Below are 144179 nucleotides of genomic sequence, written 5' to 3' on the forward strand. Positions count from 1 at the left end.
GAATGGCTTACAAGAGTATATGCATGCTGAGGCATCACTTCAACTGTTATAACCAAGCTAACCCTACCTAAATCAATAAAACATACCTGCCTACCATGGGTCTTTGTGATACATTGATTCTAAGCAGAATAAATTGTGTCAATGGAAGAGTGTAAGCATATTATTATGGGTGATAATCCGGCTGGTTGGTACAAACAGATGACAGATTACATTATATCATCTACCAGGCAATTTCTAGCCTGGGAGTTAATCAAACATTTATGAATAATATGCTAGAAATATATTGTCAGAGAAAAATGATAAGTAGTATCTTCATAGAGCATTCCTAAGAGTTTCCCTGAGGACTCAACAAAAATGACTCTCAATAGTATGTTTCAATATTTTGGTGTTCATATTCCACATGAGTAGTAGGAGGGACTGTGGGAGCTTCACTCAGTGAGAAATCAAACTGTAAAAAGAATCCCAATGAATTTACAGACAAGCCACTGAAGCAGACCACAGTATTCCCCAAAGGGATGAACACTTTATGCCATGAACAAAACATGAGGGAAATATCATTGATGTCAAATGAGAATGTCATTGGCAAAGACGAAATAGCTAAGTCATGAAATACTTTTCCATCACTTTGTTGAAGACTTGGGTATACATTCTATGTTTAGGAAGAAAATCATATGGGATTTGTTATGTTAAATCACTTCCATAAATTTCTGTCTAGAAACTAATTTATTTCCTAGGCTATGTTAGGAGATCCTACAAACGATAGTGAGAAAGTCTTTATGCCAGTGGTTTTTAACGTCAGTGAACATCAGCATCATGAGGACGGCTTGTTAAAACACAGATGGCTGGACCCCCACCTCTCATGTTTCTGATTCAGTGGTCTGAGTTTGAGCTCCAGAGTTTGCATTTCCAAATTCACGGGTAATGCTAATGGTGCTGATTTGGGAAAACACATTTTGCTAACCATTGCCTTATAGGTCATGCAAAATGTTGGACTTACAATTTTTTTAAACTTATGAGAATGAGGAAGTGGTGTTCATATATATCAAATTGGAAAATGAATAGAAAAGAAATGCTGATGTTGATACTTTTATTTTATTTTATTTTTTGAGATGGAGTTTCTCTTTTTCACCCAGGCTAGAGTGAAGTGGCCCAATCTTGGTTCACTGCAATCTCCACCCGCTGTGTTAAGCGATTCTCCTGCCTCAGCCTCCTGAGTAGCTGGAATTATAGGTGCCTGCCACCACGCCCAGCTAAATTTTGCATTTTTAGTAGAGACGGGGTTTACAGCCGTCTCTAATCTTATAGAAAAGGGAAAGGACTCATATTGATTCTTTATTGTCTAGATTCTTTATATACATTATTTCATTAAATAGCCATACTATTTCTGAGCAAACATACTTTAGTAAACTATACAGTATATCAATAATATGTATAAAACCAAATTGTTTTCTGGTCCTGTCTTTTTTTCAATTCTCATTTAAAGAAACATTTGTTTTAGAGAAAAAATGTAACTCTTTACTAGATTTTTTTTTCAAAACAGCAAAAGGTGAAAATACTTCATAAGGCCTACCAATAATCTTTCTTTCCCATCTCTCTCCCCTTCAATATCTTTAAGGGCATGAACATCCTACTAAGATTTTTCCTTAAGATTTGAAAGATTGGGGGCCATAAGAACTTCTGGAACCAGACCTAAAGCGTTTGTGTCAGCTAACTGAGAACCTAAGGGGTCTCGCTAAGCTTTCCTTTTGTTCTCAAATTTTGGGTTTGAATTACATTAATCAAAGGAAAAAAAAAAAAAAGCCTAGTGACTTGGGCTTAGTTTGTTTCTCAAAGATTCTACTTCAAAGATTGCTATATTTAAAATTTGGCAATATCCTAATATTTATCATAAAATAGTTTTAGTGGGATCAATCATGGCTAAAGAGTTGCCACATGACTGAAACCCAGCCAATCACAACATTGCTTTTTCCTTGACCACAGTAACCAAGCTGTACTGACTATATTCCCTCCTGAACCTCTTCACTGGGAGGTGAGAGGAGAGTCTGCCTTTCTGTGGGAATGCTGGTGGTTATCTTGTTGAATTGAGGAGAGAGATAGTGTGTGAATCAAATGAAGAAGGGATATGCCAACCTGTGAGGTGGATAGAGATTGAAGATTTTGATGAAAGGTGGAAGAAAGCAATGTTAAAAGCTAAAACACGGGCCGCACTGCTCAGATTCAAATTCCAAATTTTCTGCAAAACTTGGGCAATGTACTTAACCTCTGTGAGTCTTAAGTTATTCATTTCTAATACAGGTGTCTCATAGGGTTGTTATGAAGATCAAATACATTGATTTATATTAAGTGATTAGGACAGTGTCTGACATGCAATAAGTGCTATATACATGTTGGGTATTTTTAAGACATTTTTTGGTCCCCTGTTCTACCTAGTGATGTGATAAATAAGTTAAAATAGTTTATATCTGCTGCCATAATATCCACAATATGCATTCATATTTCTCAGCTGAGACTTCAATATAACAATTACGATGTGTATTAAATGTCAGGTATACTGAACAAAAGTATAATATTGATAGAATGGTATTACACTATATATACTTACACAACTATACTTAATTTTCTTGAAAGTATCAGGTAATGATCCCTATTTAGTAATACACCTATTATATATTAATGTTATGGTTTGGAAAATTATAAATAACTGAGAAAAAACTATATTATTGAAGCACATAATAATATTTAAACATTAATTAATTATTTAAACAATAATTTATTCTTTGTAAAATGGAGTTTAATCAAGCTACTATCTCATGTAATTTTCAGTTCTGAAAATTATCTACAATTATAATTCTGCAAAAAGTTTTATTTTAGAATTATAAAAATGTATTACAAGGTAGAATTTAGAGATTATTAGCATAACTTTTTTATATTAAAAAGGGAGGACCAAATATCATTCTGCCTTCTTCAAGGTCATTCTGATGATGGCAGGTACTTGACTTAAAAACTACCAGAGAATCTCAAGGAAAGTAAAAAGGGAAGCAGAGTCAAGTAAAAAAAGAAATCATTTACTTTTGTAGAATGACAGAGAAAGAGAATATTGAAGGCAGAAGAACAGAAACCCATTTGGGATTGCTCAAACGATCACTGTGAGGCTAAGTTTCTAGAAGACAGTGTAAAGATGCTGCCTGTGGGTTTTTTGTATATTGCCTTTATTATATTGAGGTATTTTCCTTTTATGCCTACTTAGTTAAGAGTTTTTTTAATCATAAAGAGACGCTGGATTTTTATCAAATGTTTTCCTGTATCATTTGAGATGATCATTGCCTTTTGTTCTTCATTCTGTGTATTTGATGAATCACATTTATTGATGTGAATATGTTGAACCATTGTTGCATCCCTAGGATAAATCTTACTTGCGCATGAAGTATTATCTTTTTGATGTGTTGTTGGATTTAGTTTGCTAGTATTTTGTTGAGGATTTTTGTGCTGCAGCCAATATACTGAACAGGTAAAGGTTGAAACCATTTCCTCTACTAATTAGAATAAGACAAGGATACCTACATTCACCATTCCTATTCAACATAATACTAGAAGTCTTAGCCACAGCAATCAACCAAGAAAAAAACATTAAAGACATACAAATTGGAAAATAGGAAGTCCAATTACCTCTTTTTGTTGATTGTATGATCTTATATCTAGAAAACCCTAAAGACTCCACCAAAGAACTCTTAGATTTGATAAATTAATAAATTAAACTTTAAAGAAACAAAATCAATGTATAAAAATCAATATATTGGTGTTCCTAAACACCAATAATGATTAAGCTGAGAACTGAATCAAGAAGGCAATCCCATTTACAACAGCTGTGAAAAAAAAAATACCTAGGGATATATCTAAGCAAGAATGGGAAAGACCTCTACAAGGAAAACTAAACACTAATGAAATAATTGTGGATGCCATAAACACTTGAAGAAATATCCCATGCTCATGAATTAGAAGAATTCATGTCAGTAAGATGGCCGGGCACAATGGCTCATTCCTGTAATCCTAGCACTTTGGGAGGCTGAGGTAGGCAGATCACTTGAGATCGGGGTTCGTGACCAGCCTAGTCAACTTGTGAAACCCCGTCTCTACTAAAAGTACAAAACTTAACCAGGCATGGTGGCGCATACGCTTGTAATTCCAGCTACTTGGCAGGTTGAGGCAGGAGAATCACTTGAACCCAGGAGGCGGAGGTTGCAGTGAGCCAAGATTGCACTGCTGCACTCCAGCCTGGGTGACGGAGACTCCATCTCAAAAAAAATTAAAAAGAAGAAAAATTATATCTATACACACACACACACACACATATATAATATATGTGTGTGTGTATATATATAAAAATTAAGATGACCATACTGCCCAAAGCAATCTACAAATTCAATACAATCGTTATCAAAATACCAGTTTATCGCAGAACTAGAAAAAGCAATCATAAAATTAATATGGAATCAAAAAAGAACCCAAATAGCCAAAGCAATTCTTAGCAAAAAGAACAAAGCTGGAGACATCACATTATCTGAATTCATATTATACCACAAAGTTCTAGTAATCAGAACAACATAGTACTGGTATAAAAATAGACAAAGATTAATGGAACAGAATAGAGAACCAGAAACAAAACCACGTATGTGCTCACTGATCTTTGATGGAGTTGACAAAAACATGCACTGGAGAATGGACACCCTATTCAATAAACAGTCTTGGGAAAATTGGATTGACATATGCAGGGGAATAAAATTGGAACTTTCTCTCACACACCATGTACAAAAATTAACCCAAGATGGATTAAAAACTTAAATGTAAGACTAAAACCTGTATAAATACTAGAAGAAACTCTAGTTTCTATGAGACTCTCTTCTGCACATTGGTCTAGGCAAATAATACACGACTAAGACCTCAAAAACACAAGCAACACAAATAGACAAAAGGGACTTAATTAAACTAAAAAGCTTCTGCACAGCAAACAAAATAACAGAGTGAGCAAACAACCTTCAGAAAGGGAGAAAATATTTGCAAACTATGCATTCAACAGAACACGAATATCCATAATTTATAAAGAAGTCTATTCAACAACAACAAAAAACAACTCTGTTAAAAAGCAGGCAAAGAACATGAGCAGACATTCAAAAGAAAACATACAAAGGTCCAACAAGCATATACAAAAAAATTCTCTACTTTACTAATCATCAGATAAATGCAAATTAAAACCATAAGGAGATATCACATTACAGCAGTCAAAATGAAAAAAAAAAACAAAACCACATACTGGCGAGGATGCAGAGAAAAAGAACATTTACTTACTGTTGGTGAGAATGTAATTAGTACAGCCTCCATGGGAAACAGTATGGAAATTTCACAAAGAACTAAAAATAGAACTATCATTGAATCAAGCAATCTCACACTTGATATCTTCCAAAGCAAAAAAAACAAATCAGCATATGAAAAAGATATGTGTATGTTTATCATTGATTGTGACACTATTCATAATAGCAAAGATATGTAATCAACAAATCTAAATGTCCATCGATGGATTAGATAAGGAAAATGTGGCCTATGTACACAATAGAATACTACTCAGCCACAAGAAAGATTGAAATCATGTCTTCGAAGCAACATGGATGGAACCGGAGGCTATTATCTTAAGTGGAATAACTGAGAAACAGATCAACACTGCATGTTTCACATATGGCTGGGAGCTAAATAATGTGTACACCAGACAGAGAGTGGAATAGTAGACACTGGAGACTTGGAACGGTGTGGGAGTGGGAGGGGAGTGGATGACGAGAAATTTCTTAATGGGTACAACCACTGTTCAGTATATCCATGTAACAAAACTGCGTGTGTACCCCTAAAATGTAGATAAATTTTTTAAAAAGTTTAAACACATTTGGTTCACAATCTGGGTGAAATGGCTATCTATATTTTTCTGAATAGAATATTGTAGGTTATACAAATGAAGGTTAGTTATGTACTAGATGTTAAGCCTCAGTTGCTAGAGATGAAACATCACCCTACAATTTTGATCTTATTTTACTATTAATTATTTTCCAAAAAGCCTCTTAATTTCCTAAGTGGTTTTGATATTCTAACCCAAGTGCATGGTGTACAATATTAAAAATCAAAAAAATAAAACATGAGAATTATATAAAATCACAGCAGTTCTCAGGATAAAAGCTATTAATGAATCTAAATTGAGACCATCCTCACTCATCATAAGTCATTAACAATGATGATTTTATGATGCCATGTTCTATAAAATTGTGGTGGTCTTCTTTGGAATTTGACACTTAAAATACCGTATGTGGATAACTGAGATCATAATGAGTTTGTGCCAGTGTAAGACACAGCTCTTAAGAAGAGAAAATAAAAATACTTTTAAAAAACCTCCATGGATTCTTGAAGATCCAAGTTTGTGCTTGTATATAAAAGATAACATTAAACTGTTATCTCTAGAGAATGTGTCTCTTGAGAATCTGAAGAATTTTTGAAGAAGATACAAACATATGTTGGAGTAAAGACATGAGGAAAAGAGGATAAAAGAATCCATGCCCAGATGCCATTTGGCTTCATGCTCTTTATTGCTCCACTCTTATCATCTCTCCTACTAGCTCCCATCACAGGATTATTTCTATTCTTATAGTGGATCTAATTCGCCCCCTACCTCCTGGACTGGTTTAGCTCCAAGACTGTGTTCCCAAAAGACTTTATTTGGCATCAAGACTATTCTTGCTTCTGAGCCTTATATTTCTGTTCAGTCTGTGCTTAATAATGCAGTCACTTTCTCTGGATATCAGTAATGAAGCTTCCTTTCCTTGGTCCCCAACCCATGTTGTCAAGTCCCCATGCTATGGCTTGTGAGATTCTCATCAAGTCCCTGAAGGTGGACCTATTTTACCCTCCAAACCCATTTCACTGAACTGATGACCTAGAATACTTTCACTCTCTTGGAGCCTGAGCTGAAAGCTCTTAAGGCCTTCATGAACTGCATTGGAGTCATGACCCTTGTTTCCTACACTGTGATCACGAGTTAGAATCTTGTAGTGAGACATGCATTCTAGTCCCACACTACTTTAGTTTTATAAAGTACCATCAAAAGTCTCAGTGTTCACTGCATGTGCCAAATAATCCATCTCTATAAAACAGATCTAAACGTCAACTATAAAGATCCAAGGAGTCAGGAAAATGAGAACTTCCGATGGTGCTTTGGAAGACATGGAATGGAATGTATGGGAAATTCACTGGGGAATGAAGAAGACATGAATAAAAGAGAACCAGGCAGTGGCAATGACCAGTTGAAAATAGAAGGCACACATTCTGGTTGTTTAGATCTTCGTTATTTTTTATTTTCACTAAGGATTGGCATGTGGGCTTGCATTGTGGACTGTAAGTTTGTGTCTCTCCAAAATTCATATGTTGAAACCCTGTATTAGTCTATTTTTATACTTCCATAAATAACTGCCTGAGACTGGGTGGTTTATAAAGGAAAGAGGTAATGGATTCACAGTTCAGTGTGGCTTGGGAGGCCTCAGGAAACTTACGATCATGGTGGAAGGTGAAGGGGAAGAAAGGCACTTTTTTCAAAATGTGGCAGGAAGAAGTGCTGAGTGAACGGAGAAGAGCCCCTTATAAAACCATTAGATCTCATGATAACTCATGCACTATTATGAAAACATCATGGGGTAAACAGCCCCCATGATTCAATTACCTCCAACTGATCTCTCACTTGATATGTGGAGATTACAGGGGTTACAATTCAAGATGAAATTTAGGTTGGGACACAAAACTTAACCATATCATTCCACCTCTGACTTCTCCTAAATCTCATGTCCCTTTCACATTTCAAAACTAATCATGATTTCCCAGCAGTTCCTCAAAGTATTGATTCATCCCAGCATTAATCCAAAAGTCCAAATCCATAGTTTCATCTGAAAAACAGGCAAGTTTCTTCTGTCTATGAGCCCATAAAATCAAAAGCAAGTTAGTTACTTCCTAGATACAATGGGGGTATAGGCATTGGGCAAATATACCTGTTCCAAATGGGAGAAATTGGACAAAACAAACGAACTATAGGGCCCATGCAAGTCCAAAATTTTAAAGCTCCCAAATGATCTCCTTGATTCCATGTCTCACATCCAGGACCTGATGCTAGAGAGGGGTTCCCATGGCCTTAGACAGCTCTGCTACTGTGGCTTTGCAGGGTACAGCCCTGCTCCTGGCTTCTTTCATGAGCTGCCATTGAGTTTCTTCAGCTTTTCCAGGTGCATGGCACAAGCTGTCACTAAATCTACCAGTAAGAGGTCTGGAGGAAGGTGGTCTTTTTCTCACTGCTCCACTGGTCCGTGCTCCAGTGGGGACTCTGTGTGGAGGCTCCACTCCAATTGCACATTTCCCTTCCACACTGCCCTAGCAGAAGTTCTCCATGAGGACTCCACCCCTGCAGCAAACTTCTGCCTGACATCAAGGTGTTTCCACACATCCTCTGAAATCTAGGAGGAGTTTCCCAAACTTCAATTCTTGACTTCTGGGTACCCATAGTCCCAACATCATATGGAGGCCACCAAGGGGATTGCATCCTCTGAAACAACATCCTGTGCTGTACCTTGGCCCCTCAGGACCAGAGCTGGAGCAGCTGGGACACACGGCACCAAGTCCTGAGACCACATAAAGCAACAAAGTCCTGGGCCGGGTCCATGAAACAATTTTTTCCTCCTAGGCCTCTGGGCCTGTGATGGGAGGGGCTGCCATGAAAACCTCTGACATGCCCTGAAGACATTTTCTCCATTTGGCTTGGTGATTAATATTTGACTGCTTTTTACTTATGCAAATTTCTGCAGCTGGCTTGAATTTCTCCTCAGAAAATGGATTTTGTTTTTCTATCACATTGTCAGCCTGCAAATTTTCTAAACTTTTATTCTCAGCTTCATTTTTAAACATGTTTCCATTCCAAACCCTCTCTTTGTGACTGCATAAAACTGAATGCTTTTAAGAGCACACAAGTCACTTCTTGAATGCTTTGCTGCTTAGAAATTTATTCTGCCAGATACCCTACATCATTTCTCTCAAGTTCAAAGTTCTGCAGATTTCTGAGACAGGAGAAAAATGCCACAAGTCTCTTTGGTAAAGCATAGCAAGAGTCACTTTAATCCAGTTCCCAATGAGTTCCTCAACTCCATCTGAGACCATCTCAGCCTGGACTTCATTGTCCGTATCACTATCAGCATTGTGGTCAAACCCATTCAACAAGTCTCTAGGAAGTTCCAAACTTTCCCACATTTTCCTATCTTCTTCTGAGCCCTCCAAACTGTTCCACCTCTGCCTGTTACCCAGTTCCAAAGTTGCTTCCACATTTTTGGGTATCTTTTTAGCAGCACTCCACTCTATGTGGTACCAATTTACTCTATTAGTTCACTTTCATACTGCTATTAACAACTTCCTGAGACTGGGTAATTTCTAAAGGAAAGAGATGTAATTGACTCACAGTTCAGCACTGCTGGGGGGGGCCTCAGGAAACTTACAATCATGGCAGAAGGTAAAGCAGAAGCAAGGCACCTTCTTTACAAGGCAGCAGGAAGGAGAAGTGCTGAGCAAAGTGGGGAAGAGCCCCTTACAAAACTATCAAATCTCATGAGAACTCACTTGCTATCATGATAACAGCATGGGGGAAACTGTCCCCATGATTCAATTACCTCCAACTGGTCTCTCCTTTGATATGTGGGAATTGTGGGGATTATAATTCAAGATGAGATTTTGGTGGGGGACACAAAGCCTAACAGTATCAAACCCTAACTCCAAATGGCATGATATTATCTGGTGGCATCGTTGAGAGGTACTTTGCTTACGGGAGTGGAAACTTCATGATTCAATAAGGGCCCTTATAAGAAGAGACAGGACATAATTTACTTTCTCTCTTGGTCCTCTTTCATGTGAGAATAAAGCAAGAAGACAGCTATCTCCAAACCAGAAAGAGGAACCTCCTCAGACAAAGAATCTTTTGGCACCTTGATCTTGGGCCTCCTGGCCTCCAGAACTGAGTAATAAATGTTTATTGTTTAAGCCACCAAGTCTATGATAATTTGTTATAGCTACCCTGACTAGGATAGCTTGTTAGGAGAGCTGAGGCAGTGGTTAGAAGGAAGGAATTCTGGTCTGAAATTGAAATAGATGGTTTAGAAAGGTTCAGGAAGGTAAGGATATTGACTTTGCAAGTCCTGAAGTAACTGAGTCAAAAGGTAGAAAAGTTAAGGGGTTACTGCTGCAGAGATCTCTAACTGCTTTCTATGATTCAATATGTTTTCATTATATTTTTTCTTATTTAATTATAAAACAGTTGAATGAGAGTATTAAGTTGAAAGTAATTAAGTTAAAAAAGATGCTGAGCTGGAGATCTCAGAGAAGACAAAACACCTTGATTGGCTACTTCCAACATCATGTGCCATGAGAATGAAGTCCTGCGGGGGTTAAGCAGGCTTATAAAAATTGGAGGCTAGAATATATAAAACTGATGCAATGAACAGGCTGAGGAGAAACATGTGAGGAGGTAGTGCCAATAGTGTTCTAAAAGAATGATCCAAAAGAAAACATAGGCTTGATCACATATAAACATGTATCTATATATGGCCTTTCTAATGTCCAGAAAAACAGTAATAGTAATTGAAGAGAAAGATGAGAATAGATTTGAGAGGTTTTTTTTTCAACCTGCTATGAAATAGAGACAGTAGAAATAAGGTGAGGTGAATCATGAATCACTGCAGGTGTTATTTAAGTAGTAAAGTTATAATTGGGTTGCTTATTTTCATAACAGAAATGACAAAAGACTTGAGGTGGACACAAAATGTGAGACAAAAGCAATAGTTATTTTGGGGCTTACTGGAAATGCTTTTATACAGAGCCAAGGGGCAAGGGTGTTTGAATATTGGAAGAACAAAAGATGGAGTAGATTCTGTTAACGTGTGAAGTAGAACTTTTTTCTAATGCAGAACTCGTGCTTATAAAAATTTCTTCAGTGTTCACCAATGTTTTAATTAATTGTTTCTGGAAAGTATATTTCCCCAAATCATCAAATCTATTTAATTTTGCCCAGTTCTGTAACAACAACGACAACAATCTACTTCATCTTTTGTTCTTGCCTATCTTGGAAAAATTCCTAGAAAGTGCAACATACAAATTGTCTTCAGTAGTTTAGCTATTTTTATACATTTTTGTGTTGTAATCTGTCTATATCATAAAACTATTGCTTTGTAGGAGAGCCTAGAAAGTCATTTTTACTCTGATTAAGATAATATATGCTGGATCTCATATAAATATTTTAAAAATCCATCCTGGCTGACACGGTGAAACCCCGTCTCTACTAAAAAATACAAAAAACTAGCCGGGCGAGGTGGCAGGCGCCTGTAGTCCCAGCTACTCGGGAGGCTGAGGCAGGAGAATGGCATGAACCCGGGAGGCGGAGCTTGCAGTGAGCTGAGATCTGGCCACTGCACTCCAGCCTGGGCCACAGAGCGAGACTCTGTCTCAAAAAATAAATAAATAAATAAATAAATAAATAAATAAATAAATATTTTAAAAGGACAAAAATTAAATGCAATAGAACAGCTGGTAACTCTAACAATTTTTCTGGCATGTATTGTGTTTTCATTAATACAGAATTCTTTTTGTCAATTTAGATAATTCAATTGGTAGGCAGTTAACCAACTTGCTCAGGGTTCATACCTATTGAGTAATAATAAAAAGTTCAATCCATGAAATTGAAATTGCGTATTAAGTTTTACCACAGAAGAATCAAACAATACTATTATTATTCTAAAAACTAATATTGACATAGTTGTTTCAAATCAGAAATAACTTTATGGACAGTATTCATAATCTGACTGTGTAAGTAATAAAGAGAGTCTAATTAAATTACCATACTTTACAATCTTTTCCATAATTAATTGAGATTAAAGCAGACTTTTGTTTGCAGGAAATTCGTGCTGATGCTAACATTCTTCATGATTTTCTTCATGTCTGAACAGGTTTATGTTGTGCAGAATGCAAAAACAGTGGTTGCATTTTGATAGGTTTCATATATAGCAGAGCAAGATTCAATGAAATCCACTCTGATGGTATTAACATAGACATGACTTCAAATTTCAAATATCCTAATGTTACTGGGAAGTGCGGAAATCCTGGGTCCTTTGTCTTTCTTTGGAGAAAGAATTTGGCCAAGAGACAATTTAGCCATAAAGGAGAATTTATTGAAGGAAAATAGAGAGCAGAGTTTATTTAAAGACACAGCACACTTTGAAAGATGAGGCGCAGCTGGCTGCTGAAAGAGAGTGAGCTAGCAACCCTCCGGAGAGTTCTGCATTGGGGTTTTTATTATGTCAGAGTCTTTTTTAAAGTTTCTGCCTCTGTCTGGGCTTCTTTTGTCTAGTTTTTCCTTTTCTACCTTTCTCCACATAGTTCCTATCCCAGGTTTGTGGGACTCTCCCTTACTGTTGGTTAATGAACATGCTTCAGCTTGTGTTGACTACAAATTTTAGGTAATGGTTGCCTTGCTCATTACTGCTACCCAAGGAAGGTTATGTAGCTGATAAATCTATACTTATTGCACATGTGCATTTCTTAGGAAATTCTCCTTTGCCCTTTCTCCTCCATATCAGTATGTAGCTAGCTATATTTTGACGATTTGACTGCACAGTGAGCGGTTACTGGGCATCTTAACGGATGTTCCTTTTTGCATAGGTATTTTCTCTTTTCCTTGCTTACATTTGACTAATTGCCCACCCACTTCATTATTAGAGATACTATTAACATGTAGATTTTGGGTGGTCCCTGGGCGTGAGTGAGGCTTCCCAGACCTTCTTTAATCAGGGCTTCCTCTCCTGCCCACGTATATCTATCTGCCTACTCTAACACTAATACTTTTGCTAAAAAACAAAGGGAAACAGTTATCTCATTCCTGTTATGCAATACCCTCCAAAGAATCAGAGTTGATAGGCTCCCATGAACACCAGTATTCAACTATATTATTAATCTAACATCTTCCTGGGCTGGCTACTTGGGCAACACAGGACTGAACATCTACTTAGAGAATGGAGAGAGCAAAGGGTCTCAGGCAGTAGCATTTGATCTGGAAGTTGTAGATTTCATTAAGATTTTGTTAGGAGTGTTTGGTAAGAGGTAGGCTCTTGGACAGACACCAGAAGATTTCCACAGGTCTAAACATACTTTGGTAAACCTGGGAAATGCCAAGTGCTCTGAAGTGAGTTTGGAGTCCAAGTTGGTGAGAATGAAATTAGATGAGACTTTAAATATTTTAATAAGAAAGGATGGACCAACAGAGGTGTTTAAACAGAAGGGAAAAAGGTTACATCTAAAGTTATAAAAGATCAGACTGGTCTCTGAATGGAGCATCAGTGAGCTGGAAAACAGGAAAGTCAGTTAGAATCCTATACTACCAATCCAGGTAAAAATTAATAGACAACTGAATTTAGGCAAAAGTCAGGAAAAGACTCTTTTGAATTTCATAGCCATTTCCACCACCCTCCAGGCCCATTTTCATCCTTCACATTCATATTTGTTTAGAGGGAGAGAGTACATACTTCATTATTATTCTTTCCTTTCTAACTTCTAAGTAAAAGAGTTCTTGTCTTCTTTTAAATTCTGTGGCTCCTGACCCACAGTATCACACTGAGAATCCAATGAAAGAGCACATTTGAACATATATACTAACACACATAAACTATTTTACATATGCATATCTACATATATAACATAGTTCAGTTGCTTTCATTTTTTATGATTTAGTATTATTTTTAAGAAGGTGTCTTTAAAATAATCCCATTCCAACCACTCTCATGATACATATTTACCAACTGTCCATTTAAATGTTTTCACTTTAATGTTTTTTAGCCCCTGAAACTTAATTTGTGTAGCATGAAACTCAGTCAGTTGCTTCTGAAGTTCCTATGACCATGAGTGGTGCATCCATTCTTCTAGTAACTCAGACTGGACAGTCTAACTGACTATGTATGCAACCTCTGCAAAGCTTCACACCTGTCCTCTTTTTCATTTTTAAATCCACCACCATTACATAGGCCACAAAATCTCTCTTAGGAACTATATCCAGAACCATTTACTTGTTTGATGGGCTTCCTCCTGCACACTGCCTAATGAGATGAAACTTCCTAAAGTTCTGCTCACAATTAGTCACCTGCTCAAGAACCTCTAATTGCATTTAAAAGTGCAACCTGCTTTTCTAGTCACAATTCTTGCTTCTTGCCTTAGAAAAGTTTATAATAAAGCCAAACTGGATGGCTTCTTCACTGAATTTGATGCCTTGGGTTTTCCTGACTTTGGATATGCTCTTTCTAAGGTATGGTGGAATATCATCTCCATATGAAGATTTTTTTGTGATATTCTTCTTCCCACTACCAAATAGGGTTTCAGTCACCATTAAAAGTTCATTGTACTTTAATTCATTCTCTTTAAGTTTTCTACCTTAATTTACGTCTTGGTAAGTAATTGTCTTAACATAAAAAATTCACTACATTGTAAACTTTTTGTGGGAAGAGACAGTTGTCCATAGTTAATACTAGCACAGAGACATGCATGCAGAAGTAGTTCAAAACACATCATATTTATATTTACTTAATTCTACTGGACATGCCCTCAAAGCACATATTTTCACAGCCTTGCTGCAGTTGCTCTATTTTGGTTGAACATGCAACATTCGCTCATGCACCTTTTTGTCTTTCATTGTCAACATCACCACCATTATGTTCATCATCAACAAAGATTCATTGAATTAATACAAATGCAAGACTTTCCTATTTTAGTAGACTTGTATGTAGTTAGCAGAGATTCAATGCAAATAACAACTTGCACTCCAGAACTTCATTGACTGTGATGGCCAAAGTTAAGCATGGTTTGGCAATATGGACAATGCATTTAAATCATGAAATATCTTCAGGTACCCCTCATATTGATGGAATTTGGAAGTTTAGGCACTGCAATGCTTTTGTTTGGAGATGCAACTCAGTTCTTGTTAGTGTAGCCTTTGTAATTGTTGTTGTTATTTTGTTGTTGTTGTTGTTACCAGCTGGTATATTGCACAATATGCAGTTGATTCTCCTTATTCATGGTAGTTACATTCTATCACATTGCTGAAAACACTGAATCAGCAACTGCTGAACTATTGCTCCTAGGGGAAATACAAAATTAGGTTTCTGCAAACTCTGGTCACAAGATTTTTGGCAACCGATCAATACATAACTTTGTTTTACATATGTTTCTGTTCAAAGGCAACTAAATTTAATGTATATTGTTGATTTATTAAAATTAAAGTCACACCTAACAGTGTCTTAACTCAGGCCCAAAGGAAGCTTGTCTAACATACACATTTTCTCCATAAAGCGCTTTTCTTCTTGTGCTTACGAATGCTAAACAGCACTTCTGCACTATACTTTAGGGCCATTTTAAGCAAATAAATAAATACATAAATAAATAACCAATAAAAAGTACAAAAATGCAAAATGTATGGCACAAAAAAGGCCTTGAAAAGGATACTTGTTTACGGTCTGAGAGCTGGAATAAGAAGATGGAGTATTGCCTTGTCTAACGTCTGATGGGAACGTGCAAGTTGGGTAATCAGATTTTTCACCACTATGCACCATGTACACGAATTCCCACAAAAGTGCTGGCAGTATTGATTGGGGAATTATGTATGTAAGCGAACTTATAAATATGGAATTTATGATAATGAGGATTTACTGTACTAAAGACAATTCAGCCATGAGACACCAAAGATTACAAATGTTATTAGGTTGGTGCAAAAGTAATTGTAGTCTTTGCTAGTACTGGTTTTTGTTTTCTTTTATTTTGTTTTTATGCGTATCCTCTAAGGCCTCTCTCCTTTGCTTGCATTTATTTATTTAGAGACAGAGTCTCACTCTATCACCCAGGCCGGGGTGCAGTGGCGTGATCTCAGTTCACTGAAACCATGCCTCCCAGGTTCAAGCAATTCTCATGCCTCAGCCTCCTGGGAGCTGGGACTACAGTCACGTGCCACCACACCCAACTAAGTTTTGTATCTTTTTTTAGTAGAGACGGGTTTTTTCCATGTTGACCAGGATGGTATTGAACTCCTGACCTCAAGTAATCCACCTGCCTCCACCACCCAAAGTGCTGGGATTACAGGCGTGAGCCACAATGCCCAGCCCTGCCATTACTTTGAATGGCAAAAATTGCAATTACTTTTGCACCAACCTAATATCATTCTTTAGTGAGGTTGGAAATAATGTTTTTAACTTTTTCACCATTTTTCAGCTTGCATTTTACACTAGTGGTAAGAAGCTGTTTACAGTTTCCAGATATATTTATTCTTACAAGCCTCTAAAGTTTTGATTGCGTGGCTCCCTCTGCCTGGAATGTTGTAGTCCTATTTTCTTTCATTATTTAATTTTCATGCAATCTTTAAAGCTCAATTCAGCATAATCTCCTCCAGGAAGCCTACTTCCAAGCTGACCAAGGGAACTCTGAATTTTTGCATTCCTCTATTTTCTCACTTGGAATTTAACAGATATTCTGTCACCTCTGTATTGAGAACTTCTTAATAAGGCCTGTATTTACCATTTTGTAGCCTTAATATCTAGCACAATGCCTGGCTGATAATAGGTGACAAATATTGACTTGAATTGAACTGAGCTGAATGAGGAAAAGCATTGGAAAAAAACTGTTAATGTATAAAAGGATGAGAATTCAACTTAAATATGTAAAAAAACCTAGGACTGAATTAAATAAACTTAAATAAAATATTACAGTGAGGAACAAAGGACAAATTTGATTGATTTAAGGAAGGAAAGATTTTGTATGCTCAAGTACTGAGAAAAAAATGATTTACACTCATCATATAATACAAATCAGATGAGTCAGCTGCATAAAGCAATTTTTTATAAAGGAAACATTATGCTGGAATACATTAATAGCAGTATGACTAGCTTATCATGAGTGAGTAGTAATCTTTCTTCCATATTTGGCAATAATCAAGCCTTTCCTAAAGTATTTATGAAAGTTGTAGAGAAATTGGAGCACATTCAAAGAAGATCAACAAAAATGAAAATAAGACTATTAGAAAAGATGAAAGGGACTCCAGGACTCCAAGCAGAGCAGAGTACAGCAAGAAAGATCATGAATTAAAACTTGTCATCAAGCCCAGCCCAATACTGGGCACAAAGCTCAATAAGAAACTTTTTGATTAATTAAAGTACTTAAATTGAGGCTCAAAGGGCAAAGATCAGTAGTCCTACATTAGCATGGTAGCCAAAACCGCATGAAATATATTAAAATTCAAGAAATAGATTAAAAGTTATTTGAAGGTGAATCTCCTGATGATACCAAGTAATTAAACACTGGAACAAAAACTTCAGTAGAAATCATGAAATATTTCTGCATCATCCATATCAATTAGAATCATTTAGATAATAAACTGCTTTGAATGGCGTAAGTTCAGCCTAGAAACAGAGAGCTGAGCTAGTTGCCCTTTTAACAACTCTTTCAGAATGATAATGCTGATTGGTATATCTAAAAATCTCTTACTATAGTTTTATTTAATCAATTTAACCTGTATGTACCATAACTATTTTCATATTTCTCATTTTCACTCTGATGTGGTTTGGTTGTGTCCCCACTCAAATGTCATCTTGAATTGTAATTCCCACAATTCCCATGTGTCATGGAAGGAACCTGGTGGGAGGCAATTTAATCATGGGATCGTCTTTCCCGTGCTGTTCTCATGATAGTGAATAAGTCTCACGTGATCTGATGGTTTTTAAAACGGGAATTTCCCTGGACAAGCTCTCTTTTTTGTCTGTTGCCATATGAGACGTGCCTTTTATCTTCCACCATGATTGTGAGGTCTCCTCAACCATGTGGAACTGTAAGTTCATTAAACCTCTTTGTTTTGTCAATTGTCCAGTCTCAGATATGTCTTTATCAGCAGCGTGAAAATGGACTAATACACTCTCTGATATAAATTTTCCTAAGCGTGATGAAAAAAAAAGTCTTCATTTACTTTCTTCTCCTTATTCTCACCTTGTAAAATATTTGAACCAACCTACAGAAAAGAAAGAAATCTTGATTGGGAAAGTAGACTATCTCATATAAATAGAAAAAATAATTATTTTTATAGTATCTATTAAGAATGTAATTTCCAGGCCCTGTGATTCTGGCTTTATATGCTTTATCTCCTTTAATCCTAAAATAATCTGAGAAAGGTACTATTGTAATCTGTTCCGTGGATAATTTTAAGTAAATTAGTCTATGTCGCAGGAATTCAGAGAAAGAGTTAAGATTGCAATATAGATTTTTTTTTTTTTGAGACGGAGTCTCGCTCTGTCGCCCAGGCTGGAGCGTAGTGGCCTTATCTCAGCTCACTGCAAGCTCCGCCTCCCGGATTTATGCCGTTCTCTTGCCTCAGCCTCCTGAGTAGCTGGGACTACAGGCGCCCGCCACCTCGCCCGGCTAGTTTTTTGTATTTTTTTTTTTTTTAAGTAGAGACGGGGTTTCACCATGTTAGCCAGGATGGTCTCCATCTCTTGACCTCGTGATCCGCCGGTCTCGGCCTCCCAAAGTGGCAATATAGATTTTTTTGACTCCAGAAGACAAATTCTTAACATTTTCTATTCTAGTCCATTGATTTTTATTCTATTTTATTCTCTATTCATCCATTTATTCAAAAAGTATTTATTGAAGCATCAACTGCACTTCATGGTTTTTACAGGTGCAAGGGTATAGATTGGGTTCCTCAGGAAACAAAGGCTGAGATGGTTTGCCTGCGGGAAGTTTATTGAGGAATTCTCCCAGGAACAACATTTGGAGGGAAGTGAAAGAAGCAGATGTTGGTAGAGGGAGCTCTGAATCATAGCACAGTTGCAAAAAAGGCTTCCACCTTTGAACTGAACTCATGAGCTCGAGCTCCATGCACCTTGAAAGTTGTCCTTAAATATGGCAAGAAGTCTGGGCCTCTGTACTGCCATCCACCAGTCATAGAATGGTGGCTTCTCCCAGGGGGAGCACTTACCTTGGTGAGGCATATCCTATTTGGCCAAGGACATTTACAGGAAAGAGATTCAACTGTGGGCCGACTCCCAAGTGGATACCACAATGCACCAAAACAGAAGAGTACCTACCCTCATGATGCTTGTTTACTAGTGGGGGAATGGGAGAAAAGATCAATTAATAAGTGTGTTGTTTTGTATTTTTCTTATGGCTGATGATGATATGTTGTAAGGAGAAAAAGAAGGGAAGAAGTAGTTCAAAGGGAAAGGGCTGAGTATGATAATACTTAAGTAAAGCTTCATCAAGAAGGTGACATTTGAGCAGATTTGAAAGAGATGAGGAGAAGATACACTAGTACATATGGGGGAAGATCATTGTTGATGGGGAAAACAGCCCCATGCACACACTCCTACAGGGAGCATGCCTAGAATGGTTGAAGCACTGCAAGAAGGTCAGCTGACCAGTGTGGATAACAGCCTGTAAAGAACAGAATGCTAAGAGATAAAAGTCAAACAAATAATAAGAGATAGAAGCCTAAATAATGCAGGAACTCTATGACACATTAAGGACTTTGCTGTTTTTTTCTGAATGAAGGAAGTCGTTTGAGAGGTTTGAGGAGGGGTTTGAATGATCTGACAAATTTTAGAGGGCTCCCTCTTATGTGTTAAGAACAGACTCCAGGGAGACAGCAAAAATAAAGTATGAGTTGAACTATTGCAATAGTTCAGGCAATAATTGGTGGTAGCTTGTGCCAAAGTGGTAATCGTGAAGATGGTGAGAAGTAGTTAGATTCTGGACGCATTTAGAAGATGGAATCAACAGAATTTGCTAATCACAGCGCGACAATTTACTGTTTAGCCTTAAGCAAACTAGCTAATTTCTTAGAGCCTTAGAATCCTTTCCTTAAAATAGGGATAATATGTCCATTCTACAGAGCAGATTGTGAGGCTTAAATGGAAAATATATGTGATGTGCTTGGCATTATGCCTGAAACACAGCAGATGTCCAATAAACACGACTTTCTCTCCTATTTTGTGGCTCCTATATTTTTCACTGTGCTTTTTCTTTCATCATTACATGTAGTCTTTAAAAAAAAAAATACTCTAAGGTACCAGAGTACCTCAATAATACCTTCAAAAGAAAATACTGTAAGGTACAATATTCTAAAATACCAAATCAACCTTGATTTATAAATAAGGCAATCAATACCATTAATTTAAATGATTTATATAAAATTGCATCAAATGATAATGAAAACATCTCTGGACTTAACTTCCCATGCAGTGTACATTCAAGTGTAGAGTGAGATTTCTTACATGTTGATCTTTGAATCCTTTCAGATATCTCAGAAGAAACAAAATTCACCCTGGTGGATTTTAAAAGAGTGCTCTCCAAATTTTAAATTTTAAAGGTTTCTTTTAAAGAAACATATGCTATCCCAGCTGTCTACATCTAATAAAGCAACCACTGACATAAGGGGGAGAAAAATGGAATATAACATTTCAGAGGTTTTTCAGATACACTGGGGACTTTTGAATAATATGAATGCCATTAAATCAAGTTAAAATATAAGTATAGGAATTATGGAAGAGTGAAAGTCTCTACAAGGCATGTAGTATCTAAGACTTTCAAAGGCAATACTGTCTACAATGAATACATTATTAATCAACTAGAAATATCACAGATTATTAAAAACAAAATCTCAGTTTTTTCAGCTATTGACACATTTAAAATAATGTGTTTTTTAAAAAGATTCTTATATAAGGTTTTATTATAACAAGATTTATAATTTTGTTCATCTAACTTTTGTTCACTATGTGAATGATTCTGCAGAGTACCAGTGCATGTCTCTGTGTGTTATACTTGCTCCTGGTTAGAACTAGAAGTACTGCAGCATTCTGTTGGTAATATTGCTCACTAAAAAAATTTATTGAAGGTCACAATGGTCAAAATCTGTGGTAGGGCTCCTCACACCAGGCACCAACCGTGGTAGTGATCTTATATAGGCCAAGACTAACCTTTGTCCTACCACAGGTGCTTAACTGCCTCCTATTGCGGGGTGGGCAGAAGTTTATTACCCACAAATGGCGTTTTCTTTAGGCCTCAGGACCTGGCCTTTAATCTTTACCCTCTAGTGGTGTTTACTCACAATCGTTTAATCTTTACTAAATAAATGTAAGTCTCACTGATTGAGGCCAAGTCACAACTGTTTACAGGACTCTGCTGGAGTCTGTAAGTGGCTCGGACACACTCCGCTGGACTGGCAAAGTGGAATATCTGTGTGCGAGTGTACTTTAATCATCGGTCACCGGGTCAAGGGTCTGCAAAGGACAGAACCCCCGCAGCTGGTGCGCCCGTGAGAGGAGCGCTACCACAAAAATCAGACCAAAAAAAAAAAAAAGTATTATTAGACTTGCTAATAACTAATGCTATGCTTTCAATTTGAGTCAATAACTTAAAAAAAATAATTTTTCATATAATTGATGATGAGAGCTAATATTTTGTGTTATTCGTTGTATGACTTAGTTTTCAAAGTCAACTTAGTTTCAGGCACAAATAATTCTAATCTTAATTTGCTCACAAAAAGGCAAAATTAATGAGCCAGGGCCAAAAAGAAAGGACAAGGACTCCCCAAGCTGTCTACTTCCTCTTGATAGTCTCTCTTCTGCTGGGGAAGTCCAAATAAAGCCCTAATAAAAGGAGAGTTATGAAAGGCCCAAGTGAGCCTCACTATCAGAATCATCTGGAGGTTCATTAAACATACAAATTCCCATACCACAACCACCCCTCTAAAATTAGAATCTTTAGGGTGGAACCTAGAAATCTTAAGATTTTAGATGGTGTTGGTCTACAGAATGCTCCACCCCAAATCAACAGAATATACATTCTTCTCAGAACCACATCGCACTTATTCTAAAATTGACCACGTAATTGGAAGTAAAACGCTCCTCGGCAAATGAAAAAGAACAGAAATCAGAACAATCTCTCAGACCAGAGTGCAATCAAATTAGAACACGGGATTAAGAAACTCACTCAAAGCCGCACAACTACATGGAAACTGAACAACCTGCTCCTGAATGACTACTGGGTAAATAACGAAATTGAGGCAGAAATAAATAAGTTCTTTGAAACCACTGAGAACAAAGACACAATGTACTAGAATATCTGGGACACAGATAAAACAGTGTTTAGAGGAAAAATTATAGCACTAAATGTGCACAGGAGAAAGTAGAAAAGCTCTAAATTTGACACCCTAACATCACAATTAAAGGAACTAGAGAAGCAAGTGAAAACAAATTCAAAAGCTAACAGAACATAAAAAATAAGATTAGAGCAGAAGTGAAGGAGATAGAGAGACCAAAAAAAAAAAAAAAAAAATCCAGGAGCTTTTTTTTTCTGAAAACATTAACAAAATAGATAGACTGCTAGCCAGACTAATAAAGAAAACAATCAAATAGATAAAATAAAAAATGATAAAGGGCATATAACCACTGATTTCCCAGAAATACCAACTACCATCAGATAATACTATAAACACCTCTATGCAAATAAACTAGAAAATCTAGAAGAAATGAATAAATTCCTGGACACACACACCCTCCCAAGACTAAACCAGGAAGAAGTTGAATCCCTGAATAAACCAAAAATAAGTTCTGAAATTGAGGCAGTAATTAGTAGCCTCCCAACCAAATAAAGGCCCAGGACCAGACGGATTCACAGGTGAATTATACTAGAATTACAAAGAGGAGCTAATAACATGTCTTCTGTAACTACTCCAAACAATAGAAAAAGAGGGACTCCTCCCTAACTCATTTTATCAGCATCATCCTGATACCAAAACCCAACAGAGACACAAGAACAAAAACTGGAATTTCAGGCCAATATCCCTGATGAACATCGATGCAAAAAATCCTCAATAAATACTGGCAAACTGAATCTAGCAGCACATCAAAAAACTTATAAACTTGATAAAGTTGGCTTCATCTCTGGGACGGAAGGCTGATTCGACATATGTAAATCAATAAATGTAATCCATCACATGAACACAACCAATCACAAAAACCACATGATTATCTCAATGGATGCATAAAAGGCCTTCCAACATCCTTTCATGCTAAAAACTCTCAATAAACTAGGTATTGATGGAATGTATCTCAAAACAATAAGAGCTATTTACGACAAACTCATAGCCAATATCATACTGAATGGGCAAAAGCTGGAAGCATTCTGTTTGAAAACTGGCACAAGACAAGGATGCCCTCTCTCACCACTCCTATTCAACATAGTATTGGAAGTTCTGGCCAGGGCAATCAGGCAAGATAAAGAAATAAAAGGTATTCAGATAGGAAGAGAGAAACTCAAATAGTCTCTGTTTGCAGATGACATGATTGTATAATTAGAAAATCCCATCATCTCAGCCCAAAATCTCAAGCATCTGATAAGCAACTTCAGCAAAGTCTCAACATACAAAATCAATAGGCAAAAATCACAAGCATTCCTATACACCAATAACAGACAAACAGAGAGCCAAATCATGAGTGAACTCCCATTCACAATTGTTGCAAAGAGAATAAAATACCTAGGAATACAACTTACAAGGCATGTATAGGATCTCTTCAAGGAGAACTGCATATCACCACTCAAGGAAATAAGAGAGGACACACAAAAATGGACAAACATTCCATGCTCATGGATAGGAAGAATCAATATTGTGAAAATGGGCATACTGCCTAAAGTAATTTATAGATTCAATGCTATCCCCATCAAGCTACCATTGACTTTCTTCACAGAATTAGAAAAAAACTACTTTAAATTTCATATGGTACCAAAAAAATCACCTGCATAGCCAAGACAATCCCAAGCAAAAAGAACAAAGCTGGAGGCATCACACTACCTGATTTCAAGCTATACTGCAAGGCTACAGTAACAAAAACAGTATGGTACTGGTACCAAAATTGATATATAGACCAATGGAACAGAACAGAGGCTTCTTCCCTGGGATGCAAGGCTGGTTCAACATATGCAAATTAATAAATGTAATCCATCACATAAACAGAACCAATCACAAAAAACACATGATTATCTCAATAGATGCATAAAAAGCCTTCAAACGGAAAGCTTCCAGCTTTTGTCCATTCAGTATGATATTGGCTGTGAGTTTGTCATAAATAACTCTTATTGTTTTGAGATATGTTCCATCAGTACCTAGCTTATTGAGAGTTTTTGTCACATGAAGGGATGTTGAATTAATGCCACATCTACAACCATCTAATCTTTGACAAAGCTGCCAAAAACAAGCAATGGAGAAAGGATTCCCTATTTAATAAATGGTGCTGGGAAAAATGGGTAGCAATGTGCAGAAAATTGAAACTGGACTCCTTCTTTACACCTTATGCAAAAATTAACTCAAGATGGATTAAAGATTTAAATGTAAGACCTAAAACCACAAAAACCCTAAAAGAAAACCTAGGCAATAATACCATTCAGGACACAGGCATAGGTAAAGACTTCATGACTAAAACACCAAAAGCAATGGCAACAAAAGCCAAAATTGACGAATGGGATCTAATTAAACTAAACAGCTTCTGCACAGCAAAAGAAACTATCATCAGAGTGGAGAGGCAACTTACAGAATGGGAGAAAATTTTTACAATCTATCCATCTGACAAAGGGCTGATATCCAGAATCTACAAGGAAATTAAACAAAATTACAAGAAAAAACAAATGACCCCATCAAAAAGTGGGTGAAGGATATTATTGGGGGAACCCACCCCCACTATCTCAATGTAGGTTCTTTCTATTTTACTTAAGTGTCGGCCAGCTGAGAAATAAAGAGAAAGAGTACAAAGAGAGGAATTTTACAGCTGGGCTGCTGGGGGTGACATCACATATCAGTAGGACCATGATGCCCACCTGAGTCTCGGACCAGCAAGTTCTTATTAAGGGTTTCAAAAGGGGAGGGAGTGTAAGAACAGAGAATAGGTACGAAGATCACATGCTTCAACGAGCAAAAAGCAGAACCACTAATAAGGGTCTAACAAAAATCACATGCTTCTGAGGGAACAGGACAAAGGGCAAAAGCAGAACAACTGATAAGGGTCTATGTTCAGTGGTGCACGTATTGTCTTGATAAACATCTTAAACCAGAGAAAACAGGATCTCAGTCCTTATCTCAACTGCATAAAGCAGACATTTCCAGAGCGGTCATTTATAGGCCTCCCCCCAGGAACACATTCCTTTCCCTGGGTATTAATATTAACGTTCCTTGCTAGGAAAAGAATTTAGAGATATCTTTCCTACTTGCATGTCCATTTATAAGCTCTCTGCAAGAAGAAAAATATGGCTCTTTTTGCCAGACCCCACAGGCAGTCAGACCTTATGGTTGTCTTCCCTCATTCCATAAAAACTGCTGTTATTCTGTTCTTTTTCAAAATGCACTGACTTCATATTGTTCAAGCACACATGTTTTACAATCAATCTGTACAGTTAACACAATTATCACAGTGGTCCTGAGGTGAAGTACCTCCTCAGCATACAAAGATAACAGGATTTAGAGAGTAAAGTAGACAGGCATAAGAAATTATAAAAGTACTATTTGGGAATGATAAATGTCCATATTAATATGAAATCTTCACAATTTATGTTCCTCCGCCACAGCTCCAGCCAGTCCCTCCATTCGGGGTCCCTGACTTCCCACAACAGGATATGAACAGACACTTCTCAAAAGAAGACATTTATGCAGCCAACAAACATATGAAAAAAGGCTCATTATCACTGGTCATTAGCAAAATGCAAATCAAAACCACAATGACTTTCCATCTCACTCCAGTTAGAATGGCAATCATTAAAAAATCAGGAAACAACAGATGCTGGAGAGGATGTGGAGAAATAGGAAAACTTTTACACTGTTGGTGGGAGTATAAATTAGTTCAACCATTGTGGAAGACAGTGTGGTGATTTCTCAAGGATCTAAAACCAGAAATACCATTTGACCCAGCAATCCAGCTACTGGGTATATATCCAAAGAATTATAAATCATTCTACTATAAAGACACATGCACACCATAAACATGTGTGTGCAAGTATTCTTTTTGAATAATGACTTATTTTCCTCTGGGTAGAAACACAGTAGGGGGATTGCTGGATCAAAGCATAGTTCTACTTTTAGTTCTTTAAGGAATCTCCACTGTTTTACACAGTGGCTGTACTAGTTTACATTCCCACCAGCAGTGTAGAAGAGTGCCAACATCTACTTTATTTTGATTTTTTTTTTTATTACGGCTATTCTTTCAGGGGTAAGGTAGTATCTCATGATGATTTCGATCTGAATTTCCCTGATCATTAGTGATTTTGAGCATTTTTTCTTATGTTTGTTTGCCGTTTGTATATCTTCTTTTGAGAATTGTCTGTTCATGTCCTTAGACCACTTTTTGAAAGGATTGTTTGTTTTTTTCTTACTGATTTGTTTGAGTTCACTGTAGATTATGGACATTACTCCTTTGTCAGATGTATACATTGTGAAGATTTTCTACCTCTCTGTGGGTTGTCTGTTTACTCTGCTGACTGTTCTTTTTTTTTTTTTTTTTTTTTTTTTTCATGCAAAATCTCTTTAGTTTAATTAGGTCCCAGCTATTTATCTTTGTTTTTATTGCATTTGCTTTTGGGTTCTTGTTCATGAATTCCTTGCCTAAGTCAGTCTCTAGAAGGGTTTTTCCAACGTTATCTTCCAGAATTCTTATACTTTCAGTTCTTAGATTTAACTCCTTAATCCATCTTGTGTTGATTGTTGTATAAGTTGAGAGATGAGGATCCAGTTTCATTCTCCTACATGTGGCTAGCCCACTATCCCAGCACCATTTGTTGAAAAGGGTGTCCTTTCCCCACTTTATGTTTTTGTTTGCTTTGTCGAAGGTCAGTTGGCTGTAAGTATGTGGGTTTATTTCTGGGTTCTCTATTCTGTTCCATTGGTCTATATACCTATTTTTACACCAGGACAATGCTGATTTTATTACCACGGCCTTATAGTATATTTTGAAATCAGGTAGTGTGATGTCTCCAGATTTGTTCTCTTACTTTGGCTATGTGGGCTCTTTTTTAGTTTCATATGAATTTTAGAATTGTTTTTTCTAGTTCTATGAAGAATAATGGTGATATTTTGATGGAGATTCCTTTGAATTTGTTTATTGCTTTTGTCAGTATGGTCATTTTCACAGTATTGATTCTATCCATCTATGAGCATGGGATGTGTTTACATTTGTTTGTGTTGTCCATGATTTCTTTCAGCAGTGTTTTGTAGTTTTCCTTGTAGAGGTCTTTCAACTCCTTGGTTAGGCATATTCTTAAATATTTGATTTTTTTCTGCAGCTGTTGTAAAAGGGGTTGAGTTCTTGATTTGATTCTCTTTTTGGTCACTGTTGGTGGATAGAAGAGCTATTGATTTGTGTATATTAATCTTGTATCCAGAAACTTTGCTGAATTCTTTTTTTCAGTTCTAGGAGCTTTCTGGAGGAGTCCTTAGGGTTTTCAAGGTAAATGATCATATCATCAGCAAACAGTGATAGTTTGACTTCCTTGTTGCTGATTTGCATGCCCTCTATTTCTTTCTCTTGTCTGATTGCTCTAGCTAGGACTTCCAGTAGTATGTTGAAGAGGAGTAGTAAGAGTAGATACCCTTGTCTTGTTCCAGTTCTCAGAGGGAATGCTTTCAACTTTTTCCAATTCAGTATTATGCTGACTGTGGGTTTGTCATAGACGGTTTTTATCACATAAAGGTATGTCCCTTGTTTGTCGATTTTGCTAAGGGATCCTGGGCTTTTAGAATGCTTTTTCTGCATCTACTGAGATGATTATGTGATTTTTGTTTTTAATTCTCTTTATGTGGTATATCACATTTATTGACTTGCATATGTTAAACCATCCCTGCATCCTTGGTATGAAACCCACTTGATTATGTTGGATATTTTTTATAATTTTTGGATTTGGTTAGCTAGTATGTTGTTAAGGATTTTAGCATCAATGTTCATCAAGGATAACTGTCTGCAGTTTTATTTTTTGGTTATGTCCTTTCCTGGTTTTAGTATTAGGGTGATGCTGGCTTCATACAATGAATTAAGGCAGTTTCCTTCTTTCTCTATCCTGTGGAATACTGTCAAAAGGATTGGTACAAATTCTCCTTTCAATGTCTACTAGAATTCTACTGTGAATCCATCTGGTCCTGGACTTTATTTTGTTGGTAATTTTAAAAATTACCATTTCAATCTCACTGCTTATTATTGACCTGTTCATAACATCTAATTATTTCTGATTTAAGCTAGGAGGGTTATATTTTTCCAGGAATCTATCCATCCCTTCTAGATTTTCTAGTTTATGTGCATAAAGGTGTTTATAGTAATACTGAGTGATCTTTTCTATTTCAGTGGTGTCAGTTGCAATATCTCCTGTTTTGTTTCTTAGTTAGGTTATTTGGATTTTCTCTCCTCTTTTCTCGGTTAATCTTACAATGGTCTATCAATTTTATTTATCTTTTCATTTATCTTTTTGTATTTTTGTTGTTGTTGCTGTTTCAATTTCATTGAGTTCTGCTCTGATCTTGGTAATTTCCTTTCTTCTTCTGGGTTTGAATTTGGTTTGTTCTTGTTTCTCTAATTCTTTGAGGTGTGACTTCAGAATATCCATTCATGCCCTTTAAGTCTCTTTGATGTAGGCACATAGGGCTACAAAACTTTCCTCTTAGCATTGCCTTTGCTGTATCCCAGATGTTTTGACCATTGTGTCATTATTGTCATTCAGTTTGAATACTTTTTTAATTGTTATCTTGATTTTTTTTTTTTGACACAATACTCATTCAGGAACAGGTTATTTAATTTCCATGTGTTTGCATGGTTCTGAAGGTTCCTTTTTGAGTTGATTTCCAGCTTTATTCCACTGTGATCTGAGAGAGTGCTTGATAGAATTTCAATTTTCTTACATTTATTGAGGTTCGTTTTATGGCCTATCATATGGTCTATCTTGGAGAAAGTCCCATGTGCTGTTGAACAGAATGTATATTCTGCAGTTGTTGGATAAAATGTTCTGTATATATTTGCTAAGTCTATTTGTTCCAAGGTATAGTTTAAATCCATTGTTCCTTGTTGACTTTCTGTCTTGATGACTTATCTAGTGCCATTGGATTCTGAAGTTTCCCACTATTATTGTGTTGCTGCCTATCTCATTTCTTAGGTTTATTAGTAATTGCTTTATAAATTTGGGAACTCCAGTGTTAGGTGTGTATATGTTTAGGATTGTGATATTTTTTCTGTGAGATAAGGGCTTTTACCATTACATAATGTTCCTCTGTCTCTTTTTAATTACTGTTGCTTTAAAATTTGTTTTGTCTGATATAAGAATAGTGCTAACTTTTGGCACCCATTTGCATGAAATGCCTTTTTCCTCCCCTTTACTTTATGTGAGTCCTAATGTGTTAGGTGAGTCTCCTGAAGGCAACAGACAGTTGGTAGGTGAGTTCTTATCCATTCTACAGTTCTGTATCTTTTAACTGAAGCATTTAGACCATTTACATTCAATATTAGTATTGAAATATGAGGTACCATTGCATTCATTGTGCTTTTTGTTGCCTGTGTACTTTGGGATTTTTGTTTTATGTTTTTGCCTTTTAAAATTTATTTTTGTTTTACATGTCCTGTGTGATTTATGCTTTAAAGAGGTTCTGTTTTGATGTGTTTCCAGGATTTGTTTCAAGATTTAGAGCTCCTTTTGGCAGTTCTCATAGTGGTGGCTTGGTAATGTCAAATGCTTTCAGCATTTGTTTGTCTGAAAACAACTGCATGTTTCTTTCCTATATGATGCTTAGTTTTGCTGGATACAAAATTCTTGGCTAATTGTTTGGAGGCTGAAGATAGGGCCCCAAATCCTTTCTAGCTTGTAGAGTTTCTCCTGAGAAATCTGTTGTTAATCTAATAGGTTTTTCTTTATAGGTTACCTAGTGCTTCTGTCTGACAGCTCTTAAGATTATTTCCTTTGTTTTAACTTTGGATAATCTGATGACAATGTGCCTAGGCAAAGATCTTTTTGAAATGAAATTTTTCAGGTGTTCTTTGTGCTTCTTGTATTTGGATGTCTAGGCCTCTAGCAAGGCCATGGAAGTTTTCCTCGATTATTACCCTGAATATGTTTCTCAAGCTTTTAGAATTGTATTCTTCCTCAGAAACACTGATTATTCTTAAGTTTGGTCATTTAACATAATCCTAGACTTCTTGGAGACTTTGTTCATATTTTCTCATTATTTTTTCTTTGTCTTTGTTGGATTGGGTTGATTTGAAGTCTTTGTCTTCGAGCTCTAAATTTCTTTCTTCTACTTGTTCAATTCTATTGCTGAGACTTTCCAGAGCATTTCATATTTCTAAAAGTGTGTCCAAAGTTTCCTGAATTTTTAATTGTTTTTTCTTTAAACTATCTATTTCCTTGAATATCTCTCCCTTCACTTCCTGTATCATTTTGTGTCTTTTTTTTTTTTTTTTTTTTTTTAATTTCCTTGCATTGGGCTTTACCTTTCTCTCATCCCTCCCTGATGAGCTTAATAACTAACCTCCTGAATTCTTTTTCAGGTAAATCACGGATTTCTTCTTGGTTTGGATCCATTGCTGGTGAACTAATGTGATTTTTGGGTGGTGTTAAAGAGCTTTGTTTTGTCATATTACCAGGGTTGGTTTTCTGGTTCCTTTTCATTTGGGTAGGCTCTGTTGAAGGGAAGATCTAGGACTAAAGGCTGCTGTTCAGATTCTTTTGTCCCATGGGGTGTTCCCTTGATGTAGTACTCTCCCCCTTATCCTGTGGATGTGGCTTTCTGTCAGCCAAACTGCAGTGATTGTTGTGTCTCTTCTGGGTCTAGTCACACAGAGAGTCCTGGCTCTGGGCTGGTACTGGGAGCTGTCTGCACAGAGTCCTGTGATGTGAACCATCTATGGGTCTCTCAGCTGTGGATACCAGCACCTGTTCCAGTGGAGGTAGCAGTGGGGTGCAATGAACTCTGAGTGTTCTTAGCTTTGGTGGTTGAATTCTCTTTTTGTGTGCTGGTTGGCCTCCTGCCAGGAGTTGCTGCCTTCCAGAAAGCATCAGCTGTATTAATGTGGAAAGGTACCGGCAGTAGGCGGGGCCCTATAACTCCTGAGATTATATGCTCTTTGTCTTCTGCTACCAAGGTGGATAGGGAAGGACCATCAGATGGGGGCAGGGCTAGGCGTGTCTGAGCTCAGACTATCCTTGGGTGAGTCTTGCTGCAGCTGCTGTTGGAGAAGGGGATGAGATTCCCAGGTCACTGAAGTTGTGTACCTAGAAGGATTATGGCAGCCTCTGCTGAGTCATGCAGGTTGTCAGGGAAGTGGGGAAAAGCGAGCAGTTGCAGGCCTCACCCAGTTCCCACACAAACCAAAGGACCTGTCTCACTCCCACTGTGCTCCCGCACAACGGCCCCAAGTCTGTTTCCAGGTAGAGGGCAAGTTGGGCTTGAAAACTTGTCTGAGACTACCTGCCTCGCAACTGTGAAAGAAAAGGGCTTAGTTCTTCTCATGCCTGTGGAGTCTGCACACTAGATCTGTGCCCTTCCCCAAGTTCTGGCCAAGAGGCTTCTTACCCTGTTCAAATTGTTACAAATTTTAGCTAAAGAATTCCTTCTCTCTGTAGAGTTTTACCCCCTGCTCCTCCAGTCACCCTCCCTATGGGTCCCTGTGGTGCCAGGAAGGAATGGCCTGCTAGGGGATGCAGCAAGCTCCCAGGGCCTTTCTGCTGCTTCCTCTACCCCTGTATTTCCCTCAGCTCTCTAAATTGACTCAGCTTCAGGTAAAGTCAGAAACTTGTCCTGTAAACAAACCTTAAGCTTCTCCAGTTGGGGTGTGTGTTCGGGAGAGGAGGGTCTCCCTGTCTCACTTCTGTAGTTGTGGCACTCACAATAATTGGGGTGTTTCCCAGGTCCTGCAAGAGCAGTCTGCTTCTTTCAGAGGGTCTGTGGGTCCTCTCGGGATTGCTGGTTTGTTCTCACAGTTGATCTGGAGCTAAAATTCATAAAGTGAGCTTCCACAAACTGCTCTGCCCTGAGCTGTAATCTAGTCCTTCCTCCTGTCTACCATGATCACTTCTAGGTCACTTTTAATTTCTTATATGGTATTTTCACATACAAAAGTTTGAGAGTCACAAATTCTAACTTCAAAAATAACATAAACAAGTCTTTGAAATTTGTCAATTCACAATTCCCTTATATGTAAATTGGGGATAATTGTATTCCCCTCATAAGATCACTGTGAAGGTTAAATCAGATAAAACCAAGATAAAGCATATGGAACATGCAATGTTTGGTGCTATTTTTTGTCATTATTATTGACTTCGAGTTTATGGTTTCCTGGACTGGTGCAATGGAAAGAGAAGAGAAAAGATACTTTGAAAGACAAGAGATAATATATTTTTAAGAAAGCAATTCGAGTAAGATTGTGAAATGTATATATTACTGATTACAGTGAAACCAGAAAAATGTGGCAGAGTGAAATAAAAATGAGTTCTGGAGGGTCTGAGACTCTTAAAAATGTCAAAGAAAATTTGTAGTTAACTTATCTGGAGAGTTAGCAGGATGGAGAGTAGACAGAAAGCCTGTGCTCCTTCATCTTGAATTTCCAGAATGGAAGTGTGTGTTCATGTGTGTGTGTCAGTAGTATGCATATAAAATTGTTGGAAATGTGATAATGAGAGGTGACAACGTGCTAGCAGCCCTCGCTCACTCTCGGCGCCTCCTCGACCTTGGTGTGTGCTCTCTGAGCTGGCTCCCTCTGCTCGCTGGGAGGTGTGGAGGGAGAGGCATGGGCAGGCGCCAGGGCTGCCCTCAGCACTTGTGGGCCAGCAAGGGTTCTGGGTGGGCACTAACTCCATGGGCCCCACACGCGGTATGGCTAACCAGTGCCTGTTGAGCTTGATCAGGAGACAACTCCCTCTGGGCTGATGGAGTGCCTGGGCTAGATGCCACAAAGTCCGGGGCGAGTGTCAGGGAGAGGTGAAGGGGCTGGGCTTCAGGGTGGGGGGGGACTTGGAGAACTTTTCTGTCTAGCTAAAGGATTGTAAATGCACCAATCAGCACTCTGTGTCTAGCTAAAGGTTTGTAAAGGCACTAATCAGTCATCTGTATCTAGCTAATCAGGTGGGGACTTGGAGAACTTTGTAGCTAGCTAAAAGATTGTAAATGCACCAATCAGCACTCTCAAAACGGACCAATCAGCTCTCTGTAAAATGGGCCAATCAGTTGTCTGTAAAATGGACCAATTAGCAGGATGTGGGTGGGGCCAGATCAGGGAATAAAAGCAGGCCACCTGAGCCAGCAGTGGCAACCGACTTGGGTCCCCTTCCACCCTGTGGAAGCCTTGTTGTTTTGCTCTTCACAATAAATCTTGTTGCTGCTCACTCTTTGGGTCCCTGCCACCCTTTAAGAGCTATAACACTCACCGCGAAGGTCTGCAGCTTCACTCCTGAAGTCGGTGAGACCACGAACCCACCAGAAGGAAGAAACTCCAGACACATCTAAACATCCAAAAGAACCAACTCTGGACACACCATCTTTAAGAACTGTAACACTCACTGCAAGGGTCCGCAGCTTCATTCTTGAAGTCAGCGAGATGAAGAACCCACCAATTCCAGACACAATATTATCAAACATACATGAAATCAACTACAAAGATACAAAACATAAGACATCAGGCATTTGATATATAATGAATTAAAATCTCCTTGAGAGAAAATAAAATCCTATCTCTATTGCATCCAAATAATGTTTTCCTCTCCCCTATAATGTGTCAGCAGCCTTTATGAGAGTAAAGGGTTAGAGAACATAACAGGGGAAAATTGTCAAAGAACAAGAGGTTAAAATGTAAGATTTCCTAGTTCTAGTGCCTCATGGCTATGTCAAGGTGCAAGATATAATTTCAAAATTCAGTTATTAAAGTGGAGTTGAAGAGTAATGGGGCTGAGGTCAAAGGCCAGTGACAGAGATTGTTGCATGGATTATCAATGTAGCTGGGGGATCGCAAGGTTTGAGGGTGAGAATATTGTACTCTAGAGGCAATGAAATAATCAGTGAGAGGGGGAATAGAATACAGGAGGCTGACTGAAGAAAAGTAGTAGAGTGTAGTGGAACCACTGTCAGGATATGCTCCTCATTGACATTAGGTGGAAAGAGTAATGCTTTATAAGTGAGTCAGCATTGTGAAGCTGAAAATTCTTCCTGCTTTCCTTTCCTCCAGCGCCCATGAGCATGAGAGTATAAGCAATGCATGCTCAGGCAGGTTCCGAGGAACCAAACACCTCTGAAGAGCACCAGATTTCAGTAAGACAGAGATCTGATCTGTAAAAAGGTTGAAAATATGGGGAAAGCCATTTATTGTGGAGAGGACAGACACAATTTCGTGACTGCTCTCAGTGCCATCAAATAGAGCTTCACTCTACAAAAGGGACCCTGCTCTTGGGACTTAATGCTCTGTGGACATCATCTTGAAATTCTTTTTTTTTTTTTTTTTTTTTTTGAGATGGAGTCTCGCTCTGTCGCCCAGGCTGGAGTGCAGTGGCCGGATCTCAGCTCATTGCAAGCTCCGCCGCCCGGGTTCACACCATTCTCCTGCCTCAGCCTCCCGAATAGCTGGGACTACGGGCGCCCGCCACCTCGCCTGCCTAGTTTTTTGTATTTTTTAGTAGAGACGGGGTTTCACCGTGTTAGCCAGGATGGTCTCGATCTCCTGACCTCGTGATCCACCCGTCTCGGCCTCCCAAAGTGCTGGGATTACAGGCTTGAGCCACTGCGCCCGGCCCTATCTTGAAATTCTTAACAAGATTATCTTGGAATTTGTGTTATGTAAATGGAATCTGATTGAATATTAGTAGATGTGTCAGAGCTTGGAATCTTGGCTCACCTGTGGTACTGCCTTTCCACTGCTTTCCTGCCTCCTCACCTTCCTAGGACAGAATCACAGCTATCTGCTCCTCTCACCTGCCCAATGACTTGCTACCCACAGTGGAGGCCTAGGCATGGGTCTGGGGAGGGACAAGGTCAGGCATATGAGCCCCACAGTTTGTGGGCAGGACCCAGGTGCCTGTGATGGTTTGCACTTGCCTCACATGTATTTCCATGCCCCAAAAAACATGAGATTAAATAACAAAACCAAAGAACAAAAAAGCCACATAACTGGTTTAGAGATAAATCACAGAAGGAAAATGTTTTTTTTTGTTTGTTTGGTTTTTTTTGGCCTGCTTTTTGTACAAAAAGCCTTGCATTGACATTTTGCACTGGACTTCACAAATTTTGTAGCTGGTTCTGATTGGAGGTTTCCAAAGGTCACAGTGGAAAGGTGGAAAGAGTAGAGAAGGAAGGCAATGGTGAAGAGCTGGGAAAAAGGAACATCAACAAGACTTTATGGGAGGATGGATTCATACATTGAGATAATGCAGCTGATGAGCTTAACATTTTGAAAATTGGCCAAGGGTAAGTTTGTAAGATACAGGAAGTTAGTCTGTCAAAGACCCAAATGGAACTCTGACCAAAATTTTAGTAAGTACACTGAATTCCAGTGCTTAGCTTTATTGCCCATGGCTTCTGCTCAGGGTACCAAACATAGAGTTAAGACGTTCTCATAAGTTGCTTCAATAAATCCTTTCCCAGGGGCTATTTAGACACTTCACTTCAAATTTGAAACCACTCCTGACAGTCAATACAGGAGTAAACACGTTGTTTGTGAGCAGGAAGAAGCCAAGGGAAGGCAGTGGAGGCATAGTATGAGTCTCATTATGAAGACTGATTACAGTCAAAACATGAGTGAACTTACAAAGGAATCAGAAAATTCTTTGAGTCTTGGGTTTCCAGTGGCCAGCTTTTTAACTCTAATGAAAGACCTTAACTTCTCTGAGGTTTATCTGTAAATTGGGGATGATGATGATTCCTGCTTTTTAAATGCTCAGGGCTGTTGCAAATGTCAAAGTACATCATTAATATAAAGTTTCTTTGCAAATAGCAAATATCGTTATTTTAATTCTATACTCCTGTTTTTTGTTTTTGTGTTTGTTTTGTTTGTTTTTTTCTGAAGGCTTACGGGATGCTTCGATTGCTCTGTGGCTGCATTTAGGAGAGGGAAGCTGCAGTCATGCGTCAACACTGCCAGCCTCACATCTCTTGATGGTTAAAGCCTTAGGGTGGAGCAAGGGAAAATTTAAAGTAACAAACAAAGCAAAAGCAAGAGGTGACGTTCCAAAGCAGAGGAAGGCTAAGTTTATGTATGTATGTAAATGTCAAGTGTGTATGGGTGAGTGTCTCAGAAGGTTTACGTCTTCTATATAAATGTAGAAGTAAGGAGACTGTCTGCATAGGAAGAAAGGTCTTTTTTCTGAATTTTAGAATATTTTCTGCTCCATATCATTTATCTACACCTAAGTAGTCTGTTTTTCTATTTTAATGTCTCCTCCTATCTTTCAATATACTGCAGAACACGCTAAGATGTAAGTGGGCTTAGCCCTGCCTAGTCACCTGTTTCATTCACCAGTGGGATATCCCACCTAAAGGAGCTGTTACAAAAGAGCAGCTGTGGGCAGCATGAAAAACAGCAACAACAACTATAACTCTAAAGAGATGGATGAAACCCATTGTTATTTCATTAAATCACAATGTTGGGGTTTTAGGAAAAAAGCTGTAAGCAATGAGCCCAGAAACTAAAATTTGAGTATGATTTATCATGCTACATCCATAATTAACCAATATCCCAGAACTAATGTTTTTGAAATATCTTTTCGCTAACATATATTTAAGTTCTTAAAGTAGATAACATCTATACATCCAGTTTTGTAAGATTTTTGAGAAGAGGCTTTACATTTATATTGTGTTCCCACCAAAAAATTGTATTTTCCCTTCTGTGTAGATGAAGGTAGCATTATTAATAGCCAGAGTGGGGTATACATTTATATTAACTCAATTTTCTTTGATGGAAGTGCCTGTACAGCTTCTTTGAAAAGATCGCCACCTAGGGGAAATTAACAAGAGTTAATAAAACATCTGCAATGCACCACATATGCTGCGTATTATCTAATGGCGTATGTATTTAAGGAAAAAAAATGCAAAACTGTGTCATATTTCAGCAAATGTGGTGGGCCACCTAGGAAAAATAGACTACTTTGTAGACCTAGAAAGTGTGCTTGGGCACAATTTTATTGTTATTTCTAACTAACATAGAACTGCATGTAGCTTTTGTTTATTCATTAGGGCTTGATTTTAATGACTTTCTCCATATCCAGAGAGATTTTAGAATATAGATTTTTTACAAAATAGATATCCATTTGATTATGAGTACAAAACATATTTTTGGCAACTTTTATTATTAAAAATAATAGTTTTAATTAGTACAAATGTTAAGATTCTTACATGTAAAAGAATTTCTATCTGAATTAAGCCTCAGAAATTAACAAAGATGTTTCTCCTTGAACTCATTTATTTGTTTCTGAGAATTTATAGCTAGATCTCCAAATGAGAGCAAGTAAAGTGGGAAATAATTTAGTTGGTTCATTCAAGTAAAAATGGATTATTTTTCTTTCCTTCAATTTCTGATATTTTTGATAAATGTCTTAGAGAATCACTGCATTTTCTGAAAGCACATTTAACATAAGATATGATCCATGTTATAATCTTTACATGCTATGTTGCAGATATGGGAACCTGAAAGAATGCAACCTATCTTTAAGTTGAAATGGATGCTTTAGCAACCATGAAAAATTTATGTTTCGTTTTATAAAAACAAGCTACTAATTTCAAAAGTCAACTTTCTAAAAAGTCAAAATGTAATTTTAAATTAAATCACACGCTCTGAAGATAATTTTTGGTTAATTAGATACTTTTAGATCATAAATTTTAATGCATCAATATTATAAAGTAGGCAAGAGTCTCATAGGGAAAAAAACTTAAGGGATTATTTGAAAAAGTTTTATGTATACTGTGTTTACAATTATTAGAACAGTTGTCAAACTGTCTAGTGACTGCCTGTTAACTCAGTCTTCCCCATTAAGTGGAAAAACTCTTGGTGACAGTGAGTATTTTTATATACAATTACGCCTGAGGTGCTATTTGAGCAGTATCTGTTCTGATTACTTGGTGCCCGTAGAACCAGTAGTTAAACAATTTGAATATAACTTCTAGGTGTATCTACAGCATTTAGAAGAATGCCGAACATTTAGAAGGGACATGAGACACAATGGGTGAATGAATGAATAAATAGACCCTCAAATTAGGCCTGTCCCCTGCTTTAAGTATATGTTTATGGAATCTATAACCCTCTCATATACACACAAAAATGAGTCTACTGTAGAAGGCATAGTTAATCTTTGTAAGGTAAAGGTAAATACAAATTATTCTATCCCTTTTGAGATTATCCCTGCCACAATCATCTTGATAGATAATCAAGAGCTAGTGGTACACCAAAGGAAATTGTTTTGTCATATGAAATTATATGTATGTAATTATTTAGTGTGTATATATACACACAACATATTATATATGTATGTATACATATACAATATGTATATATATTGTGTGTATATCTATATATAGATATAAAATTTTAGAAATCAGTAGTATACTTGATCATGGAATAGAAAAGATTCTTTGATGAACTAAGATGAACTTATATACCTGGATAAGTAAACTTGATATTTTATCCCTGCCTATTAAAATCGTTTAAATTATTTGGCAATCCAACTGTAACATTCCTTAGCTATGCTAAATTCAAGAAGCACTAATTATCTTCAGTTTGCAAGGTGGATGTGTTTTAAGGTATACCAACATTTAAACTCTGTCTTTTCCTTTACTTCTGGCTGAATCTAATGGTACTTTTAGTGAAATAGGAGTTGTAATATCTTACCTGTAATAGTGTTCTGAGACAAGTTCTTATTTCTTACTAAATCTAATCCATATTGTCTATTTAGATTTTTGCCTACCCTGAAATTCCTGATACTTTCATGGCTCATCTTTTCAACTTTTAACTTTCATTCTTTATTATATCCATTTTCTTTCGACTGACCTCCAGATAGTGGCTATTACTTTGCCTTTATACTGTATTTTTTTTTTTTTCTAATTGTGACTGTCATATAGCAGCTCTTGGGCTCTTCTCCTGCCAGTAGCTAGTAGTTTTCCATTTCTACCCAATTCCATTAGTAAAGGCTGATTCCTAATTTAGAGAATTAAGAATTCTGCAATCAGAGTGAGCTTTATACTTTCACCTCAGAAGAAACGGAAAAGGGGTCAGGGAACTGCTTTAATGATGTGAATAGCCTAGCACAGTTTTGCACTCTGCTGTTTTACTCTCTTTAAAACATCTCATCACATAAATAATTTATCACAGAACTTTTGGACATCAATTACTGAGACTCAGCACTTTTTCCAGGACAGCATTACGATATGCGGTATGACTGCAAAAGTTTGGCTTTGGCTATTGACTCAAAGTTATGTCCTTGAATAATCTGAACTTAATCTAAGATTTCATCACACTCCCCTCCATTTCAGAGTGGACTTAATTGTATAAGGAAACAGACTATGTGGCTTCCAACCTCTATCACCTATTAGCTGTGGGATCTTGGGTAAGTTGGTCAAGAGCTCTTAGCATTGGCTTTTTCACTGCTAAACTCAGCATATGTTCTGAATACAGCTTCTACACAAGGTAAACACTCAGCAAAGTGAAACAGAATAAAATAAGTGTTGGCTATGTCAAGCTTCACCAGGTACTCTAAATTTTAAAATTACAATAGTCTAAAAATATATTTTATGTGCCTTTTAGAAACAGGAACATTGACATGAGGTATTTTCAAGATGGTTTATTTATACTCATGGTGATTCTGCGGCCCAGCAAGTTGGAACCAAGAGCTTCCTGTTACATTATAAAATTTTGTGTTCAATTCCTGTGCAAATCTATGCATGAGGACAAGGTTATTATACCACACAGTTTAGCGTACAAGAGAGGTGGTTGAGTCTCTACTTACTCTTTCTTCTGCTTTCCTAATGAAGTAGGTTTTAGTACACACATGGATAAGTCATTATGCTTCTCTGTTGGAACTACCTAAGAATCATGGATCACTTCATAGATTTATTTCTATTTTATTCTTTTTTAATATTGAAATTATGTATTAAGAGCTTCTTATGTGCAAGATTGTGCACTGGAACTAGAAAGATGATCAATTCCTTGCCCTATAGCCTTTTCTAGCAGAAGAGAACCACAGGTAATTAACGATAATTTAGAAAGGATAATGGAAGTATCAATAAAGTGAAGTGTTAAGGAAGTACAAAGCAAGAAGTACAGAGCACCTCTTTCTAGAAGTACCGTGGAGTAACTGATGAATGCATCACTAAGGCAGTTGTAAATGTAGAAACTACCTCTCAGGCTAAGGCAGAGCCCACTCGTAGCATTGATTTGTGCTCCCACTAGACCTAAATAGCAGCTGGAAAGAGCTGGGAATCAGGCAGCAATAAAAATATTAATTATCTTCTGGGTGCCAGAGCAACAAACAAGCAAGTTTATTTATTTCCCTAACAAGATGTACTCTAATTAGTGGCCATGACCATTAACAGATTACACCGTGTTTGAGTCCCAGGGGGTGACTGACTATCACAAGTCCTGCTTTTACTACCAGGTCAATGGATACATACTCTCATTTTTACTTCTCGGGATTAAAGAGTTAAGCATTATCTAGTTTAGCAATTTCAATTTTGATAATTGTCTTGTCTATTGTCAGTATTTAAAGGAAAACAAATACACTGTCAGTATAGATTGTGAATGTTAATTAGTGATGTTACTGTCAAAAAGACTTTGAATAGACAGAAGTATTGTAGAAACACCTTTAGATAAAATATGATTCATGGAATAAAGTTATTCTAACTATATCAAAATAATAATCCCTAGACATACAAGGAATCTTGTGGGCCAATGTTTTCCCCCTTTCCTTCACACACTTTGGTAATTTATGTTTATGTCTTAGTCTTGTAGGTCAAAAAGATACTAACTTTTAAAAACCAAGCCATATAGCAGCATATTCAAATAAATAATGTAAATATCTATCTTAATAGATAGATATTCTTAGTGCTTTGTCACAATACCATTACAGTACTCTTTTTGCATTTGTATTAATGTATTATGTATTCCAAAAAATGCATCAGTGAATATAGTACAAGAGCTCATCAATCATTAGCTTACATGTAAATGTTTTGCCTTTGCCACTAGGTGGCACCTACATGTTAATAGTTGTAGAGCATAAGTTCTACATAAGAAGGCAAAATAGACAGTGAAGGAGAGAAAAGTAAGCTATTTTATTAAATCCGTTTTGTATTTCAATATTTGTTCAGGAAACAATGTAAAATTCACAAATTTGTTTAAGACTAAGGGAAAACATTAAATACTCATTATTCTTTTTTAAGAGAAAATGAACATTGATTTTGGAAAAATTCGCTGGGGGTTGCCAGGGGAACATATAGAACCACTTAGTCTTGACCTCAGCTTGCCATCTTATATTATAATCTCCCAGTTCAAGGAAATTCTGCAATCAATAAAACATCAAGAAAAAATAAAAACTGTAATTATATATGGCAGCACTAAAATTCTGCTTTTGGTAGTACTATTTAATGATAAATGTCATATGAAATGTCTAGTCTAACAGAAATTTTTGTGAGAAATGGTAAATTAACACTAGTTAAGAGTCTTAAATTACTAGGACTAAAAATGACATGCTTAAAATCTAAATATATTCATAGGAGAGGATACACAATGCATGATAACAGAACTATCAATCATTATAAAAATTTCAAATGCCATCTGAAACCATCAGAAGATGCCACTATTAATAACTTAAATAACATCTAAAAATGCCAGTTAATGTCAAATCTAAATTTTTAACGAGAAATGTGGATTTCTAGTCTTAGGTGTTAAAAGTTTACTCAAAATAACCTTCCCAGGATAATAAAATATCACCAATAGAATTTGAAAGAAATCAAAAAGTAAAAGAACATGCAGTAATCATTAAAATTTTATTACAACTCTTGGTACTGTCTATGCTTCACTAAATATTGCATTGCATTTATTTTTTGAAATCACAGTATTGAATTTAGGCAGCACAAACTTAATAGCTGAATAGAATTATAGTGTCCAGCTCATGAGAAGAGTGCATGGATAGTATGTGATTAGTGTCTTAAGTTGAGAATAACCATTCTAAAAGCAACATCCAAAAAAGAAAAGGAAAAAGATTTAGGATGAAGCAAGCAGCCTAGAAAGACGGTAAGTCAAAGCGTATGTAACACGAACAGTGGTATAAATAAGTAGGGGAGCTTCTCCAAAAGATAGTCCAAATACAGCCAAGTCCTTTTTCGTTTGAAATATAATACCTTTGTTTATTTTCCTATAATGCAAAACTAGGACCAGTTGGTGGAATTGGTGGTCAAAAGCAAAAGCCTTCCTTTTTTTTTTTTTTTTTTCAAGGTAAGCGTCTTGCTCTATCACCCATGCTGGAGTGCAGTGGCTCCATCTCTGCTTACTGCAACCTCCATCTCCTGGGCTCAAGCCATCCTTCCACCTCAGCCTTCCAAGTAGCTGAGGCCACAGCCATGGGCCACCATGCCTCAGATAACAAATATTACTTTTTTTGATGGGGATGGGTTTCTCCATGTTGCCCCTGCTGGTCTTGAACTCCTGGGCTCAAACAATCCCAAAGTGCTGGGATTACAGGCATAAGCCACTGCACTGGGCCAGACATTTTCTTTTTTTTTTTTTTTAATTAAAACTAGAACTTCTTATTGCAGGAAATAGGACCATGTATTTTAAATTGCAAAAAACAGTTCTGCATGTGATCTTCCTATAGAAAACAATATATTTTCAGTGTAAAAAGAAGGGAGGAATAAAAGATTTGAGCTGATGACCTTTTAACATACAAAGTCTTCAAGCTTTTGATTTAAAGCTATTGTTTGTATGTTAAATTTCACAACAATTGAGATAATTATTGATACTCTAGTAGTTGGAAACCAGAGTTAGAAATACATGCATGGTCTACATGTTGGAAATAATTTTGTTATACTAAGGTAGACCTACTAGGGTATTATAGCATCTGCAGTGGAGAAATGACCCTAGCACGTTGTCAAAAGTCACTAGGGGCTCAAAGTTGTAAGGCATTAGGACCTAGTGTTCATAGTTACAGAGAACATTTTAGCTATATTATGTAGTATCCTATAACTGTCCATTATTCAAGGAGGGCAATTGTCAGTCACTCCCCTTGGGAATCCTTCTGAATATAGGATTTTTCTGTTAGAGAAACTCTGCTATGTACCTCTATTTATACAAGTATTTATATGTAAGCGGATTTTCTAAAATGGTTGACATCTAAAAGTTAAATTCTGCACTTGTTATACCCATCTTGACTGATTTATTTTGAAATGAAAGTATGCTTGATTTGAGGCAAAGCCAGAGAAGTATTTAAATGTAGTTTGTTCCAGGAATACATTTGTCTCAAACACTCCCTCCCTGCCTCCTACCCTGCCCCTTATAGTAGAACTACTACATCATATTATCATGCAGCAATATGTAGGTACAGCAGTGAAAGGTTCTCCCCAGAGCCTGAAAGTTTAAGGGAATGAATAACTCCTCCCTTCTCAGGCAGAGTCCCAAGACACAAGACCACTTGCGCCAGCAGCCTGCATCCGCAAGATAGCAAAAGCAGGAAGAGAGCTGCCTGGAAAACACCTACCCTGGCCAGAAGACATGTATCCCTGAAGATTAAGAAAGAGGACATCTGGGTACTAAGTAGCAGTCACGTCAGACTGAGACACTTCCTGTTTACAGAGGGCTATAAAACCCCCCTGTCCCATCCTCACTTGGGGATGACGCCATTTTAGGCCTCAGCCCGCCTGCACCCAGGCGCTCATTAAAACAGCAGGTTGGGCCCCACTGTGGCTCACGCCTGTAATCCCAGCACTTTGAGAGGCCAAGGCAGGCAGATCACGAGGTCAGGACATCCAGACCATCCTGGCTAACACGGTGAAACCCCGTCTCTACTAAAAATACAAAAAATTAGCCAGGCACGGTGGCGGGCTCCTGTAGTCCCAGCTACTCAGGAGGCTAAGGCAGGGGAATGATGTGAACCTGGGAGGCAGAGCTTGCAGTGAACTGAGATAGCGCCACTGCACTCCAGCCTGGGCGAAAGAGGGAGACTCTGTCTCAAAAAAATAAAAATAAAATAAAATAAAATAAAATACAGCATGTTACTCCACATCGCCTTGTGTTGTGGTGTTTGTTGGCGCGGCTTTCTGGGCTCAAACCAATACAAGAACCTTTCAAGCAGTATATTCTTCAGTGTCTTGATCCTCCAAATAACTCTCTTCTAATTCCTCCTGACCACAAAAAGAAAAAAGCACTTATACTCTAGGATGGCTGATTCCAGCCCAGTGTCCTGGCAAGGGTGAATTACACTTTGCATATCACACTCTTGATATTTGTGTGTGCTAGCATAAGAATTATAATTGAAACAGGGATTTAAGTATCTCTTGTCTAGGTGCCTACCCTCCTTGGACTCAGGTCAAATTTATTAAAGGAAGTTTTGTTTCTAGATAGGTTGTTTGAAATAAAACAACAGTATGTTCAAGTAACACAGTGTACCTACAGCTTTTAACTAAAATAGAGGACTTGGGTCCTGAAACAATTTCTTTTGATTTTCAGGTATTTTATCTATTAAAAGGGAGATAAAGCATTAGTTCATAGGGTAGTTATATGTTTAAATGTGATCATGTATGTTAATTACCTTACATGTATTCAAATGTGTTTTGAAATCTAATGTCTACATTTTGATAGTTTAACTGTTCTACATAAGGGACTTACTACAGCCATTAAATATTGTTTGGCATTTTCATATATCTGTATCTGTATCTTAATCTACAATGAGCTTAACTTTAAGTGTAGCATAAAACAGAATCTTCAATAAAGTAATATTAGGAATGATATCCAGTTATTTTATGCACCTATAAAGTTACCTATAAATTCTTATGAATATTTTTCTAAAGTAAAATTTTGATTTTACTTTATAGACGAGAAGCAACAAAGCAATATTTATAACAACTTCTCCCATTCAGGCATTTTTTTCCCACCAAATGCATATATTGATATACATACACATAAAATATTCCTGTGTTACGCTGTCATCATATCATTTTCATAAACTATTAACCGACAGAACTTTTTTTTCAAGTATTACAGTTGCATTGATTTTGATTTTGAAAATATACATTCAACTATCCATTGCTTCTATGGAACAGGACGGGTAACTCTTAACACCAACCATTAGAGCATTAACGTCAACCGTAAAAGGAAACATCATTGACCTGGGGCAAGGGCAGGTGCAGGGGGAGATAAAGGGTAGAGAACATTACCTTGGGAAAGAGTCCAACTCTAGAGATTTAACTAGTTCTCATATAGTCTGCATAATGGTATCTGCCACTCAAAGGTAATGAATCTGATTACAGTTATACTAGGGGGAAATAGGACAGAGGTAATGAATCATTTTGTTATTTTGGGAGATTTTACATTTGCAGTTGCTTGCATCACTAACAAATAACTTTTAGACACCAAATAATATGTCTATGACCTCATTTGTGCGTTTACTGAATACTTACTATAACTAGGAAGTATTGAATGTCACCGTTTGGAGTGCTTGGTAACTATCATCTCACTTAGTCTTTACAATCTAATTTCATCCATGAGGTAGGTACTATAGATGAGGAAACTGAGATGTCAAAATTTCAGTAACAATCCTGAGGTCACACACGTAAAAAATGATAGTTTTGAATGCATAAACCATAATCTTAATCATTAAATTCCCGTGAGGCTTCTGCAATGGATCTAACACCTGGGTGTCAGTGCTGCTGGTTCATAGACCACACTTTAAATGTCATGGCAGTAGACCATGTGAAGTGTCCATTTACACACTATTTTACCAGAAGCCAAAACTACATTTCAAGGACAAGTTGGTTCATACTTAGTTCTGTGATATTAATAACAACTGAAATATCTGATATGTCAGCCTCATAGAATTGCTATGAGATTTTCTGGGCCTTGCTAATAAATTTAGACTCAACTAGTGTTCAGAAATTATGTGAGATAACTTTATAAAATGTAGTTTAACATATAACGGTCAACAGTGTTTTGCAGTTATAACACAATTCTTCTTAAATATTGAGTATTTTGTCTTCACAATATACCTAAGTGATAAAGTATAATCACATTCTTCTTAAATATTGAGTATTTTGTCTTCACAATACACCTAAGTGATAAAGTATAATCACTAATACTGAGGAAACAGAAACCCAAGACAAGTGGCTACCACAACAGGTCACTTAGGCAGCAGGACAACACACATCCAGGCCTTCCCATGCCACATCCAAATCTTTTCTTCTCTTCCATTAGCTGACCTTGACAATGGAGTGTATTCCACTAATTAACTAAAACTAAATAAAGAAAACTGCTACGCAGCTACTGAAACAGCTAAGATAGCCACATTCTGATTTTCATTTTAATAGATAGATAATCAAGGCCAAAGTGATTTGACAACATTGAGTAATTTTCAGTTGTTTTACATTAACATAAACCTTATTGAATACAAAACATGGCTGCATGTATCGTTTTATTACGCTGCTAAAAGCAAAATACAATTCAAGGACTTTTTTTTAGTCTTATCGACTCCCTTAACCCAAGGTCACCTATGGGAGATGTATCATTTATATCCCAGATCTGTAGGTTTGGTGTTAGCTGGAGGAGATTGGTCATTTCACCTCTTACATTTATTTTAATGGAACTAAATATGTTACAAATACTGTCTTCCTCATATAAGGATGTTCTAAAATTTTATAAAATCATACTCAGAGTTCAGAGTTGATCTCTAGATGTGAAGTGTACTTAGCATCTTTAGAGGGATAATATTATCATGGAAAACAAAATTCCTCTAAGTTACTGTAGAGACAAAGTAATGAAGACAAATCAAGAAATGCTGTCAGTCTCTAGAAGACGAAAATGCCAGAATCTCTACGTGAGAAACAAAACCTCAAAATAGACAGCAAAGATGCTTATCAAGCCCAAGCCCTATAATCATGTTTTATGATTTATAATATTATTTTTCTGACAATTGGCAAAATAGCTCCATTCTTGAGAGAAATGCCTAACAGGCACTTCATCCTCACTGTGTTCACCTGACAAAGTTTGAAATGATTTTAATAATAATGAATTTATTTTGGAAAATTGTATTTTCTCTTCAAGTGTACACATACCTCTAAAACTAAAGACTGGGTTTTTCAGAGCCATACACTGTAAAGGCTATGGGATCATCAAGTTTTACTGAATAAATTTTGCAAGAGGCTCTCCATGGGAGTTGAGAACTGTGGTGCTCCAATCATGCTGAGCAGGAAACCCTAATATCCCCCTCATTACATGATAGTGGGTGGTTAGAATGGTGAGTGTTCCTGGATGACCAATCCCTTCAACCCCTAACATGGGTTAATTATTTCATATTACCCGTCAGGATTAGTAAAGCAAGCATCACAGTATCTGGCTAATTATTAAAAGGAAAAAAAGGTCAGGTAGAGAATCATCAATGACTAATAGTTTTTTCCTCTCATTATGTTTTGCTGGTGTCTATTTCAGAAGATACGGATGGCATAAAAGTGAGTAGATAATATGGTTTCTGCACCCTTCTCTCACTTGTCATTGGCCGTTGCTTCCAGACATGCTGGTCTTTCTATCCTCAGTTCCTCAAAGGCATCAAGCTCCTCTCAGCTCTTGGCCTTTGGACTTAGGGGTCCCTCTGCCCACAATAAACAGCCTCAGCCTTACTCCTGGGTTCGCTAGTGATCTATGTTTTTATAGTGGTACATTTCCTTCAGACCACTTGCAATGAGCAATCCATCTAACTCATTTTGCTTGGCCTCCAGTAGTTCAGTATTTGTTGAATAATGGTTCATGAGCAAGAATGTAGACTCCTGAGGCATTGCATATGTTTACGTCCCTTAAAATAACTAGTGAATAACACTTTTGCATATGAAGGCTATTAATATGTTGTGAATTCTCAAATTTAAAATATTTCGCAGGAAGAAATGGAGAAATATCCAGATGGGATTGTGAATAAATTCAATCCTAAATGAAAAAAAGTCTTCTCCAGTGAGAATATACCTAAGTTTGACCTTTTGATTAAGTGTCGTGAGTAAAGTATTTATGGGTTATGACTTGCATGGATTTATTACCTAGCTTCAGGAGCTGGATTCTTGATTTCCCTCTGCGTATATGTATTAGAACAGTAAAACACATAGGGATGGCTACTTTTAATTTTATAGGTCATTCAGAAATTACATCTTGTAGAAAGTAAAGATTTCTTAGAGTTTTGGTTATTCACCACTGCAATTTGGAATGTTTGGTGTAATTTTAAAATTCCTAAGTTTTTGCCCCTTTCTTCTATTCATCCTTTTGACCACTGAAGCATTGCTGCATGGATTTGTGATATTTAAATAATGAGAAATGAGAGGCAAGGTACTTTTATTTAATACTTTTTATTATTTAATAACTTAAGTTTATCACCTTGAAAACTGCAATATATCAGTAACAATCAACATTCAGGTAAAACATCACCACACATTCTTCTCTTCAACAAATAAATGCTAACTTGTGGTTCAAAGTCAAAAGATGTAATTTCTGAGAAGGTATGTTTAAATTCATTATCTAGGGATATTCTGGAAATATGCTATGGATGGAACTTTTATCAACTGTCCAGGAAGAAATGTATTATTACTTCCTAAAAATGTTTGAACAAAAGCTATTATTTTGAATGATGTATTCTCCATAAGTAATTGCTGTTTAGACATCAGAAACCAGCTCACACAGACTCACGCTTACACATCTTTTACTCTCCTTTATAACAAAGACAAATTGAAAAATGAAATAAGATATTCCACCCCCAAAAGGTCAATAATCTTTTTCTCTAAAAAAATCTATTCTGCAAAACATTTTTTATGGCTCCTCAGAACTTAGGATAAAGACTCTATCCAATAAAGAGGCTTCAAAACCTAAGCTATGTTCCATTGTTTGCAGTTACCTTGGACTTTAACTAGATGTGCAAGTTGACTTCTGACCATGGGGAATCCTCTCCATGACTGGATTATGGATTGTTGAGGCCATGGCAGATAACCAGTTCCACAGAAGCAACTTCATGTTTTTCTGAGGAAGATCCATAGCACTGTGGAACAAGGAATATCAATAAGCGATGCCACAAGAGACTGCAAATGGGGTTAACAAAATACAACCCTCAAAAATGAACTCTGATGGTGGAAAAATCTACGAGGTAAAATATTGTTGAAAAAAAATACAGGGATTGAAAATGACTTCAGTTATGTTAAGAGCACTGGTGAACATTCAGTAGCGTTAGAATGTGCTTTCTTATGCATGTAACAAACTATCTCTTCATGCCAAGCTCATTAAGTGGCTAAGTTGTATAAATTTGTTCAAAAACAAACGCTTTTTCAACATTTATAGATTTTTAAAAAAAACAGCAACTTTGTTTTCTAGAGGGGAAAACACCAAGTGAAAATATTCTAATGGTAGTAATAAAATACTTGGCCTTTAATCAGTTCCAGTAAAATTATATTTGAAAGCTCCCCCACCACCACCCATAGTCATACACATACGCATCAAATTTTAAGCATTTTATAATGGCCAAAGAAGGTGTTTACATCTGTTTATTAATGGAACTCACTTTTTAATCAGTTTTTAATAAATTGCTAATCCAGTTTAGCCTCAAATCAGTTCCATCCCTTTCCTCAATCCCTTTTCTGATGTCTAACAGTTAAAGTCCTGTGCAGTGAACAGGGATTCCTGTGGCACTTTGGGAATTATCTGCTCTGGGTTTAAAAAAGTGCAGCTTATAAAGTTCTCTCTCTTTTCTTCAGCCTCTACGAAGATTGATAAAGGCATTTCCAGAGGCAAATGAAATTCTTCCCCTCTCTGCTCGTTCTCCTCCAGGACCTCCTCTTCCCCTTCTACCTCCTCGTCTTCCTCCTCCTCCTCCTCCTCCACATATTCAGCCTCTTCGACCTCTTCCTCCTCCTCATCTTTGACCTCTTCCTCTTCCTCATCTTCCACCTCTTCTTCCTCATCTTCGACCTCTTCTTCCTCATCTTCAACCTCTTCTTCCTCCTCCTCGCTCACCTCCTTTGCATCACACACCTCCTGGTCATACTCCTCCTCATCATCATTTTTCTTCTCCTCTTCCTCCACCAGCAACGGGGCAAGAGACTGGTTTTCCTCTGGTTTAGGACTGAATGCTAGAGAGGGATTCTGCACAAAGCCATACAGAGCTTCCTGCAGTCCCCAAGTTTCCTCGCTGCCGCCAGGGGGCGCGTCGTTTCCGGAGGATCTGGCCGGGGAGGCCTGGCCGCTCACCGGGGCGTTCTGCGCCCTCAGCGCCTCCTGCTGACGCTCCAGCTTCTCCTGCTGCCGCATGTCCTCGTAGATCTGGTTCATGATGAATTGGGTGGTGTTGGGCGGCGCTCGCATGCCAGGCTCTCTCCACTCGTACAGCTTGACTGGCCGCGGCAGCGTGCTCACATTGGCTGGCGGGCTCCGCGGGGAGGAGCGGCGAGGGTGGTGGCGCAGGCCGCGACCCCTGCGGCCCCAGCGCTTCTTCCTGCCTGGGGGCCTCGCCCAGCTAGGGTTCCAGGACCCGTTCCAGCAGGAGCAGCAGCAAAAGCAGAGAGGGTGCAGGCCATACACCCGAAACACTTGCACTGGGCAATGGAACTTCCGGAATCCTGGAGGGGGTGGGCGCCAGGGCCCTCCCCAGCACCCCCAGTTAAAGCACACGGGTGGTTGGAACCAAAAGCCCGGGCCGTGCTGTTGCTTCGGCTGCTTCCTTGGGGGCCCATACTCGGTCTTGGGGCTATAGCGGTGCGGCCTATTGTACACTGGAGCGCCCTGGCGCCTTCGATGGCAGGACGACCAGGAGCTCAAGGAGGCCGAGTGTGCCCAGCCACCGCCGCCCAGGTTCAGAGGGTCTTCCCTTGTGTCGAGGGTCTGAGTCATCGTTCGGGGAGCTCTGAGAGGTCTAGATGGTAGCGACCCAGAAGTTGTCGTCAAGTTTTGCCAGATAGGACGGTCAGAAGAGCCTCGTCTCGTCACCCTGTCTCTCCACGCAGTGCCACGTGTCTACCCCTGGGATCACGTTTTCTCTCCAGGAGGCCGCTCTCTTCCTGGTTTGCGAGCTCTTCGGTAGTAATCGCTTGTCCTTCGCACCTGGGTTGTCTCGCCCAGGTGTGCTGGGTGGGACTGGGGCTGGGTAAGGATGGTGGGGGAGGAAGGTGTTGGCAGGCGACACGCAGTGAGACCCACTCCCGGGTCCCCCCCACACCCGGCTCTGCTGAGGCACGGGCTGGGGCCGGGGGAGGCAGGGGTTGCGCAGTTACCTGCTGCTACCTCTCAACCCAGGTGCTTCACTGTCGCCGTCCTGGCAGGACTGGGGTGGCGAGGGCAGCGGCAGCCTTTAAATACTGGCTGTGGTCTCCCGCGTGCCCACCGCGTTCTTGGTCGCCCAGGGCAACAGCCAATTGGGGTCGAAATCGTCCTCCCTGTGTGCAAGACCGGGTTCTGGCTGGAACCAGGCTCTAGGTGAACATTCGCAGGGGGCTTGTGACGTAGCGTTTGGGGGAGGCGAAGAGGGACTCAGGCTGGGTTTGTGCTGCTCAATTCAAGCACGTCTGGAGGCAGTTTATCCGAAAGCTTTGTGTCACCTTGAGACAGGCGTTTAGAAGATGGGCCTTCATCTGAACCCGGTGGGGGCGGGAGAACTTGAGTTTTGAAAACCCCACATTCTACACCTTTGGAGGGTAAAATGACACAAGCCAGGGTAGGGATGCCTATTTTTACATCAAGCACAAGTGTCTTTACATGTACTATATCACCTCTTTTGTATTAATGGAAAATTAATGGAAAATTACTGGAGAAAGAAAACTTGGCCCAACCTCTTACCTTCTGGCCGGTGCCAACTCTTCTTACTCCGAGGAAATGGAATTCATAATACATAAAACAAGGCCACAAACATTTATTATTGCATGTGCTTCCTGACACATAATCCTGTCATCTACCCTGAGAGGTAAGCGTATCTTATCACCTGTCACAGATGAGGGAACTGAGGGGTTAATTTCCCCATGGTTGTGGGGCTAATACATTTTCCGGCTACTATTTAAGCCTAAGCCTGTTTGATCCTAAAGTTAGATTCTTAATGGCATTGCTGTATGTTCTACCAAACCACCAGTAGGACCCTTGTGATAACTAAATGACATGCATTTGGGAAGGTACTTTGTTATTGGTAATATACCATACATATGTACCTCAATTAAACAAATATTATTATTACCAGGATGAATACCACAGGTTTGTCCTTGGAAAGAGAAATATTCAGATTGTTTTTCCTTTTGTCCCTTCACTGACCATACAGTCTGTACACAGGAAGCCTTTAAAGCACTGTGGTTAAGCATATGGGTTTTAATTTAAATAAATGGGGTTCAACTTCAACTCACCAATTATTAATCTCTGTAAGCCTCAGTTTCCTTACCCATACCACGATTATACTACCTTTTCCATACAGTTGTGTAAAGAGTTAAATGCATATAGCAGGTCCTCTAATAATGTTTTGCTCAATATCATTTCCTTATAACATTGCTGAGGCAAAACAACCATAACAAAACCACATTTCATTATATGTCTTTTCATTTAAAAGTAGCAGTTTCCAAGAACCTATGATGCAAAGTGAGGGACTTACTGTAATTCCTTAAAGCACTTAGTGCAGGTACCCTGTAAGTACTCAGTAACTGTTAACCGTCATCCTTATATTTAAATACTTAATGACTTACAAAAGAGGTGATATCGTACATGTAAAGACACTTGTGCTTGATGTAAAAATAGGCATCCCGACCCTGGCTTGTGTCCTTTTCTTGTCCTTCTTTGTAAAACGTCAAGGAAAGTGCTACCATACTTGATCCTAGAGAAAACCGTCTCAGTGTATATCCCTTTATTACTTTTCTGTGCTGAGTGGAATTGCACAAAATGGAACACTGCCCGCTGGGAACTTCGGTCTATATAAGGCTCCATTAAATGCCAGAAAAGCAGAATGTGTGAAAGCCCTGAAGCTAGCAAAGGTCATTTATGCATTCCTGGCTGAAAATAGAGAACAGTGTAGGGGGTTTTGGATCAGGACTCCAACATTTGCCCTGAGACCTGTAGAATCCACAGGCTTCATTTAATTTCATTTGCTCTGGGGTTTGCTGAGGACAAGCCTGTTTGACTCAAAAGTACAGAATGCTGACATGTTTAGCCTGCAGTATCCCTTTCTAGATATGGACTCACCTTTGGCAGTTATTCTGACCCTGCTCTGCTTACTCAAAATTGAATGGTGAGAGCCCAGATTTATTTTTTCTAAGGACCTATGTGTCGTGCAAAAATGGGTTTTAATTGAGAGCATTACAGATGGACCATGTTGCTGTATTGGAATCCCAATCAGTTTCTTTTTGTTTTAAAATAGATGGTTAACTCATTTTACAGGTAATTAAGGACATCATTTTTTGATCAGTTGATGTGACCTTTATACAGCTAACCTTGGCATTATATACTTTTTGCATGGTGAGAATATTTATTCTCCCTACTAAAAAGCATTGACACGTTATTGCCTTGCCCAAATTTTCTTAAGAGAAGCAGCAATTTATTATTTTGATTATGATTTTAGTTTTACAAAGATTGGACTTATAATACAAGTTTTGAATGTACTGGTAAATCGTCCAAGAAAATTTACCACTGAAGCATGTTAAAAAGTCAGACATTTATTTAATTTTTAAAGACACACTTTTATAGTTTTTTTTAATGACAAATGATTGTGTGTGTGTATACATATATATAACCATGTGATGTTTCCATACATATATACTTTATGGAATGATGAAATTAGGCTAATTAGTATATTACTTCAAGTATTTGTCATTTAATTTTGGTGAGAATTTAAAATCCTCTCATGGCTATTTTGAAATACACAAGACATTAGTGTTCATTGTAGTCACCTTGATGTGCATTAGAACACCAAACTTACTCCTTCTCCCTACCTGTAACTTTGTACCTGTTGACCAATGTAAGGACACATTTTTAATTGACCCATATTCTTTCAGTACCATGAAATGAAATATTCTGATTCAATATTGAATATAACACATTCATCCTGTTATTGAATATTGTATTAGTTTTCTGTTGCTGCATAACAAATGACCACAACCTTGGTTACCTAAAACAATATACATTTATTATCTCAAGGTTTTCAGGAGTCAGGAGTCCAGGAATAGCTTACTGGATCCTCTGTCTGGGGGTTCAACAGGCTGTGATATGGTTTGGCTGTGTCCCTACCCAAATCTCATCTTGAATTGTAACTCCCATAATTCCCACATGTTATGGGAAGGACCCGGTGGGAGATAATTGAATCATGAGGGTGGTTTCCCCATAATGTTCTCATGGTAGTGAATAAGTCTCACGAGATCTGATGGTATTCTAAGGGAAACACCTTTCACTTGCTTCACATTCTCTCTTGCCTGCTGCCATGTAAGACGTGATTTTGCTCCTCCTTTACCTTCTGCCATAAGTGTGAGGCCTCCCCAGCTGAGTAGAACTGTGAGTCCATTAAACCTCTTTTTCTTTATAAATTATGCGGTTACGGGTATGTCTTTACTAGCAGCTTGAGAACAGACTACTACAGGCTGCAATTAAGGTTTTGAATGGTTTGAGTTCTCGTTGATGTACTCAACTCAGAAAAATTCACACCTAAGATCATTTATGGCATTGGCAGAATTTATTCCCTGTGACTCTAAGACTGATGGCCCTGCCTTTTAGCTGTCTGTTGGCTGGAGGCCACCTTTAGGACTTGAGGCCACCCACTAGTCTTAGAGGCTAAGGGCAGTTTAGACACTGCCCACAGCAAGAACTGTGGGCTTCCTCAGCAGGGCTGCTCACATCATCAAACTGGCAAAGATAATCTCCATAGTTTCTCCTAGCAAGATGGAAAGTTGCATATGTAAATACAGACATATACACGTGTGTGTGTGAAAATGTGTGGCTGTTTATCATAATCCTGGCCTTGACATTCTTGCCTTGACATAATCCTTGGCTTTCTATCACCTCTGCCATCCTCTGTGGGTTAGAAGCAAGGCGCAGGTCCCCGTGGACACGCAGTGTGGAGGGGTTGGGGCGTAGGTTCTGCTATGTTTTATGTTGTGCAGAGCATTACGTTTTTAAGTTGAAAACATATTGCAATTTTGGTGTTGGTTTTTGTGCATTTGTGTGACTTGAAATGAAGAGTTCTAACACTTGATGGCAGTAGTAGCTCATTCAAAATATAGTCAGCAACAGTTCCTATACAAAACAAACTGAGAAGTAAACACCTCATTTTTGTGTTTTATCATAAATTCAACTTTTAAACAATTCCAGGTTGCAATATTAATTACCTTTTATTCTTGTGCGTAGAATTGGGTGCTTTTATTTATTATACTTTAGCATTTTTCAATTGACTTTGAAAAAGCAAACCTCTGCCAATTAAACTTGTAAATAAAATTCTTCAGAGAGAAGTTGGATATGCCCAATCCAGTCAGATAAATTAAATTCAACAAATATTTTTTAGATCCATCTATGTCACTAATACAGTGCTATGTGATACAAAAATAGAATGCATGTTTGCTTAAAGTAGTTTTAAAGTATAATGTATTCTGCGGCAGTAGTATGCAGTGTTCATTTTTTTCTTGGCAAATAACCTGTAATATTTAGAGAAAAATAAACATATATAGCCATTGAATAGAAGAAAAAACAATTTGATGCTTAAAAATATATGTTCTGTCAGGCTTGCCTTTTCCTATTGCTGACATCCACGCAACAGGATTTTAAAACCAAAGGGTCAACGCCATCTTGTGGTCACAAAGTCTGAGTACAAAGTAGTAAGCCTTTCTAGCTTTTCAAAGGTGGGATAGAGATTCAAAGGGACATATTGCTTTCTCTTAACAATTTGGGAGATTTTGGGGTTAGTTTGCAGATTTTTGAGGTGTGTTGTGCATCAGGGAACACCATTGTGGTTTTTTTCCATTTATAAATCCTCGAGTCATTTTAAGCAAATTTTGAAGAGGGAGTTAACTTTGTGATGACAAAGACAATGTTTCTATAGATTCAGAGAAATAAGAAATGCCAGTTTTACAAATCGTAGTACTATGTGTAGGTATTATTTGCTACTACCTTTTGAAGTTATTATTGATCCTATAACAGTTCAAGATTTGCAGAGGATTAACACAGCATGTTGTAGTTATCACATCTGAAAAACCTGAACACTCAGAAATACTTAGATGGGAATTGTTAGCCTGGTCATGTTTGCTTATAAGTAGTTTTAAAGTATAATGTATTCTGGGGCAGTAGGATGCAGTGTTCATTTTTTTTCTTGGCAAATTAACCTGTAATGTTTAGAGAAAAATAAACATATATAACAACTGAATAGGAAAAGAAAGCAATTTGATGCTTAAAAATATATGTTATGTTTTAATCAGAAGTCAGTTTTAAATTTAGAGTTTTCAAATAAGAATGTGAGGTATTTGAAATGGCCACTTAAATATGATACATTTAGCAGCATCACTAAAATATTATCATCACATTTTAAGAGTTATAGTAAGCACTTCGTCTTAGGGTTCATGTAAAACTATATCTGCAAAGCAACCTTATTGGGAGGCAGTCATAATGCCTGTGAGAATGTTGGCTAGCACCATAACATTTGTATAATATTGTCCTTTTTATCCCAGTATTTTATTTTATTTATTTCATTTTATTTCTTGCTAAAGACTCTTCTTCCCCCAGATTCTGTAATAATTGTATGCTGAGTAGGCTGTGAGGACAGAAAGTTATTCTATGCCATTTGTGGGGGAAATCTGTTATCATCAATAATGTTCTTGTAGGCAGGACCTCATTAAGACTTCCATGGACCCCTTTCTTCATAAAAAATTAGTTAAACTCTATTTTATGACTTATTGCTACAGAAAAGAATATAATCCAGGTTTCACTGATTATTGCACATACATTATTATTACCACGTTCTCTTTATTTTAAAAGAAACTAAATATTTTCACATGTTCCAAAGACTCTTGCAAGCTGTGGGCACTGTGCCTACTGTACCTAATGAATAAGTCAGTACTGTCTGCTGGGAGTCTCCTCTTACCCTGATGGCACTAAGTATCTCAGTCCGTCTTTTTGCTGATTTTCCAGAGGCTGAAGTATTTGGAGGACTACTCTGTCCTCAGGAAATGGTCTCTCCATGGTGTTTGAAATAAGGCACTAGACCAGTGGGAAGTCACTGTTGCATACAAAAAGCTGGTGCTGATCTTTGCATCTTTGTCCAGCCTGTACACCATTTTCTTTATTTTATAAAACTGGAAAAAGGCATGTCTGTGGTACTTGAGGTGCAACAATGGAGTCAAATAGCACAGGATTTAGGAGTCGGCTGTTGATCCAGGCCAAGTTATTTAATCTCTCTTCTCTGATTTGTGACTTGGAATAGTGATTGTCTCCAGCTCCTAGGATATTGTGAATTAATACATGCTGAACACCTTAGTAGATGCCTGGCATATAGTTTGTATCCTCTAGTTGGTTGCTATTATAACAACATGTGTATACATGAATTAACTTTAAAACTACATTTAATATGCTTCAAAGTTAAACACCAGGCCTAAAAATGATGTTCTGACACTATCCTCTAAGGTGTACTCTTATGTGGCTTCTTCTATTTCATAGCAGTGATGTTGTGTAGCTCTTATTTCTTTTTTAATGAGAGTTGAGCAAAGTTGTCCTGTGGCTGTATGGACACTCTGGGAGCTACAAGTTTGTCTACTGACAATGTTAATCATTTAACCTCATTAAAATGCATACACAATAAGATATAGCAAATTATTTTTCTTTCTCTCTTATTACTTTCATTTATATTTCCCACAAATGCAAGCAAAAGTAACATTAGAATGTAGTTTTGTCTAAAAATATGTCTACATGTTTAAAATAACTGAATTTTTCAAAGAATCATTGCAATTCTTTTTCTTAAACTATAACAAATGAATCAAAACGAAATCATCCACTTGGCTACCTCACTGGCATAGCAGAAATTGAAAAGTCAGTGACATTGTGTATTTCTTTGTTCACATAGAGACATCATCAAAGGGTAACTATTCCATCCCAGAGATACAATAATAAAAAGCTTTCATTAAATGTTACTAATATTTCCTTATTATTCTCAGTGATGACTGCTATCATCACTATTTTTTATGTGTTTCTAGGAGGATTTAAGAGTAGAGAAAGAAGGTCATTATCTGTGGTGAATCACCACTTGCTTATACTACTAGGATTTGCAGATTGTGTTAGGTAGAATTTTAAAGATAGGTCTCTGAGATTTCTGCCTTCTGGTTATTCAAACATTCTTCTAGGTATTGTTAAAAAACAATTACAGGGCCGGGTGTGGTGGGTCACACCTTTAATCCCAACACTTTGGGAGGCATGCAGATCACTTCAGGAGATCTAGACTATCCTGGCCAACATACTGAAACCCCGTCTCTACTAAAAATACAAGAAAAAAAAAATAGCTGGATGTGGTGGCATACACTTGTAGTCCCAGCTACTGGAGAGACTCAGGCAGGAGAATTGCTTGAACCCGGGAGGCAGAGGTTGCAGTGAGCCGAAACCACGCCACTGCACTCCAGCCTGTCAACAGAGCGAGAGTCCGTCTCAAAAAAAAAAAAAAAAAAAGCAAATATAATTAAAAACCCAAACCAGTTGGCCTTTTTTAAGTTCATATGGAAGCTACCTGAGTGGGCTTGCCCCTACCAAAAGAGTACTTTAAAAGAGGAGAATTTTATCTGGATAGTAGGAGATGAGGAAATCAGAGAGATTGAAAGTAGAAGGAGGATTTGACATGCCATTTCAAAGACATTTGACATGTCTTTGAAAATGGAGGAGGCCTTGTAATGAGGAGTGTGGGCGTCATCCAGAAGATGTGGGGAGCCTCTGGCTGACAGCTAGGTATTGGGGACCTACAACTGCAAGGAAAAAAAATTCTTCCAAAAAGCCAGATAAGCCCAGAAGTGGGCTTTTTATGTCTTTCATGCAAGAACCTGGGGAAGAACAACTGGATTTTGGTCTTTTGAAATCTTAAGTAGAAAACCTAGGTGAGTCTTGTGGAACTTCTAATTTAGAACAAATATGACATAATAAATAGGTGTTGTTTGAGTTGCTAATTTTATGGAAATTTTTGTCAGGCCACAGTAGAAATCTAATATATATGTACAACATTAAGATACAATTCTACTTTTAGTCTGGTGCATGGTCATATAGTTATTACAAAGTGTATCTAAAAAGCCAAAAGAAAAGCTTCTAAATAAGTTTTTAATTGTCACTGGTTTGTGGCATTTGATGGTTAGATGGTCATTCTATTTGAAAGTTTTCAACTTTTGGGGTATACAAATTTGATTAATGATTAATTTTTCTCCATAGATCTCAAGCAAATTAACGGATCTTTTTTGTTATTAAAGACATGGAGGTGTTTATACTTTTTAACCGAACCAGAAGAACGTTAATGCACCTAAAGTGGAAGATATTAGAGCAATGCTCTCTAGTCATTACATTTTGAAAATTTTTGATTTAACTGTAGTATCTATATTTAGCAACATACAAGGAATGGTGTAGAGCAATGGGGAAAAATTCAAATAATTTAGACAAATATATTTGATTGAAAGATACAGTTGAAAAATATATTTAGTGTTTTTCAATGCTGGAGGAAGTATATTGCCAATTGTCTCATTTTTTAATATGTTAATTCAGAAATAGACTATGAAGTGATGAAAAGATTTGCTACTAAACCATCTTAGTGAAGTTCTAGAGAATTATGTACTTTCCCACACTGTTGGTGAAAGTGTAAGTGGTTACACTGTCTTTGAAGGTCAATTTAGTAATATTTATTAAAATTTAAAATAATAATCTAATCTTTGACCCAGAATTCTACTTTCATGATTTTATCAGTACATGTACTCTCACATGTATACAAACTTATTCATGTTCAAGCAAGGGTATTCTTTGCAGTTTGGTGTAAATGAAAAAAATGTGCATCCCTGTGATGGACTGATATGTGGTTTTCAGAATCAGTACAGCTATATGTGCTGATATGGAATGATCATCCAGCAATAATTTTAAACTAAACAAGCAAAGTTCAGAATAGTGTTTATTTTCTGTACTTAAAAATGTGTATTTTAGGCCGGGCGCGGTGGCTCAAGCCTGTAATCCCAGCACTTTGGGAGGCCGAGACGGGCGGATCACGAGGTCAGGAGATCGAGACCATCCTGGCTAACACGGTGAAACCCCGTCTCTACTAAAAAAAAAATACAAAAAACTAGCCGGGCGAGGTGGCGGGCGCCTGTAGTCCCAGCTACTCGGGAGGCTGAGGCAGGAGAATGGCGGGAACCCGGGAGGCGGAGCTTGCAGTGAGCTGAGATCCGGCCACAGCACTCCAGCCTGGGCGACAGAGCAAGACTCCGTCTCAAAAAAAAAAAAAAAAAAAATGTGTATTTTATGTATAATACACACATTCTGGTGAAATGCACATGTAGCATGTGCACATATGTATTTGTGTAAAAAAGAAAAAGTTACTTATATGCAAGTTTTTGTTTCTTGTGGAAATCTTTATAAAATTATCAAGAAAACATTATTTCTGGGGAGCAGACCTGGAGGTGTTGCAGCTGGAAGGAAACTTACCTTTCATTGGATACTCTTTCATTGTCTTTCAGTTTTGAACCATGTATGTTCCTGTATTATGATTATACATTTTAGAAAGATGAACTCTCCTTAGAAAGTATTACTTAACTTCTTCCCTAGTATGATTATCATATCATCTTCTATATTTTCCATTTTCTATATTTTATTTTTCTTATAGGCACAGAAATACGCTACATAACTAACCAGTTTATCAAAGATCTAAAATGAGTTGTCAGCTCTTTTAAGATGATGAAAGGTTATATTTCAACAACTGGAGGTTATGTGTATTATTGTTGAATATGATTATTTGCATGGTGTGATTATAATGATTATTTCACAAGGCCATTATAATTTTCTAATACTTTTATTCTTCATGCTCTTTAGTGGATTAGGGGAATAAACATGCCTTAGTGGAAAAAAAAGGAAGAGAAAAGTTTAATTAAAAACATCTACATGTTGGCAAAAATACCTAAAGTGTTCATTTCAAAATTTTACTTTATTATGTACTTAATTTGAAATTATATAGGATATGAACTCCTAAAACTTGCAAGTGATACACAATCTATAAGAACATGTGTGAAATATTTTCTATCACTTAGTTTTGCTCTTTTTGTAAATCTTATAGGTTTATTCCTAACTCCTCTGGTGTTTTCTTAAATTACTACATTTTCATTATATTATAGCATTTTAAATTGTATTTTATGTACTCATATCATCTCTCAGAACACAATCTCAAAGTATCATGCTGAGTTTTGTTTTGGAAGAGAGCAGTAAGAATGGTTTATTTATAGTAGGCATCTTAATGCCAACCATTATCTGAAATTAGACAAGGCTCCCAACAGGCAGACGAGGCAGACACATGTATGCTTGAGGAGTTTTGCTGAGATTAATAGGGTTTCCATCCAATCGAATGTCCTCTAGTGCCTTACGAATATAAGTCAAATTTTTAACGTTGCAGAACGTATCTTCGTGCATCTCCAGAATGTTGTTATTCTAAAAAAGATGAAAATAAATTATGACAAGATACAACACATCTTTATTGATAGATAGCGCAGTCCATTGTGCTTCACCCTTGTTTTTATTCTTTTGTTCTTTTCCTCAATCAAAATTACTTAATGTATATGCCAAGCACTTTCTAAGCAATGGGGATAAATTAGGAAATAGACATGCTCCTATCTTTAAGGAGTTTATACTTCAGTAAGAGAAATACAATTTGAGGTGAGAAAACTACTAAAAGAAAAACAAGTTATTTCCAAAAACCATGAGTATTGTGAAGAAAATAGGATGACTGAAAAGTTATCTTTAGAGGTAACAATTGAACTGAGAATGGATTGACAAGAAGAAAAAGGTGTGAAAAAAAAAAAAAAAAAACAAGGGAAGAACATTCTAGGCAAAGATAACATCAGGTTTAGAGTCCTGAGGAATTAGCATGGTATGCTCCTCCCTCAGCATTCAACATTCAAGTCAATGTGGCTGAAGGGAGGGGAAGGAAGGAGGGAGCAAATATCCAGAAGGTAAGCAGGACCCTGGACTGGATTTTTAAACCTAGGTTTATTTGCTGTATCTCACATACCATAAAATTCACCGACTTAAATGGTACAGTGCAGTGTTTGTAGTGTATTAACAGAACTTTGCAACCATCTATCTAATTTTAAAGCATTTTCAACACTCCCAAAAGAAAACCACACATTCCCCTCCTCCCACCCTGGCAACTGCTAATCTGTTTTCTTTTTCTATAGATTTTCCTATCTGGACATTTCACATAAGTGGAATTTTATATATATATATATATAGGTACTGAGTTCTTTCACTTAGTATTGTGTTTTCAAAGTTCATACATGTTGTAGGATGTATTGGTACTTCATTCTTTTTTATTGTCCAATAGTATTTCATTGTATTGATATACCACATTTTTGTTTATTCATCAATTAATGGAAATTTGAATTATTTCCAAATGCAAATTATGCCTCTTATGAATATGCTTCTGTTAACATTTGTGTACAAATTTTGTATGTATATATGCTTTCAGTTCTCTTGGGTATATACTTAGACATTGAATTGCTGAGTCATATAGTAACTTCATGTTCTAACATTTTGAGGAACTGTCAGACTGTTTTCCAAAGTAGGTGCACCATTTTACACTTCCACCAATAATGGATGAGGGTTACGATTTTGTCTGCATCTTAAGCAACGCTTCTAATTATATCTTTTATTTTAGCCAAATAAGTGAGTATGAGTTGGTATCTCACTGTTTTTGTTCATTGTTAGTGTATTGAAACATAATTGATATTTTATATTGATTTTATACCCTATAACATTGCTGAACTTTTTTATTAGTTCAAATACTTTAGTGGATTCCTTTGGATTTTCTATACCTAAGATTTATAGATTAATTTGGGGACCATTTCCACCTTAGTTGTAAGTCTTCTGATGCATGAATATGGAATTATCTTTTCTTTATTTAGATCTTAATTTCAACAATGTATTGTAGCTTTAAGTATACAAAGCTTATACTGCCTTTGTTAAATTTATTTTAGGTACTTTTAAAATTTTGTGACTATTATAAACAGGATTGTTTTCTTAACTTTTTTTCAGATTGTTCATTGCTAGTGTATAGATATCCTGTATACAATTGATATTTGTATATTGATTTTGTAACCTGCCACATTGCTGAACTCATTTATTAGTTCAACTAGTTTTTAGTGGATTCCTTAAGATTTTTCGTATGCAAGATCATGTCATCTGAAAATAGAAAAATGACTTCATTTCCAATTTGGAAACCATTTATTTATTTATTATATTTTATGTATTTATTTTTCCTAATAGTCCTAGCTGTAACTGCCAGGCTCAATACTGAATATAAGTGGTGAGACAAACAATTTTAGTCTTGTTTCCGTTCTTAGGAAGAAAGTGTTCAGTCTTTCTACATTGAAGATGATGTTAGCCTGAGTTACTTATAGATGTTCCTTATTGGATTGAAGAAGTTCCTTCTATTCCTAGTTTTATATTTCTAGTAATATTATAATAAAATGGTGTTGGATTTTGTCAAATGCTTTTTTGACATCTATTGAAAGAATCATATGTTTTTAAACCCTTTATTCTATTAATATATTACATTGGTTGCTTTTTAAATGTTAAACTATTCTTATATTTCTGCAATCTCACTTGGTCGTGATGTGTAATCTTTTCTATATGTTGTTGAATTCAGTTTGTTGTGTTTTGTTGAGGCTATTCACATCAATATTTATAAAGGGTATTGGCCTGTAGTTTCCTTTTCTGGTGATCTATTTGTCGAGTATTGTTATTGGGTAACATTGGCTTCACAGAATGGGTTAGGAAGGAAATGTTCTCTTTTTTTTGTTGTTATTTGAAATAGTTTGTGAAAGATTGTTATTAATTCTTCTTTAAATGTTTGATAAAGTCAACCAGTAAATCCATGTGGGAGTGGGTTGTCTTTTTTGGAAGATATTAAATTGCTAAGTTAATATATTTGCTTATTATAGCTCTATGCAGATTATCCATTCTTTAGTCAATTTCAGTAGCTTGCATTTTTCTAGAAATTTGTTCATTTAATCTAATTTGTTGGTTTACATTTGTTCATAGTAATCCCTTATGATCCTTCTTATTCCTGTAAGGTTGGTAGTAATGTCCCCTTTCTTATTCGTGATTTTAGTAATTTGTGACTTTTTTCCTAGGTCACTTCAGCTAAAAATATGTCAATTTGTTGATCTTTTAGAGAACCAAATTTTAGTTTGTTTCTCTATTATTTTGCTATTATATATTTTACTTATTCTGCTTTAAATTTTATTATTTCTATCCTGCTCACTTTGGGTTAGTTTCCTCTACTTTTTCTATTATCTTAAGGTGAAAGGCTAGGTTATAGATTTGAGATCTTCTTTTTGAATATATGTATTTACAGCTGAAATTTCCCTTTAAGTGCTGCTTTAGCTCCATCCATACATTTCAATATGTTTTATTTTTGTTTTTATTTATCTCTGATTTTTTTTTTTTTTAACTTTCTTGAGATCTCTATTTTGGCCCATTGGTGATTAAGAAAAATTTCGTTTCATATCCACATATTTGTGAATTTCTTAAATTTTATTTTTTGTTGATTTCTAATGCAATTTCATTGGAATCAGAAAACATACTTTGTATAATTTTAATTATTTTCAATTTACTAATACTTGATTTGTGGTCTAGTGTGTGGTCTACCTGGGAAATGTTCTTTGTGCACTTGAGAAAAATGTGTATTTTGAAATTGTTGGGTGGAATGTTCTGTTGATAACTGTTACACCAAATTGGTTTTCAGTGTTGTCCAAGTTTTCTATTTACTTAGTGATCTTATAGATAGTTGTTCCATCCACTATTGAAGCGGGGCCAGGTGCAGTGGCTCATGCCAGTAATCCCAGCACTTTGGGAGGCTGATTCAGGAGGATCACTTGAGGCCAGGAGTTCAAGACCAGCCTGGGCAATATAGTGAGACCTGGTCTCTATAAAAAATTTAAAAAGTAGCCAGGCATGATGGTTCACACCCTAAAGTTCTAGCTACTCAGGAGACTGGGGTAGGACAATTGCTTGAGCCCAGGTGTTTGAGACTGTGGTAAGCTATGATCATACTACTGCATTCTAGCCTGGGTGACAGAGCAAGATCCTTTCTGTAAAAAAAAAAAAAAGAAATTTAAAAATAAAAACAAGAAGTTGGAATATTTCATTACTATTGAACTGCCTATTTCTCCTTTCATTTCTGACAGTTTTTGCCTCATGTTTATAATCATCTATGTATTGACCCTGATATATTAACCCTCTTATCATTATAAAGTGTCAGTGAGGAATAATGCATATTTTGTGCCTATTATCTCTGCTATTCCCTTTGATGTGTGATAGATATGTGGTGTTAATAACTGTGACTTATATTTAAGTATTTGTCCTATATCAGTAGCTATATTAAATGCTTTTTAAACATTGTTTTATTCATCCTCCCAGCCATCCTGTATAGTAGATCACCTTTTAATCCACATGAGAAAACAGAAATTCAGGGAGTTTCAGATAGTTTTGGGTCTAGAATTTCAGCCCAGGGCATATGCTTTTGCCAGAGCCTTCAGTTTTAATTTCTATACTATATGTTGGCAAATATTTTTCAAATGAATAAAAAAGGGGATTTATTTACGTATTAAAAAATATAGAAATTGAAGACAATGTAAGCGAAAAACAGATATATGTATATTGGATGTGGTGAGGTGACAGTGATGGAGAAAATATTTTTAAGTTGCACTTACTGCCTTTCAAAGCTTAGAATGGGAATGCAAAAGCAGTTACTTTAAAAAATTCCCTCATGTTATATATACAAACAAATTATGTTTAAATATAACAACAAAGACTTTTTTCTTGGTAGGATCAGTATCATCTCAGATAATAGTAATAAAATTTAATTCATAATTGGAAAACACATTCCAAAATCTCTTTAAGTACTCCCTTGGAAATCTTTCCTTCAGTCATAAACAAGGAAAGAAATCTTTATATGTATAGAAATTCACCCCCAGAAAAAAAGAGAGAGCCATCCAGAAATCAAGCCAAATGGCTAGAAAATACATATACAATAGGCAAGTAAACAAATCAGACAAACCCACAAAAGAGACAGATATCCAAGACACATACATGTATGTATATACACACTATGTATATATGTGTGTATATACATATATGTATATAGAGAGATATATATTTATATATATGTAGACACTGAAAATATGAAAATGTTTATATTAATAGGAAAAAAGAAAAGGCACAAAGGTAAATATTCACAAAATCCACAAGGGGAACTACAGGAATTCATGTCCTGCTCTTACATAGCAAAATCACTTTTTGTACATTTCTGCCATAAAATATAATGCTAAACTATGACGTTGTTTCTTTGTTTCCTTGTTGCTTTGAGCATGAAATGGGTGTTTTCTCTATTTATTCCACAGAACAGATCAATTTGTTAGAGAATGTTGATTATAACTACAGGCTAAAATTTACAACTGAAATAAGAAATAATTTATATTTGTTTAACAACCAAAAATATTCATTATGATTGAAAAATTTTTTAATCACATAGGTGAAAATAAAATATTATTCATTCATTAAACTAATCAAACTGAATACTTCAAAGGTAACATGTAGCTTAATGGGATTTAAAATCACCAAAACTTTCAAATATGTTTTTTATTTAAACAAAACAAAACAAACAAACAAAAATGCTGCACTTTCTTTATCCAGAGAGATGGAGCTTGCCATCTCTCAGCACATAGGAATGCCTTCGGATTGAATTTAATTCAATACATAAAACCTAAAATCACAGGCTAAAATTGATTTTTTTTTCTCTGACAACTAAACATCAACTTAGATTTTTATTTCTCCCTTTACTTTTCCACTTCTAATCTTTACATTTTCTTCAACAGGTGAAACTTTCAGTGTTTTTTGTTTGTTTGTTTTTTGTTTTTCGTTTTTTTCCTAAAGAGATTTGTGTACCAAAAGGGTGTATTTTGCTTCAGAAAATAAGGAAAAGAGTAAAGTTGTCAGAATTCAATTAGAATAGAGTGTTGAATGTATAAAGATAGCTTTATATTCAGATAAAGAGAGAGAATAAATGAGAAAAGAGAAAAAGAAGAAAAGTTGTCACAGTGTGTCAACATGCCATTACAGACAAATTCTTGTGTCCTGATATCCTTCTTGGCTTTGCTTTCTCTGAAGCTCTTGGACACACCTTACTGGTAGACTCCTACCTGGAGGTGAAGGGCTCGTAGATTTTCTGGCAGTGGCAGAGGGATGTGGTCCAAGTTGTTATCAGTGAGGTACAGATGATGGAGGTCATACATGTCCTGTAAACATTCCAAATGTGGGAACTCAATAAAAACTCGAGGTGCCACAGTTGTGTTTCCCATTCCCTCTCCATGCAAATATTTGTAAAATAATGTGTTCCAGTTCAGGTCTTGTTTTGTAAAGTTGAGGCAGCTTAGTTTTCTGAGTTATTAGACAATTCAAATGAGTTTTGGAAAAATTGGCTGCAAGCAAATATTTCTTCATGAAAATACAATGTGTTTCTCAGTCTCTAGGAAGAACCATGTTTTGTTCAGTCTAATTTTCTCAATTTAAGCAAGGCTGCTTCCTCTTATGAAAGACATTGTGCAGTGGGATTTTGAGGATTTTGATGAGACATAACAAGCATTTCCTTTATTTTATAGGCATGGGAACAAATAGTTCCTCCCTAGCAATGGCCTGGTAGCCCATGTAACAGGAAAGGGGCAGCCTAGCAAGACAGAAAACATTTAGACAATAGCTGTTCTACTGTAGCCAAACACCCTAGAATAAACTGTGACTGATCACCACCTGTGCCAACAGAGGCAGAGTGGGCAGACTAAACTATGACCCTTGCCTGGCTATAGTGAGATGCCCTAACTCCCGTAGCTACCATTGATGGTATCATAGGAGGCCTAGTAGAGAGACAGGGTATTCACCACCACTCAGTGGTAATGAGGCCACACTATTCCCTGTGCCATTCCTGAGAATAATGTGGTGTCTCTCTAAAGAGTATTTTAAAATTATGTGTTCAATGTGCACTGGGAGGGGCTGCTTGAATGCCCTAAGAGGGGGCAAGAAAGCCAGTTCGTTGCTGTTCTCAGACCCTATGCTGTTTTTCCAAGCAAGTCCTCTAGCCCCAAACCTGCTTGCTTCACTTAGAAAACAAAATCTCTAAGGTTAACTGAATCCATCCTCTTTATAAGGTCATTTAGTAGCCTGCTGTCTTCAAGATATTGCCCATTTCCTGCCAAGTAGCTATCCTTTTAGCCAGATAGTCTTTCTGAGTGGAGGGTCTGATCAATACAGATTCTCTGGCTTGCAACACTTCCAGGTGCTCCTGTAGACTGTAGACGGTGCTTCAGGTAGCCACCAACTTCTTATTCTAGCCCTGCTTTCTGTTCTTGGTGCTTGATCACCCTCACAATGTACTGGAACATAGTATTTCTCAAAAGCACGATAGATGCAGTTGATAAGTTTATTTTGAAAGTTAAAAGTCTCACTAAATTAAATCCCCTTATAGAAGTTGAGCATAGTGGCTCACACCTATAATCCCAGTACTTTGGGAGATCAAAGCGGGAGGATCACTGGAGCCCAGGAGTTTGAGACCAGCCTGGGAAATATGGCGAAACCATGTCTCTACAAAAATATACAAAATTTAGCCAGGCATGGTGACACGTGTCTTGTAGTCCCAGCTACTGGGGAGGCTGAGGTAGGAGGATCATCTGAGGCCAGGGAGGTTGAAGCTGCAGTGGGCTGTGATCGCACCACTGCACTCAAGCCTGAGTGACAGAGTGAGACCATATCTCAATCAATCAATCAATCAATCAATTTCCCCATACGAATAAAAAGGCTAGTCAATGACAGCAAATAAAATTGGAAGATAATCTGCACATCAAACTTAAAACTTACTTTAAATGCTTCTTGCTTTATCCCTTTCCTTCCAAGTCTATTGTTGCTAATATCAATAAATGTCAAAGTGGTTGGCAATTCTGGCAGCTGCCTTATTTTGTTGTCACGCAGGACAAGCTCTCGAAGTTGAGGCAGTTTTCGGAATGCATCTTCATCAATCTCAGATATTAAATTTGATGTCAGATCAATCCTTCTTAAATCACCTAGAAGAAAAAAATAAAGGAAGTAGTTAAATATTCTTGTTTCGCTCACACAAAAATATAAATGTAATTTTCCTTTATTTTGCAAATATAAATATGAATTTGGCAATGCACAGTTAATGAAATGATTATCTTTCTTTTTATAAAAATTATTTCCCCAAATACTATTCATATTTATGTACTTAGGAGTATAACTTTAGCAAAGAAATTGGTATACCACATTTAAAATAACTGGTCTTCTCTCCATAATCTTCATAAAGTTTGTCTGGATTTTATCATTTAAAATGTTTCCCTCAGTGATAAAGAGTGTTGTGTTTTCTAACAGTCAAAGATACCGGCATTAGAAAGAAATCTTCAAATGATTAAAACATTTTATGACACATACCAAAATTCTTTTAAGTTGGCAACAACTATAAAGCCAGAATTCATCCATCATAAAGCAACTATGCTTTAGTGGAAGTTTATTTTTAAAAAGCCAACTCCTCATAAATATGACCATGACATTTTACTCATAAGAACATGAGAAAACATTCCAGCATGTAAAATATAATTGTTTATCATGCATATTTAGTTTAAATTGCTCATTTGAAAACATCACCTATGTGGTTTTGAGATGACTATTGCTTGTTTGTTGTTTTTTCTTATAATTATTAAAGCAAATTGTCAAATTTTTAAACAACAAAAAACTATTGATTCATGAACCAGGCTTTGGCATTCAAGCTGCATTCTCAGCTAACATTTGACAATGTAAAAATTTTAGGGAATTCTGTAAAGCAGTGAAACTGCTGTAAAGCACTGTTACTGCTGTCATCCATACTTAGGCTTGCAAAGTCATTTTTGTTGATCTTTTTAATTCTGTTAAAGCGGGAATAGAAATAAGCGGTGTTCTTGGGCAGCGGAGGAATAGCATCAAGTTCATGGTCATCACAGTACACGGTGGTACTTATACAAGTACACAGAAGACAGGTTGGAAAGTCTAAAAGATAAAGGAAAATGAAATTATTTGTAAGTACCAAATCAATTTCTAAGAAATAATGTGGAATGTTTGATAAACAAGATTAGACTCTCCCACTAACCAAGTAGATTTTATATTTTCTCATAATGTTTTCTGTAAATAGAATATTCAAGTCAAACATACCAATTAAAATTGTCTCAACAGGCCAGGTACGGTGGCTCAAGCCTGTGATCCCAGCACTTTCGGAGGCCGAGACGGGTGGATCACGAGGTCAGGAGATCGAGACCATCCTGGCTAACATGGTGAAACCCCGTCTCTACTAAAAAATACAAAAAACTAGCCAGGCGAGGTGGCGGACGCCTGTAGTCCCAGCTACTCGGGAGGCTGAGGCAGGAGAATGGCGTGAACCCGGGAGGCAGAGGTTGCGGTGAGCTGAGATCGCGCCACTGCACTCCAGCCTCGGCGACAGAGCGAGACTCCGTCTCAAAAAAAAAAAAAAAAAAAAATTGTCTGAACAATTAGTATATTCAATGTAACATTTTAAAAATAATTTAAAATTACTGAGTACTTTTCTATTTATTAGAAATTCTATATTCAAAATTTAAACATTATTATTGTGCTTTTCATAAAGTTAAAATATCACATGTAATATTTTCATTAAGTCTTTGGTTTAATAGTGAAACATCTCACTGAAAAAACACCTGCTTCAAGAAAAATAAAAGATAATAATTATTAATATTCAGTTGCTCAATACATATTATTGAATCCTTTCTATGTAAATGGCACCATGCTAGCTGGTGAAACAGTGGTGAGCACAAAGAGACACAGTTGTGTTTTATGATCTGCTATGTGAAATGAATGTTAATCACACAAATAAAATTATGAATGTGATAAATGTCATGAAGTGTCATCTGAACATAACATAGGGGGATTTGACCTAGTCTGGAAATCATGGAAGGCAACTCTGAAGTGAAAGCTGAGCTGAGATCAGCAGAAGAGGAATAATTGACTATGCAGGTAGGAAGGAATAGTATGCCAGGCAAAGGAAGCAGCATGTGCCTTCACTTTGGAGGGACTGAAAGATAGTCCATATGGTGAAAACTCAGAGAGCATTGAAATGTATGGGACATAACAGGCAGGGGCCTTGTAGGCTGTGCTACAGCTTTTATTTCTTCCCATGAGGATGGACAGAGGTATCATACGATGCAGTTTGCATGGTAAGAGTTAAGTCTGCTGGAAGGTGTAATGGAAGACTGAAGCAGGGCAACTGGAAAAAGTGGAAGTGAATCATAGTGTAGACAAAAGATGGTTTTAGACAAAAGAGTTTTAAGGGAAAGGAAATAATCAACAACCTAAGCCTCCTGAGATGTCAGGTAAATTAAGGACTGAAAAATGTTCTTGGATTAGTTATTGCAGTGGTTATCAGAGAGTTACAAGATATGCAAAGTGAGGGAGCTGAAAGGCAGATTACAGTCCATTAAGGGAGAAGTTGGAAGTAAGGGAAAAGTTGCCACAAATGTAGAAAATGCAGAGAGGTTTGTGAAGAGCAAGGGATGAGACATAGTGATAACTATAATAAAATATGCTTGTGGTTTGTATGATGAAGGGGGTGATTAATGTGGAAGATATTTGGAGAAAAAGATCCAGAGGAGGTGAAGTTGAATATAAAAAGGGATCATGAAAAGACAATAGGAAATAGAACTCAGAGAACATGGAAGGATTTTCATCCCACATGTGGAAGGACAGAGTGTCTTTGTTGTGCTAGAAGGAGAGGGAGATAGAAGAGCACATTGATATAGATGTAGGTAGATTATTTGTCTGGAAACAGGAAGACCAAGGATCTGCTGACTAAGAAATTGCATTTTCTTTGTGAAGTAGAAAGTTAAGTTATCTGACAGGCTTGAGGAGTCTAGGGATGAGGTAAATAAGGGTTGTAAGATGTGAAATGAATGGAGAAAGTGAAATCTCTATGACATAAACTAGAAGAGAAAAGTGGTGGAAGAAATGTCCTGAAATTGCTCAGTGATCACTTTGTCTTGGTTTACCTGAGACTTTCCTGTTTATAACATTTAAAGACACTTGCTTTGGGAACTCCTCACACCCAGACGCACCAGGAGAGTTGATCACCCTAGTTGAAAGGTCCATTTGTGGTTTGTAATCATGAACTAATAATGTACCTATTAAGGTGTTATTACTATCATTAAATACAAAAGTCATTTCCATTTTAAGAATGGAAAGCCAGGAAAAAATGTTTAAGCGGGAGCTGTGAAATATTTAATATGTGCTAATTTCTCCAATCATTGTAAATTAATATTTTATACTCGTCATAAAAATTTTAAGAGTTAAGACATTTGATTCTTCTATATATTTATCACCTTGATAATTAAGCAATGATTGCTTAGGGTAATTTTTACATATTCACAGTAGTTATAATTTAATTCTAAGTTTTTCTACACCTAACTCAAGGCTACATTATATGGTTTTAGAATGTTAGTTTTAGAAATTTGTTTTAGTAGTAAAAATATGGTATTTTTATTTTTACTATTCTAAATATTTCTAAACTATTTAATTTTGATGAATGTGTGCTTCTTCTTTGAAATTAAAATGTGAGTTTGAGTTTTTAACTTCATTATTTATCCTCAGAGTACTTTAGAGACAAAAATTTTCTTTAAAAGTCTTAGTTTTTTTTTTATGTTTCTAAATTGACATTAGTGAAGCATTACTTGACTCAAGCTTTTGAAAGGATTGGGAATTCTGCTTCTCTGTTGTTTCTGGCTCAGCTGAGAGATCCAGAGTACAGGTATCGATACCAGGTTGGTCAACTTTTGAAGGATCTGAAATCACTTAAACATAAGTAATGTTCTAGGGATATTTAATTTTCCTATTTTGGGTGCTTTATGCTGGATATTTACATTTCCTTCTCATTATGTCTCCTCCTTTTTCTACTTGCAGAGTGTTCTACTACACAGAAATTTAACTACACAGAAAGAATATAATATATTCATTAATGACACTGACAAGATTTATTGGTCTATGTTGCATTCCACATACCACCTCTGTGATACTGGACACATTTTATAGTATGTTGGAGTTTTAGTTTTCTTATTTTTAAAAATGAGTGATCAGTGTCCAGTACATAGTGTTATGACTCTTCCAAAAGTTAATGTAGATAAAACAATTTGAGTGTCTGGCATATAGAAGGCATTGGATGAAAGGGCAACTTTTCATATTATTTATTGAAGAATAGCTAAAAACTCAAAGAAGCAAAGAGTAAAATGGTCGTTACCAGAGCCTCAGGAAATGGGGAGTTGTTCAAGGGGTATAAAATTTCAGTTATATAGGATGAATAAGTACTAGAGGTCTGCTATACCATAGTATTCATAGTTAATAATAGTGTATTATACACTAAAAATGTTAAGAGAGAAAACAGTGCATGAACTCCTTTATCAATATTAGAATTTTCGTAACTAACACTATGTTTACTATGGGCCAGTAACTACATGTATTCATTTAATCCTGACAGCATCTCTGTAAGGTAAGTTCTATTATTTATTATCCCATGTTATTTTTAGATGAGAAAACTAAGGCACAAAAATATTGAATGCCTTGCTCAAGACTATAAAAACCCAACAAGTCACAGTGCTGGGATTTGAATACATACATTTTGCCTCCTCTGTCTCTCCAAGAAACTCTCACTTTTGATTCCTGTACTTTGCTTTTAGTCTTGCCTTAGGTAATATTGCTCCTCCCACTCTTTTTGTCTCCCAGTGTGTTCTGGACACTTTTCTCATAAGACTTGTAATACAGTGATACAGTTTGGCTGTGTCCCCACCCAAATCTCATCTTGAATTGTAGCTCCCATAATTCCCACATGTTGTGGGAGGGACCTGGTGGGAGATAACTGAATCATGGGGGCAGCTTCCTTCATACTGTTCTCGTGGTAGTGAGTAAGTCTCACGAGATCTGATGGTTTTATAGGGCATTTCACCTTTCACTTGGCTCTCTTTCTGTCTTTCCTGATGCCATGTAAGATATGCCTTTTGCCTTTCACCATGATTTTGGGGCCTCCCCAGCCACGTGGAATTGGGAATCCATCAAACCTTTTTTTCTCTGTAAATTACCCAATCTTTGATATGTCTTTATCAGCAGTGTGAACATGGATTAATACATATAGTATTGCCTCTAAATTTGTTTGTATGTCTATCTTCCTGTGCTAGGCAGAAATATTCATGAAAACAGTGGTTACTTAAAGTTTTGTGTCTACAGAACTTGGAATACAGAGACACTATACTCACTCAACTCTTGCAGTGGGAACTCTCCTTACTTTTTTTCTACACTCCCTAACTATGCCATTCTCTGTATATATAAAAGTATTCCAGTGTGAGTCTTCTTGAGTACCCCCAAGGTTGATAGTGACACATTCAAGCAAGAAATATAGACATATAATAGAATCACATGTAGCACCAAGAATTCCTTCTCATTAACTAAAAGGCCCTGGTTTCATCTGCAGGCCAGGCAACATAGTGTCTGATGTTGTGCAACAATTTCCTCTCTCTGTTACTTCTTAGGAGTAAGTGAGAAGAAGCCTGTTTTTAAATAAATAAACAGCCAAGAATCTGAACAGGCTGGCTTCAAACCCACTATGTAACAGCTTTGTGATATCTGGCAAGTTACTATCCCCTTTGAATTATAGTTGTTTCCATGATAATGAAAAGAGTAATATTAACACTCTCACAGGGAGGTTTTAATAATCCAACGAGATAATGTGAAGTGCTGAGCATAGGGGCCACAGATAGTATATGCTCAATTAGTGCAAAATATTATTACTATTACCATCATCTTCATCCTCATCATCTCTTATCCCCTTGAAATGCTGTGGCCTGATCTCAGAGGCAAAGATTTTTTCCTGCTTATCAAATACTCTCTGTTCTACAAATACATTCCACTACACAGGTTTCGAGTAATGATATACAATATTTTCATCCCAAATCTCTGGTTATTTGATCATTTTAGCGAGACCAAGGCTGAATTATTAAAACTGCTTTATATTTGAATGTAAAATTTATGTATAAATCTACTTCAAACCTGGCCTATTCCAAAACTTTTTTCTTGGGTCATGTCATGTGGTTTCTCTATAGAGTTGAAGCTTTGCAGTTAATGTGGACTCAGTTGTAATTCTGCTTTGATATATCTGACCTTCATTTGTGTGTGGCCCCAGAACCCCTGTGAATTCAGGCTCCTGCGGGGAAGAGCCATCAATCAGCCTGGGAGTGGATTCTTCCTCCTCTTCCTCTTCCTGGGCCTCCTCAGGCTGTGGGGGTGGAGTGAGGAGCTCTCGGTTCCCTGAAGGCATCACTGTGGCTATTTCAATCTGAAAAAATAAAAATAAAAAAAAGAGAGAGAGAATTTCTTCAGGCAAACTTCTCAGTCACTCTGTGTGGCAGTGACACAAATTTAAAATGTACCCATCTTTGCCACAAGAGGACACTCATGTTCTAAAATTCAACAATGTGACCATCCTGCTTGCTTGGAGGAACACACATGGTTCTAGTAACTGTTGTTGTTTTTAATTAGTTTTGTTTCTCAAATCTTAGAAGTTGTTTCCAATTCTTCCTTTTTTTTTTTTTTTCGGTCTTCTTGTTCTTTAACATTTTATATGTTTGTTCGTTTCATAGTTTCTTTAAAAAAGCTCATTTATTGTTTTTTTAAAAACAATAAATAATAAGTAGCATTACAAGAGTGTATCAATGTTGTGAAAGCTTCACATTAATTCAGAAGTGTACAGAGTAAAATTGAAAAGTCCCCATCACCATTCAGCCCTCATTCTACTCCCCTTGAAGGTAATAACTGAGCAGAAATTGATACATATTATCCTGTCCTTTCAATCCTTGATATCCTAGGTTCAAATATTCTGTTCCTTACCAATGACTTATACTTTCTCTAATGGCGTTTTACTGAAAAGTATCCTTTATACTAAAATAAAATATATAGTGACATAAAAACTATGATTTGATTATGATATGCCATTTCTCATGTGTTTTCAATATTATTAAAATAAATATTCCAATGATATCTAGATATCTTAAAATGGACTTTTTTGAGAGCTTTGACATGAAGAGGCAGTTATAAAATTACAAAATTATTCAAAGATTATTTTTTATATATTGTATTTTAGATTATACCTGTTTTGCTCTTATCTAACTTGTACATTGTAAGTAATGGAGTCATTGCTTTTAAGAATACTGTTTGTATTTAGGAGAAACCTTCCTTTCAGATTTCTTCCTTTGTCTGAATGTATATTTATTTGTGGTACTTAGTAAATATCTACTTCTCTGATGGCCTTGTAATCTTGGGTTGAAAATTTGCCCCAGGCAATTGGGATGGCGACTTCCAGGACCCACCCTTTGTGGCCCAGTGTCCTTGTGGTATCCCCAGAAATCCCAGATTTTCCCTTCACCACACCAATATGGCCTTTTGGTTTTTTCCACCCTTTATTTGCTTTCATTAAAGAAGTAAGGAAACACATAAATTATTTCTGTATTACTTAAGAACAAATGATGTACAAACTATTCCTTTCATCTATAACACAGGTGTATTTTCAGACCAAATATTTTCTAGATGTTTGAATAACTAAAAAATTTTAAAGATACACTTATGATTTGATACCACTTTTAATATATTTAAATGCATTGCAAATCACAAATGAAAATTATTCTTTTGAAGAAACACTAAACTTTATTTTATCAGTTTATATTTCTGAATTGTGCATCCTTCAGTGCTTCCTTAGTCTCTCTATTTCAGCTTTTTCTGTGCTGTATTACATTGGTTCCATTTGTTTTCTGCATATCCAAGCCTGCTGGATGGTAAAGTATGTCATCTCTTTTATCTGTGTACCTCTAGGCTGTAAGCATAATAGGCAATCAGCAAGTACTTATAGAAGTATAATTTTTTCAAACTTTGCTTGTCCAGAATATATCTAATTCACAGCTCTACGTTTAGAGATTTTCTGAGACGAATCAGTGAATGTGCTAATACTTACTTTAAATTATTTAAAGCATGAAATCAAAACAAAAACAGATTATGCTGTCTTTGATACATTAGGAGCAATACATGAAGATACAATAAAGCTTGGCCAGAAAACTCCAGCTGAGAAGATTGGGCACATTTTCTTAAACAGAAAGACATACGGTTTCCATCTGTAGGTCAGAATGAGGCAGATTCAGAGGGAATGGATTTGTAGAGAGACCAAAAGGAGGCTCCAGGAAGAGCGGAAATTGAGACAGATGTTTCATGGAATGGAGGCAGCCTAAAGGGAGAAACAAATTCCAGACACGTTGCCTTGAATCTTAGCTTTGTAAGAAAAATGTTTGCACATACTTTTTACAGATAATTGTTTTTCCACTGATTTGATGTGAAGCTGTGAGATCTCACTTGTCATCCAATATAATGAGGCAAAACAGCTTTTTGTGTTTATCAAAAATTGTTTTGTTCATGCTTCCTTGCTAATAAAACGTAAATGCAATACAACTTTGAAAACCAAGAAAAAGGAATGCCTTTTCACATCAGCAAAATTGCAGAACCTCAAAATACTGTGGCTGGAGAGACTTTTGTTGTGTAGACACATTTATTTTCACTATTAAATAGAAGTGATTTAGGCATCTTTTCCACCTCTTCAACAATCTTCATACTGTGATATGAAGTTGTGAGGCAATGCATACAAAAAAAAAAAAATGAGTCCAGGGAAACAAGACCACCGGGCCTTCCGTGTGGCAGACTTGTATGCTTCTGTTGCAGAAAACTAAATTTGAACATAAACACAAAAATGACCAGAAAAAAATCTCTGCCCTTTTTTTCAAGCTACAATTGGTAACACTTGAATGCAAACATAATTGAGCCTCTTCTACAAATACTCATAAATTCTTTCAGTGTTTTCCTCTATTTGTTTTTCTTTGGCCTCTTGTTTTACTCTGAATTGCTTCTTCCTGTTTTAAGTTTTTTTTTTTTTTTTTGAGACGGAGTCTCGCTCTGTCGCCCAGGCTGGAGTGCAGTGGCCAGATCTCAGCTCACTGCAAGCTCCGCCTCCCGAGTTCACACCATTCTCCTGCCTCAGCCTCCCGATTAGCTGGGACTACAGGCGTCCGCCACCTCGCCCGGCTAGTTTTTTGTATTTTTTTAGTAGAGACGGGGTTTCACCGTGTTAGCCAGGATGGTCTCGATCTCCTGACCTGGTGATCCACCCGTTTCGGCCTCCCAAAGTGCTGGGATTACAGGCTTGAGCCACCGCGCCCAGCCCTGTTTTAACTTTTTAATCTGTTCATTATATTTCCCTAAAGTTTAAAAATATAATACAAATGGTCATTACTACATATGACTTCGATTTCTGTCAAAGGCACTGCACTTGTGCGTCTTCTTAACATAGCACCAGCAGGGTACATCTTTGAGTTTACAGTTTGCAGTAAGTTATCTATTTTTATTTTCTTGTGTACCTGGTCTTAGAACTGTAGATAACTTACATTATGGTAGCTTTTGCTTAGGGAGTGCATTCTGCATCCACAAAACAGTACATCTATTCCAGAGATGACAAATGGATAGTTCACAGTGACCTAGGCTGAGTGAGATATCAGCAGATGTCAGTATGAAGAGATAACTACCAAGAGAAGAAGTCCTTAGGCCTGTCTCAGTCTCTGCACCCTGCACAGCCATGACTCCATGTAAGCAATGTATCACCTCAACCCAATCTCAGGGTAAAAGCGGTTGAAGTGACCCTGGAGTGTCTCAGGCTAAGTTTCTGCTCCCTGGAGAAATAAAGACTCTCCATAGAAAATAATCCAATTACATTTATTGTTTCAGATTGAACTGAGACTTTTACTAGCAATATTTGTGTTATTATTAAAAATATGACAAAAGATTAAAAGCTTTCATTTTCTAATAATCACCATTGTTGTCAACAGAAGATTATCTCTATAAAAACATTCAGAACCATTTTAAGTGACAATAAGATTTGGTTAACAATAATTTTGATGAAATTCATTTGCCCCTTAGCAAAAAGTGCATCTAAATGATCTATATAATTATATTGCTGCCACTAAGCCTACTTTTTTGTGTTAATTTCAGGATAAAAATATGAAAAACTGGTGTGTTCAGAAACAGCAATCATACATCTTCCTGATTGCTTCATTATCCACTGAGTCCTTTTAGTGCAGATTTCTTGTTGAACATGTAAATTATACCTGTTTATGGGGATCATAAACCATTCGCTGCCATTCAATATTGTGGGGGTTTTTTGTATTTTTTGTATTTTAATTTTTTTAATTTTAGTTAATCTACAGCTAAGTTTCTAATAAGGAAATCAGTGATAATGTAATATATATGTTCTGGAAAAAATGCTGTTAAGGAATTCAAATAAACTAGATTTGATTCCTACCTTTATGAATGAATAAAAGAATCACCAGGTGAATGTGTGAATTTGTAAATGGTGGAAGGTTTGCCAATCTTTATAATTATCTAAAATGTCTGTGTCAAACATTATGCTTAAGTTATGATCAACTGTTCACTTGATTTGTCAATACTGTTTTCTAAACATCTATCAATATCATTACTTTTGTTCCCTATCTGCCATCATCACCATTATCTAAATTACTATCCTCTCTTAGCTGGAATACAGCAATAGACTACTTGTATAAAGTTGGGTTGTCCTCTAGTGTAGATGTACTAAGAATGGACTCTTTTAAAAACAACTTTATGGAGATACAATTCATATATTATACAGTTCATCCATTTAAAGTATATAGTCTAATTTTTTTTAGTAACAGTTATGCAACTATCACCCAATCAATTTTATGGCATTTTCATCACCCAGAAAAAAACTCTGCAACTATTAACAGCCATTTCCAACTTCTCTCTTCTCATCCTCTCTCCTTCCCCCCTCCAACCTCCTGGCCCCAGGCAATCACTTACCAACTTTCTGTGGTTGTACTTTTGCCTAATCTGTTTCCATATTTGCCTATTCTGGACTTTTCTTTTCCCTCCTCTTTAACTGTAATTATGTATCTTCCAACCAACCTTTCCCCATTTCCTTCTTTTCCCTAACTACCTAAGCCTCTGGTAACCACCATTCCACTCTATCCTAGGGAATTAACTATTTTAGATTCCACATACACTGAGATCATATGGTATTTATCTTTCTATGCCTTGCTTATTTCACCTAACATAGTATTCTCCAAGTTCATCCATGCTATCTCAAGTGACAGGAGTTCATTCTTTTCATGTCTGAATAAAATTCCATTGTGTGTATAAGCCACATTGTATTTATCTTTCCATCCATTGATGGACACTGAGGTTTATTCCTTGTCTTGGTCTTTGTGAATAGTGCTGCAATAAACATGGGAATACAGATATATCTTTAACATACTGATACATTTCTTTTGAATATATACCCAGTAGTGGGCTTGCTGGATCTTATGGTAGTTCTATTTGTAATTTTTTAAGGAATCTTCACACTGTTTTTCATAGTGGTTGTACTGATTTACGTTTCCAACGACAGTATGCAAGAGTTCCCTTTTCTCCACAAACTCACCAACACATTTTATCTTTTAGTAGCCATGTAGTCAATGTGAGGTATGCATTTTTCATCTCTGGAATAGATGTACTGTTTCACGGACACATAATATACTCCCTAAGCAAAGGCTACCATGAGATAAGTTATCTACAGTTCTAACTGCTAACAGTTCTAATATCGTCAAGCAGGGAGTACCACTGGACCCCTTTCACTTGCTATTCTGTCCTATTTTTCCTTAGAATTTGGGGGCTAAACACCAGGCACCTGTCAGCCAGTCAAAAGCAACTAGCATGACTGCCAGACTAAAGACATGGGTGTCAGGCTTTCTGTGAAAGGGCTCTCTGACAAGCCCTGACTCTTCAGAGTTGGGAGCATTTGTTTGCCTGGAACCAGCTTCTGGTTTTCGTGTACTCCCAGACTGAGCTGATGGTTGACAGAGAGGAAAGCCATTCAACTCTGGGGTCCCAACAAAAACATCATTCTGATACTAAAGCCTGGCAAAGACACAACAACAACAACAACAACAACAACAAAAATAGAATTTTATACCAATATCCCTGACGAACATCAATGCAAAAATATTCAATAAAATACTGGCAAACCGAATCCAGTAGCACGTCAAAAAGCTTATCCACCATGATCAAGTGGGCTTCATCCCTGGGATGCAAGGCTGGTTCAACATATGCAAATCAACAAACATAATCCAGCATATAAACAGAACCAAAGACAAAAACCACATGATTATCTCAATAGATGCAGAAAAGGCCTTTGACAAAATGCAACAGCCCTTCATGATAAAAACTCTCAATAAATTCAGTATTGATGGAATGTATCTCAAAATAATAAGAGCTATTTATGACAAACCCACAGCCAATATCATACTGAATGGGCCAAAACTGGAAACATTCACCTTGAAAACTGGCACAAGACAGGGATGCCCTCTCACACCACTCCTATTCAACGTAGTGTTGGAAGTTCTGGCTAGGGAATCAGGCAAGAGAAAGAAAGAAATGGTATTCAATTAGGAAAATAGGAATTCAAATTGTCTTGGTTTGCAGATGACATGATTGACTATTTAGAAAACCCCATTGTCTCAGCCCAAAATCTCCTTAAGCTAATAAGCAACTTCAGCAAAGTCTCAGGATACAAAAATCAATGTGCAAAAATCACTAGCATTCTTATACACCAATAACAGACAAACAGAGAGCCAAATCATGCATGGACTCCCATTCACACTTGCTTCAAAGAGAATAAAATACCTAGGAATCCAACTTACAAGGGATGTGAAGGACCTTTTCAAGGGGAACTACAAACCACTGCTCAATGAAATAAAAGAGGATACAAACAAATGGAAGAACATTCCATGCTTATGGATAGGAAGAATCAATATTGTGAAAAAGGTCATACTGCCCAAGGTAATTTATAGATTCAATGCCATCCCCGTTAAGCTACCAATGACTTTCTTCACAGAATTGGAAAAAAAAAATACTTTAAAGTTTATATGGAATCAAAAAAGAGCCCACATTGCCAAGACAGTCCTAAACCAAAAGAATAAAGCTGGAGGCATCATGCTACCTGACTTCAAACTATACTACAAGGCTACAGTAACCAAAACAGCATGCTACTGGTACCAAAACAGAGATATAGACCAATGGAACAGAACAGAGCCCTCAGAAATAATACCACACATCTACAAACATCTGATCTTTGACAAACCTGGCAAAAACAAGAAATGGGGAAAAGATTCCCTATTTAATAAATGTTGCTAAGAAAACTGACTAGCCATAAGTAGAAAGCTGAAACTGGATCCCTTCCTTACACCTTATACAAAAATTACTTCAAGATGGATTAGAGACTTAAATGTTAGACCTAAAACCATAAAAACCCTAGAAGAAAACCTAAGTAATACCATTCAGGACATAGGCATGGGCAAGGACTTCATGTCTACAACACCAAAAGCAATGGCAACAAAAGCCAAACTAGACAAATGGGATCTAATTAAACTAAAGAGCTTCTGCACAGCAAAAGAAACTACCATCAGAGTGAACAGGCAGCCTACAGAATGAGAAAAATTTTTTTGCCATCTACTCATCTGACAGAGGGCTAATATCCAGAACATACAAATAAACAAATTTACAAGAAAAAAACAACCCCATCAAAAAGTGGACAAAGGATATGAACAGATACTTCTCAAAAGAAGACATTTATGCAGCCAACAGACACATGAAAAAGTGCTCATCATCACTAGTCATCAGAGAAATGCAAATCAAAACCACAATGAGATACCATCTCACACCAGTTAGAATGGTGATCATTAAAAAGTAAGGAAACAACAGGTGCTGGAGAGGATGTGGAGAAAGAGGAACACTTTTACACTGTTGGTGGGACTGTAAACTAGTTCAACCATTGTGGAAGACAGTGCGGCGATTCCTCAAGGATCTAGAACTAGAAATACCATTTGACCTAGCCATCCCACTACTGGGTATATACCCAAAGGATTATAAATCATGCTGCTATAAACACACATGCACACATATGTTTATTGCGGCACTATTCACAATAGCAAAGACTTGGAACCAACCCAAATGTTCAATGACAGACTGGATTAAGAAAATGTGGCACATATACATCATGGAATACTATGCAGCCATGTCCTTTGTAGGGACATGGATGCAGCTGGAAACCATCATTCTCAGGAAACTATTGCAAGAACAGAAAACCAAACACCGCATATTCTCACTCTTAGGTGGGAACTGAACAATGAGAACACTTGGACACAGGAAAGGGAACATCACACACCGGGACGTGTTGGGAGGTGGGGGGAAGGGGTGGGATAGCATTAGGAGACATACCTAATGTAAATGATGAGTTAATGGGTGCAGCACACCACATGACACGTGTATACATATGTAACGAACCTGCACGTTGTGCACATGTACCCTAGAACATAAAGTATAATTAAAAAAATAAAATAAAAACGTTGGTTGACCCTGCAGCCATGAGTGGAACTCTTAAAGTCATGTCCCCCAAGCAAGACTCACCCATCTATCCTATCTATCCTGACCCTTGGCTCCTGGGTCCTAATGCCTGTCAGACAAACTTTCTCTCACCTCTCTTCTCTGAGGCTAGTCCTGCTTCTAAAAACCACTCCCTGTCTCTAGTGCTTTTCTAGTTTTTCCTATAAGAATGATTTCTAGTATAAATTTCGGGACTCTGTTCCTTTCTTTAGGCACCCAGACTCACTAATCAGAAAGACAAAATTTTTGCCCAAAGCCCCATTGTGGGGGTTACTATCTAGAATTTTAGGATCCCTCTTCAGACAAGCAGACCTAACAAAAGCTGTTCCTGAAGCTAAGATATGGAGAGCCCCAGAAATGATATCCTTCCTATTCATATGATGAGAAGTGAGGATAAAAGGCATCACTCTTCCAACCCTGGAGATCCATTCCCTACCTCAGATTATGGCCCTCCACTTCATTTTTGGGGCATAACATCTTTATAGGACAGGGGTAAGGTCCCAATACTAACAGGAAAACGCTTAGGACTCTAACAGGTTTTTGAGAATGCATTGGTAAGGACCACTAAATCCGGCCTTCTTTGATCCTCTTTGTGGTCTAAGAGGAAAAGTAGTGTTTCTGCTGCTGTGTCGGTGAGCATGACTATTCTGATCAGCAGGGTCCAGGGACTGTTGTAGGTTCTTGGGCAGCCAGGCTGCAGGAGACAAACAAAGCAAAACTGTAGGCAGTTTTGTCTTTCAAATGGAAAACATTCAGGCATCAACAGGCTCACCCTTAAAATGCATCCTAAGCTATTGAGACCAATTTGACCCACAAACTCTGAAAAGGAGGTGGCTCATTTTTTTCTGCACTATGACCTGGCCCCAATATTCTCTCTCTGATGGGGAAAAATGGCCACTTGAGGGAAGTATAAATTTTAATACTATCCTGCAGCTTGACCTTTTCTGTAAGACAGAAGGCAAATGGAGTGAAATACCTTATATTCAATCTATTTTCATTGAAGGAGAATATGCAACTATGCAAAGCTTGCAATTTACATCTCACAGGAGGACCTCTCAGCTTACCCCCATATTCTAGCCTTCCTACAGCTCCTCTTCCTATTAATGATAAGCCTCCTGTAATCTCCCACGCCCAGAAGGAAACAAGCAAAGAAATCTCCAAGAGACCACAAAAAAAAAAAAAAAAAAAAAAAAAAAAAAAAAAAAAAAAAAAAAAAACCCGGGCTATCAGTTACGTCCCCTTCAAGCTGTAGGGGGAGGGAAATTTGGCCCAACCCAGGTACATGTCCCCTTCTCCCTCTCTGATTTAAAGCAGATCAAAGTAGACCTGGATACGTTTTCAGATGATCCTCATAGGTATATAGATGTCCTACAGAGTCTAGGGCAAACCTTCAACTTCACTTGGAGAGATATCATGCTATTGTTAGATCAAACCCTGGCCTTTATTGAAACGAATGTGGCTTTGGCTGCAGCCTGAGAGTTTGGAGATACCTGGAAAGGGACAAATTCCCTACTGGTCAACAAGCCGTCCCCAGTATGGATACCCACTGGGACCTCGACTCAGATCATGGGGACTGGAGTCGTAAACATCTGCTGACCTGTGTTCTAGAAGGACTAAGGAGAATTAGGAAAAAGCCCATGAATTGTTCAATGATGTTCACCATAACTCAGGGGAAGTAAGAAAATGCTTCTGCCTTCCTCAAGCGACTATGGGAGACCTTAAGAAAAGATACTCCCCTGTCACCTGACTCCCTCGAGGGTCAATTGATCCTAAAAGATAAGTTTATTACCCAATCAGCCACAGATATCAGGAGAAAGCTCCAAAAGTGAACCTTGGGCCCTGAACAAGATCTGGAGGCATTATTAAACCTGGCAACCTTGGTGTTCTATAATAGGGACCAAGAGGAACAGGCTGAAAAGGAAAAGCAAGATCAGAGAAAGGTTGCAGCCTTAGTCATGGCCCTCAGACAAACAAACCTTGGTGGTTCAGAGGACAGAAAATGGAGCAGGCCAATCACCAGGTAGGGCTTGTTATCTCTGTGATTTGCAAGGACACTTTAAAAAACATTGTCCAATGAGAAACAAGCTGCCCCCTCGCCCATGTCCATTATGCCGAGGCAATCACTGGAAGACACATTGCCCCAGAGGACAAAGGTTCTCTGGGCCAGAAGACCCTAGCCAGATGATCCAACAACAGGACTGAGGGTCCCTGGGGCAAGCGCCAGCTCACGTCATCACACTCACCAAGCCCCGGGCAAGTTTAACCATTGAATGCCAGGAAAATGACTTCCTCCTGGACACTGGTGTGGCTTTCTCAGTGTTAATGTCCTGTCCCAGACAGCTGTCCTCAAGGTCCATTACCATCTGAGGAATCCTGGGACAGCCTGTAACCAGGTATTTCTCCCACCTCCTCAGTTGTAATTGGGAGACTTTACTCTTTTCACATGCTTTTCTTGTTATGCCTGAAAGTCCCACACCCTTATTAGGGAGGGACATATTAGCCAAAGCTGAAGCTATTATCTATATGAATATGGGGAACAAGTTGCCCATTTGTTGTCCCCTACTTGAGGAGGGAATCAACCCTGAAGTGTGGTCTTTGGAAGGACAATTCAGAAGGGCAAAAAATGCCTGCCCAGTCCAAATCAGGTTAAAAGACCCCACCACTTTTCTTATCAAAAGCAATATCCCTTAAGGCCTGAAGCTCATAAAGGATTACAGGATATTGTTAGACATTTAAAAGTTCAAGGCTTAGTAAGAAAATGCAGCAATCCCTGCAAAACTCCAATTCTAGGAGTACAAAAACCAAATGGTCAATGTAGACTAGTGCAAGATCTTAGACTCATCAATGAGCCGGTAATTCCTCTATATCCAGTTGTACCCAACCCCTATACTCTGCTCTCAAATACCAGAGGAAGCATAATGGTTCACTGTTCTGGACCTCAAGGATGCCTTCTTCTGCATTCCCCTGCCATCTGACTCCCAGTTTCTCTTTGCCTTTGAGGATCCCACAGACCACACATCCCAACTTACATGGATGGTTTTGCCCCAAGGGTTTAGGGATAGCCCTCACCTGTTTGGTCAGGCACTGGCCCAAGTTCTAGGCCACTTCTCAAGTCCAGGCACTCTGGTCCTTCAGCACGTGGATGATTTACTTTTGGCTACCAGTTTGGAAGTCTCATGCCAGCAGTCTACTCTAGATCTCTTAAACTGTCTAGGTAATCAAAGGTACAAGGCATCTAAATCAAAAGCCCTACTCTGCCTACCACAAGGCAAATATCTTGGCCTAAACTTAGCCAGAGAAACCAGGACCCTCAGCAAGGAATTAATACAGCTTATACTGGCTTATCCTTGCCCTAAGACATTAACACTCTTGTGAGGGTTCCTTGGAATCACCAACTTTTGCCGACTGTGGATCCCTGGATACAGCGAGATAGCCAGGCCCCTCTCTACTCTAATCAAGGAGACCAAGAGGGCAAATACTTATTTAGTAGAATGGGAACCAGAGGCAGAAACAGCCTTCAAAACCTTAAAGCAGGCTCTAGTACAAGCTCCAGCCTTAAGCCTTCCCACAGGACCAAACTTCTCTTTATACTTCACAGAGAGATAAGGAATAGCTCTTGGAGTCCTTACTCAGACTCATGGGACAACCCCACTACCAGTGGCATACCTAAGTAAGGAAATTGATGTAGTAGCCAAAGGCTGGCCTCACTGTTTATGGGTGTTTGTGGTGGTGGCCGCCTTAGTATCAGAGGCTATCAAAATAATACAAGGAAATGATCTCAGTGTCTGTACTAGTCATGATGCAAATGGCATACTAGGTGCCAAAGGAAGTTTATGGCTATCAGACAACTGCCTGCTTAGATATGAGGTGCTACTCCTTGAGGGACCAGTGCTTCAGATATGCATGTGTGCAGCCCCCAACCCTGCCACTTTTCTCCCAGAGGATGGGGAACCAATCCATCATGACTACCATTATCAAACAAATTATAGTCCAGACTTACTAGAGGATCTCTTAGAAGTCCGCTCAGCTAATCCTGTCCTTAACCTATATACCAATGGAAGTTCATTTGTGGACTTCAAAATTCATTTGTTCATTAATGGGATACAAAGGTCAGGTTATGCCATAGTTAGTGATGTAACAGTTGAAAGTAGGCCTCTTTCCCCAGGGACCAGCACCCACTTAGCAGAACTAGTGGCACTTACCCAAGCCTTAGAACTGGGAAAGGGAAAAAGAATAAATGTGTATACAGATAGCAAGTATGCTTATCTAAACCTACATGCCCATGCTGCAATGTGGAAACAAAGGGAGTTCCTAACCTCTGGAGGAACCCACATTAAATACCACAAGGAAATCATGGAGTTATTTCACACAGTGCAAAAACCCAAAGAGGATGCTGAAGCCATCAAAAAGAGGAAGGATAGGGAAGAACAGCAGCATAAGTGGCTGGCAGAGGCAGGGAAAGACCAGTAGAGAAGAAAGAGAGACAGAAAGTCAAAGAGAGAAGGGGGCATGGTGAAAGACAGAAAGTCAAAGAGAGAGGGGAAGAGACAGGGACAGAAAGCCAAAGAGAAGGAAAGAGAGAGAGGAAGAGACAGCGACAAAGAAGGAGTCAAAGAGAGAAAGAAACAGAAAGTCAAAGAGAAAGAAAAAGAGAGAAATAGTAAAGAAAAAACAGTGTACCCTATTCCTTTAAAAATCAGGGTAAATTTAAAATCTATAATTGATAATTATAGGTCTTCTCCATAATCCTATAACACTCCAATACCACCTTGTTGTCAGTGTAAACAACGGCATACTCCGAAAGCACTGAGGCCACTGACAACCTGTAGTTTTCCTATCAAAAGGCCGGGCACGGTGGCTCAAGCCTGTAATCCCAGCACTTTGGGAGGCCGAGATGGGCGGATCACAAGGTCAGGAGATCAAGACCATCCTAGCTAACATGGTGAAACCCCGTCTCTACTAAAAAATACAAAAATCTAGCCGGGCGAGGTGGCAGGCGCCTGTAGTCCCAGCTACTCGGGAGGCTGAGGCAGGAGAATGGCGTAAACCTGGGAGGTGGAGCTTGCAGTGAGCTGAGATCCGGCCACTGCACTCCAGCCTGGGCGACAGAGGGAGACTCCGCCTCAAAAAAAAAAAAAAAAAAAGTCCTTAACCCAGCAGGTTTCCTAATAGGGGATCTAAATCTTAATTAATTACCATACAAAAGTCCGACCAGATCTAGGAGGAACTCCCTTCAGGATAGGACAATAAATGGTTCCTCCCAGGCAATTAAGGAGAAAAGACACAATGGGTATTCAGTAAGTGATAAGGAAACTCTTGCAGAAACAGAGTTAGGAAAATTGCCTAATAATTGGTCTGCTCAAACGTGTGAGCTGTTTGCACTCAGCCAAACCTTAACGTACTTACAGAATCAGGAAGGAGCCATCTATACCAATTCTCAGTTAATATGGACTGAATGAGGTCTTATTAATAGCAAAGAATAATTGAAATCCCAAACTTACAAGGTTTTCAACAGAAGTAAAGTTTGCTAGAAGTTAACAGTGAAACATATATTATCCTACTAGCACACACTCTCAACGGATTTCTCATACAGTTTGCAAGAAATAACAAAATCTATCCTTACTCTACAATCCCAAATAGACTCTTTGGCAGCAGTGACTCTCCAGAACTGCTGAGGCCTAGACCTCCTCAGTGCTGAGAAAGGAGGACTTTGTACCTTCTTGAGAAGACTGTTGCTTTTACACTAACCAGTCAGGGATGGTATGAGATGTCACCCAGTGTTTACAGGAAAATACTTCTGAAATCAGACAATGCCTTTCAAACTCTTACACCAATCTCTGGAGTTGGGCAACATTGCTTCTCCCCTTTCTAGGTCCCGTAACAGCCATGTTGCTATTACTTGCCTCCAGGCCCTGTGTTTTTAACATCTGTGTCAAATTTGTTTCCTCCAGGATCAATGCCATCATGCTACAGATAGTCTTACAAATGGAACCCCAAATGAGCTCAACTAACAATTTCTACTGAGGACCCCTGGACCAACCCTTTTGGCTGGTCTAGAGAATTCCCCTCTTAAGCACACTGCCACTGCAGGGCCCCTTCTTTGCCCCTTTCCAGCAGGAAGTAGCTACAGTGGTCCTTGCCCAATTTCTGACAGCAGTTGGGGTATCCTGTTTAGAGTGGGGATTGAGAGGCAAAGCCAGCTGGACTTCCTGGGTTGAGTGAGGACTTGGAGAACTTTTTTGTCTTATAAGAGGATTGTAAAATGCACCAATCAGTTCTCTGTAAAAATGCGCTAGTCAGGGCTCTGTGGCTAGCTAGAGGTTTGTAAAATAGACCAATCAGTGCTCTGTAAAGTGGACCAATCAGCACTCAGTAAAATGGTCCAATCAGCACTCTGTAAAATGGACCAATCAGCAGGACGTGAATGGGGACAAATAAAGGAATTAAAGCTGGCCACCCCCAACCAGGAAGGGCAGTCCACTCGGGGCCCCTTCCACCTGTGGAAGCTTTGTTCTTTTGCTCTTCACAGTAAACCTTGCTGCTGCTCACTCTTTGGACCCATGCCACCTTTGAGAGCTGTAACACTCACTGCAAAGGTCTGTGGCTTCATTTTTGAAGTCAGCCAGACCAAGAACCCACTGGAAGGAACTAACTCCGGACACACTAAGAGGTATAAGGTGATATCTCATTGTGGTTTTGATTTGCATGTTTTGATGATTAGTGGAAAATGAACTCTTAACAAGATGAAAGTTGTTTAAAATTCTTCAATTTTTTTTAAACTTTGTTCATAATAACCACAAGAATAATGGCCTTGCAGAAACACTATTACAAATTGGTTAAAAGGAAGGATTTGGACTAGGTGAGTTTGAATCTAGCCTCATTGTGAGACTTGGACAAGTTACTTTACCTCCTTGTGCTGAGACCTTGTGCTGAGCTCAGTCATGGAGACCCTAACCCAGCAGCGCTAGAGGAATTAAAGACACACACACAGAAATATAGAATGTGGAATGGGAAATCAGGGAACTCACAACCTTCAGAGCTGACAGACTCAAACAGAGATTTACCCACATATTTATTGACAGCAAGCCAGTGACAAGCATTATTTCTATAGATTATAGATTAACTGAAAGTATTCCTTACAGGAAACACAGGGATGGACCAAAACAAAGGGATGGGCTCTGGTTAGTTATCTGCAGCAGGAACATGTACTTAAGGCACAAATTGCTCATGCCATTGTTTGTGGTTTAGGAATGCCTTTAAATGGTTTTCCACCCTCAGTGGGCCAGGTGTTTCTTGCCCTCATTCCAGTAAACACACAACCTGCAGCGTAGGCATCATGGCCATCACAAACATGTCACAGTGCTGCAGGGATTTTGTTTATGGCCAGTTTTGGGGCCAGTTTATGGTCAGATTTGGGGGACTGTTCCCAATACCGTGTCCCTCAGTTTTTTTTATTTGCAAAACCCTGGGATAAATAGTACAGATGATTTTAGGATTAAAATCTAATATATATAAAACATTTAGAATAATGACAGGTATATAGTAAGTGACCCAGAAGTGGTTGTTATCATTATTAGGATAAATTCAAAATCTTTTGACTTATAGGACAGTTTCACCCTTCTAAGTGTTATCATCTTCCATCTCACCAGTTGAGCTCTTCTGCTATCTGATTAAGCTACACTGGCCACCTTTAATTTCTTATGCTCTCAATGTTCCTTCACCTGTAGAACATTTGTGTGCACTAGGTCTTCTGCCTGGAAATCCCTTCTCTCTCCAGCTTTTCTAATCAACTGTTTATGTATTCTTCATATTCAGAACAAGGGTCACTTCCTCAGGAAATTTTTTGTGATCTACTTGACTTAGACAAATATGTTTGGTTGTTCCCAGAGCATTGTGTACTTCTTGTTGGCACATCAACTATTGCATTTGTGTCCAATTCTTTAAATTGTTGCAGTTACTCCCTTCCTTGGATCCATGTCCCTTTGCAATATGACTTTCCAGTTCCTGTAATCACAATTTAGAGCCTAATTCCTTATCTTTGATTTCTGAATTTAGAATGGCCCCCTAATTTGGTTTAGTCAACAGAATATGCTGATTTCATGTTAATTTTGTGGATAGTTGTCCAGAAACGTTGCAAACTTTCATTTGTCCTCTATGAACCCTGTTTAATAACCATATAAACAAGCTTGGGCCAGCCTGTTGGAAGATGAGAGAGCACATGGTGGAGAGGAAAGCCACTTCAACTGAGGCCAAGCTAGTCCAGCCAGCAGTGTACCAACCTAGCATATACCCAGTGTGAGTCAACCCAGTGCGAACCAGCAGCACATCAGAGCCCATATATCTGAACTACAGAATTGTAAGCTAAATAAATTGTTGTTTTAAGTAACCAAAATTTGGAATTGATTGTTACACAGCAAAAACTAGCTGATACAGATTTTTATATTGTATCTGTGGGTATTTGATTAATCTCTCTCTCCCCGTGAGGATAAATTCTACATATTTCTTTTTTTTTCCCCATTATACTCCCAGCTGCTACTCCAGTATGCCTAGCAATTATTAGGCCTTCTGAAAAATACAGTTGAATCAGTACAGGTAAATCATGGCAATTTTTGATACATTAAATGATCGTTTTGTGTATAAGAGTAAGAAAATATTATAACATGGTTAAAGTTGCATGAGAGTGACAGAGCAGGATTATCACCACCTTGGACAAGCACTGCCATTTTAAAATTTACCTTGATCAAAAACTGCCTAAATTCAAAGGGCATCAACCTAATGGCGAAGGTCAGCATAACCATAAACCACAAATAACATCTCCAGCCAGAAACATTCCAAACCCCTCCCTGACCACAGACAAGCTAGCCCCGAGATAACCTCCCCTCCAGCCAGAAAGATGTCAGCCCCAAGATAACCTCCCCTCCACCCAGAGACATTCCAACCCCATCATAAACTTTTCCCCTACGCAGAAACATTCCAAGATTGTGATGGGCCCCGTCACCCTAAAACCAATATATACTCTTAGTCTGTGAGCGAGAATACTCCTGACCAAAATTGGTCAGAAGCCCCTCTCAGGTTTATTTCTCTAAAATAAACCTGCTTTTGATTGTTAAGCCACATTTCATGTGTCTTTCTTATTTATCTCATAGCGAGAGCAAGTATGAAAATAATTAGTTATGGCTCAGATATCTCCATGTCTGCCTACAGACATTCATTATATGTGTTAACATATTATGAAAGGAAACTAAAGAAGATGTGCTTCAACTTCTTTAGATGAAACTAGCTTTGAATCTATTGCTGAGCCAAGAATTTTAGCTACATATGCTCTATATTTGAAGGAAAGATGGAAAAATTATACATCTAGTGGTAGAACCACTCCATTGCACAACTCTGAGAAGCACTATCTATGTGGTGTTCTATGTGAATGGTGCTTCCTAGATGTGTACAGTGTAATAGCCTTACCTGAGTACATATTAACTCTTAAGTGATCAGTTAACCAGTCTTCACACCTAGGTTTCTCTTTTCTTTTTCTATAGCCTCTTTATCTCAATCATACTCCTTACAATTTTGACTCAAAACCCCAATTTAGTCAGGGAAGGATAATGTTTTATTAATCTTTCCTTTGCCTGTATGTGCACATGGTAAATAAAGAGAGTCCAGGAAATCCCTGAAGAAAGTAAAAACATGTATACACTGAGATCCTTATTGATTCATTGATATTTATGAGGATACCATTGTTCCTATTAGAATAGGAAAAACAAGGCATATTTTAGTGTAGATACACCTAAGGCCAGAGATAGTCACATTAAAGTCCCCATGCCAAGCAATTAAAGTTACTTTCAGTTTTTCTCATCATAGAAAAGTGATATTAAAAATGCCCAACAAGAGAAAATGATTCTTCTGAAGCCATTAGGAGCAGCTTCTTTATTCTCAACTCTAGCTGATTAGTGATGATGATATAGCTAAAGAAAAGAAAGTAAGCTAAGGAGGCAGCCTAGAAAAACTGGGTTCAGAGAAGAATAGTTTGTTATTATGGTCAGCACTGTTTGGAGGAGGGAAATATTGAATTTGTTGAAAACAAACAATTCAGTCCACTAAAGAGATTATATCCGACATGGAGAAGAAAGGTTTAATTGGACCTCATCATGGGCCAGATGAAATATTCTGCAATTATGAATATAACTAGCATAAATTGTATACTCAGCCACGTATATTTCTGCTTAAATCATCTATAAAAATGCTAAAAATTTCTCCCTTTATACAACTGGGAAATGGATAATAAAGCAAAAGTTGAAAATGTCTATATTATGGCAAGTTACATTAGTAGCTGTAACAAACTAGCCCAAAATCCCAGTGGTTTAGCACAATAAAATATTCTGTCTTGCTGATATGACTCTCTAATGCAGGTAAACAAGTTGATGACATTTCTCTACGTAATTACTCAGAGATCCAAATTTCTTTCTTGCTAGGACTTCACCATTTTCAGCTTCAGACTTCAAGGTCCACTGGTATTGTCTGTGCATTGACAGATTAAGGGAAGAGAACTAGCCACATGAGCCAACATAGAATCAGAAAAAGTAAACAATGTGTTTTATCTGAATGCCCAGAAGGAAAATGAAACAGGTGAATACATGGAATTGTCTCACCCATCATGTAGACATAGGTTAAAGTTTCAGTCTGACACAACACTTACTTCTCATAAAAGTAAGAAAAATTATAACAAACACTGATTGTAGTTTACAAACCTCCTATATGGATGTTAAATAGAAGTTTTCATACTTGTCAATTTTAAGGGATGACTAATTATAGGTTTATTTATCTAGTACATATCATTGACATTAGAAGAAATAAAAGCATATTTTTGTCTCTTTATCCTCTGATTTCTTTTTTATAAACAACTGTTCTTAGATCTTATTTGTTGTAGCACTTACTGACATATAATATCACCAAATTTGTGTAAATTCACCATTATTTCCATTTATTTATTGTTTAATCTCAGTATTTTACTAACTGAAGTCAAAATTAATAAAGTTATGTAATGAATGAATATTTGCAAGTCAAATATCAAAATAGTTAATGGCCTTTTTGTTACACCAAATATCATAAAATCATTATATTTGGTATTGACTTGCTAGGATATCAAGTTTAGAACATGCATTTTTTTTTAAATCTATCCCAATGTATAGTTAGTTTTCACAGATTCATATCTCTAAAAGATAATGCTTATTCGTACACATTGCAATGTTTAAGTGAAAAATTCCATGCCAAAGAAACAAGAGCTGATTTTAAAGTTTCATTTAATCATACCCTCTAGTCTTTGTCTCTTTGGGGACTTTAGTATTTTTTTCTTTGCTCACGTACTTCTCTTCTTATTTCCTTTTCTTATTGTCAGAAAATGGCAATATTCCATTTTTAGTCACCAGAAAGAGTTTCTACTTCAGCTTCATCCCAGTTTATTCAAGACTCCATTCACCATCGTCTCCTTAGGCTCCAGAAACTTAGTAAGTTTTTAAAATGTGTCATCTAGTTCTAATTAAATGTCTCCAAATAATATTGGTAGGGAACTTTGGCAAACACTTTAGACACATTATCTAACAGCAAAGTCAGTTCATATTCCCTTCCCCCTTATTGCCCTAGTTCCCTATGTAAGGATGCCAGAAAGACAATTTAGACAATTTAATGTAGGCTGAAATCAGTAATCTCATGAGGATGGGAGGAGGGGAGCGAGTCAGTCACAGTAATTGAAAACAAAGAAGTTGGACTGAAAACCAAGATATTTGGAACCTTCAAAACTCTAGCTCTTTATTTTTGATGGAGTAATTTAGTATTTTTTATTCAGTTTCAATCTTTCTCAGTGTAACACAAAGCAAATTGTTTCTTCTAACACAGCCTTTATTGAGGCATAAATCCATGCCTTTTGATTTGTAGAACTTTTTTGAATAAAACTACTATTTATACATAATGACAATGATGATAATAATGATGCATATATTATCACAGGGTAACTATAGACATTTCGTATAAGAAAAAAAGTGTGTATTTACAGAGGATATCCCAGAGAGGACCAGCTAACTACCAACTGCCTTTGAAAGGGATAATCGTTACATGTTAATTTTTTATTACTGTCCAGTATCACTGGCAAATTCTTGCAAATTTTACAAACTTAGAAACCCGACTTTATCTCTTGGGGCAAAATTATCTTAAACAAGTTCAAAGACCACATTAAACCTGAAGGCTAACCTTCATCCTCTTAGTGCCACCACATTCTCTGTAGGTAGTCCCACTTGGGAAGCTAATTATAGTCAAAAGATTGTTGATGACCATAGAACCAGTACAAAGGACTCTGGATAAATCAGCTCCATAATAACATGAGGCAAAAGAAGAACTCTTTTCCAAGGGATCAAACTCTTTAAATGTGTTAACTCTCATAACTTTTTGCAGTTGTTAGCGTGATAAAAAAACACCCTGCCAAAAGACGACTGCCGAATAGTGATTTATTAGCCTTGACAACATTAGCCTCTGGGATCTTCTTTTTTTCTCTCTACTTCCAAAATTTACTGATCCTCTTCAATGTTCATTCTATCCTCTTATACATTACAGAATTAGTGTAGTTATAGTAGAATAAATTATTTTATCTTAAATGGCCTAGATTTAATTTCTTTCAATTTTATGTTTTTAATCAGAGTTTTGATATTATAACTCTAGAGAGAACACACTGACAAAAAGATTTTATCCTGTCTCAATATTTTTTAGATATATTTCTTTGTTCTTCTCAAACATGTCAAGGAATGGAGCATATAATATACATTTACATACATGTTATTTAACTCTTTAAAGCCCACATTGAATATTAGCAAGGGGATTTTCATGCCTATATGTGTACACATTAACCAACAAAGGGTAAGTTTCTCTGTCCCTGGAAAACTCAAGACAGGGTTTACTAGAATTTGCCCTAAGAGGGAGAATGAGAAATGTGGAATTAGGGAAAATCCAGGGAAGCTTAGGTGTATTAATGGAGGGCTAGGGAGGACAATAACAAGTGAAGTCCCAATTCTGGCTTAGAAATTAGTCTGATGGGACAACACATCCAATTAAAAATATCCAACTCAGGAATTTGAGGATTTCCAAAATGTTTTGGACAGTGTTACTTTTAGCAGATTCATAAGTTACTGATTTACAGAATGTAGAGGACTATACCAGAAAACGAAGGTGTGGAACAGAAAGAAAATAAAAATTAACTAAAAAAGAAGGCTCTTTTTCCAAAGAACACAGTACTAGAGAAGTAAAGAGATAAAATTAAGAAGTGTATTAATTTTTTTGAAACAACTTCATGTGATACTGAAAGTATAGATGAGGAAAGTCAAACACCAAACCTGGGTCTCATCCACAAATCATTCCAATTTCAGTAGTCCTAGGTATGGATTAGGCATCAGGATTTTTAAAAGCTCTAGAGCTGATTCAAATATGTGACCAAGGTTGAGAATCACTGCACCAGAGAAGTGACTTATGACGCAGACTAGGATGTAGGAGACAGAAACACTAACTAAGTTCTAGAACATTGAACTATTGAACAAAGTCTTGAGGAGAATGTGGTAAAGGGCTTGTTTTTTACTAGGTTCCCGGGGGGCATAGACTTCAAAAATATCAATAGCAACTTCAGTTCAAAAATATGCTGAGGTTGATTCTTCAGATCAGCTGTCCCCAACCTTTCTGGTGCCAGGGACTGGTTTTGTGGAAGACAGTTTATCCACTGGGGATGGTTTCAGGATGAAACTGTTCCACCTCAGATCATCAGACATTAGATTCTCGTAAGAACAGGCAACTCAGATCCCCTGAATGCGCAGTTCACAATAGTATTTGCATTCCTATGAGAATCTAATGCCACTGCTGATCTGACAGGAGGTGGAGCTCAGGCGGTAATGCTGGCTGGCCTGCCGCTCACCTCCTGCTGTGTGGCCTGGTTCCTGACAGGCTTCATAGCTTGTTAAGAACTGCACAGCCAGGGGATTAGAAATTCCTGCTTCAGGTAACAAAAGCATGGGGAATGGAGAAAACTCTCTGAGAGGTACACTTCTTGAAATCCATAGCAGGAGGAAAGGGTGAAGCCACTGGGCATATAACATCCAGGCTGGAGAACCCTCTGGCTGAAAATACTTGCTCACTAGAGAGTCTGTCTTAGGACAGACCACCTATGCAATGCAGCATCAGGTGCCAGAAAGACAGGTCTTAGCACAAAAAGGGGAACTCAAAGCCTTCAAGTTTTCAGAAAGAAAGAGAAACTTCAGGTAAGACTGGACGACTGATTCTGCCACCATTGCATATTTACAGACTGTGCCAGAAAACAGAAAGATCTCAAATGTTACTCTGAGAGAAGGAACATTATATTAGGGAGAATTTTCCGAGTTCAATTCTTCTTAAATCATAGGCTCATCAGAATGATCTGGCTTGTTCACTGAACTCCTTCCACATAGCTTCTGATTCCTTAGGTCTGGAGTGGGACTCGAGTATTTGCATTCGTGACTAGCTCCCAGGTGATGCTGATGCTGCCAGTTCAGGGACCACATTTAGAGAAGAAGAGCTCTAATATTAGTCAAATGTGGTGTCATAATTTAACTCTTGGTGGGGCATTTCTCCAAATTGTGTTTGAGTACATAGATTACAGACCAGAGTCAAGGGACATAAACTGACCAACATCTGGATGAGGCTAAACCAAGATGTTTTCCATCTTATGACTCTCTCCAGGAACAATCAAAAGTCTTCTTAGATCCTCTGTTGATCCCTTTTCTCACTCCTAAGGTAATTGATGATTGAGAGAAGGAACTGGTACCAGGTGGTTCCCTTTTCCTTTTGGGGAGAACTGACTGTCAATTGCATACATTTCATTTTGCTCCTCCATGAAAAAAGATTTACAGGGGTAGATTCTGTACTGAGGCTTGTGGCTGGCCAGCACTGCCTGTGACTGATGGCATAGTTTATTTCTGGAGTTTTGTATTAGGGAGCTCTTACTTGCTTCACACTGAAGTAATGCATTAAATTCAGGGGGTACACCTCGCCTTTATCAATACAAAATAGAACATTTTGAGCTCTATTTTTGTGTGAATCCCATTTCTCTTTCTCACCTGATCCTGAATTTAGATAGGACATAATGGGAGCAAGTATAGAGGTCCCCTAAAACTTAGCATTACTACCCATAAAAACTTTACTATTTTTATGTATCTCTATGAGTTTAATACAAAAAGGTGGGAATTTTGATATATCTACCCAACTCCTGGCTTTGTATTATGTTCCCAACTATTATTTTTTCTTTGTCTCACTTTCTTAGTTTGTATTTGTCACCTCATAACACATGATCAGTAATATATATAATACAAGGTATGATATAGCAGGTAATATAGAAAATTATATACTTATAATACATATATAATATTTTGAGATAAAGTTATTGTACTAAGATTTATGTTTTCATCTTTGTATGTTAATTTGTGTGTACATTATAGCATTTATTCATGTAAGTAAACTTAAATACTGTTAAGAAAAGGTGTTGGATAAACAAGTAAATACTTTATATCTCAGATTAGCTGCCAGGTTTAAAACTAATGACAGATTCAATAACATAATTTCTCAGCATATGCGTTTTGTGAGTGAACTCATAAAAACTTACATTCCAATAGATAGCTATAGATCTTGTATACATATATCTTATATGTATCTTTTAAAACTTCCTCTATTGTACTGAAACTGTAAGACTATTAGCCTGAGACTGTCAAGGCACAGGAAGAGATTTGGTCTAATTTGCCTTCCCCAATTCTTGACTCTCAGCAAAAGATTGGTAAGTGGATCTAATGTGAACCCAAGCACAATGGGAGTTAGCCTTCATCATAGCCCAAATCCCATCCCTTCCTTTAACGCATCTGTGATCATCAGTACATAAGCTTCTGTGGCTTTTAATTGAGTGAGTGATCCAATGGTAAAGTTAGTTGCATTTATTAAACATTTGCTACGTACCAGCCTCTATATTAAACAGCTAACATGTTTATCTTACTTAATCCTCAAAAGGTATATTCTAAATAGAAAACTGAGGCCCAGAGAGGTTGTATGACTTGCCCGAGCTTACACAGTTTGTGTGACAGACCTGGCACTTACATCTAGAAGTCTGACTTTAAGCCCTGTGTTATTCAGCATTATGACAAGGCTGCCTCCCAGTGAGGAAATGGGTGTAGAAATGAGCAACACCCAACGCCAGTGGTTTCTCCCATTATTCTTTATAGTGTGTGCGTTAATGGTTATGTGCTCAAGCAGAGCCAAATTGGAAAGAAAATATTTGTACCTATTTATTCACTTAATTTAGAATACCCATTGCACCAGTCAATTACTAATGAGAAAGCCCAGACCTAGAGCAGATAATATTCAGCTGATAATATTTAAATGACTGATCTTCCTTGTTTTGTTTTTTTAAAAAAAATGCATTTGAAATCCAGAATATTTGGACTTTTACTCAAGCACAGAATTAAGGTTTTCATTAAACGAAATTAAATTTTGAATTTAACTGTCTCTCAATTTGTTCTACACGGTTGAATAAATTAATCTTGAAGCAACTCCTCTGTATTACCGCTATGGCAACCATTGACTTCTAAAAGCTTTAAAAGGCCCTGCACTGTTTGGCCTGAGTTACTAAAGATGTATTTTTATGGGTTTAACATACTGACATGTAGACATGTTAAGCACAGTGGAATTCTGCTTTAAACATGAGCCTGGTGCTCACATTTGTTTCCGTGATCTACATTAATTATCTAAAAGACCGTAACCATGAATACCTGGCAATGAAGCTGTATCTTACTTTCTATTTTATCTTGAAAATAGATGAGGAAGAAATGTATTTGGCAAAGCTTGCTCAATCCTCATATTCCTGACAAAGCATCTTTCAGTTCAGAAGGATCATATTACCTCTTGCCCCTTTAAACACTTTGACAGCTTAACAGAAATATTGTGTTAATTGTAATCACTTGAAAATGGTTGTTTTTCTGATTCTTAATAATCAAATCACTTAATTTCAGAGAAAAGAAACCTCAATATTGGGCACAGCTCAAAGAAGTAAAGATTAAACAGAAGAAGCAGAAAAAGAATGGGGGCTTTTAGGGCCACGGTCTCTCTCCTTTGGCATTAAAAGACAGGATTAAATTTTACTCAGAAACTTACTAGATGAAAACTCTGGACAAAATTCTGTTGCGCAGTTATCCTTATTTAATGGGTTATTTCTAGGGTTAGTTATTTGAGTTATCTTATGTTTGTGGTCTCATAAATAATATATAATACAAATATAAAGAAGTCACTGGCAAGGACTATCAGTATTTGTTTTCCCAATGAGTCTACATGATTGTATATTTTTCGTTGCTTAAGTTTTTAAGGTTCTTAAATACTATAGCTTAGGATGAGAATTAAATAGTTTAACACTGTTTTTAAAATAGTCTTATGGAAAGTCAATGAGACAACCATATTAAAATCTCATCAGCAAAATTCTTTCCTCCATTCCTCCAAATCATCTTCAGTAAAGAGAGAGATTAGCTTTTATTTTTCACATACTCTGGAAAAAGATATTTAATTCAGGCTGATTGTGTTAAAGTTTCTTCTTCCAACATAAAGTTTCATATGTATGAAACTTTCAAATATACTGTATAAATTGGCCACACTAGGATATATTTTTAAATATAATGACAAGTATTGCATATCTTTTGCCACCAGAATAGTATAAATATTGCTAATATAAGTACTTTGTGTTCACTAAATACAGAGACAATTTCCTAGACTAATTACCCTTTAACATTAATGCAGTCCTATACCAATTTATTATAGTTACAAAAACTAATGTTAAGATACTTTTTATATATCATTATCTAAAATGTACTTTGATTTCTGGAAGTTGTCCAGAATTAGCTTGATTCTCCTTAAGCAATTTCTGGTGTTACAGAGCATCAACATATATTCTAAAGTTATTATCTTTTTTTTAAATTTTATTTTTATCAAGTTCAGGGGATACATGTGCAGGTTTATCACAGGTGTATCTTGCTTGGTGCTGAGGCTTGGTTAGTTTGCATTGCACCATACTATAATAAAGACAAATAAAAAGAAACAATTCCTCAAGTTTTAATTAATACAACTGCCTTTATTGAGTTCTCTACCATTCCTACAACTTTGCTAAATATAATTTCATCCCTTTGAAATATCTTCCAGAGTTTTAAAGAATTCACCATCTGTAACTACTATACTTTATGGCGCCTTTCTTTACAAGAATGATTTTAAACAATCTAGCCACTTTATCTGTTCTTGGAGGAGAATTTGCCTCAATTTTAAGATCATTGGAGGGTAATATCGAGGAAAGCATCTCTCAAGCAAGAAATTTTCTATGACCAGTTTTTACTGATATTCCTTTATTCATTGCTACTGTTATTTACTGATGGATGCATATACCATATCATTCCAGAAAGGATACGAGACAGTTTTAAAACAACACATGGTAATACTTTTTAAAAATCTACATACGTAGTTGAGGTGACAAGAAAATAAAGGTAGGCAAAGTTATATGAAACCAGGGAAGACTGAGACAAAAATTGGGCCCCAGGTTGCTGAGCAGGCAAGCCATAATGACAAACACACTCAGTTGCCAATACAGAACCCCAAAAGTAAGCAACTGTTTTTAGAAGTTGTAACCCATTCTGACACTGAGACCTGAGAGAAATTTTTCTTACACATCCCCACAAAGCCCATTGCATAGTGCCATTGTAAATGCCCTCCAGGTCATCGTACAGCAAATACAATTAACAGCTCTATAGCACTTTGTAGTATAACATTTCTTGGTGTTTACTGAATACACAGGGATAGTACAGGAAAAGTAAAAGTAATTATATGAGGCTACATTAATTAATGTAGTACAGGTGAGGAGGAGTTTATTAATCTGGATGAAGCCGAGAAAATTTTACTGGAGGAATGGATGCTGACATCCTTCTATAGAGCCTCTATAAATCTTAACATTGCCACCAAGCACTTTGCTGGAAACATGCTTTACTCATAGGTAGGGCTCATGTTGTTCTTGGAAAACAAGTTGAAGCCCCCTCCAACCTAAGCAAAATGAAATATCAATAACTTTATAACATGAAAATGGAGACATCAAATAACCACCTTCATCAAAAAGTCTATCTCAATTTAAACCACTCAAATAATATCAACTTTTGAACAATGCAGTTTTCTGATGAACCCTTTAAGGCAAATAGAAAAACGTTTTCCTAGACTAGTAAATATGTGATAAATATAAAATTATAGTCCAGAACTTAGATATATGTTGAAGAATGCATATTTACAATTAGAAGTAGTCTCATACCATTCTTTCTTACAAGAATTAGATAACAGAGTCAGTTATCTATAAAGGGTACCTCTAGTTCACATTACCCATAGAAAAAGGCTTTTCTTTTCCTATAAGTTGTTGCGGAGTACTTGGCATTCAGTTCAACTAAAATAAATATCAAGTTAAAAGAACAATGTAGAGCTTGACAGAAAATGGGGGCAGAATAACAGTCTTTTATTACCCTTTTGGAAATTATTCTGTGATATGAGAAGACAGCATCACTATTATGATATATAATTACTAACTGTTTAATCTTAGTCAAGTTACTTACCTAACTGCTCTTTGTCTGAAAATCCTCATCTATTCAATAGGAATAACAATAGTAATTTATAGTTTTTGTTGTGAGAAATAAATGAGGTAATATATGTAATATGACAACAACAGTACCTAGCACATAATAAATGCTCACTTAAGGTTAGCTGTAGTTTATCAGAAAGCAAAAAGTCTACCTTTTGATCATATAGCCTATAACCAATTCCTATTCACAACACTAGAGTAAAATGAAAGTGCAGTAAAGCTGCAACCATTTTATGTCACACCAATACATTTACGTACTAGGTAATACATAGCACTCTGATGGCATTGTTGGGTCTAAAACTTGCTTCTAATATAGAAAGCAGTGGATCATAGATAGTCTAGATCATAAGAAATCACACAAATCATCAGTTTAGAATTATATTACTGAATACAATTTTCAAACACAAATAATTTAATGACCCTTTCTCAACAACTCAGGAGCCAACAAATCTACCACCATCAGTAGAAACCAAGAAAGTTCAATTGAGATTCTTCCCCTGGGTTTTGGGGGCAGTTTGACTTATTGACCACCTAAATCACCAGACTCACAAATGCAACACTTACAGTGGAATAATTCAAATTTGATTTTCAGATAAACAACTTTTAAGTTGTTCCATCTTGTTTTATTTTATTTTTTTTTTTTACTGCTGCACAACAAATTGTTGTAAACTTAGTAAACCCATACCCAGTTTTTTAGCCTACAGTTTCTGTAGGTCAGAAGTTCAGGCCTGACCTGACTGGCTTCTCTTCGAAGGGTCTCACAAGGTCAAAGTCAAGGTGATGACCAGGCCTGTGGTCTCATGCAGAGTTCAGAGTTGCTTGTGTCTATAGGCCTGAGGACCACATATGCTTACTGGCCATCAGTTTCTCTCACCATTTACAGGCCTTCTACATTCCTTGCCAAATTGGTCTTTCTGTCTTTTAAGTCATCAAGAGACAGTTCACTTTGCTTTGAATCTCTCTCATGCTTCACATTTTGACTCTGACATCAAGATGCTGATTTAAAGAGCTCATCAGTTTAGGTCAGACCCTTTTAGATAATCTCCCTTTCTGAAATTCAACTGTGCCATGTAGCATAGCCCGATTATAGAAGTGATATCCCCAAATGTCCATGATATTAAGGATTGTAGAGGGCATGGGCATACTAGGAATGGGCCTTTTAGGGAACATCTTAGAATTCTGCCTACAATATACATCACAAGCCTTAAGAATTTATCTGTCAAAGCCTAAACCAAGGGTCTATTACACTGGTACAAAATGCCAAGTCTTATAATTTGTAAGAAACTGGCATATATGTTACAGGCATTGTTCAGTTATCCTATACATTTATAATTTTAGGATAAAGGTTTTCTGTTCTACAGATGAGATAAATTATAGGCTAAAACAGGCAGAAACCTACCCTTGCCATTGGGGATTAAAAAAAATATGAAGAATTTCATCCTACCATTTTCCATTGTTTTATTTACCATGGATTTTTTTCTTTAACTGTACCCTATATGGGTTATGTTAGTAGTATTTAGTCAGAATGTTTCATAGGAAATTAAGAACAGTTGGAACAACTCACCTTAATATAAAAAAATGAGATAAATAAGCTTACCACGAGTCACTGAAATCTGGACTTCTAGGACTGCATGAAGAAATTCATGTCATGAGTAACTCTATTAGTTAATCTAGTCACATGACTGGATCTATCATCTTTACTTCACATCACCCCATAAGAACTTATGCACTGTTTTTTCACTTGCTTGAAAAGCAATTCATTTTAATTTGTTAATATCTGAGCTAAAGTTCTTCTAAATTTTGTTCCTCATGTCATCTTATTTACTTTATCATATGTTTTAGTTTTTGTATTTCTTTGTTTCTTAGGTAATGGATGACTGAGCTGGTTGATTTCTTGTTGCTAGATCTACCCTGTAAATATTTTTTAAAACTATTTACAGGTTTTAAGTGCATGATAGTTATTATAGCATATGTATATGCCTATTTATATCTATATCTATACCATCTACCTACAAACTGGTTTTTCTGATGATTAGCTCATCACCAAGGAATGTTAAGAAAGGGATAACTAATATATTTCAATCAACCACAAGGGACTGTTAGTGGCTCTCTGGCTCTCTGGGTCCCTCAGTCACTGAGGATTCTAAGTTTGGTTAGAAGTAAAATTGCTCAGAAAGGGCTGTGTGAAGTTAGAGTTGTTTGTATGTGTTAAAGGCTGGAGTATGTAAAGATGCAATGCTTTATATTTGGTATTTCACATTATATTTGGCATTTCACAGGAAGTTGTTATTCCAGAAAACACAGATACTAAGGAGATATTGTATATTAAATCATCTTTATATAGATATGTTTGTTAACTTAAATTTCTTGATGTCCTGAAAAATGTCTGAACCTCATGAGAATGCCTAGAGCTTTACGGGCAGTGAAAATGATCCTGATGGTAAGGAATGGGTTAAAAGAGTTCTGCAGATATAGTCATTTTTTTTCATTTTTGCCTAGAGAAGCCATGATCCCAAACAGCTTTTTTTTTCTACTGTGTATTTGGTCTTGTGAAAGGAATAAACAGCACCCTTGAAACCATTCCCAAAACCTACTCAAAATAGAAGATTCACTTATGGCAATCATCAAGTCTCTTTGATCCTCTGTAATAGTTTGGGGGGAAATGACAAATAAGTTTGAACTAAAATGTTTAACTTGATAGATAAATTCAGAAATGCACTAAAGGTTTTTTTTTTTTTTTTAACAAATGTGTTTTTATGCAAGATGAAAAAAGAAGCAAAGCAGACGAGTTAACCACTGAAAAACTTATATTCTACGTTGATGCATCACATTGGAGCTGTAGAAGTCACATAGGGCAAGATCAGTGTTAACAACCATAAATTCTCAACAGAAAATCCTGTTAACAAACAGAATCCATACAGTGAAATAAAGCAAACAGTGAATATTATTAAAGACTTAGAAAATAAAGTCACAATCAAACTTGCAGAAGAAAAATGATCTGCTATTAAGCCTAAACTTTATTAAAGAGAGGAAAAATGGGAGGGAAAGATGAAATGAGGGTGAAAAGAGGGTGAGAGTGAAAGTAAGAGAGAAAGAGAGAGAGGGGAGAGAGGGGAGTAGATTTTTAAAAACTATCACATTGTGAAAATCTGACTGTTGTATTCATAAGGCAACATAAACAATATTGAAAAATTTTAGTATCTTAGTAAAGATATATCTAAGTTCAAGACAAGTTAAATATATGAATTCATCTAAATATTTCCTAACTTTGGTTATCAAAAGTAGTTATTCTAAGAAGATTTGCACTTTAAAGACGGCCCAAAATATGTTATGATCCTTTAAAGGTGAAGTAATTTCTCTTTTTGTTTATTTATAGCTAATTAGTCTTTGTCAGTGTTGCACATTAGTTACACTCCAGCATTTCAAGGTCTGTTTGCTTTCTGATTCATAAAAATTAACCTGTATCCTTTAGTTATATTAAAAGCCTTGTATTTAATTAGGAACATGTCATGTCAAATTTATGGAATGGGCTACAACCTTGCCAATTTCTACCTTACTGCTGGAGAGACAATCAGTTATTTGGGGAAGCACATTCACTCTTGAGCTACAATGGAGTTCCAAACTATTGTTCTTTCTCTGTATTTTTATTTTCTTCTAGTTTCTTCTAGTTTATTTCAATCTCACATCTTTCTCCTTTACCCCAAATTTTCCTCATCATTACATGCATACCATTTTAACTCTCTTCCTTGCTTATTAACTTTTTCTAATTTTCTCTGTTCTAACTTCACAGAAATGCATCTTTATGTTCAATTTGGCAATAAAATTTGAAGGAAATAACATGAACTTTAAAAAAGAAAAAGATTGGCCAGGCACAGTGGCTCACGCCTGTAATTCCAGCACTTCGGGAAGCTGAGGGGGGTGGATCATGAGGTCAAGAGATCAAGACCATCCTGGCCAACATGGTGAAACCCCGTCTCTACTACAAATACAAAAATTAGCTGCATGTGGTGGCATGCGCCTGTAGTCCCAGATACTTGGGAGGCTGAGGCAGGAGAATTGCTTGAACCCGGGAGGCGGAGGTTGCAGTGAGCCGAGATTGCACCACTGCACTCCAGCCTGGGAAACAGAGTGAGACTCTGTATCAAAAAAAAAAAAAAAAAAAAAAAAAGCAAAAGACTGTTCCGGTATTAACCTCCAAAAGATTGAACATGTTTTGGAGAAAAGGTTAATATGAAATTATTAACAAAAAATCTTTCTACTTATTAAAAAAACCAAGCATCTATTTGAAGAGAACAGACCGCAGTCATTCCTCATCCCATGCATTTAAAAGGTTCAACAGTAGGAGGATCGATTACCTCAACTTGATCAACAGGTATGTTTTCATAGTTGTACAAATTATCCAGGTCTTCTAAGGTGGCATCATAGGTTTCTGAGTCATAGTTGATGGACTCTAGAGTTGGGGCAGTCACAGCAGCATCAAAGATGACAAGTCCCAGAACAAGTATTGCTAATGTCTTCATTATTCAAGCTTTCCTAATTATAAAATATTAAAATGCATAAATATTTAATTGATAGTTTATGAATAGTTTGCACTAAATAGAAATGATAAATTAGTGTCATTATCAAAGAACTCAAGCTGGGAGCTTTCCTTCCATGGATAATTTATAAACATAACACATGAAATCATCTGATTTCCTAGGACCATTGCCGCCAGATGTTCAAATTAATTCACAAACCTGTCTCTGATTTTACAGTGGATATTTTAATTACAGTAAAATTTTATTTTATAGAGAAAAACAGAGCTTATTCACAAAAGCTTTTTCATCATCTAATGGTTTTACCATTTATTAAACATTAAGATCCTTCATCCACTCTGGGATATGAAGTTGAAGATGATGAGGATAATGATGATGATGGTGATGATGACTGCAACTGTCATACCATTTTATAGGTGAAGAGACTGAGACAGAGTTGACTGGTAATACAACTAGGACATCCACAAATAATTCCAATTTTAGTGATCCATGGTGTGGCTTAGGCATTGGGGTTTTAAAAATAATTTAAAGAAAATAGGACTCATAACTGTTTCTTGTACATTGAAGCCTAAGGCCTTTTTCAGAACAAAGTAACAAAGTTTTGTTTGTTTTTTCTGTTACTTTTTTGTAGCGTCTGGATATATAAATACATACATTATTTAATATGTATATCAGTATTCCATGCAATATTGTCCAAAATGTTCCTAATGAAATAGAATAGAAAAAAAAATTTTTCCTTTAGTCCTCAGTATTTTATTTAATTCTTAATAGCTATCTAAGATTTGAACTCAGAACCAATAGGAATACGTGTTTAAAAGGCACTACTTAGCATGATTCCCCTGTATGCCTATGGGATTATAGCCATCTTTTTTTGAAAAATTCCTTAATAAGCACAATTCTTATTTTCCATTATAACTTTTATTATGCTTTTTGAGGATTCAATCAAGATCCTATAATTTTAATTATTTTTTTAGTTCTGTATATACTCATTTGAATACATTTTGGTTTAGAAAAAAAATCTTCATGTTTAATTTTAAACATTTAAGTTAGTCTTATCAAAATGTTAACTGGTGATTCTTTATTGAGGAGGCAAAGTATTGTAAAATTCTTTATCAACCATATCTAATTTTAGAAGCTTTTATATTTTGGACATACTGCTTGGGTTTACTTTAAGAACAGTACCTGTGGTGTTAGTACCTATGCATACATATAAAAGGGAATTCATGATAAATACTACTTTTAAACTTGAATGCACCGGCAGACAAAATGACCTTCAGTTACTTGAAAGACAGTCTTTATGAACCAGGTTTAGGCAGAAGGATATGAAATTCCTCTGAGAATAAGAAGCAGTACAAGGAGCTCCTTCTTAGCTCTCCTATGCTTTCTTCAAATAAATTTCTTGTTCACATTGGATAAACTAAGCCTCTCTTTCAGTTTCCTTTGCAGAAATCTTTGCAGGATTGCAGATTTGGAACTGTTTTAGGCAATTACCAACAAAGTCCTCCTTAATAAAGCAGTGGGTTTGCAAATCTTCCAAGAACCATTCTCCCATAATCAAGTTGGAAACATTAGCAGAAGCCACTACCAACTTAAAACAATATGTTCCTTATATGTTTCTGGCAACTTCCATTGTTCAAAGAAATTATACACTTGCTGGCCTTTTTTTTTCTCACTTCACACTATATTTGATTACATATGGCTACATCTCAGAATTTACTTGCATTTTGCATCACTCCTAGAGCTATCAGCTATAACGCAGTCTGTGTGAATCGTAAAAATATAAACAGCATCTATCTATGTTTGGTTTAAAAATTTATATTCCTTTCTGCAAGTAATTATAATAGCATTTAATGTAGTTTCTTAATTAAAACTTTGTGTTCACTTTATACCATTTCTTAATATTTTAAAATTTATATGTTTAAGACTTTCAACATATAGCTCAAAAAACATTCTAAATGCATAATGTCATGTCATCATTACAATACTTTTAATCTGAAATTTCACCATTTCCTCCCTTTGCATAAAATTTCAATTAATATCAATCAATAGTGCCTGTCTATACTGGCAAAGAATGTGGTCTGTGTCAGGACATTTTACTTAAGGCATATATTGGAAACTACTATAATTTTATTGGCATCTGTCATGACTATTGAGATTAACTATTTGCTGTATGTTATTAATTCTTAAGCTAATTCAAAATTTTGGATTTTCCAAGAATAATATAAATACAAAGTCAATAACAAAAATAAACAAAATCCATTGAATGAAAGTTCACCAGAAGATACTAAGGCAAGTTGAATTATTTTTTAAAGGTTGTTATAGTAGGGAAAAAAAGTCTGATCCAAGAAGAAAGCAAGTATAAAAACTTACCTTTGGCTCTGACGTGATGAAATGGCACAAAGTGACTGAGGATGCAGAGCTAGTGGTATTTGCCCCTGACCAATGGATGTGAATTCTGGTCTGTGGGAGGTGGAATTTATAACACTCAACTTTCTGTTTGCAAAACTTAACATTGAGAAATGCTTCTCAGTCTTTAAAAAACCCCAAATTATTTTATAGTCACCCAAACTAAGCAGTGGGATCCAAATCACATATTATATAAAGTTCTTGAAATTATGTTAATGGAGTTATAATTGCCAAAGTAACACCTTAAAATTTTTAAATGGAAAAAGTTGGATTTAACATACCTCATCTATAACAAATTTACCAATTAAGAAATGAAGTTCATGTATACAGTGATACTATAGATGGATATTTTGGCTCTAATAAGAAATAATTTTCCCAAAACTTGAAGTCTTGAATTGCTGTCTACACTTTTCATTAGTGTTAAGTGAAATTTGGTAAATGTTGCAGAAACCTTACCTGTTTAATATTGGGTAAGTAAAAAAAGATATCGCAATTATTTTGATTGTGTGGAATGCTTTGATAGCAAAGCAGGGAACAATGAAACTTTTGCATAACTTAAAAAAATTACGTCCAGAAGTAACGCATAAATATGATCTGAGTGTTTTGGGGAGAAAAGGCACTCTTTTTTTAAAAAAAGTTATTTTATCTATCATAGACAAATAAATCAAATTTCACATGTTTTCCTTAGAATAGAAGCTTTATTTTAAGCTCTTGTTAACTTCCATGGTTTGTAAAATTGAACTTTAATACAAATATGAAGAGAAAAAATATGCTTTAAATTTCCATACCTCAATTTTACATTGCGTAAGTCCTAGAGAAAGATGAAAATTGCTTCTTGTATTCTGGTGTGCTTTAGATAAATCTAGGAATTTGGTTCTCACTTACACTTCAGGAATCTTTTCCTTCATGTCTGCAAGTGAATAGATGTATTGAATTTTGAAAGCGGGATTACTCCTGGGCCAAGTGATGGGAGAGAAGAAGGTTTGTCTTTAGGATTCTCTCACTTCCCTTCCTGCCTCTGCTCCCACCTTCCCTGCCCTCAAAATGTCTTTGCCCATCTATTCAGGGCATTCTCATTTGTCATCCCTATCATCCAACCCTGTTTCCAAATGATTTGTTCTTAGTATACATTGTTTTTCTCAAAAACAATTTTATTTGGAACAGAAGCAGTGATAATGGATAATGTATGAAGTCTACTAAGACCTCTCAAAAAATGAAGAGGCCATCTTGGAGACAGGGACTTCTTTCTGGTATCTGTAAAGTGTCACCCCATCTTATAAAGGCCACTTTTAGAAGCAGTGCTGGAAAGATGCCTGAATCTGAGTTTCTAGGCTGGTCCTCTTTACCAGCAAGGTCTATGTGGGGTGTCAGGTGATTTCATATATGATTGTTAATCGCCTCAACACATTCTTAAGCAGAGTGCTTACCACTATTCATATTCACAGATGGGACTACTGAGACTCAGATGTTAAATGATACAGCACCATGTGTGACACAAAGAAAGAGGAAATCAAATTGGCTTTTCTCTGTGTCAGGTCCCTGGACATGATTGAGCCTGTCTGAGGGATATGCGTATACACAAAAAGGCAGTGTTAGCGCTCAGTTCCACAGATTTCTGATTCATAGCCTATTTACCGGTCACTAGCTTCAGGCTCTGCTGAATGTTTTAGAAGAAACAACCGATTCCTTGAGTATCTATGAAAATACCTAACTTTCTTCCTTTTCCCTCAATATTTGATCTAGTACTCTGTGCACCTTGTTAGGTGACAGAGAGGTGGGAGCTGCCTAGCCCCTTGCCTTCTGGAGGGCTCTGGTTAAACTTACAAAACTATTTCCAGAAATACTGTTTCGATGCTATCCTTTGTTGAACTGTTGGTGTTTGAATTGTGTCTTCCTTAGGCTTCAGAACGCTGTGTAGTTGAAGTCTGATTTTCATGACAAGTTAAAGGCCAAACTATTTGTCTTTGTATAGCATTGAAAGCAGAAATGATCATTCTTGAACCTTTCTTCCTGCAAATAAATATGATTTTTACATGTCCTTATAATAATTAATTTCTTAAATCGTTTCTCTTCATCTTGTTGGGACCCTCTCCAATATTTCAAAATCTATTTTGAAGGCTGAGCACTCAAATTGGTTACAATTACTCAAGGACCTAATCAACACTGAGCAGTGAGGAAGGATAAGTTACCAGCTCTAGCCTTTCTTATCCTTGGTGAATATCTTCTGGTCTCATGACAATTTTCTTAATAGTGCCCAAGCTTGGTTATTAAAAACCCTCGGGTGATCAGTTATTATGACTCCTGGAGTTATCTAGAAACCGAGGCTTTGCGGCTTTATCCCTTTAAGCCCCAAAGCACTTTACAAAACCTTTTCACTGTAACTCTTTGCAAAATTAATGAACATCATCCTACTTGCTTAAACAGAATTAATTTTAAACCAAACACAGTCTTTTCCCAGTGATTACTTTCTCTTTGTTCTGCAGCAAAGGTGAGCAGAGGCTGTGAGGACAGCCCCCTGCTGCCTGCTCTTGCCCCTGGCTTCAAAAGGTGACATTATTAAGAGCTATGAGAGGGTGTAGATATTCCACCTCACCAATTATAAGGGAAAACAAAAACAACAGCCACAAAAATTCACTGCAATGATTACCTTATCTTCCAAAAAAGAACTATTAAGATAAACCTCATGTTGTCTCAGAGGACTGCTACTCAGCAGAAATCCAAAGCCCCAGGCCTTCGTATCACCATAAACCCGTATGTACCATGCTAATTTTATCCAATCTTCTCCTCCCAGTATCTTTCAAGTCTTCTCTGCAATCTTTGTCTCAGCTTCTTTCAGAAAATGGTCCTTTATTTCCATTACCTTAAAAGAATCTGGCTGTCTCCTGACAAAGCTTTTCCTCTGCAGTCTTTTCAAAGTGGTGGTTGGTTGGCTCTTCTTCCTCCCTCGCATAATTCAAGAATGGAGAGTTTTGTTTGTTTTTTTTTTTTTTTTGGCTCCACATTTTCTCTCCTAAATGATCTCTTTACTTTTTCAAAAACATTATTCATTCTGAAACTCATAACGTGGTTTAGTTACCCACAGCATCCTCCCTGTCATCAACTGCTAGACATCCTTGTCAAGCTCTTTTATGGTTGATGACTTTTGTGACTGGTTCATTCATTCCCTCCACACATGCTCATCATCATTCACAATTCCATGAACCTCCATGTGTGATCCATCTATCATGGGGGCCTGGTGGTTGCTTTATCTCCTCACGTATAGAAATGACCACATTCCTACCTGGCCTCTCACCATCATTGTTGAACCCATCAGCTTGTGACCACCAGGCATTATATAACCTACCAGTAGAGTATTGTCATCATTTGTCTTTTTGCCTCAGAAGACTTTCATTCCGTAGACCTCATCACTTTTTTACCATCTATTAAAACTTCTATCTTCACTTTCTCCTTACCCTTGGATTCCGTGGGCCATTATCATAATTACTCCCTTTCAAACACTTTTGCTGTTTCTCTTTTCCCTTCTATTATACTCACCTGGGAAAACCTCAACTTTGGTTTAGCACAACTTCCAAGTGTCTCCCATTCTGCATTTGAGAAGCTGTATATTACTAGTGAAGATCACACACAATGATAATTGGTTTCACTTCAAGTTCTTTCAGCTAAGCTCAACCTTGGTTGGCAGATCTAGTGTGTTTCTGACATTGATTCCCTTTCCAACATTAGGATGAATATTTTATAACATAACTTCTGTCCTCAAAGATCCTATATTCCATTTCTCTGCACTGAAAAGATAGGTCATCAGAGAAATAGTTAACTTTCCACTATCAAATTCACCTGCACGTCCACATATCTTCTTTGACTTCCCTGTTACAAAAGTGCAAGAAGTTCAAAATACATTCCCATTCCTAGGCTCCTATTCCATTTTCTCTTCTCAAGGTTTGTGTTTATTCAGTTGTCTCCTCCTTCTAAGTAAAGTATCCCACGCTTCTGCTGATCCATTCTATGTAGATGCACACATTCTCTGAGCACAGGGTCAGGCAGGTATTCGATATAAACCAAATGAACTGAATTAAAGTCAATCAAAAGTGGTACATACAGCAGAAAATTAGAGAGAACATGCTAAGTCTAAAGGAATTCAAAATCAAATGATTTAAAATTACTATAGAATCCAAAAGTGTATCTGCAGATTTAATTCAGTCTATAAATCCTCTAAATTTGGTTTCTGCAATTATGCTTTTATTTTCTTTCTTTTTTTTTTTTTCCAAAATAATGGCCCTTGAAGTCTACATTTTCATCTGCTACAGTCTTTTTTTTATGTGCCCTTTTTCAGAAAAATAAATTCCCAAATAAACAGTATGCATTGACTGTTTCTGCTTGCTCTGTTCCCATTCACTCATCATTCCACTGCAGTTGGTTTCTGTATGAATAGTTTTCTGGCTTTGTCTTAGTTAGCGTCCCAGCAGCCTACCTTGGCCTTGATGTGGTTTTTCTCTGACCACATTAGCTATGCTTTCTCAGTTTCTTTGTTTGCCTTCTTTTTCTCAACCCAGCCTCTAACTTTCAGAGTGCCTCAAGTTTTAGTCATATGATTCATCTTTTCTCTAGTGATCTTTTCTCTGTGAGTGACCTCGTCTGTTTCCATACTATAATTACAACAAAAACAATAATATGTTAACAGTAACTAGTTTTGAATACATGCTATGAGCCTGACATTGCTTATTATCCTCATTTATGGAAGAGGAAACTAAGGTCCAGGGAGGTTAAGTGACTTCAACAAATAAGGAGCAGAGCCAAAATCAAAACTGAAGCACTCTGGCAGGAAAGCCCAAGTTCTTAACCACAACACTGAACTAACATTTTATGTGCAAATCATCCAGGTTTACATCCTCAGCCTCCATGTTTTATTCTGAGCCAAAGATTCATATATGCCGTTGACTACTTAGAACTTGACATCTTCACTTGGATGTCTAATTAGAAGATCACAATACACCTGATATGAAAGCTTTTAGACCCACTCTAAGCTTTGATTGTCTCCTCTTCACAGTGATCAGGTGGTGTCACATCACCCTAGTTGGCTCCAGCCCAAAGCCGTAAAATTGCTATTGATTTCTTGTATTTCCTAATGTTTCCCCTCCATCCAATCTACCAAAAGAAATTAATTCTACTACAGAAGTATCTCATTTCACAATCATCTCTCTCCTCTACTACCAGAAAAGCATATTACCAAGTCTTCCTACTTCCTTTTCTTCCTGTTTCTATCATTCACTCATCAAACATGAGCCAGCAAGATAATGAAAAAAATACATAAAACTTCACATTTTTGTCTGTGTGTTTTATCTACTTTATTTTATTTTTAAATTATATTGTTTGATTTTTTTTTCATTATACTGTAAGTTCTGGGTTACTTGTACAGAACGTGCAGGTTTGTTACGTAGGTATATATGTGCCATGGTGGTTTGCTGCATCCATCAACCTGCCATCTACATTAGATATTCCTCCTAATGCTATCCCTCCCCTAGCCCCCGACCCACTGACAGGCCCTGGTTTATGATGTTCCTCTCCCTGTGTCCATGTGTTCTTGTTGTTCAATTCCCACTTATAAGTGAGAACATGTGGCGTTTGGTCTTCTGTTCCTGTGTTAGTTTACTGAGATTGATGGTTTCCAGCCTCATTCATGTCTCTACAAAGGACATGAACATTTTATGGCTGCATAATATTCCATGGTGTATACGTGCCACATTTTCTTTATCCAGTCTATCATTGATGGGCATTTGGGTGGGTTCCAAGTCTTTGTTATTGTAAGCAGTGCTGCAATAAACATATATGTGCCTGTGCCTTTATAATAGTATGATTTATAATTCTTTGGGTTTATACCCAGTAATGGGATTGCTGGGTCGAATGGTATTTCTGGTTCTAGATCCTTGAGGAATTGCCACACTGTCTTCCACAGTGCTTGAACTAATTTACACTCCCACCAACAGTGTGAAAGCATTCTTATTTCTTCACATGCTCTCCAGCATCTGTTGTTTCCTGACTTTTCAATGACCGCAATTCTAACTGGCGTGAGATGGTATCACATTGTGGTTTCTATTTGCATTTCTCTAATGACCAGTGATGATGAGCTTTTTTTCACAGGTTTATTGGCCTCATAGATGTCTTCTTTTGAGAAGTGTCTGTTCATATCGTTCGCCCACATTTTTTTTTCTTTGCAAACTTGAATAGCTTCACATTTCTCTTTGAGTAAAATCAAAACTCTTAAGCCATGGCCTGCAAAGCTCCCTGTCAGCTAGATCCTTCCTACTTTTCCAAGCTTAGGTCAAGCACCTGTTCCTCAGTCACTCCACTTCAGTTATATGGATGACCTTTCTATTCTAGAATGAAGCCAAATCAGTGCATCCTCAAAATACTGCATTTAATATTTGTTTCCACACTTTAGAATGGCTGCTTCACTTTTTAAACTTCTGCATAAATATCCCCTCAAAAGAGGGTTTCCCTGACCCCCTCCACACCAGGGTAGACCCTCTTCCTTCCCATTACAGTCTACCTGCCCTCCACATTTGTTTCTTCATAGCCCTTGCCATATTCTGTTACATTTTTCTATTCTTAAATATGTCTGTCCAAGGTGAATAGAAACTCTATGAATAAACATACTTTACTGGTCAGATTTGCAGTTGTATTCTCAGTGTCTAAAATAGTCCTTGGCTGAAAGTTTATGCTCAGTATTTTTGAATGAATTAATCAATTAATGAAATTGTGAATTAATAAATAATCAATGAATAACCATTATGATTTGCTTGAGCTATTCTAATATATAGGAGGTTGCTTGTATTTATGACAATGATAACAGGTTCTTGGCCAACATGTTAAATTCATTCCTTTTCCTGTTTTTTTAATTACTTTTTTTCTGTTCTTTCTAGGCAAACGACCAAACTGTTCAGTGACACTTTTCAAGCTGCTATCCATGGGCCTCTTGAAGTGAGGTTTTACTTTTATTTGCTGCTAAGACTTTCTTATGTCACCTATAAAGATACATGGCATGGACTTTTGATGAGAATCTGAAAGAGTTTCTGTAGCACTTAAGACTCTTACTGGCTAAAAGTTAAGAAAACCAAAAATCAAACTGGCTTAGGAAAAGATAATTGATTTGCCCAAGTAACAGAAAAGTACAAGTTTCTCTTTTTCCAGAGAGCTTCCTTTGGTAAGCACCATTCTCAGATGGGTTTCCAAATGGAAGATATGGCTACAGCTGCTCTGTATCTTACAATTTTTTCAGGTTGAAATCCAGAATTGAGGAATTATTTATTCTAGAAAGCCCTCCAAAATATTTTCTTTGTGTACTCGATTCTGATCAAACTACATACTCATCACTAAAAAGAAAAAAAAAAAAAGCTGGGGGGAGTTGGGGGAATTAAAAGTCCTAATTTGCTGAATCCTAATGTCATTCAAGGCTTTACTCAAATGTCAGATGTTACTTCTTCAGTTGCTTCTTCCCTCACCACTTCATTTAAAATAGATCCAACTTCATTATAACACTTAAAACTATATGACATGATTACATAAATTATTAGTTTATTTATATCCTCTACTAGAATGTTATCTCCATGAAAACACAGTTTATCAATTTTATCTACTGCTGTATTCCCAGCCTATAATACATAACAGGCATTCAGCAAGTATTTGTCAAGTAAATACATGAACTGACTTAGACCTTAGGACAAATGCTTTCACCCCTTAGTTTTCAGACAACTAAAGAAAGGGTGGAGTGGTTCTCAGCAGGGACTAGCAAAAGAATAGCAAATAGATCATGAGTAGCAGTAGTTTTTGAACCTAAGCACATGGCCTTTCTGACACCTGTTTTGGCTAAGCTAAAGTCTCTTGTGTGCATTTCTCAGTCTTGTCTGCATTCCAAATGAATTGAATGCAAGATATTCATAGTTCCATTGATAAACAATATGTTATAGTAATATTAAATCTCTGCTTCATGAATAGCTTGTGGTATACTATATCATATCACTTTTCACAATACACATACTTTATCAGTAATAATTAAAATCATAGTTATAGTCAACCACTATGAATACTCATTTTATCATTATAATTTGGACTTCAGATTCTTCTCTTTTACTTGCCTTTTTTATATTTCATTTTTTTAAAAAAGCTTATAGTTTTGGTATGCATCACATCTTTTATCATTATAAAAAGAATAATAACTAGATATGTTATTCTCTTTATGACTATTTTGAATAGGATTCCATTTTTGATTTGGCCCTCAGCTTGGATGTTATTGGTGTATAGAAGTGCCACCGATTTTTATGTATTAATTTTATATCCTGAAACTTTGCTGAAGCTTTTTATCCGATCTAGGAGCCTTTGGCAAGAGTGCAGAGACTATGCGGTTTTCTAGGTATAGAACTATATCACCTGAAAAGAGAGTTTAATATCCTCTCTTTCTATTTGGATGCCTTTTCTTATATTTCTTTCTCCTGTCTGATTGCTCTGGTTAGGACTTCCAGAACTATGTTGAATGGACTGGGGAAAGTGGGCATCCTTGTGTTGTTCCAGTTCTTAAGGGGAATGTATCCAGCTTTTGCCTGTTCAGTATGATGTTGGCTGTGGGTTTTTTCATAGATGGCGCTTATTACTTTGAGATATGTTCCTTTAATGCCTAGTTTGTTAAGCATTTTTAATATGAAGGGATGTTGAATTTTATTAAAAGGCTTTTCTGCATCTATTGGAATGATCATGTAGTTTTTGTTTTTTAGTTTTATGTGATGAATCACATTTATTGACTTTCATGTGTTGAACCAACCTTGCATCCCATGCATAAGGCCTTCTTGATTGTGATGGATTAGACTTTTGGTGTGCTGCTACATTCGGTTTGCTAGTAGGTTGCTGAGGATTTTTGCATCTATGTTGGTCATCAATATTGGCCTGAAGTTTTCTTTTGTCATTGTTGTGTCTCTGCAAGTTTTGGCATCAGAATGATACTCACCTCATAGAATGAGTTAGGAAGGAGTTCCTCCTCCTTGATTTTTTTGGAATAGTTTCAGTAGGATTTATACCAGCTCTTCTTTATAAATCTTGTGGAATTTGGCAGTGAATCCATCTTGTCCAGGACTTTTTCTGGTTGTTGTTGTTGTTGTTGTTTTGTTGTTGTTGTTGTTGTTTATTGCTGCTTCAATTTCAGAAGTTGTTGTTGGTCTGTGCATAGTTTTAATTTCTTCTTGGTTCCATCATGGGAAGTTCTTTGTTTCCAGGAATTTATCCATTTATTCTGAATTTTCTAGTTTGTGTACATAGTGGTGATTATAATTGTCTCTGAGTGTTTTTTTGTTTTTTTGTTTTTTGTATTTCTATTTGATCAGTGATAATGTACCCTCTGCCATTTCTGATTGTGTTGTTTGAATCTTCTCCCTTTTTTATTAGTCTAGCTAGCAGTCTATCCATCATATTTACTATTTCAAATATCCAGCTTTGAGTTTTGTTGATCTTTTGTATGGGTTTTCACATCTCCATTTCATTCAGTTCAGCTCTAATTTTTTTCCTGCTAGCTTTGGTGTTGGTTTTCTCTTGATTTTCTAGTTCCTCTAGGTGTGATGTTAGGTTGATCATTTGAATTTTTCTAATTGTTTTGTGTGTGATATAGAATATATCTACTATGAGAATTACAAGACGTTGCTGAAAGAAATCAGAGATAACATTAACAAATGGAAAAACATTCCATGCTCATGGATAGGAAGAATCAATATTGTTAAATGGCTATATTGCCCAGAGGAATTTACAGATTTAATTATATTTCCACAAACTACCAACAATATTTTTTCATAAAATTAGAAAAAAAAAAACTATTCTAAAATTCATATGGAACCAAGAAAGTGCCTGAATACATAAAGCAATTCTAAGCAAAAATAACAGAGCTGGGCATAGCACACTACCCAACTTCAAACTATAATAAAAGTCTACAGTAATCAAAACAGCATGAAACTGGTACAAAAACAGACACATAGACCAATGGAACAGGTTAGAGAACCGAGAAATAAAGGTGCACACCTACAACCATTTGATCTTCAAAAAACTGAAAAAACAAATAATGAAGAAAGGACTTCATATTTAATAAGTGGTGCTGAGATAACTGGCTAACCATATGCAGAAGACTGAAACCATATGCAGAAGACTGAACCACTTTCTTTCATCATATACAAAAATCAACTCAAGATGGATTAAAGACTTAAATGCAAAACCTGAAACTACAAAAACTCTAGAAGAAAACCTAGAAAATACCATTCTTGACACAGACCCTAGCCAACATTTCATGATGAAAACTCCAAAAGCAATTGCAACAAAAGCAAAATTGACAAGTAGGACCTAGTTAAACTGAAGAACTTCTGCACAACAAAGTAAACTATCAACAGAGTAAACAGACAACCTACAGAATGGGAGAAAATATTTGAAAACTATGCGCCTGACAAAACTAATCTGAATCTATACGGAATTTAAACAAATTAAACAGCAAAAAGAGACAACCCCATTAAATGGGCAAAGTACATCAATAGACACTTTTGAAAAGACATACACATGATCAACAAGCTTATGATAAGATGCACCACAACACTAATCATTAGAGAAATTCCAGTTAAAACCACAATGAGATACCATCTTATATCAGTCAGAATAGGTATTATTAAAGTCAGAAAATAACAGATGTTAGCAAGGCTGTAGAGAAAAGAGAATGCTTATACAATGCTGGTGGGAATCTAAGTAGTACAGCCTCTGTGAAAAGCAGTTTGGAGACTCCCAAAGAACTTAGAACTATCAGTTGACTAACAATCCCTTTACTGGGTAAACACCAAATTAAATATAAATTGACATACTCTCATATGTTCATTGCAACAATATTCACAGAGGCAGAAACATGGAATCCACCTAGAAACCCATAAACAGTGGACTGGATAATGGATAATGAAAATGTGGTACATGTAAATGATGGAATAGTATGCAGTCATAAAGAAGAATGAGATCACGTTCTTTACAGGAATGCAGATAGTGCTAGAGGCCATTATCCTAAATAATTAACGAAGGAAGAGAAAAACAAATACCACATGTTATCACTCATAAATGGGAGCTAAACAATGAGTACACATGAACATAAAGAAGAAAACAACAGACAGTAGGGCCTACTTGACAGTGGAGCTTGGGAGGGGGGTGAGGATTGAAAAACTACCTATTGGGTACTCTGCTCACTAGCTGGGGGATGAAATTTGTATACCAAACCGCAGTAACATACAACTTACTCATGTAACAAACCTACACATGTACCTCCTCTCAATCCTAAAATAAAAGTTGTAAGTAAAAATAAAATTTCAAGAACTATAATTATTTTGAGTAAAAGGAAAAATAATCCATCTTAAGTATTATTTACCACCTTAAGTATTATTGTCTCTGAATATCTACAGATAAAACTGAGGTGGTATATATAGCTACATGTAAATAATATTACAAAATATAAGATATCTGATTTAAAATATTTAATTTTACTTATATTTCATATTAGAAAAATACTGTAATTGAAGGAATAGATGAGAGTCATATAGATGTTTCATTACAGGAAATATAATTTGAAAAATTATCCATTCAAAGATTAATATTAAGAGTAAAATTATTTTTTAAATATTTCCAAGTTAAATGCACTTACTTATATTTACATTTACATTTTACTCTACAATTTTTGTTATGTTTTTACTTTACAGAGATTGACAAAAATTTTCCTATATCTCAAAGCACACCGTTTGCTTGCTTCAGCTAGTATATTTTGAAGAGTTATGTCTCCTGCACTTTTATTTATATATTATAGCACATTTAATCTTCACAAAAATCTGTGAAATAATTCTACTATTAACCTGCCCAAGATTATACAGCTAAAATGTTTTAGAGCTGAAATTATAATACAGAATTGTGGATCCAGGCTATTCTCTCTGTCCAGTTATACAGCACTGTATTTTTTACCTTTGATACATACACACTGATGTTTGACCTTAGATAAATAAAACAATGGTTTATTTAAATGGATTATTTAATACAAATAATATATATTTTTTTGTCTCTGCCTCATTTTTGAAATGCACGATTTTGATTCAATTTTCCTTTTCAGCTATATTCGTTTCCAGACAATTTTTTCCAAAAAGTCTTATATGTACTATGTTCTTTGAGTCCTTGCATGTTTGAAAATATCTGTGAACATTTTATTCTAGGGACAAATTGTTTAATGGAATACTGTTGGGCAACATTTTTCTTAGGACACTGAGACATTGCTTCATTTTCTTCCGGCACTAACAGTTACAGTGGAAAAGTCTGAAGCCAGCCTAATTATTTTTCACTGTTTAAGTCACTTGCTGTTTCTCTCTGGAGGCTAGTAAGATGTTTAGTAGACCTTGAACCTTAGTAACATCACAAAATGATGACTGGGACTTTATGTTTCCAATGTTTTCTGGAGAAAAATATCCTTTTTTTAAAGTTTTCAGTTTGTTATGTTTAATTTCAACACAGACCTCTTCTACTTTACCTTTGAATTTTTATTTCTGCTGAATTCACTGTGATCTATTTTCTGAGATAATAATTATATTGTGTTGAAATTCACAAGACAATTATGGCAAAAAACTACTTTGCTTTTTTCCCATCACTATCATTTTTCTCTCTAGTCAGTTTTATTGTTTTAGCATTTTATGAATCCTGCCTTTCTACTACTGATTTTAGCAAATATTTTGAAATATGCCCAAAGAAAGCATAAAAAAGGCCTGCCCTTCATGGAAACTTACTCTAACAGGGCCCTATCTGGTGTGAACTAAGGGCAATCAGCCAACTCTAGCCGTCTAAACTTCCTGTCTCATATAAGGAAAGGAAAAAAGGGGGCTAAGGATTGCTTCTGAATGTCATAGCCCAGGAACTCAAGTCTACTGAAATCATTGATTTAATCATAAGACTATAGAATGGTTACCCTCCCGGCACCTTACCACTATATCAACAGGGCTTCTGTATAAAATCAGTGTCTCACAACTAAGAGAGGTTCAAGACACAGACTCTATTTAATAAGGAGTTTTTAGAAAAACCCAAAGACAAGAGGAAGAAAAAGTCCAACAAAGAAATTACTGGAAACAGAAGGTGCTGGCACCTGTAGCTACTGCAAACATTCAACACAGCCCAACGCTGCCAGATTAGCATAAAACTTTACATTAAATACCTGTTTACTTTAGTGCCTGTTAAATAATACATCATGTCAAGTTTTCAACAAAAAAATTATGTGGCATTTTAAAAGGCAAGATAAAAAGTTTGAAGAGATAAAGCAAGCATCAGAATGACTCAGGTGTGACACAGATTTTGGAATTATCAGATAGAGAATTTAAAAAAATTACAACTAATTTGCTAGTAATTAATGAAATGTAGACAAAATGCAAAAACAGATAAGTAATTTAAGCAGAAAGATGGAAATTCTAAGACAGAATCAATAGGAAATTCTAGAAATCAAAGACACTATAATATAAATAAAAAATGCTTTTGTTGGGCTCTGTAGTAAACAGAACATGGCCAAGGGAAGAACCAGTGAGCTTGAGGATATGTCAATGGAAACTTCCAAAAGTGAGATATAAAGAGAAAACTTTTTTTTAAAGGAACAGATTATCTAAGAAGTGTAAGACAATTACAAAAGATGTAAAATATGCATAGTGGAAATACCAGAAGTATAAGAAAGATAGGAAGAGAAGAAATATTTGAAATAATAATACAGTATTTTTCAAAATTAATAACAGATACCAAACTACATATTCAGGAAACTCAGAACACTAAGTAGAATAAATACCAAAAACCTATACCTGCGAATATTGTATGCAAACTTCAGGAAACCAAAGACAAAGAGAAAAGTCTGAAAAAATCCAGGCCAATGGGTGGGAGCCTTATCTTTAGAGGAATAAATGTAAGAATTGCACTGAATTTCTCATCAGAAACCACGCAAGTGAGAAGACAGTAAAGTGAAATATTGAGTTTTGAAAAAAAGAAACCCAAATTCTAGAATTATGTGTTCATTGAGATTAGCTTTCAAAAATGAAGGAGGAATAAAGACTCATTCAGTCAAACATAAATGAAAGAAATTTGTCACCATCAGGTCTGCTTGCAAGAAACGCTAAAAGTTCTTTTGAGGGAAGGAGAATGATATAAGTCAGAAATGTGGATCCACATAAAAAATGGAAGAGCAGAGGAGGAGCAATAAATTGAGAGAAAATAAAATGTCTTATTTCTCTTATTCTTAATTCATCTAATAATAGTTTTTTAAAATAGTAATAGTCACAACATATTGGGAGATTATTGTATATAGATGAATGAAATAAATGGCAATGCTATAAAGAATGGGGGAGAGGAATCAGGAATACTTTGTTTATAGCAGTTTTATTCATTATTGTCCAAAACTGGAAACAATAAACATGTTCTTCAATGGATGAAGGATAAACACGTAGTAGTATATCGATACAATATAGTATTTTTCAGAAATTTAAGATAACTGAACTATCAAGTCATGAAAAGACAAAGGAAAATTTAATGCTTATTGCTAAATGAAAGAAAGCCATCTGAAAAGCCTACATATGGTATGATTTCAAACATATGACATTCTGAAAAAGTCAAAAATCTAGAGACAGTAAAGAGATCACTGGTTGCCAGTGGTTGGGAAGGGGTGGGTAGGGATGAATAGTGAAGCACTGTGCATTTTTAGGACCATGAAACTGTTGTGTTTGATACTGTAGTGGTGAACGCATGACATAATGCATTTGCCAAAGCTCATATAAGTGTACAACAAAAGTAGTGAACTTTAATATAAACTATGGACTTTCATTAATAGTAATGTACTAATATTGGTTCATTAGTTGTAACCAATGTCTCAAACTAATGCAAAATACTAACAAAAAGGGAAGCCTATGCAGGAAGGGGGAGGGTATTTTGAGAATCTCTGTACTTCCATTTCTGTTTTTCTACAACTATAAAATTCTTCTGAAACACTTCACTATTTGTATTTTATATCAATAACAAAGATTAATATATTCATTTACTCAGTAATTTGCCTTAATTGTTAAGTACCTGCTATATCTCAGACACTGTACTTGGGGCACAAGCCCTTAGGAAATAGTGTCATGAAAACACAGACTAATATAATATCATACTGAATTAAAGATAGACCACATCTTGACATGAAGTGATTATTCTTAGGTGTACTATCAGTCCCACTGTTACTACATCTAGTTATGGATGGGTTGCCACATTCATCTGCAAGGGTAACCACACACTATGTACATTTCACATAGACTCAATAAATTTTGTCTCCTTTAGCAAATATTTTTTGTTAAGGAAAACATTTGAAATCAAAAGAGGCTTTTACCAGAGCAGGAAACTGTATCACACACTGCATTAATGGTGTTCTTACTACAGCGTATTCCCTGGCTTCCAACTTTTGAGGTCTACACATGCATATAAATGTCAGCAGTCTTAACACTTTTCTCTCAAGTTTTCTAACTCTGACATTTGTTGGCTCTGTTATGATTAGTATCTAGTCTTTCTTGGGCTGAAGTTTCTTTGTGTTGTCTAACATAGTTAAATCACTCGTTCTAAATTAAATAGGCTAATTCATGTACTTGTTTACAAAATGATATGTTTTTCATCTTGGTTTTCACAGCTGGTGTAGGTGAATAGGGTTTTTGCTTTAAGCTTGATTCTGATTCCAAAACATCATCCAGCTTTCACTCTTTCTACACCTCAACTGTGGATTTTGCTCTGGCGTTTGCACTTGAGATAGAATTCGGTACAGTTTTTACAAGCTGCTACTAAGTTTTTCCTCTCTCAAGCTTTAGCTTTTTTAAAAATATTATTGTCATTGTTGTTACCAAAAGGAATACTTAGGTAATATAAATACATATACCTAAGAATTAAGAGTAGGATTTTAGTGGGTTTATTAATAGTTATCTAAATATTTGAAAAAGTGACTATGTCATGGCTCAGGTAACTTAGATACCAAATAAACACATCAAAAAAAATCAGAAATGCTTTTCTTTTGCAAAAGAAATTTTAGATGTTTTGTTTGTGACAACCAGGGAATTTTTCCAAGTAAAGACTACAGAATTTTATTTCTCCTTAATGCATTAGGTCTAGTCTGAGCTTCTTTAAACTGTCTACAGTGCATCATTTTATACTGCCGTTATTTTTTAAAAGTTCTCTATTGATATTGTTGGTCATTTATGATGCAGCAATAACTCTTGCTTGTGCTTAGAATTAAATAATGAATCCTTTATGTAGCCTAAAAAATATTTTGCAACATGGCCTCCTGCCTTTCCAACCTCATGCTACCATGTCACTTGCCTCACTTTTCATGTGTGGAATCACACCAGTCTTTCACTTCCTCCAATAAGGCAAATTATTTCTCACTACCATTTCCCTGTGTAGGTTGTTCCCTTTGTTTTCTATGTGCTTTTCCACCTTTCAAAATACCACCACTGATCATTTATGTCTCAGAGAGGCCTTCATAGCTGCTCCCCACTCAAATATGTTTCCTGTTGTTTTTTCCTCCGTAGTATCCTGCTTTATTTTACATACTACTTGTTGAATATTTGGTATTTATTGTCTAATTTAATTTCCCCAAAGTGGAATTCTATGGTGACAACAATCGTTTTTACTTTCCCATCTCTGTCTCTGGAGCAAGGAAAGGCTCCAATCAGTGTTTGTTGAAAGAAGACTGATCAGCTTCAACTCAATTTCATGTAGTGGAATTAGTGCAGAAGTACATCAGATCCAAGCAAAGACCTTCCAAATCACCTGTTTCCTCCAACATTCACAGCTTCTATGACTAGAAACAGTACTTGGTACTGGTGACTATTTGATACACTTCTTTTCATCTTGTGAACACTTGAGCTGGTACCACTTACTGAACGCTTGTTTTTATGACGTACCATTCTAGCCACTCAGTGAGAAACACTTTTAGTTTTCCTAACTTTTCTCCCATTTATCATTTTTATAATAGCCTTTCCTTTATTCCTTTAAGAAGTGTTATTGAATGTTGACATATAAGTCATTGATCAGTATTATGAAATCTAAAATGAATAAGAAAATATAAAAGTTCAGAGCTGGAGAGGTTGGAAGAAGGCAGAAGAGAGAATATATCAATTCATCATTCTATATATGTATATATACACACACACATATGTACATATATATGTATATATAAACACACACACATATACACATATATGTGTATATATATGTATATATAAAATTCGGTGCAGATGTACATACATACACGCGTGCCTGCACACACACACACACACACACACAGAAATACACCCAGAGGTTAATAATGTTTATCTATATGTGCTAAAATTACAATTAAAATGATATATGTTAAAAGTTATTTTTTATACAATTTCCACTTTTCAAAGATTTTAGTTCCTAAATTAAAAAAAAAACATGTTATCTGCCTTCAACCCTTTTTAGGTCTGAGCAAATTACTGAACTATGTTACCTGGAAAATTCAAAGCTCCGGAAGTTTTCATGGTTATAATTTATTATAGTATTCAGATCAGTATTAAAGTCAAAAATCTCTGGAACGTATTAATTATTTTATGAATATTTTTCATGATTATGATGATGATTATTAAGAAACAGACCCTCACTTTGTCGCCCAGGCTGGAGTGCAGTGGTGCAATTATGGCTCACTGCAGCCTCAACTTCCCAGGCCCAGCTGATCCTCTGGCCTCAGCCTCCCAAGTAGCTGGGACAACAAGGGTGCACCACCATGCCCAGCTAATTTTTTTATTTTTGGTAGAGATGGCATTTTGCCGTGTTGCCCAAGTTTGTCTTGAACTTCTGGGCTCAGTCTACCTGCTTCAGCCTCCCAAAGTGCTGAGATTATAGTCATGAGCCACTGTGCCCAGCTGTTGATTCTTATATCAACAGCAAATGTAATATTTTACTCTCTTGTCTGATTTACCCTGTAATTGTACATCTCAGTCACTATTCAGTATTACCAGGCTTACCAAATAAAAATACAGTATACCCAGTGAAATTTGAATTTTGAATAAATGACAATTTTTTTATTATAAGTATGTTCTGTGATATATTTGGAATGTATTTGTACTAAAAAAATTACACATTGCTTACCTAAAATTCAAATTAACTGAGCATGCTTCATTTCGCTGTCAACTCTAATTAGTTCAGCACTTGAATAGGAAAGAGGAAAAATAAATTTTTTCACACCCTAACAATTCACTAAAAAGATTGCTCATAGAAGCTTGCAAATCTTGGAATTTCTAGAATGGCATGGAATATAAAGTTCATTGACAAAAGCAAATGTACAATACTTAATACCTCTCATGGGGAATTCAAATGAAGTTTCATTGAAGGTAACTGAATCTAACTTAATCAAGGAGAATTTGGGAGCATATGTGTAGAGTCTTGGGGTAGTGGGAGTGGGTCAAGGGACCCACTCCCCTGACCTTTGAAATCTCCCTTTTAATACTTTGAAATCTAATGTGATATCCTTGAAGTAGCCTGAAATCTTAAAGGCATGTGTTTTCAGCATAGCATAGCCTAGGATTTCTGTAAAGTGTGTGTAAAGAATTTTCTGTGGTTTACAGCGGCTAGTATGAGTCAGTATGTAACATAATAAGGTATTTGTGGGTTCTGTTATAGCAAAGTCTATTTTAAGCAGATCTGTGACCAACATCCTCCTGTAAGAGTTAGCTAGGTATACGATATAACTCAGGGTAAGTGTCAATGTCCCTTATATCAGGGTTCTCCTAAGAAACAGAACCATTAGAATGTATGTATATATCTCATAGAGATTTATTTTAAGAAATTGGCTCACAGAATTGTGGGGGCTGGCAAGTTCCAAATTTCTAGGACAGGCCAATAAACTGGAAACAGGCAGGAGTTGATGTAGCTTTGAGTCTGAAATTTGTAGGGCAGGATGTCACGCTGGAAGCTCAGGCAGAATTTCTAGATTCCAGTCTTAAGGCGGAATTCCTTCTTCTCTGCCAAACCTCGGTTTTCCCATTCAAGGCCTTCAACTGATTGGATAAACCTAACCTACGTTATCGAGACTAATCTCCTTTATGTAAAGTCAACTGATTGTCGATGTTAATTACATTTACAAAATACCTGGGATAAACCTAACCTACGTTATCGAGACTAATCTCCTTTATGTAAAGTCAACTGATTGTCGATGTTAATTACATTTACAAAATACCTTAGCAACATCTAGAGTAGTGTTTGCCCAAACTACTGGACATTTATAGCCTAGTTAATTTGACACATAAAATTAACCATTACACCAAGCTAGATGCTGACATCCTGCCTTGACCACTATTCCTCTTCCTGGTAGATTTTCCCAGGGAGTTCCACTATGAGGAATATCAAGAAGAAAGAAGTTAAATACAGCATTATTATTAGCCTGTATGCTTCCTGATATCTTTGGTAAGCTTTTTGGATAATCTCAGTCCTCATCCTAAAATGTGACCATTCGGAAGAATGGTCATTTACCCTTTTGGGGCGGAAGGGCTAGAAGAAGATATGGAAGAAAGTGTGGGAGAAGCTTCAGATGCATGCCTTTAGCAGAGATGTCTGTGAGCGGCCTTCCGAGGAGACAACCTGTTCCTGTAGGGGTTGCAGAATATAAGTAAAATTATAATGTATTCAAAACCCAACTCATCACTGCCTTCCTCAAACAGGCCACTCCTTTTGTAAGACCCTAAATCCAATTAAAATAAGCTAACATATAGAATCCTTACCTTTTTCCTCCTGCAGACCCTCTTTTAAGTCAGCAGTGTGGAGCTGCCTTGCTGAGGGCCTGAGTTCCTATTTTCTTAGGTGAAGATAGTAGGTAAACATTAGCAGGGATAGGGGTCTTACAGGATATTTGGAGAGAGAAGCCATGGGAAAAGACTGTTTGGGAAGGTAAGAGATTGGGGTAGTTGCAATCTGAGTAATAAAGAAAGGTAATCTCATTTTATAGTTACAGACTAGTGTAGCTTCGTAATGCCTTGTTTAAATATGTGAATCAATGAAATATTTTCTAAAGTTCACTATTTCCAGACCACTTTAGTGATTTTCATCATATCCATATAAATCAGTTCTATCACTTAATCTTTTATAAAATCAAATACAATTTGATTCCTTTGAAAAGTTAGCCTCATACTGTCTAACAATTTATGTGAAATCATGGGTGATGTTGTGAGTGTATGCATCACATTAAAACATAAATTTTAAACTTATATATGTAAACTACCTAAATCTGTATCTCATACAATGAATTGGGAGTATACCATACTTTTGATAAAACATTAGTTTTATTTAAGTGAAAATTTAGGTTTTAAACAGATATTTCCTAAATTCTGTCTCAATAAATATCTGTCAATTATAATGTTATTAGTTTTCCTATGCACTGTAAGTGCAGAACAACTGAGGCAGTCAAAATTCCTGTTTTAATTGAGTTTACTTTTCAAGTTGAGGTAATATACACAAAAGAATATTTTAAATAATGATATAGTCTATAGAAAATAAAACAGATTAAGAGGAAAGTAAGTTACTGAGAGGGTGAATTTTTATATTTAATATGGCTGGGTAAAATCAATATTCCCTTCTTGAAAATCATTCAGAGGCGACATGAGGGATAAGAAATAGAAACATTAAGTCTCTTCTATAAAAATGAATTAACAAAAGCATAGATGTATTAGCAAAAACTCTAATATATTAAAGAGAAGAAAGGATTGTCCAAATAGTGCATACCAATAGGGGTATAGAGAAAGCATCCTTGTGGTTACACAACTTAATTAAAAAGCCATAAGCATGGCTTATTGTTAAGTAACTGGCACAATCCTAAGATTCAAAAGCAACAGTTTCTTGTTTGCAAAATTGGCAATAGGGTGCCTGGACTGATGGGAGTGGGGGTGCTTCTCTAGGGCTGGCTTAGTTTTGAGAATGAAAAGATGCAGAATGAGGAGTGGAAAATCTTACAGACAACACACAGGCAGGTTAGTCCAGGGGGGATGAGAGATTCTTCACATCATTGTAAGATGCCTGCCGCTTGTTAACCTCAATATTTTCGGAGAAGTAAAAGCTGATAAATGTTTCACGAACACCAGCCTAGGGAATAAAAATCATTTCCAACCAGCCTGAAATATACCACTGGTGCATCCCTCAGAAAAATCTCCTTCAAATAATCAAGCTAGCAGAAAAATACGTTATTCAAACATGAGTTATCACAATGGAGCCAGCAACAATATAAACTCTAAAAATTCCAGGCTACCTATTCTAATCCTTAGAGCAACCCCTAATAATACAACAGAAAAGGTTGGATGACTAAAATGTAAATAGATTCATTAAAATAGAATTCTAAAACACACTCAAATAATCAAAATGAATAAGGAATAGGGGATCAGAAAAACCAGAATACAAGTAGAAAATAAAGAGTAAAAAAGTCATAGACCAAAAATTAAGTGCATCAATTCCTTTAAATGTGAATCAACTAAACAATAAAAAGCAAAGGCGAAGGTTGTCAACATAGATTTTTTCAAAAAAGGAGAAAATACTACATAATAACAAAAAAGAATGGATTATTGGCAAAACTCAACATTGAACCTTTTTTTAAAAAAAGCATTATACTGATTTAAAGAAGGCTTATTTTGTTAGTCTGTTTTATGTTGCTCTAAAGAAATACCTAAGACTAGGTAGTTTATATAGAAAAGATATTTCTTTGGCTCATGGTTCTTCAGGCTGTACAAGCATGGCACCAGCATCTGCTTAGCTTCTGGTGAGGCCTCAGGAAGTTTTTAGTCACGGCAGAAGAGAAGGGGAAATGGTGTGTCACATGGCAAAAGAGGGAGCTAGAGAGAGAGAGAGACAGGGGAGAGGTGTCACACTCTTTTAAACAATTAGATCTCACATGAACTCATTACCACTTGTTACTGCAGGGAGGGCACCAAGCCATTCTATGAGTGATCCATCCCCATTACCCAATATCTCCCACTAGGCACCACTTACAACATCGAAGGTCACATATCAACATGAGATTTGGAGGGGACACACATCTAAGTCATGTCACTTATACAAAGGATATATATTCTATGATTATATTCATATCAAATTCTAGAACAAGCAAATTATCTTAGTCTGTTTGAGTTACTATAGAAAATACTTGAGATTGGGTAATTTATAAACAACAGAAATTTATTTCTTATAGATCCGGTGGCCAAAAGTCCAAGATTAAGGTGTCTAGTGAGGGCCTTGTCTCTGCTTCCAAGATGGAGCTTTGTGGCTGCATCCTCCGGAGGAGACAATTGCTGTGTCCTCACATGGCAGAAGAAATGGAAGGAGATGAACTCACCCCCTCAAGCCGTTTTGTAAGGGTCTCATCCCATCCATTAGGACTCCCTTCTCATGATTTAATCACTTCCTAAAGCCCCACCTCTTAATATTACAGGTTGGGTATCCCTCATCAAAAACTGTTAGTACCAGGAGTGTTTTGGATTTGGGAAATTTTTTGAATTTCAGAATATTTGCATATACATAATTGAGGATGGGACCAAATCTAAACACAAAAGTTATGTTTCATATATACCTTGTACATATAAACTGAAGGTAATTGATATAGTTTGGATATTTATCCCTTCCAAATCTCATGTTGAAATGTGATCCCCAATGTGGAGGTGGGCCTGGTGGCTGGTGTTTGGGTCATGAGGGCTGATCTGTTATGAACATCTTGGTGCTGTCCTCATGGTAGTGAGTGAATTCTCATTCTATTAGTTCCCGCCAGATCTGACTGTTAAAAAGAATCTGGCACGTCCTCTCCTCTATCTTCCTCCTTTCACCATGCAATGCCTGCTTCTCTTTCCCTTCCACTGTAAGTAGAAGCACCCTGAAACAGATGCTGGTGTCATGCTTCTTGTACAGCCTGCAGAACTGGGAGCCAAATAAACCCTTTTTCTTCATAAATTATTCAGTCTCAACTATTCATTTATAGAAATGTAAATGGACTAAGACAGTAATTTTATATAATACTTTTAATAATTTTGTGTATGAAACAGTGTTGACTGTGATCCATCACTTGAGGTTAGGCATCGAATTTTTTACTTGTGGCAATGTGTCAGCACTCAAAAAGTTTCAGATTTTGGAGTACTTCAGATTTCAAGTTTTCACGTTAAGGATGCTCAGCCTGTATCACATTGACAATTGAGTTTTAACATACAAATTTTGGAGGACACATTCAGACTATACCACAAATAAATCTATAATAGAAGAAAAGTAGAAGAGTGGGTGTTTATAGGAAATTGAGTGCAAGAGACTGGGAAGACCAATGAAGGACATTTCTGGGTTGTTGTTAATATTCTATATCCTAGTAATAATTTGATACACAGATGTATATGTATGTTAAAATTCAGCAAATGCACACTAAACGTTTACATATTTCATTGTATGCAGACTTTATAACAAAAGGAAAAAACCCTATAGATAATAGTCTAATATATAACATCTATCAACATATAGTTATTATATATGCTGATATAATAATAATATCAGTGTATCCATATCTGGGATTTATTTTGAGAAGTGACAAAAAATGAAGTGGTTAATGGATGGCTAAAATAATTTACATATGATAAATATAAAAACAAGTAGGTTAGAACGTTAATTCTGAAATCGTGGTAAATATATGAGTATTCAATGTAAAATTCTTTCAAATCTCTAGTATATCTGGAAACTTTTGCAATAAAATGTCATAACACAGGCCAACACGAAATCTATAGGAGGATAACATTTTGAAACAATATTGATAAATTCAATGTCCAAGTGCGTTTTTCGTGAATTAAATTGATATGGAGAACAGAGATAAATACTAGTAAGGATTTAGAAAATTTGAAGAACAAAATTGCAACAGCTAGCTATTATCACAATAACATCACATAACAGCCCACTGAAAATTTCATAAATTAAAATATCAGTTATTTATTGTCAGGGATCTGAGGTTGCCTAGGACTCCTTCAGGTTGCTTTAAGTGTAATGGCTTTGCCCTACCTTGGATGGATAAGTTAGATGGAATATGCTTATTTCATGAGAATGGAAAAAATTACAACAAAACAATTGGGAATTTGTGAGATTTCTTAAGGCCTAGCTCCAAACTGGCAGACTATTACTTCTGCCCACATGGCATTCACCAAAGCAAATTATATGACCAAGGCCAAAATCACCTGACGAAGACATATATTCTATTCATGATGAGGCCATGGAAAAGATGAACATGAAGAGAGAGGCAGAGGATTGGGGCCGATTGTGAAGTCTACTACAAACAACATAACAAACATAGAACATTGCACCCCAAATAGTAGCATACAGATTATTTTTAGTTTCATACATTATATTTACAAAAATTGAACATTTGTTGAGCTATATAAGGCATGTCTGAAGACATTTTAAAACACCAAAATCATGTGTAATATAGTCTCTGACTAGAGGAAGTAAGCTACAAATCCATAACAAAACAGTAACTAAGGCAATGAGAAATTAGGAAATACATTTATAAATGACTCATGGGTCAAATTAAAATATTTTGAACTCAATTATAACAAAATACTATATATCAAAGCCCATGGGATGTAGCTAGTCATTAGTAGGAAGAAATTAGTAGCTTGAAGTGCATACATTTAACCTGAAGAAAAGATAAAATATCAAGGATGTAGATATTTATGTAAAGTGTTTAGATACAAGACAGAAAAGTTCACCAAATGAAAGAAGGGAGAAAATAATGAGAATATAAAATTAAATAATAAAGTACAAAACAAAAATAGAAAAAAATCAAGAACACTTAATTTGGTATTTGAAAAACTAATCAAATTGACAAATTTCTTATGAATTTGATCAAGAAAAAAACGTGAGGCCGGGCGCGGTGGCTCAAGCCTGTAATCCCAGCACTTTGGGAGGCCGAGACGGGCGGATCACGAGGTCAGGAGATCGAGACCATCCTGGCTAACACGGTGAAACCCCGTCTCTACTAAAAAAATACAAAAAACTAGCCGGGCGAGGTGACGGGCGCCTGTAGTCCCAGCTACTTGGGAGGCTGAGGCGGAGCTTGCAGTGAGCTGAGATCCAGCCACTGTACTCCAGCCCCGGCGACAGAGCAAGACTCCGTCTCAAAAAAAAAAAAAAAAAAAAAAAGAAAAAAAGAAAAAAACGTGAGAAAGGAGACACAATATGTGGGATGAAATGGAAAAAAATTACACTTCCCATAGATATTCAAAAACTAAATGAAGATTTTTTTAGCAAATTTGTGTCAATACATTTTGTTCACATCTTTCGTCATTTGGCTAAATAATTTTCTACGTTTTGTGTCAAAAACATTTCTAAAGTGTTGATTGACACATATTATCTCATTTAATTCTCACTAAACCCCTATGAGGGAGGTAATTTTATTATTTCTACATTAAAAATAAGAAACCTGAGGCATAGAGAGTTTAAGTAATTTGAGATTAATTTGACCTAAGTCACAGAATTAAGCAGAATATAAGCAATCAAAGAAAAAACAGCAAGACAACAGAATAGCAGAGCTAAGGAAAGTGAAAACATAAAATAAGTACCTAAATAAAGACAAAGTGAAAGCAACACAAAGCAAAGCAAATTCAGTATGACAAATGAGAAAGGACAGAGACGCATGAGGAAAACAGATGTATTAATGTGTCACAAACAAAGGGAAGACCGTGATTCCATAAAAAAGACATTGTGAATTAAGCAAAGAGTTTGCATCAGTTAAGGATTCTATTATACTATATGTAAAAAATGGTTTTTCTGTGAAGCTGTAGTAACAAAATGCTTCACTACCTCTAACTTTCTGCTCATTTTACAAGCAGAAAAAAAGATAGAAGCAACAAAACAATGGATATGGTGCCTGCATCTGCAAATCTTAACATACTCTGAATGTTGTCTTCAATTTACATCTCATCGGGCGGACATCATGTGAGGAAACACTACTGCATTGAAACCAGGAAATGTAGCGGGTGGCGGGTATTGGATAGAACATTGCCACACCAAAGAAAATTGCAATTCTCTTAGTACAGAAGGAGAGAATATATATTGGAAAGAGAATTTAGAGCCACAGTTCAAGTTAAAGATAGAAGTTAGCAACATGGATGTCCCTGGTGATAAACAGTTTCAGTAATACGGTAGGATTAGGAGCCAAATTAGAATTACTTGGATTAAAAGAAGGGTAAAGAGAAGTGAAGAAGTGTAAAAAGCATGCAAGGACAACATTTTCATGAAATTTTACTCTAAAGGTAAGAGTAACTAAAGAAAATCTGAAGTACTGGATGAACTTTAAGCACTACACAATTATACAGACATACAATGTTTCACTTTTATTCGTTTTAAGTTTACAATGTTTTGAATTAAAATTTGTTCCAAAATCTCAAAATATGTTTATGTATTCTCAAATATGAACATTTATATGAACATAAATGTATATATGCATAGACATTTCTGACTTCAGTTGCAAAATTTTCTATTTCTTAAATTGCAAAATTAGGGAAAGTATCTCATGAAATGAAATAGAGATTATGACTGATACAAAAAACAATTTACCACAAATGTTACCTTTGAGAATATTAATGCAGCAGTGGCCTCTGGCCTGCTTGTTGACTTGAAACCACGTGGTCTATCGGGGAATCACTTTTTATTTCTCATTTGTAGAAGGGAATATGTGATCCCTACATGAGTATTTTGTAAATATTATGCCTAAGAAATGAAATGATGATGTGACACTGCTGCTGTTTTAAAAGATTTGTATTGAAAGTGTCAAATTTTTAAAAATTGGGGAAAGTTGATAGTGACCGTTGGAGTCTTCTGTTGCTGTTTCCCACTGAAGGTAAGGGCTGTGGAACATTTCAAACATGTGGATTGGGAAGTAGGGTGAACTTTTTATGAACTTTATGAAAAAACTGTGTTTAGACAAGTGTTTATGATTAGTAAGTAAATCAGTCCAACCATATCTTTTATTGTAAGGAATGCATGAAGAATATTTAGTTGAGGAAAAATAATTTCCTTTTAATTTTACTGAGCAATTCAGAATTAATGAATATTTAATTTATAACTTAGATTTCCAAGTTAAGCCTTTTCTAGGTTTACAGACACAAAAGAAGGAAACATTTGTTCTGTTTTGTGTTTTGTTTTTTGAATGTAATACTTTTTCTGAGTTGGCATTCAAATCGTGATGCCCCAATTATTTTGCTGAAAATGCTTACCAAGATAAGGATACCCAGTTGGTATCCTATTTTGTATTAAAACCAAATAATTAAATATTTTGTGTTTTACTTTTTATTTTTCTATGCATTATTCTTCTCCTATGCAACAATACTCATCATTATGCTCAAGATGTTTATGAGTCCAATAAATACTAGCTTATTTGATTTAAATATTGACATATTTTTACTGAACACTAACATACGAAGTTATAAGGTCATTCAGAAGTTTAATGCACATTGGAGTTTAGTAAAAAATAGTAATACAGTAATTCTGTATGAAATTTATTCTATCGAGTTATTCTGTATGAAATTTTTTCTATTTCTTCCTGTGTCTAAGTGGTCATTTTTGCATAAGGGTTATCTTTGGTTTCAATAAAAATTTATAATTCTGGAATTGTTTAATTTTATGGAATGAATCACAGTCAATCCAAGAGTCCAAAATGTTCATTTTAAAGAGACAATTTGTTGGATACAATTATCTTACCTCTTCAGTCCACCTAATTATTAACCCTAATCAAGCAGAGCTACATGCTATATTCTCATATTTATAAAATGTCACTATCTTATAGCTGTAGTTGTAATAAAAATTAAGGCATCAGTGTGTAAACATATTAAACAGACATTTGAAAAGAGTAATGATACACTTGGAATTTATAATAGAAATATAACCGACTGACTTTATCTAAAATAATATTTATTCAACTAGATATAGCGATAATGATATTGGCCAAGCCCAAGACCACTTGTAAGGGAAGCAGGTTCACTCGGGGCTTTTATGACAGTGAAAGCCTATGCCTAGTTTAGTACAGTGGGACACCACTCCTAAGCAATGCCTAGTTTTGTACAGTGTGACTCCTCTATGTCTAGTTTTGTATAGTGTGACACCACTCATAAGCACTTATTATCAGACTGTGACTGAATGTTGCATCCAAGAATAGTATATCCATGAGAGACTATGAGGGTGCTCAGTGGAAAATGCTCTGAACAGCAATGTAATCATTGTCAGAATCCTAATACTACAGTGTATGGTTGCTTTCTTTTCTTTTTGATAATGTCTAATAATTATTTCCAGATTTTTTTTCTAGATATAGAACAATCTTACTTATGAGAAACCTGCTGAATATGGTTCAGGAGGGTCTGAAACTGGTCCTGCCCCCACTGCTACAGGTATGACACAAAGATTGGTTCAGAGATGGGCTCATAATATGTTGTGTCAATTAGAGTCCATCAGAATCCTCCTTGAGGATATTACGTTGAAGCAATTGGAATAGACATTCCCTTCCATCTAGGTCACTATATGAAATGCAATTCTAGAACTGGTGGCGTCAATCTAGTCCATTACATGGAACAAGCTTGTTTGAGACAGAGAGAGAGATTATTTAAGCCCCTGTTACAACTATTTCTGAATTCAATAATAAACTCTTACATGTCTGTTCTGTACACCAATAAATTGTGGTTGCTGATAATGCTAATTTTCTCTGGGTTTCTATTAACTAACTGCATATATCTCAATTAATGCAGAACCTTTATTCATAGGCAAAGTGATCTGAAGCTTAAAAGGCACAGAAACATTAGAAATCATAAGAAAAGCAAAGTTAGGAGGAAGCAGAAGCAATTCAGGAAATAAGTTGGTTCTTGGGAAAGAATGAAGAACAGATGTTTAGAGATAGTAGCAGTAAATTAAAGGCTAACCAGTACTGAATTATCTAGATCTTCTTAGAATCTAGTTCCAGTCTTTGTGATGCCTTGCACGACTATGATTTTTCTTATCCTAGGGTTGTGTGCTGTAGTTTCATATTTCCTCACAATATATTCCCCATTGGATCCTTGTAATAAGCTACCCCCAACCCCACTGTTTGCAGCTAACTTGAAAAATTATATTTTACTTCCATCTACAAGGGATAAATTAAGATAAATTATTTCAAATTTTTCAGCAAAATACTCAAAATTTCCATACTATGAATTGGTGCCAGTTATAGAAACATTTCAAACAGAGAAATCGCCATTTTTTTCTGAAAAATTTTATTTGATGACAATTTATAAACAATAAATTTTATGTAAAAATTCTGAATCTTAGCAACTTAATTTTTATCAACATTTTTGTTTACATATTCTTTAGTCAAAATGCTATGAGACAAACAAAATTTTCAATTCGACTCAAATTTATGATTGCTAAGGTAGTATTATATAAATCACAACTCAGAGTCCACAGGCAGGCCGTGCTGCAGACTCTGTATGATATATCGCTCAATAGTGCAACCAAAGGCCCAGAATATATACAAATACATTTTTAAAAATGATGTGAAAGAAACAAGTACTTACAACATGCAACTTACTAAAGACCACAAAAAAAGAAAAAAATGAGAAAATTTGATGTGTCCAAGGCACTCTTAAGTTGATATATAATACAAGCTGGAATTTTGCTGAGTTGAGAAGAGTAAGAAAGGAGATCCTGAAAGAAGGAATAACAGAGAAAAGAACCCCACATCTGTACATGTATTCCACCAAAATCATTTTCTAACTACTGAGCTGCACACATGCAGGGGAAACTTCAGAGAACGCAGTGAAAACCAACAGCTGGAAGACTGAGATAAATGCATAGTTTCAACTGATGCCCACTTCTAGAAAATCAGAATTTTGACTTTGAGCCAAGCAATTTAATAATTTATTCTACTAGAATAAAAAAAATCTTTAAAAAAAGGTAAACTGCAGTCTCTACAATGTGTCATTAACAATATTGATGATGCAATGAAAAGGTAGTAGACAATGAAAAAATATAAATTTCAACTCACATTTAAGAGAAAAAGCAGTTAACAGAAACCAATGGTGAAATACCTTGAATATTAAAATTAAATTGCAAAAACTTAAATAATTGTAGATAAAAAAAGTTTGAGAACTTGAGTAAAATATGGTCATAATAAATAGGTAGATAAGGGATCTTCGAAAAAAAAAAAAAAGACACTGTAGAAAATAACCCAATGGAAATCTTCCAAATGAGCAAAACAATATGTAGTATTAAAAATGCTCCTATATATGACAGAGTAAATGGTTACTAAGTTTGAGTATATGTGAATTTTAAAAATATATCAGATTTGAATAAGAAAGACAGACGAGAAGTTGGAAATAAAAGAGTAGTCTCCGTGATTTTTGAGATTATATCAAGGGGTCTAAGATATATGTAATTGAAATCCAAGAAGGAAAGGAGAGAAATAACAAGTTGGGGAGATATTTAGAGGACATATTAGTGTCCTTGGGACACAGTACCACAAGTTGGGTAGCTTAAGCAACAGAAATTTATTTTCTCACAATTTTAGAGACTAGAAGTGCAAGATCAAGGTGCTGTCAGGTGACGGTAGGTTTCTTTTGAGGCTTCTCTTCCTGACTTGTAGATGGCCATCTTTTCACTGTGTCCTCACGTACGGCCTCTTCTCTGTGTATGTGAGAAGAGAGAGAGAAAGATCTGTGTTGCCCCCTCTCTCTCTTTTTTTTTTTCAAGGACATCAGTCTTATTGAATTAAAGTCCCACCAATGACATTATTTAATCGTTATTACCTCCTTATAGTGCCTATGTCCAAATATAGTTATATTGGGAGTTAGGGCTTTAACATATACATCTGGGGAGAACATAAATTAGTCCGTAACAGAGGAAGACTATAACAGGAGATGCCTGAAATTTTTTCTAAAAGTGGTGACAAACAACTACTGTCATATAGAAGATTCTCAGCAAACCCCAAGCAAGATAAATACAAAAAAAAAAAAAAAAAAAAAGCGCACACACACACACAAAACTAGTTTTATTAAGTGATAAACTGTTAAAACTAAAGAATATCCTAAAAGTAGACAGAGAAAAATATGTCAGATTTGATATATTGTCTAGAGGGGATTAACAATGCAAATAAAAATGGACTTCTGATTAAAAAAAATAGAGGTCAGCTGACAGTGGAGTGACATCTTTAAGTGCTGAAATGATATCTACTATGAAGTTAATATATAGACAAAAGTAATTATCCAAAAATACAGGAAGTAAGCCAGGCAGAGAAACACAACTATCACATGCTCTCATTCATATGTGGGAGATAAAAAAAAAAAAAAAAAAAAATCAAACTCACGATGATAGAGAGTAGAATGATGGTCACCAGAGACTGGGAAGGGTCATGGGGAGACAGGGATAAAATGAGGATAGTTAATGAGTACAAAAATACAGTTTGATAGAATGAATAAGATCCTGGATTTGGTAGCACAATACCGTGACTACAGTTAACAGTAATTTATTATGTATTTTAAAATAACTGAAAGAGTGAAATTGGGGTGTTCCTAACAAAAAGAAGAGCTAAATATCTAATGTGATAATTACCCTGATTTTATCAATACACAAAATATCACATGTACCTTATACATATATGTAACTATCATATACCCACAATAATTGAAAAATCAATGTAAAATAAAAGTAAAATAAAGGCATTTTCCATAAATTTTCGAAAAGGGTAGGTCAGCAGTGTTTAGTACTTCTAGAAGAAGTGCTTATACTTTTTTTCAGGCTGAAAGAAAAGCTTGAAGCTGGAGAAAGAAATGTGGAACATCATAAATGAAAAATATATACATAAGCATGCAACAATATTTTATTCTACTTGTTTAAAATAATTATATGTGACCCTAAAGTAAAACTTATAATGCTCTTGTATGGGAATTAAAACATATGTGGATGTAATACATGTGATAACAACACACACAAAAATGGGGATAACTGGAACAATATCCTCTGAAGCAGGAATCCAGAGTTTAGACATGCTACACTTCACTTCCCCCATCTCTTTGATTGGTTTATACTGTATCACTGCTTCTCTTTGTAGTCTGTGAAAAAGTCATTCAACTTTCAAGTCATGTGACTCTATCCAATGCACCTTCTTGAGAAATTTTAGAGTAAACAAGTGCTGTAGGCTTCATTAACACCAATGATATACTTATTCCATTGTGTTGTAACTACCGTACATGACAATCCTCTGCTAGACTCCTTGAGAGCAGGCACTATAATTTCATTGGTCTGTGTACATGCTGTAGGTTTTATATCTACCTCCTGGAAGACACTAAATATTCAATGACTAAAGAGATGATTAACTGAAGGAAAAAATGATTTAATGAAAATGTGCATTATTGATTAAAAGGGAAATTAGCAAGAATAAAGAACTGTTAGGGAAAAAAAAACCACTAAGTTTGGGCATACTAAATTGGTGGTGCTTAAGTAGCAATCATGTCAAGATATTACAAAAGCTCTGAAACGTGGATTTGAATTATAAGAGAAGGGCAGAATTTAGAGATATAGCTAGTGGTGATAATTGAGACTAATCTCATTATAGGACAATAAAGTGCACAAAAAAAGAAAGCTCTTAGAAATCTCTTAAAAGTAACTTTCTTTTAGCTTTAATCACATGGCTGGTAACCTCTGACAGCCTAAAACTCTATCCAAAATTTATGTATGTCCCCCAGCAAAAAAGATTTTGACTATATAAACTATGGTTGTCAATGGAAAAAAATGTTTTAATATGTTACAGAAGGTTTATTGCCTAACCAGACTTGCTCTGGCTCTTTATTTTCATAAGTTAACTTCCTACTGTTTAAAATGCAGCTTTCTCTCTCCATGAGTTCTTTATTTTCTGCTTTCATGATTAACATCTGGCATCAATAATATGGTATTTTGGGAAACAATTTTAATCATAAGGCTTTCTTGAGGATCTGGGTTTGTTTGAGATTTTTTTTATTACTTACACATGCTATCATTCCTTTTCTTTCTTTTTAAAATTCAAAATTAAACATTGAGTAACTTTTTTTTCCAAACCTTGAGGTAATATTGCTTGTACTACATGAACTATCATGAACATTTGTGAACTTGTACAATTACTTTAACAGATGATTTGTCTTCTCCTGTGGAGAGATTTTGTTTTAGTGGTGATAATTTATTCACTTTTCAGATGGTTTCCTGATATTGGAAAAGTATTCTGTTTTCTATTTAATGAAAAAAGGTAAATGTGGACATGAAGATTTTGGGGCCCAAACAAGAAAGAATAGAATT

General features: G+C 36.4%; 2 protein-coding genes across 2 annotated transcripts; both read right to left on the reverse strand.

Annotated features, from left to right (window-relative positions):
• Nucleotides 1-48677: 48677 nt before the first annotated feature.
• Nucleotides 48678-51682, reverse strand: CCER1 (coiled-coil glutamate rich protein 1). The gene is made up of 2 exons (XM_025402887.1): nt 50295-51682; nt 48678-50249 (listed from the first exon to the last, which is right to left on the reverse strand). Exons 1-2 carry the CDS (start codon nt 51210-51212, stop codon nt 49971-49973), a joined length of 1197 nt encoding a protein of 398 aa, XP_025258672.1. The 5' UTR covers nt 51213-51682; the 3' UTR covers nt 48678-49970.
• Nucleotides 51683-61319: 9637 nt separating this feature from the next.
• On the reverse strand, nt 61320-110848 carry EPYC (epiphycan). Its single transcript, XM_025402601.1, has 7 exons — nt 110769-110848; nt 108219-108396; nt 75795-75969; nt 70461-70619; nt 69444-69646; nt 67739-67834; nt 61320-61967 (listed from the first exon to the last, which is right to left on the reverse strand). Exons 2-7 carry the CDS (start codon nt 108381-108383, stop codon nt 61797-61799), a joined length of 969 nt encoding a protein of 322 aa, XP_025258386.1. The 5' UTR covers nt 108384-108396; nt 110769-110848; the 3' UTR covers nt 61320-61796.
• Between the last annotated feature and the right edge of the window lie 33331 nt (nt 110849-144179).

Source organism: Theropithecus gelada, chromosome 11, assembly GCF_003255815.1.
Source record: "Theropithecus gelada isolate Dixy chromosome 11, Tgel_1.0, whole genome shotgun sequence".
NCBI classification, from domain to species: Eukaryota; Metazoa; Chordata; class Mammalia; order Primates; family Cercopithecidae; genus Theropithecus; species Theropithecus gelada.

Excerpts from the sequence above, each read along its gene's own strand:
- EPYC (XM_025402601.1), bottom strand. The coding sequence starts at position 108,383 with ATGAAGACATTAGCAATACTTGTTCTGGGACTTGTCATCTTTGATGCT. Across the intron at positions 75,970-108,218 it reads TACCTGTTGATCAAGTTGAG|ATTGAAATAGCCACAGTGAT; the intron begins GTAATCGATCCT and ends TTATTTTTTCAG. Across the intron at positions 67,835-69,443 it reads TAAAGCAAGAAGCATTTAAA|GACATGTATGACCTCCATCA; the intron begins GTAAGTTTTAAG and ends GAATGTTTACAG.
- CCER1 (XM_025402887.1), bottom strand. The coding sequence starts at position 51,212 with ATGACTCAGACCCTCGACACAAGGGAAGACCCTCTGAACCTGGGCGGC. Across the intron at positions 50,250-50,294 it reads TTGAAGATGAGGAAGAAGAG|GTCAAAGATGAGGAGGAGGA; the intron begins GTCGAAGATGAG and ends GAAGAGGAAGAG.